General features: G+C 48.1%; 1 protein-coding gene across 6 annotated transcripts; it reads right to left on the reverse strand.

The window, feature by feature from the left end:
• Nucleotides 1-1,765: 1,765 nt before the first annotated feature.
• Nucleotides 1,766-55,823, reverse strand: CPEB4 (cytoplasmic polyadenylation element binding protein 4). 6 transcript variants are annotated; one of them, XM_036241540.1, is made up of 9 exons: nucleotides 54,518-55,657; nucleotides 39,167-39,248; nucleotides 21,283-21,333; nucleotides 12,153-12,176; nucleotides 10,283-10,456; nucleotides 9,060-9,149; nucleotides 8,574-8,692; nucleotides 7,593-7,707; nucleotides 1,766-6,209 (listed from the first exon to the last, which is right to left on the reverse strand). In XM_036241540.1, the coding sequence occupies exons 1-9, from the start codon at nucleotides 55,640-55,642 to the stop codon at nucleotides 5,983-5,985; spliced, it is 2,007 nt and encodes a 668-aa protein (XP_036097433.1). In that variant the 5' UTR covers nucleotides 55,643-55,657; the 3' UTR covers nucleotides 1,766-5,982. The 6 variants fall into 6 exon arrangements, with proteins under 6 accessions (XP_036097433.1, XP_036097434.1, XP_036097431.1 ...); XM_036241541.1 differs by lacking the exon at nucleotides 12,153-12,176; XM_036241538.1 differs by lacking the exon at nucleotides 54,518-55,657 and having other exon boundaries at nucleotides 1,766-6,236; nucleotides 39,167-39,243.
• Between the last annotated feature and the right edge of the window lie 88,356 nt (nucleotides 55,824-144,179).

Below are 144,179 nucleotides of genomic sequence, written 5' to 3' on the forward strand. Positions count from 1 at the left end.
CTGCAATTAAAAACAAAGAATTACACTGCAAAGATCTTTCAAAAGTTTGAAATAAGTATTGCACATAACTTGAAGTTAACTTGCCACAATTCATCACATTCAAGCTTCAAATCACCTTTGAACAGAAGATTCAACTCTTCAAAACAAAAGGGGTGAATTATCAAGTCTTTCCAACAGCACTCTCATAAAATGCTAAATTCATTCACTGCAAGTTTTATTTTGCATTCTGCAGAGGTCTGTGTATGGAGAAGTATATATGTTATACCAAAGCGTGGGGACCAGAAGGGGAAGGGAGAGGGTTCCTTTACATAGAAAATAATCAGAAACACTTTATTTTACATTGCAAAAATAACCATGTAATTACTCTGTAACTACATTGTAAGTACATGGCTGGTGCCATGCTAGTGCGCTAGAACTACATGCTTGGTAAATTGAAGTGATACCCTAAAATCTGTAAACTAATTACATGTTAATTATGTTTTGAGTTACATGGTAACTCCCAACTACAATTCCATGTAATCTGAAGGACATGTAATCGATAAAGTTCAGAGTAATAGATAATAATTGTTTATGCCCTGTAAATTGAAGTGTAACCAAATAATCTGTAAACACACTTGTCACACAATCACAAGTAAATATTAGTAGAATAGCGATTTCTTACATTAGTCATGCATACTAACATTACATACCTGTCCCACGGCAGGCTGTTTTTTTCTTTATATATAATTTAAAAGAGCAGACATCTCTGAATCAAACACTTAACATCAATTTATTAATATTAAAAATGGCTAAACATTCACCAAAAATGTCTGCGTTATGAATAATTTAAAAACTTAGTAAGAAGCTGTAGACAATTTTGTCATTTTAAATTTCTACCCTATGCTTATGCATTTAATTTTTTTTTTTTTAAGGAACTACAGTGTTATCTGTCATTTTCATGCAATTTTTTTTCATTAATTTGTGACTTTACATAGACTATCTCTTAAATTCTCGGTCCACCAATAGCTGGTGCTGGGGAAGGATGTTTAAGCAACATGCTTTCTCTTCTCTGCAGACTCTAAAATAGCATTGCCAGTGCACGACATTCATAATTCCAAATGTATGCAGAGCACTGAAATGTATAAAAAGCAGAATATAAGAAAATAAAATTTATTAAAATTATTTATATTAAAAAATGAAGTATATGAAGATCTCTCAGTAATAAAAGTACAAAAAGCTACTCTTTGCAATATGAAAAATTGAGGTATTGCATAAAGAGATATCCCGTCAGTGAAAAGTGTGCCTAAAAATGCTCACTGTTGGAAAAACAAGACATACAAAAGTAGTGCATAACAAATATACATTATGTGCATGACAAAATAAGTTAGCTACAAAAACACTGTACCGAAATTCAGCAGGTCATGTACAAAGGGAAAAATTATTATTTCAAAGCTAGTTCTCAAACAGTGTTATTTCTTGTTAACTCATCACACCTGTTTACTGAGTAGGAACAGCACAATAGCACACCCCAAGCCACCTACAAGCGTTTAAAAGAAGAAAAAGAGGCAAATGAACATTCCACTTAGAATTAAGTAGTTCAGGAGAAAAGAAAAAAGTCCCTGACCAGCTACATGAGAGCACCCTCCCTCCGCATGACTGCTTTCGCTATTTGCAGGGAATTCCTGAAAAGCAGCTCCCACTCTGTGTTGGACTACTAGACAGCAAGTGCCTCCATTTTGACCTTTGGAAGTTCACAGGTATATAGTTCATTAAAGCCTGTATTAAAAATAAAGGACTGTGTTTCCTAAATATAACCAGTAGGGGGCATCAGCCAGGTGGTTCCACCGCAGTGCTGGGGCAAGTCTTTGGTTTTGAAGGATCCAAGATGGTACTGTTAGGTAGCACAACTAGCAAGATTGCCATTAGGTTTTTTAAAAATGTTTTGCACACTGATAATAATCCTCTTAATGGTGGATAGGGCATTTAATAAGATAAAGTCAATTAAAATCAAAGTTACTTCCATGAGCAGGGCTTCAAGAGACTATTTTAAATTCACCCCTGAAGCATACTGTTCCACACATAAGAACGCCTTTCCAAGCTAGAATTTTATTTATAATAAAGCATGCATTACTCAATGAAGTTGGCACTTCAAACACTGACTATGTCCCATGCTCAGTTCTGAAACTGTAATGGTATTTTATTTTATAGGAAGAGGAAGATAAACATACGGATCTTTGCACAGATTTACACAGTTACTTAGTTCAACAGTGCAGAACACTTTGCAACTACTCAACTTTTTTTAAACTTTTTTTTTTCATTTTCTATGTTACAACTAAATTACAAGATACCCAGAGTAACTTTAAATCTAAAAGTGAGCCAATCCGCAGCCAATTTGTGAATTGATTTTGTCTCCCAGCTTGGGCTACACGTGTACGATGACACAGCATCAGAATGACATCCTTGAGGTATCTCTAGGTCTGGGCGGGCTGTCTGTGACGTCAAAATGGAAAGCAAAGGCTGACTCCTGCCGAGTGCTAGTAAATTAGGATAGAGTTTATATAGAACATTAACAATAAAATGTACCCATTTGTTCTTCGGGACAGGAAACACTAGCTTTCCCACCAGTTGTCACTAACTCTAGCTTTGGTAGGTTTCCTGGGGCTGTGACCAGATAAGTAAGTTTAAAAATAAATAAGTGCACTCCCCCTCAGTAGTCAATTTCCCCAATTTTATATTCTAAATTTTGACAATTGTTTTAAAAAAAAATAAACCTAGCTCTGCCTACCTGACTGTTTTGTTTCTGATGTGGAAGTAACTCCGAGGCAGAATGAAATGATATTCGGCCTCTAAACCCTTAAAATGAGTGACGATGCTGCTTCAATCTTGCTCATGCATTTGCGTTTGCTTCGACATGCTCTTTCCTGTCAACGATGCTAACTTCCTCCACTGCCGCTAGAAGAAGAAAAAGGGGATGGAAACGGAGAGAGGCAACAAAGACGAAAGGAAAGAAAGAAAAAGGCAGAAGCGTTTCCCTGGGGACGAACTGTCAGGATAGACTAATAGTGTTATTGTTGCATGGTTATTTTAATAAAAGTATTCTTATATGTTATATTATTAACAATAATTTAATTAAAAACCCAAAATACTCTATTGTTTCATTTCTCTCTTAACATCTCTCTCTCTCCTCTAAGAAAATGTTGCAGGAAGTTTGGATCCTCTTGCTCTGGAGCCAAACAAGAGAATAAAACTTCCAGGCAACATGATGGCGATACGAAAAAGGAGTTCATACATATTGTTTTCAGTGACACAAGAATCTACAAACACCTATATTATAGGCCATTCCTTTCATTAGACTATTGTTAGGTTACAGACTGCTACAGAGGGCATGCCAGCGTGGAGGGCGAGGAGGGGCAGAATGAACAGAAGAGTGCACTTATTCTGAGGCCTGAAAATGAGCACTGTAGTTCTCCTTTAGTTCCAGCGGAATGAAATATGTCGAGGACGGTCCCCGCCCTCCTTCACCAGGGGCTTGTGGAATTCCCTGCCAGCACGAGAGTGGATAGCAGCCCAGCAATATTCACAGTAATACTGCAGACAGGTAACATTAGCGCAGAAAAATGGAGCGAACTTTCCCCCGCAACGGGCCCCCTGACATTCATCACACAGCTGATCATCCAAGACGTATGGCTTCACTTCCACCTGCAACCAAAAATAACAGGGAGGAGTTTACACGTCCGGTGACTGAGCAGGCCACTCGCTCTTCCCCCCGTGTGTGGACCTTTCCACCTGCCGTCCGAACGACTCTGTGCCAGGGCCCCCACAATTCTCTTACTGAAATTAAGAGAGCCCATCTTTTAAGAACTCGGTCAGGTTTTTCTACCCATCATCTTACACTTTTGTCATATTAAATCAACACTTTTCAAAGGAAAAAAGAATCCAGTGAAGGCAACTGAGCATTATGAAATGAAACCCACAGGAGAGATTTCATGGCCACAAATCGGCATTTTGATTAGTGGATCTGGATGTTCATTATATGTGGCACTACAGTTTAAACAAACCCAGCTAAGAGCTTCCCGTGCCACCAAGGAGCACTTCACAGGCACACGCCGACTTCGGGGCACAGCCTCGGAGCTGCAACCCGGGCCGTGCTCTCCACCTGCAGCGCGCATCTCGGGTCGGAATCAGAGCCGAGACTCGAGGGAACAAGATGCAGCCGTGTAACTCACAGTCCAATACCTTGTGTTCTCTCGTCAGTACGGAGGGGTGACTTGAGTCTAAAAGTCAAAGGTGCACTTAGAAAACGGGGCCCGATCCAGTGTTCAACAGGCGCCCTGTCATTTGAGCCTCTGCAGTATTAAAATAACCCGGCCCTTAACGCGCCAGAGAGATGAGAGCTGGTGATTGGAGCCTCGCAGCCCCTGGCGCAGACTCTTACAGCAGACTGTCACTCCACCTGTGCCATCAGGTCTGCCGAGGAGTCCCGACAAAGGTGGGCCGTGACAACGGGCAGAGCGACATGGAAGACAGGGCAGACAGAAATACAGCGCTATTAGGCATCTGGCCCCGAGGCCATTCCAGAGATCCACAGAGAGGCAAGCGCCCTGGGCAAAGAACGGGCTGGCACAGGGGTGAAAACGAAGCCTGGCGGCCCGGTGAGCGCCTTACAACTCTGAAGCCCGCGTGGGGGTGAGCGTGGCGGTGGAGCGGTGAGGCCGGAGACGGCTTCCTCAGATGTACCCACTTTTCAGTGTGAATAAAACACAAGAAGGCACGGTAACACCCACTGTGGCTAACACGGCTGCCTTCCTCCATGCTCACAAGACAATCTACACCTTTCTCTCTACCCTGTCCACAGTATAGTGTGATGGCCCTATGACCTTGAACTCTGTACTGCCACAGACAGAATATACACGAAGAAGCCTAACAAGCTCGTGTAAGTCACTACCGACTTGGTGGCTTCTACACGATGACTCAAGAACAGCACAGACGGTCCATCCTTTCTGAGCACGAGGCCCAGAGCACTGGGTGTCCATGTCAGTCCTCAGGAAGGTGCCATCTACATGACACAAGGAGCCGACACTGAATGGAAATCGACACACTGCTTCCTCCCCGTCTAGAAGGTCGTCCTGAAGGAAGTCAGCTGAACTAACTCTGCGCTTCCTAATGTGGCTGATTCGTGCTCAGTGTCAGCTCCGCTCTCACCACAAGCTAGGAACAAACCGTTTGCCCACTGGCCGTCGGTTCCCAGATCACACTGTCTACCAGAGCATACACTCATGAGGACAGGGGCTTCTTGTTCTCAGTACGAAACACTGTTGAATGCATGGAATACAAAGATAAGAAATAAATCTGTGAATGCAAAGAAATAAGATACAGAATGGAACGTTCCAAATAGAATACATTAGAAAACAGGACAGAGCTATCTTTGAGGTTTCCCCAGCCTTTGATTCAGAAGATAAACCCCACAAAAAGGAATCTGAAGTGCTAGAAACAGGCTCACTAGCTCCTACCTAGGTTCAGAGAGCAGGGAAGGCAGCGAGGGCAAAGACTGACGTCTGCCACGTAATCTGTTCTAATGAAATATGTCTAAGACACGCAGGCCTAGAAGTACATGTATTCATTCATTTATTGCACAGTGCATTGGAAAACAGGGCTTGCTGAGGCACTCATGTGCTGGGATGGAAAACAAGGAAGTCAGGAGACCTCAAGGGCGTTCATGTTTGTATACTTGACAGACATAGTAGAAAGCATTCGGCAAACATCGAATGACTGACGAACTGAATAAATGAATGGATGTAGGTGAAAGCTTAGGAAAAGTCAGACTGGCTCAAGTAAACCGACAGTGTTCTGGTTAGGCTGCTCACAAAGCTAGGAGGTAGGAGCAATCTCAGGAATTTCTAGACGTATTACAGAACATACACTTAATTGGTCCTACAGGCCTAACTATCAGCTGTCAGTTTATTTCATATAAAATTCCCCACTCCAATCTTGGTAATGACACCTTTAAGGGCCATTGCTAGAACTTTCCAGAATGCAGTGCAGGCTTACCCGTTTATCTATCTCTCCATGCTGCAGCTGAACAAAGCGGGCACTGATAGCAGCTATATAACTCTGTTGATTAGAGAATGCGACTCGCCCAGCTCCTTTCGGGTACTTCAGCTCAGGGTCGGTGTCAATCCCAGCGTAGCACACGCCTCCGTACAGCCGGTCCATTATCATGGCGAGCTCCACTACGTGAGAAAGACGCAGAGAGGGATCTGAAACCAGGAACACTCGTCTGGCTCGCCAAAGGTTTCATCAAAAGCAGTTCATCTGGACTTGGAGCTCACGTCATTATAATAATTATTCAAGTCAAACGTTATGACAACCATTTATCCATTTATCTTTTAACTAAGGCCAGGACTCTGCTGGGTATTTTACTTATGTTCTCTTTTAATCTTCACAGCAACTCTATGAAGTAGGTAGTCATTTCCTGGGGAAACTGAGGCACGGAGAGGATGATCAATCTGTCCAAGGTCACAGGTGATTAAGTGGTTGACCCTGTCTGTCTGCTCTATACCATGTGCTGCCATATATTTACTGGCTAACAAGGTATGGCTTCATATAAATAACCATTTGAATACGAGAAAACTGATGGGTAGGCTTGTTTAGACGTTCTTCTGGCTTATTTCCATCAAAATCTTGTTACCTTTCCCCACAGCCTAGCTATTTGCCAGTTTTTCTTATAAACACTTGAAATAATGAATGCTATTTTCTCCATTATATGTTATAGTTCTGAAAGTGCATTCTTGTTCATTCTATGTTTTTTATCTTATACTATCAAACCTCAAATTAGTTGATTGGGAATGAAATTTCTGTTGTACCTACTATGCTAAAAATACGATACACTTATTTCGGAGTTCAGCAAATAGCTGATAAGCAAATGAAGACATGGGAAACAAACACTAAACATCCCAATCCGGCCACTACTCTTGAAGGCTGTTGTGATTTCTCAGATGATGATGATGACAGTGATGGTCACGGGCATTGTGAAAACTGCACTCAGCACTTTGTATCGGTTATCTCACTTAACCCTCAGACAGCTCTGTGTAAAGTAGATACACTGACTACTCCATTGACAGATGAGGAAATAGAGAATTAGAGAAGTTAAGTCATTTGTCCAAGGTCACTCAACTATTAACTGAAAGCAGAGCAGAGCATATGACTTCAAACCCAGACACTTTGATTCTAGAACTCACTCTTAGACATGAACTCAAATGCTTATAGAGAATTTATCCTGTAAAACCTTTATAAAATATTTCTTATGCTAAAGGATAAAGAGGGTTTTTTGTTTGTTTGTTTGTTTGTTTGTTTGTTTTTTATCCTCACCCGAGGACATTTTTCGATATTTTGTTCAGATAGAGTGAGAGGGAGAGAGAGAGAGAGAGAAGCATCGACGTGAAAGCAACACATCGAGTGGTTGCCACCCACACGACCCAACCAGGGCTGGGGACAAACTGCAACCAAGGTACTTGCCCTTAGCGGGAACCGAACCGGGGTCTCTCCGGACCGCAGGCCGACGCTCTAACCGCTGAGCCAAACCGGCCAGGGCTTGTTTGTTTGTTTAATCATACCTGCTCGTAATGGTCGAGGAACTCCACCAACAAATATAGTTTTCCGTGGGTCAAGAGGCTGTGAACCATCCATCACAAAGTCACTATCACTGAGATTCCAAGGCCGAATCTGTACCTAGGGAGTGTGCAAACCCAAATGTCTCATTCTCAGTAAAGGTAATTTATGGGGGAGGGGGAGTTTAAATTTGTTGCAGAGTATTTTATATTTTTAAAAGCAATAGTTCATATCATTATAAAGCAATGAAGCTATAAAACTAGAACAGATTTTAAAATAGTATATCCTAACCCTTCTTTTCATTTTTAAGAGTAAGTTGAACAAAGATGGAAATTCAATTGCCTATTATAAGCTAAATCTATTACTCAGAGGAAACTCAGCTACTTTATCAAATGCATTATCAAGTAAAATATTTTAATAATAAAGATTTACCAATATTTTAATTAACCAAAATTTCGATGTCAAAATATAGTGGAACTTCAGTTCTCAAACTTAATTCGTTCCAGAAGGCTGTTCGAGGAGCAGTTTAAAAACCAAATCATTTTTTTCCCATTAGAAAATATTCCCAGCACAATTTCCTGAGATGTTAACAGCGCAAAGTTTAGTGGTATACTGACTCATACTCGCACATTCTCTCCTTTGTCGCCTGAGAGACACATGACCGATAATAGAGGCATCAGCACGAAAGGGTTGTTGGTCAAGAACCAAAGGTTCATTTGCTAACCGAGACATTTTTTCCATGAACAACTTGGTCAAGCATCAAATTGTTTGAGATGCGAGATATTCAAGATCTGAGGTTTGACTGTAATATGCACAACTGTATAGAATGTCAATGGTAGGAGCTGGACCACAGTAACAAAACTTCATTTCCAGTCTACTTACAAATGTGTCAATGAACAAAAACATCAAGGTGTCTGTGGGTTTTTCAAACAGAGTAGAGATGGAGGCAAAAACCAGAAGCTATTCTCATGCTACAATGCACTTACTGGCTTATCTTTGATAGTGGGACTTGACACACACAGGTAGAGTTTTCCATCTTCTTCAATGCATGCGTCAATGAGCGCCTGCACAGAGCTTTCATCTTGAAACAGCAGGAATGCATAGCCTGGTGAGAAGGGAAACACGGCTTAGATGTTCTCCTAATTTTTTTTTTTGTAATTATTCAAGAGAAAAGAAACATAACTAAAACTGAAGAAGAGAAGAGTTAAAAATTTTTTAAATTAAAACTTAATATTCCTACCTAAAGTCTGATAATATCAACATTAATTTCAGTTAATTATCTGAATACATCTTTTAGAGTAAAATTAAATTAGAATTGAAAGTACATATTAGATAGAAATTTTAAAGAAGCATTTGGGAAAATTGAAGTTTAACCATGGAAAATTTTACATTGAAGGTAAACATTTAGGAAAATGCTGAACATTACATAGTAAAAGGATAATCGTACGTGCACATTGAATCTCGAGAATTACCTTTAGGAGGAAAATAGGATTTGCTCTCTGCCTTATGAGGCCAATCCACGATTAAAGGGCCAAAGCGACGGAAACTAGCTGTGATCTCATCTAACAAAACACAAAGCAAAACAGTAGATTTCAATATTTTTGTGATCATTTTTGAAAAGTCGTTTAGAAAGAAACAGTTTCAAACCTCCTATTTACAAGAGAGTACAAAGAACCCGCATCCCTTCATCTAGACTCCCCAACTGTTACTATTGTGCACATTTCCTCTTCCCCTTCCTCCTCCTTCCTGTACTTCTACCTGAGTCAAACTACCTACCGGTCTACCCACCCACCATCATCTTTTTCTGACATGATGCTCTATAACCCATAATGCAACTGTTGTTACCTGCTCGAAACCAGGTCACCTCCTTATGTACTACCATATAATCCTCCCAATCAGAGCGTCAGTACTGATACGATGCCCAAGTCACAGACTTTATCCTAATTTCAAACTAGCCCAACAGCATCTCTCTTTTCCTTTCTGATCTTTGCTATTTAGATGTCATGTCCTTAGGGCATCGGTCTTCTTCAGTTTGGGACAGCTCCTCATTCTTTCCTGTCTCTTACATGCTTGACAGTCTTAAAGTACGTGGGATGACCCTCATCCTGGCCTGCCCTGTTTCCGCGTCGCCATACTCATGCTGTGCATTCAAATAGGATTAGCACTGCAATAATGCTGTCATCCTGTCCTCACTGGCCATGTGAATCTTCATCACCTGGTCAAGCTAGTATCTGCCAACTTGGTGTGTTATCTACCAATATCACATTTCCTTAGCAACCTTGGCATGCGTTAAAGACTCCTGTCTGTACCAGCTACCACAATGACAGTCCACACCTGTTTGGAAAATACATAACTGAATTTGGCCAAGGCAGCACACTCAGACAAAAATGCAGTTCGCTCCTTCGTCTGCCCACAATGGAATCCTTGAGAAGTTATCTCAGTGATGTTTACTCTTTCTCCTTTAGTCCAATCACTTGCTTCTCCTGGTTTCCCAAGTCCTGTTCCCCCCACCCCCATCCCTTCCTACTTGAACTAATCTTATAGGCTGTGATAGGAAGACATGAAAATAGATGCAAGCAAAACACCTGGAGCCAGGTAAGAGTGCTATTACCATAACAATAACCTCTATCTCTGAGTTTCCTACTGTGTGCCAAAGTCTGGGCACTGGGATCTCGGTGCTTCTTTCTAAATATACCTTCATCGATGTCAGGAGGCAATCCGCCCACAAACACCTTGCGAGAATATCGTTCCACTCTTTCTCCATTCTGGTGAGCGAAGCAATGAGGTGAGCCCAGGCCACTGTGAAGAGGTTGATCCCCACGGCCATCATCCAAGAATCCATCTTCCATTGGAAACAGTGAAGACTGACCTGGAATAGAGAGCAGGAAAGAAAGCTAACAGAAAATGTTCCTGGCCACTGGTTATCTTGCACAACAAACAAGGCAAGCAGCTGATTCAATAAAACTTCGGCTTTTAGTTTTCTCACTGAATAACAAATAGGATCTCTGAGATATGCTTTGAATTCCCATCACCTTCAAGTCCCAACGGAGTCGGAGAGAAGGCGCGTGGTTAAACAGAGGGTTACTCAACTACCCCGCTGGGATCCGGAAACTTCAGCGTGGCAAGCGCGAGTACAGCGGGAGACAGCGCTCCTTTGAAAGCAGCTGGCAGCCTGGCAGTGCCTTGGCAGGGCCCCATGGTCGCTGGCAGCCCAGACACGCACACTAAGTATTAGATTTGACTGTCAGATGCTAGATCACTAAAACTTTTTAAAACATCCAATAATATGGCCCGCACAATCTCCTCTGCAAATGTCCTTAAAATGAATGTGTCGATTTTAAAGTGAGCACTCATCTTGGTTTACATGAACTAATGGGATACAACCAAAACCCATTAAATGCTGCTATCTAACCTCACTGTCTAGTCCAAAAGAATTTATGATTTTTAGGCATGCTACAGACATATCTTCTTTCAGTTGGGTAATAATCAGCTGCTACAGTACGATCTAATTCTAACAACTAGTCACTAAGTGATATATATTATCTAGAATATATAAGCAGAAAAGACCAGAGATGCCAGTGTTTGTATTCTTCCCATATTGACCTGACAGCAAAATTCAAACTTTGAAATCATAAGCAAACACAGAACTACAAATAAGTGCAGAATCTCTCCAGCACTGGTCAGGCTGCCGATTACTTCTAGGGCCTGCACAAGGACCTGGTTAGCGGACCCTGCAGAAATTATCTGAAGTGCTCCTCCTCTGCGGAGACATTTCCCATGTCCCTCGGTCGCCACACTTCTCTTCCTTCCAATTCTCACTACTAAGCACAAATAATAACGGTATATCTGTTACGAACTTATCCTGTCAAAAGAGCTATATAATGAAGATTAAAAAAATGACTATAAAATTGGAGGCTATTTCCTGAATCCTCTTCAAAAATCACTTACATTTGAGGCTGAGCTATTTAAAACTGTCTAACTCCCTTCCCTGTGAAAGGGCAAACAGACGACAAAAATAAGGTCCACGCAGGCACCTCTAGGAAATGATTCTTTAAAACTCTAAAATTTCAGGAGGTTTCCCCCAGTGTTTGAAATCTGTAGGATTAGCCATTTATTTAGCTAATCTCATTTTAAACCAAATGTATTATGCTGACTCGGTTTTAAAAATAAAAAAGTAGACAAGGTATTCAGGTATAATTGAACCTCTAATATAATTAGGTATTTTGAGATGATTTAGGCTGTATTTTCCTTTTTAAAGAGTCCTAATTTTTTTCTCCTTAGAATTTCCTTTCAGAAATAAAAAAGAAAACAAACCTTTAGTTTGTAAGTTGAGTTTATAATATAATATAGGGAAACTATTTTGGCTCAAATCCAAATTCTACCATTTTAACTCCTTGACATTAGAATGTCTATAATGTCAACTACAATGAGTCAAGTATGTATGAATCAAACCTACATTTCATTCCCCCACCCCACCCCTTCCCCACGAGGGTCAGAAACTGAGCACACGTGGGTCCTCTCCAAATACAAACTGTACATTCAAAAGTTAGAAACAATAATGTTACCTCTCCTTCGCCCATATGTCCTTGCTGCATGTCAAATGAGAAAAAAAACAAAAAACACAAAACACAACCTTTCAAACATTGTCAGAAGAATCAATTATGATTTCATCTACCAGCTTTTGAAATTAAAAAACAAAGGATTTGGATGGTGAGAGGTCAGTACTTTCTTTTTTAAAGTTTTTCAAGGAAACTTGTTTTAAAGGAAGCTTTTTGCTGTAACTGTCACTCAAGGTCCAAACTAGTATGAAACTAAAGGAGTATGTCACAGGATTTAAACCAATTACTACATAAATCTTATTTTCTCTCAGAATTCCCTGCTAACTAGCAATTCAGTAAATATTACAATACTTAATTCTTGGCTATATCACCACTACAGGAGAGTCATTTATACTATCTCTTAATCAATCTCTAATAAAGACTATCATAACAAATGAAATCTTTAGGCAATTGATAACCTTCCTTTTGGCCAAAGGCTTCTTGACCCTAAGCCCAGCTTCCACTATGCCCCAAACGCTGAAAAGGAAAAGGCCTGGCATTTTATTGCCAAGCAGGCTGCAGCCAAGAAGAGCAGTATACACATATACTTATAAAATTACATAGATTTCCCTGAATACTCAGAAAATGGCAGCTCAAACTTCAAATCAGAAAACTTTTGAGAAAATGTCTTCCCTGAAACAAATCGGCATTTATAAGCCCAGCCTGTCCAAATCCCTCAATTCTATTCAACAAATGTTTCTTGAATGCTTGCCTTGCTAGGCGCTATGGATAAACACACGTACCCAGACTCCACGGCGACGTAAGCAAATCACGAGAATGGAGCCTGGTTATTTGCTCTGAGTTATGTGACAGGAGCCTGTCTTATCTGCTACGAGAGCTATGTGACAGGAGCCACAGGAACAGAGGGGAGGGACAACTGGTTTTGGTTAAAGGGTCAGAGAGACGGGTGTGCGGCATTTGAGACAGACCTTAAGAGAAAAGCAGAGATGGGCACCGCAGGGTGGTGATGCTGAGACGGGTGCTGTAATGCCAGGGAAAGGTGCCCAAGACAGAAGCGGATGGAACTCGCGGGCCTGGGCTGGAGGGGATTCCGCAGGAAGGCGCGCAGCCGCACAGCTGTTATAACCGAGCTGGAAGTGTAACTCAGAGGTACCGCGTGCCTCTCCTCCCAAATGGAATCATGTCTTACAGCGAAATACATTTCTGCATTACCAGGCAACACTGGAGTACACACCAAAGTATTCGGGCAAATGGATTAAAACAACATAAAATCCCCATCAGCTGTTAGGTTTCCCTCTACTAGGTTTTAAGTTTGGGGAAGGGAAAGGTGTTCTGTTACTTAGTCAACCTGATGGAGGTTAGAAAGACAGACACCACAAAAGCAGATGCTTGTTTGAAAACAGTCTATTCAGACAACTAGCTGCTCCAAAGACGTGGGAGTTTGGGGAAATGAATGATTTGAAAAGCCAGGTTCTGTCAGTTTTAAAAAGTTGACTGATGTGGCCTGGATTTCTGAGAAAACATACTTGAAAAGAGTAAGCTTTTAAAAGCTACAAAATTAACCTAAAATCGCATGGCTTCCGTTATTTCACAATTAATACAGTTTCAGGAACAATAAGCCTGCAGATCAAAAGTGAATTCAAAAACTCCCGAAGTCTTCAAATGTGTACTTTCAAACTCTGATTTTGTACCACAAAACTAAGCTGGTTAAATTCTGATAGTAAATCCTGAAAACTATTTAGAAACATTTTCCTACGTTAAGGGAAAATCCGTTATAGGTGTACAATGTTTATAATTATAAAAACTGCCCATTTAAATAGGAAAATTAATATAAACAAGTACCAAAAATAGTGAAACAGTGACATTCTAGAGCACAGAAAATGAGAAAGTTTAACTGTCTGAGTTCCACTTATTATAATGCTGTTAACACTACACATTATTTTTAATGTAGATTTTGACATATGACATATATACGGGAAAGTACACAAATCGTAAATGTGTAGTTCAATAAAATTTCTATAACGTGAACACACATATGCGACCAGAACCCAGATATTAGCAGAACGGTCAATGGTGCCACTTCATCTTAGGATGAAAACATTCGAAACACCTTTTCCTAACCAATTTCAAATGATACTCGGCGCAAGCACATTATGAAGAAATACTTGTAACACAGATAAATCCTCATCACTTTCCTGAGGAATCTGTCATCAGATTTTCAATCTCGTGATTATCAAGTGTTGTATATCTCTGATGATTCTTAAACATCCAGGGCAGTAGCAAGTAAAAAAATTACTTTATGTTTAAAGAAATCTACATTTGGAAAACTTCTAGTGAAGTCAGCTGAAATAAACCGCTCAGAATGTTCCTTCAATAACCAAAGAGTTACACTGTTAAAAGATTTCAAAAATCTTCTAGTCCCCATCAGTGTTGAAATGAATAGTATTTTTATGTTTATCTACTTTTATTTCTATGTCTTAGTTTTAATTAATAAAGTCCTTAATAATTTAAAGTTTAGTACTCACATGATTCAAGAAAGTTCTAAGTGGTGTGGTGAAGGCCTGGGGAGGGGCAGGGGCTGGCTGAAGGGGGACAAAGGGGAGAAAATGGGGGATATCTGTAATACTATCAACAATAAAAAAATAAATAAATAGAAAAAATTTTCTAAATGGGCTGGAAGATTTATAGCTACAAGTTTTTATGCCTTCTGGATGCATGTTGTTATGAGACCTATTAATTAATACTTAACTTCTAAAATGTCTTTATAGGTCTGCTTACAAATGCCCTCTATTCATCATTAAATTCCCTCAAGAAAAATATTCCACTAGTTTGGGATACTATACTTACAAAGAAGGTACAGAAAGACTTAGGTCTTTTCTCAATGTACTACATATAGATTTCATTATATACAAATATACAATATATAAATATATACTATATGTATTTCATTATGAAAATATTTATCTCTTAAAAGTATCTTTGTTCTCATTTGTTATAGTAAAAAAAGAAACCAAATGCCTGTAATAGTGATTCATTCATAAGAAGAAATACATAGTATGTAGCCACTGAGAAAATTCACAGGTATCCACCTGCTGGTACTAAAGCTAATAAGACGTAGTTTGCATGAGGTGCCTGAGTGTGTAAGATTCTAACATGTAAATCTGAAAATAAAGAAAATATAAATACATGTGGGGATGTGCATAAATCTTTTTTTCTAGAAACAACCACAAGAATCTTTGGGGAGAGAAACTGGGATGGGTGGGGAAAGAAAGAAGGATTTTACTTCTTGTTTTATCCCTGTGTATACTATTTAAATTTATCATTATTGTATATACTATATTACTATATTTATTATAGACCCTTTTTGGTTTTCTACTTGGTACTTATTTCAAAAATAAATGCTGTATTTGAGAAAAGCACCCTTTCCTCCATGAGGGCATCCATTAATTCTGTAAAGAACAGGACTTTGGGCCATGAGGGGTAACGTCCTGGTTTGGTGGCAATGGAAGGCCGATCCCATTCAGGCTGCTCCGGCCTCCCTCGGGCTCTCCATCTACCTCTGCTGTCCCCGTATTGAGAAGGCAGATAGCAATGCTATTTGGAAAAGCAAGGGGAGAGGGCTCAGATGAAAAGATGCTATCAAATAACTGTTTTTTCCACTAGGACTGAAAAAACGTATGGGGGAATTAGTCAAATTAGCAAATCAGTTGAAATGAGGTAAATCAAAGGCTGGAAGCTAACAGAAGTTAGTATGTTAACAAAAGAATAAAGATGGCAGAACCAAAACGCAGACAGTCATTACAAAGACCAAGGCATACAATTCAACGAAGAGGCCAAGAATCATTTGAAATAATTTTATACATCAACTCCTAATTTCATGAACTCATTGTCACAAAATTATTTTAGAGTTATACTTAATAGTCTGAATTTCCTATGTCACATTGACTTGCGTTTATTCTAGATTGTTGGTACAATACTCACAGAATCTTGGTAAGATATAATAATGATATGAGACTACTATTTGTAAAGAGTTATCTTAGAGGAGGGTAGAGAATATAACTAGTTTCTGCATATTCCAACCTGTTTCTCATTTATAAAAATGGAGAGCTGATGAGAGAGTTAACAATACCATATTATCAGTGGTTCTCAACCGTCCTACTGCTGCGACCCTTTAATACAGTTCCTCATGTTGTGGTGACCCCAACTATAAAAAGATTTTTGTTGCTACTTCATAATTGTAATTTTGCTACTGTTACGAATCGTCATCAAAAATATGTGTTTTCCGATGGTCTTAGGCCACCCGCGAAAGGGTCATTCGACCCCCAAAGGGGTCGCGACCCATAGGTTGAGAACCGCTGCCATATATGTATATGATGGTTAGTCAATTGCTCAGTAAATAATTTTCTTCCTTCCTCAAAAGTAAACTTGTATATACCTATATCTATATTTATATATATATATTCATATTCTTAAGTTAGTCTTCAACAATTTCTCTCAGCTTTTCATTACTGTTCTAAGGCTAACAATTGTGAAGCACTGTTAGAGTTTACAGTATATTTTCATATCTTTTTCATGAAGAGATCTTTCAACATGCTCCTTATTGTAGCAACTAGAACCATATTATATACATTTCAGTGACTATGATCTACATTTCTTCTCGGTAAACTGTGCCCTCCCTCTTCCCAGACTTCTCCCCTCCACGCCCCCCTTTCCTTTCATTCCACAGAACTAGACTTCAGAGATGGTATTCTATGCTAACCCTGAGAAGATCTCTTCCCGGTCTCCTCTGAGACAAGCAAATACTTCAGTTGATGCTTCTAAGTGAAAGACATCCACAGAGGAAAGGACCTAATACATGACCCTGTTAAAACCGAATGTATTTTGTTATTGTTCTAGAACTTTCCCTGCTTCAAGGTTCACTCCCCTCCACCCCTGCCGGCTAGTCCTGAGGGCTAAAGCAGAGGAATGGGAGGCTGGAGAAGAAAGGACAACGAAGAAGCACTTCTATAGAGGTATTGGTGGCTGCGCATTAGTTTTCTTAGGCAAAATAAAGCTTCAAGCTGGGTTAAGGAAAAATTAATGTTTTAATCTATCTCCTTGCTGACTTAGCTAAGCAACCGTACATTTAAGGCTTGCTTTTATAAACTGGATATTCTAACTATATTCCTATTACATTTGATTTAGGAAATCTTTTCCTGTTATGTGGGAAAGGCATCTGTTAATGAGATAAATTATTTCTCCTCCTCAAATTTCCTATGCAAAAGTTCTAAGCACCCACTCCTCGGAACATGACTGTATTTGAAGAGGGTCTCCACAGAGATAATTAAGGTTAAATGAAGTCAATGGGGTGGGCCTGTTCCAAGAAGACTGGTGTCTTTATAAGAAGAGATTAGGGGACAGTCATGCACACAGGAAAATCATGCAAACACACAGAGAGAACTTAGCCATCTACACGCCAAGGAAAGAAGCCTCAGAACAAATCCACTCAGACTTCCAGGCTCTAGTGCTGAAAATAAATTTCTGTTTAAGCCACCCAGTCTGTGGTACTTGTGATGGCAGGCCTAGCAAACTAATATGTATCCAAAACGTAGCTAGAAAGCTTGTTGCTGTTGTTTTTATACATTTAGAATCCAAGGATTGCCACTCAATAAAATCTCTAGAACTAATAACCCACCAATACATTGACTACTTCCCTTAAATGAGCACTACAGCATTTTATGCACAGTTATCAGTTATTATTTGTAGAATTATACTGGCAATATCTTTAAAAGACATGAGTGGTATATAAAGGTCACTGCATAGTGTGAACACTGATTATTGAGAACGGCCAAACAAACACCAAACAGCAGTAATTGGCCCCACTGGATGAGTCAGCCCTTTTTATCTTTGTACATGCAAGCTCAACATCATTCCAATAGAAACTGCTGAAGCTGGTAGACTACTCTGAACCTTTTTTCTTTTTATTTATTTAGGATGTAAACCCCACGTTTTTCCAAAAAGCTTTGAGACTGCTTGAAAATTTCAAAACAAGTTTTACAATACTTATCCTAGTTGAAATTCAGAAGTTTATGCAAAAAAGAGAATAAACAACTCTCTGACCATTTTATCCAAACAAAACAAGAAATGGCTTTCAACTCAAAAGAGGCTTGGAAGAAAAAGCTCTGGAAGTTACAGTTGAGACAAAGCAGAGTAGCTACATCATCACCTTTCTAAAGGGTTTTAAAGCCCAAAGAAACTATTTATGGTGGACAGGGAGCTCCTCATAGTTCTTAGTCTTAAAACTGAATACTGAATATAAAGCAACACGATGTATTAGGCTTTTATATTCAGTTTTAAACTAAAAATAAATTAAGATGCAAAGGAATGGCTTTTAAAAAGTGAATATAGCCTGGCTGGTGTGGTTCAGTGGTTGAGCGTCGACCCATGCACCTAGAGGTCGCTGGTTTGATTTTTGGTTAGAGCACATGCCCAGGTTGTGGGCCCGATCCCCAGTGGTGGGGCATACAGGAGGCAGCCAATCAATGTTGTCTCTCATCGATGTTTCTCTCTCTTTCTCCTTTCCTCTCTCTATAAAATCAATAAAGAAAAAATTTATTTAAAAAAATAATAAAATAAAAGTGAATATAGTAAGTTTTAAGTTATCTACCTTAATAATAGACAAAGAAAGCCTGTCAGCCACAGACAATTTTTATATATTCTTCTTAATCCCTTGTATTGTGTTTTTTTTCCTTATAAATCTTTAACATTAATATTCCTACCCCCAAAATAAAAATAAAATAACACTCCAATTATTTTCATTTCACCATGTGCCAGGTGCTATGCTAAATGATTCACATGCATTTACTCTTTATCCCAATCTGATGAGATGGCAGTGTTTGTGATTTTTTAGTTTACCTTCATTAAGCACAATAAGAGTATTACACCAGATTTGCAATATAGGTGCTCCCAAATCCTGAGCTAAAATGAGAAGAAAGCTCCTAAGAATCAATACATGAATGAAATCAACTTCTCTAGAGAAACATCTAGAGATGTTTCCTAAATTTGACTGAAGAGAGTGGGCTGTCTATGCCTAAATTAAGGTGACTAAGAAATTGTCTCAACACCCCTCCACCTCCAACTTGTTATAATTTCATACTTTTTTCATCAATCTTCTATTAGAATATAATTTGCTACTGAAGAAAAAATAAGTCTATTAGACAACTCCGACATCTGGTCTACCTAGAAGTTTTATTCTCCATTATAAATGCATAAATTGATATCTGGTCCTAGTTGGTTGGTTATTAAGAACTAACATTTGATCAAATTGGACAAAATCAAGTTCTGAAGCCCTTGATCATGATGCTAGATCCGAGACTCTGACAGTGGTAGTGCACACTCTGGGTGGGGTCTTGCCTGAGGAGCCCACATGTTTCATTGACATCTCTTTGTTCTTCTTTATCTTCCTATCTTTCATAGAAGCAGTGTGAACCTTAGCCAGTGTACCTTTATAATGAATACAATTTCCATGTATGCAGTGGCAGAAAACATCTAGTCCCCTTCTAAAGTCTATGGACCAGTAAAATTTCAAAACATAGATATTTGGAGGGAAAGGTTACCATTATTTTTTTCTTTGCCAAGTAAGGGTCATTAAAAAAAATGACCCATTCCTAAAAGAAAAATTATTTACAGGGGGTGGGGGTAGGAAAAAGAATTTCATAATCATTTTTTTTTTAATTAAGTGAATTTAACTTTAAGGAAAACCCACTAGACAGTTTATTTTTCTCACCTCAACAAAGATGGACCCAGGGCAATTGATCTAATTTAGTGGCTTCATGAGGAAACTGGGACAAAGAAGGACTGGTCACTTAGTCCAAGGTCACACAGCAGTATCTCAAACTTTGGTTCATTGCAATTCCCATCACAGAGCCCTGACTCTGCAACTTGTTCCCCAGGAAAAGCTAAAAGGCCACCCTTATGTGATCCCCTTATTCTGAGGCCACTGTCACCACTGGGTTTCCTTTCAGTCTGTACACATTTATGCTGAAATATTATACTCTGGCCTTATTTCTGGCAGCGGAAGCAAGAAAAGAGCAGTCTGGTGAGCAAGTAAGGTTTTTATAAACCGCATCGTCTCCAGAGGATAGGATGCGCCCACAGCCACTCTCATAAATCAAATCTAACTTCTCCTGGCGCGACACCCTACGTCCTACAGAACACTGACTCCAAACACTAGCCAAACACAGCTCCAGTCGCAAAGATCATTTGTAATTCCCCCTAGACAAGGAGTAAAAGGCTTTTTTTTGGGGGGGGGGGTTGTTTTTGGTTTTGTTTTGTGTTTGGAATGATGAAAATAAAACTATTTAGTCAAGAACACTTCTTAGAAGTGGTGGGACTAAAAATGAGTTTTGGCAGATGGAAAGCAAAATGAACACACAAATTTGAAATCCACTCCACAGTAAATGAGTAGAAAAGAAATAAACCAGACCTCTGTATTCCACCCAATTACTTTAACCTATAGTGCTACCAAACAGAACACTTTTGATTCTTTAATTCCTTCTGTACGTAGATGTCTCTTCCTTCCCTTAAAATTTAGTTTGCTTCAGTGTAAGCTCATAAAAACAGAATGCCACGGCACAGTGGTAATATTTAGAATTATAATCTACTTGGCTATTGAAGACACTGTAAAGGCCATAAAACTTCATTTTTCTTGTTCTCATTAGACAGCAAACAGTGAATGACCTTGTCCTTTGCAATGTCAACCCCTGTGGTCTTATGCTGCTTTTCCTGGTTTCAGATCTCTGATTACCCTGGAACATTTTCCCTACTACATGGAAATGGTTTTTATGTTGACATTTGAAAGGTCACTCTGCAGAAGCTAAAGTTAGATTAAGCCATTTTTTTTTAATATCATTATGTAATTCTCATTGTGGCCGATTTCAAGACAGAATTGGCTGGCTCACAAAGTTTAAAAAGTTCTTACCACAATTTGGAGGAAAAGTAGTTATTCATAAAATACCTGATAGAGTAATAGCAACTTTCAATTGTCATTACAGAACAAACGAACGCCATTTCTCCACTTGCTGAAGCTGTATTTTCTCACCTACACTAATTTGTTTCAGTCTGTGAGCTTCACTAGGGTAAATCGATTATCACTTACCATTAATAAGCAGAGAGCTATCGGATCCTGGATATGAATAGTTTAGACGACCTGAAGGTAAAAGAAGGCCGTTACTACATTTATTTTTTTCATGGACGGTTTAAGCGTATTCAATAATAAAACTGAGTTACTCGTTTTAATAGGTAAGGTATTTAAGCAGCTATATTTTGGATAAAACTTTGTTGTGCTAATAACCACAGTGAGTCAGAGGACATATCAATCAGCACGTTCACCAACATTCAAAATGGGAAAGTCTAGAAGTAGGAAAGTAAAATAACCCTCCTATGTAACTATTTGGTCATTCTACCTTCTAAATCCCTATCCAGACTGATTTCCTTTACACCAGTATGTTCTAATGCCAATTCATAATAACAATCTTCACACTTTTTGCCCCATAAATATGAAAAAAAAAGTCAAATGTAGTTTTTTGTTGCTTTTTAGAAGTATGTGATTAGCAGTAACATTTTTCTATGATTCAGAACAAAAGTACCAGGCTTATGCCTACATGTACAGACACGCTAATGGGTTTAAACTCGCATTTTGGAGAATCAGTACAGAAGGTAAAGAAAAACATATCATTGTATTTCAGCGCATACAGCACAATGCCCAGAGCACAGCAGGCATTGAAAAAACGCTGGGTTAGTTTCCCTTGTGTTTTAAGTGGTTCAAAATCTAGTTCTGAACTTAAAACGGGCACCCATGATGCTTATCAAAAAAGAATTTGTGAAGGTACTAAAATTTTTGGAGGAGGCACCAACTTCTAAATTGGTAACCACAAATAAAGGTGGGTGGGGTGGCAGCACTAGAAATGGTTTCTCTGTATATAAGGAATTCTGTTTCTGTTTGGGAGGAATTTCTACACATACACTGAGGTACCTAGACCGCATAGCCTTACTGAATGCATACCATGCCTAATTCCATGCTATAAATGATACAAATCATTATGCCAATGCTCCTAAGTCTCCATATGCCACATGCCCATCTCCTCCCACCTTTGTAAGAATGGTGCAGACCACTCAGCACAGTCTTGCTCGCCTAAGGAACGGGCAGGGGATCTTGACTGTTAAGTAGCGACCACAGCCCAGCACTGTGTAAGTCAGGAGTAGGTGAGAATTTAACATGACTCAGCATTACAGACATTCCATAGGAAACAGCAGTCTAAACTCCAACCACACAGAACCATGGCTGATTCTCCCAGGCCATGGAAAGGTGGATCAGCAGAGGTTCTCATGTGCCTTGAGGCTGGTGGGGCAAGCTTTCCAAGATGCCAGGACTACTCTGCCTGGTTCCACTGAGCACTATGGGAACCAGCTGACACGCGGGCCTATTGATCCAACAGCCATGTTTACAACTCCAGAGAGGAACCAGGCCTCAACCAGCCTTCAATCACTCAAAATCCTGCTTCTCTGAAATAGTCTCCACAGAAATGAACTCATGCTGTGAAAAACATTGTTGCGCTGGTTGATTTTGCTCAATGGTTAGAGGTTGGCCTGTGGACCAGTGAGTCGCGGGTTCGATTCCAGTCAAGAGCACGTACCTTGGTTGAGATTCGTCCCTGTCCCTGGTTGGGGCTGTGTGGGAGGCAACCAGTCAATGTATCCCTTTCACATCAATGTCTCTCTCTCTCTTTCTCTCTCTCTCTCTGTTCCTCTCTCTCCCTCCCACTCCATCTGAACAAAAATGGAAAAAAAATGTCCTCGGGTGAGGATTACAAAAAATAAAAAAGAGAGTGAGCATTGTTCTCCATTGCTAATAGCTTTAATTAATCCATATCCAAACCTTGGGAGTCTACCATGAAACAAAATCTGAACTTAATAATTTTCCTGCAATTTACAATCAAATACAAGGATTGTTTTTAATGTTAACAAGTTGTTAATTATTCTACTTAAAATTTCAGCTTGTTCCTATTAGGGAGTGGAGGTAGGGATGGAATTGAAGAAGGAGGAGGTACAAATGAATTTATTTCAATTTCTTCCTAAAAACTGGCTTTGTTATTCAATGCTAATACACACAGCCCAGTACCAGCTCCACAGAAATTCCATCTGAACGACTTGAACTATAAGCCTGATCATCTGACCTGCCACAAGTGTGCTTTTTAAAAAGCACAGACTTGAGACGCTGGAACAAGAACATGACCCTTAACTGTTAAAAACTTGGGAGGGGCAAGGGCTGTGTCTGAATCACTTACCTCGGGGTAGCAGCTGCCTTTCTGCCATGGAGCACAGCACACATTTTATAACTGTCGACCCTCCAGTAATGAACTCACGGAGCCATCACACACACCGTTCTCATTTATCATAAAACATTTTCTTAAAAAGATGATGTAAGTCAATACAGAACTAAACTGATGTAACTGCATTAACTGAAGTGAAGAGGAAGGGTTGTGTTATTTCGAAGAGGACACTCAGGTATTTGAATATTCTGAATGTCACCATTCCAGCAGCAGTCCTAGCTGTTCCACAGAACTCTAATACCTCTTCCTGGATGCAAGCAAGGACCATTAACAATGAGACTCTGAAGACAAATCACCGAACAGGCTGGCCCAGTTTAAGACATCAAGTTCTACTTCATCAGAAACTCACCTTTTGGGTGACTTTTAAGGAGAGAGGGAGAGGACTGTTTCAGCTTGATGGGCACAGAAATGTCCCTTCACTCAGTTCTCTGAGTTCGCTTCACAGTCCACTCCCAAGGAGAGCCAACCCTCCACCCCCAAGGCAGGTGACCTTTGGTGTTTTCTCTGCTCTTTAGACTTCTGAATACAGTCATTCTAGCCTTCAGCTAACACAATAGGGCGCTGAAGAATCACTGGCAAGGTTCAGAATTTAACTCTGAAAGGTGATACTTGTTTTTAATTTTTGACCTGGTCATACGAGACTGGTCTGGTTGGAATCAATTTTGACCTCTGAGCAGCAAATACATCTGGGACATTTTGTCAAACAATCAGTAATGTGTAATGCTTTCTACTTCAACTTTAAAATATAAGCAGTGACATTTTTTAAAAATCACCTCTTTTTTTTTTTTTTTTTTTACTTTCTTAATGTTTCCCTGTCTGCCCTATCCTTTTGCAAATTATTTTCGTAATTAAAATATCTAGGGTCATCCATAACACCTAGCACTTTCTTTCTGGAATCTTCTGCAAGCTCCCATCTGAACCTTCCACAAGCCTTTGGCTCCCTTGCTCCTCTCCTTTCTGCTCTGACATCCTCTGCTCTGTGGGCACCGTGTGCACGGGCATTTTCCGTTCCATGGCTACACTACCCACAACCCCCTCCTTCATCTGGATGGAGGCTCTTTTCTCAAGGCTTTTTTGTTTTTTCTCTTTCAGATTCACCTTTTTCAGGGCACCACTCCGAAAAAGGAAACCCCCTTTTTAGATCAGCTCGCCAAGTTTTATTTCTGGCTATGTTGCACCAGCCAACCTTCTTAGGTAATTATTTTAGCTACTGGCTAACTTTCTTATCTCTCTTACATAATAATCCCCTTTAGGAACTAGAGCTTTTTTAAAAAAAAAAAAAAAAAAAACTAGTACCTTGAGTTTCCTGTCTGGGCACCAGGCAAGCATTTGGTAAGTTCATTCCCCTGAACTAAGGACACCAGCATTTCACAGCTGAATCAAGTGAAGGAAAACACAAAGAACTGCTAGATCTAAATATAAATAGAACCCAGTGTCTGTGGGGTTTGTTCCATTAGTTTTTTGATAATGCATCCTATCTATAAACATAACCCACATTTTGGCACATTTAGAATTTAATTCCTCAAGGGAGAAGGAGGGCATTAGTATTGCAAGCGAGTGAACCTATTTGGTAAAGAAGATTCAATCACTGGACCCTCTTGGTGTTGACAGTGTTACAAATATAAAGAAATACTGCCTGATCAGCAGTTCTGATCCTAAAGGATGAAATGACAGAAAAGGAGTGGTCTCTGGAGGCCAGCAGTGGCATTTGGAGCCAGAAGCCTGGCATACATCAGGCAGAAGGCACAGACTATATTTGGCAACATGACTCAACCTAGCCAAATATAGGCAACTGATACAGTGTGACTCTGGGGAACCACACTACCAAATTCTCCAGCCTTGAAAAGATCCACACTCCAACTAGGCAATTCTATGCTAGGCATTTGCAAGTTGGGAGAGAACCAATATTTACCAACCAGACTGACTAGGAATTGCTGTGTCGGGGCAGGGGAGGAGGTACTCAAAAGAACAGTGTGTACTATCATATTCTTTTAAGACACTAACTAAAGTAACTTACTCAGTAAGATGAAAGGAAAAAAGACTAGAAGGAAATGAATATATTAGCAGTATTTGTATATATTACTTTAAAAACTAGATTTAAAAATAACCCAGATATTACTTATTGCTACTGAGGATCGAGCAGGCTGCCGTTTCAAACACCCAAACACTGAAAATGTCAGACGCTCTCCAGTGCTATTAGATGTCATGCTATGACCTTCTCTTTTTCAGAGTCATGCCAGCATTGTTGGTGACGTGGTGTAAGTCAAGGATTGACAGTGGGGGACAGCTACCAGGTTGTCCAAAGTACAGATGGACAACCACACAGTTCTCAAAAGTTATGAGTAGCGTGAAATTCTAAGTTAATGTTTTAATTGACTCACACAGTAAAAACTTAGGTACTCAAAAAAAAGGGAGAGGTCTTCAGTGGACCTCATTACAAATTTCTAATAGGGAAAGGATAAGTGTGGGCTTAGGCCCATTTCCAAGGCAGATCCAAGATTTGTGCACACAGCGCACACACGTATATATACACATGCATTTGTTGTTGCTGTCTAACTAGAGATGCGCCTACTACTTTGCTCCTGCTAATTTTATTTAGTTCATGCAGTATGTCAAATCCATACTGCAATAAATAACAAATAATAATAATTTTTTAAAGGAGGTGCCCACTGGCCTTCCCATATCTATTTTACCAACACTGCCACAGACTTGCAGCAAGATGGCGCTGTGGAGACCTGGACGGTGCATAGCAATGCTCAAGAAATATGTAGGGAGTTCAGTTTCAGAATACCAACTTTATGTTTATGCAAATGCAGAACACATAGCAATATGAACTTATAAAAATGTATTCAATATGCTCTACTTTTGGATGATAAAGATAACTTTTTAATAATTTGTTCTATTGATCTAAAAATAATTCCCCAAATCAAAATTTGTACTCATTCTCCCTCCCGACCTATCTGTGATACAAACAACTTCCAGTAAAGATGGGTACATGCAATATCACCAAGGGGGGACTGGCTAGGAATGACATCAATCAGAGAGCCCCCACCCCCTGCAAAGAGCCATTTAAATTAATAAACACACAGAGAGAGTTAGGCCAAACGAAATCCCTCTTTGGGACAGAGCTGGCTTTCAGTTTAAAAGCCAGGGCTCACAAAAATACTGAATTCCCTTGTATTTCTCTGGGTTCATCTCTCCACATTGCCCTTTCCCTTCCCACGATAGGTAATTCAGACCTTCAGAACCATTGGCCCATTGATGTTTACTTCTGAGTTCCTCTATCTGTCTAGAATGCCCTCCTCCCTCTCTGCCCCAAATAACTCACCACCCAAGCCCCCACCCACCTGCCCAGGGAATGTCTCTCTTAGGCCTCACCTCCTATGCTAGTCTTCCTACTGCAAGCTGCCCACTTTCTGGTTCGGATAACGCCTGTGCTCCAAACAACACCCTTGACACTTATTACACTGTATTTAAATTACTGATTTCTAAACTATCTCTTTCTCTAGGGCAACGAGATCTTCAAGAGCAGATTTTGGGGTCTTACATCCTAGAGCTTAGAGCAGAGGAAGGTGCTCAATAATATTTGTTGCATGAATGAATGAAGCAAAGCAGCAATGTGTGATCCCTCTGCCATGGAGCATGCAGTGAACAGGGTGGAGAGTCAGACCAATGCCATCTTGTGACCTGGGTCAAATTACTTAGCTTCTTGGAACCTCAGTAAAATAAGGAAATTTCCATTTATCTTACAAAGCTGTTGGGAGAAAGTCATGAGACAATTTTTACAGAATGCCCAGAAAAATCCCCAGTATAGAGTAGGTGCTCAATTAATTCCTTTCCCCTCCCCAACTATAAGCCAGAGAAAACCAACAATTTTCTACTTGTGAGACAGAGTGAGGAAGGATTCCTTTTAGCCACTTGAGACCCAAACCGGAACCTTGGAGAAGGGACTGGCCATCTGGGGGATTTTTCAGCTTCAGAGAAATGAGAATTTGCTAGTGTCCTTGGTTACAAACAGGAATATAATTCTTCCCCAGGGGAGAGAAGAGGAAAAAAAAAAAAACCTAAGTTTTTACTTTTATATTAGCCAAACTGGTAAAGAAGAAGTATTTAAAAAAAATAAAAACTTCAAAAATTCAATTTAAAACGTTTCTTTTTAATAAAGTCTGGGATGATCTTCCTTCTGTATCAAAAGGTCACATTTAATTTTTCAGTTGTGATATGACAGTTGAAACACAGATTGTGATCGTGATCAAAGAAAATAACAATTTTCTGCAAGACAGGCAAAGTCAATAGGATGGGCTTCCACAGATTGTGGAAGGTTTCCTATAAAAGGATTGCTTTGAATCTAACTCAGGGCAGGTACAAGTTGTGAGATCTAAAAGCATCTCAGAATTTCAGGCAGAAGGGAATGTCTAGAGAGAGAGCAGCGAAAGAAAAGAGCTGACCTAATTAAGGAATTCAAAAGAGTTCCTACTGCCAGTAAGCCTAACAACAAACCAGCAAGCAGGAAGGCTATTTTTATCCCTGCCAGAGGACTTCTGACTCTAGATGCTACATTTAGAGGACAGAGCAACAAGATAACTTGCCTTAAGAGGATGTTATGATACCAGTGATTAATGGCAATTCTTTTAGCTTTAAAAAGCTAGGCATAGTTTTTGTCCAAACGAAACCAGCCAAAGCCAGTTTAGTTTTGTTTTTTAAGAATATAAGGGGAAAGGGAGAACAGGCCAATGGGTAGTAGAAGAGCTTTAAGTAATCTAGAAAAAAAGCTAAGGCAGTAAATTAAAATTCTTCTACCTTACAAAAAGGTTGATTAAAAGCAGCACGTGTTACAAGAGACATGTTTTAAAAGAACCAGTGGATGAACATCAAGAATTGTATAAATGGCTCCAAGGTAAAAATGGTTTTGAGAAATGTCAAGACAAACCCCCAAGGACCACAGGCAACGTTGTTTGCAAGTGACTGAGAACTTCAGAGAGAGATAAGCCGCTCCTAAAGCTGGCTACTGAAGTCCAAGCTCCGCAGGCGATCTGCAAAGTCACTAGTTGGCTTTCTACATACATACCTGTTATCGACTCTAATCACTTAATATAAATTCTGATGACTCAATGAAAGCTCAGTGAAGAATGCACTTGAATTTCATACCTGATCTAATTGCACCTTCAGCTATTTCTCAGAAGGCCCAGTTCCTATTTTCTCCTGTTAATACTCAAGGCACTGAGTCTTCCTCTTATTCACCTTCAAAACTAAATAGTCAACATTCATTCACAGCTATCTGCTCATTTTCTGGAGGGTAAGCTGCACCAGGCAGGGTCTTTGTTTTTTATCCCCTGATACATACCAACAGCCGAAAATAGCACCTGGCACAGAGTGGATGCTTGGTATGTGTTTGGTGTAGGAATGGCCTCCCACAGTTAGACTTTACACATATTCCAAAGTGAAGGGCATGGTGGTGGGGGTGGGGAGGGAGCACACATGCTGCAGTCTCATGACAGACCTGCTGAATCAGAACCAAGGAAAGAATGTGCCAGCCTGGAAAAGGTTCCTCAGTGACTCCATCCGACCTCCGCCCCGAACGCCCTGTCTGGAAGAAACCAGCAGGCGTGCGATCTGAATCTTTCACAGGAGATTGTGATCAAACACAGTTCTAAAATTCTGTACCCAGTCTCCCTAACAGAAATTAAGAAACCGCAATACCTCCTCTCTGTCTAAAGCACACTGAGACAAAAATGTTGAAAATGTTTTTTAATGTTTGTTTCCCTCTTAGGTGCTACACAACAAATACCTAAGCTACTGCCCAGGAGCCAGAGGCTGTGTTCCTATCTTGATCCTCTGGTGCCAGTTAGTCGGTTGACTTTACAGAGGTTGCTGTATCTCTCTGAACTTCAACTGTAAAATGGAGATCACAAAACTCATGGAGAAGATTCTTGTAAGGATTTAAATTAGAGATCGTTCTCAGAAGGGGCAGAGAATACAAATCAGAAGTGCCCTTTCGCTTGGAACTGCTTCCTATTCGAAATATCCAGATCTACCTCAAAAAAAAAAAAAAAAAAGAGAGAGAGAGAGAGAGAAATGTCCACCCAATGTGTCCTTTAATCTACAACCTGGTACATGGAATAACTCAAATGTCTGTGGAACTGGAACAGAAGCAGAAGCCAAGAGGTAAGATACTTCCACAAACTATGTGGCTTCAAGAAGGCTGACTGCCCCTCCTAAGGAGAGGGCCACACTACCCAACTCCACGTTCACCCCTCTTGTCATATGGCTCCCCTGCCCCCGGTGTCATGCCAGGTGCTGCCTAAAGAGCCCCCACTCTTAGCCTTGGCTCAAAGGGCAAAAAGACAGCTTCAGATGTCAGAGACAAAGTTCCAAAGTGCTATTTGGTGAGATGACAACCTAGTGTAGGAAGTGACCCCTCACTCCTTTCCATCCTCCTCCTCACCATTTCCTCTACTGAATTCCTTTTTATGTTCTGCTCCTTTGGTAGAGGGGACTATTCTAATGGTAGGAGGTTCAAGCAGAACCATGAGGGAAGTTCTCTGGAGCAGTGTTTCATAACCTTGTATAATGATGAACACCCACTTTGATCAAAGTATTTCAGAAAGGCTCCCCACCATGGTAACAACTGAAGCCCCGCCCCCACTCCAGTGAATGCCACAAGTCAAACAACAACAAAAACCCTGAATAACAAAAGGCTACTATGACTTCAGCAATACCCTTAAATGCATTGTAATTCATTACGTCAGCATCCGTGTGCTTTTGGAAGATGATCATGCATTCGCAAAAGACATGCCTGTCATCTGACTGGAATGCCTGGTCTTGATGGTTCACAGGCCCATCAGAAAATCCCCGCGACTGAAGAGGCCTCCAGGCCACAGACCCAGTACAGAAACATTTCATGAGGTCAAGTTTAACAACTGCTTCCTAAATATATATCCAGGCCTATCTCAAAAAGAAAAGATGCAGTCTAGAAGCAAAGCCTTCCCTCAGCAGACTAAATCTGATTCTTGGTTAGATCCCTTCTATCTGCTCCTCAATATTAAACACTGCCACTCCTGGATTCACGGGACGCTTACATGCTACTTTCAGGCATTAAACTCTCAAAACCTTCATTTTGTCACTTAGGAACAGCATGCCAGAGAGGCGGTATGGAATTGCTGATGATAATTTAAAGATCCACGAAGTGTAGTCCCTTCGTTTACAGGAGAGGAAACCAACACCTAGAGAGAAGTGACTGGCCTGAGGCCACAGGACTGCTAATGCAGAGCCAGCTTTGAACACAATCCTAAATGCTGCTCTTTTCATTACTTACAATTTGGGAAAGTCTGTTTGTTAATAAGCTAACAGCTTCTAATCATTCACAATAAAGAGATCAAGTGGCTGACTTAAATATCTCTCTGCATTTAACCACGCCAGACATTATCTGAAATATTATAGCCAGTAGAAATTAGATTTTTTTTTTTTTAGGTTCGTCATACTTCACTTAATCATGGCGGTCTTCCAAATTAAGATTAGCACTTGACTGTTGGATTCTCCTGAATTAAAAAAGGGTCTTCTAATTGGTTGATTCTTCCTTCTCTTTCCCAATGTATGGCCACTGGCATCAGCCCATTTGGATCCCAAAGAGATTATGGAACTGCTTTCCCTTCGGAGTTCCACTGATGTTCTGAATTGTCTGGTTACCAGGTGGTGCCCAGAAGAAAACCAAGTCTTGCTTTTAGACCCGAGTGCACTGGTGGGGGCAGAATTCAGAGCCAGTCAGGCAGACAAAGTAAAAAAGCCCAGAGGCAGCCTGGCCACCTCACTATCTGATTCAGAAAGTGGTAACTTTTAAAAAATCAGTTAAAAATTAATTCCTTCTGCAAAATTTCACTAAGTTTTCTTTTTCCTCTTAATGTGGGTAGCAAGGACAGTGGCCACACAAGGGGGGAAAACAGTGAGCAGAGAAATTCACAAATCAGGCATGTACAGCTGATAAATGAATCAACTGCATACAATATTCAGGTCAAAATTCCATGCATATCAGGAAGAAATAATTTTTTTCACAACTGTGTAACTGTTCTGTCCTTCCTGTTGCTAAATTGAAAGCAAAGAGAATCTTGGATATTTTTATGACAGCTATGAATCAGATGGCAGTGACTCCATCCCTCACAGTCCCCAAAGAGCACATTCCAGAAGCACATACAGGATCAAGGAAAGTCTTAAGACCTTCATACAACTCCCCGTTGTATTACTACATAACCAAAAGGACTTTTATTATGTAGATATTAGCTGTCACCTCACTACAGAATTTTAGAAACACAGAAGGAAAAAATAGAAAAGCAATAAGTGACACAATTGAAAGGTGCACAATACACTATTATTAATTTGGATGTGGAGCATGCATAGAATGGATCTCTACAAATGTCCTGGACCTCCTTCCCTTTTTTATACGGCAAAGAGTTCACTAATATTTAACACTGGAAAACTGTTGACCAAGTCTGAAAAACCTTACTACTTAAATGTCCCGATTTCATTTCTCAATGGAAAATAATATTACTGTTTGTCCATATGGTAATACCTATACTCATTAAGTTATACAAAAGACTTGATGTGAAATGTTATTTCTAAGTGTTAACTGTCACATGTAGTTCATTCCTTTACTGATCACTGCCCCAACTGTGTGTCTAAATTAAGTCACAACAGCCATAAAATATGTTTGCCTTAATTCAATGGTAAAAAAAAAAAAGTTAATGAGTTAAGAAAATCTTTTAAAGAAATGTTTAGGATCTCTAAAGCTTCTCATATAAAATGCTCATTGTCACTTTCTCCCCTGCCCGCCTTTACCCTCACCTCTCACCCAGGTAAAACCAGTTGCGACAATGTTTGAAGACGACTACTCAATTATCACGGCCTCAAAAGAAGACTGTGTTCAATGTTCAGGATTAAGATAAGGGAGCTGCTTAGGTAATTATGGCCCTACATCATGGATGACATAAGACAAATTCCCCCTTTGTGACAACTGCTGATAGAATTTTCAGAACAAAGCAAAACAAGGGTCAATATTCTATCACAAATGTGTGAAGGGCAGAGGATCACTGCTTCCTATTTACCAGTACATTATGTAAATAAACTGGGCAGATGCGGATCTGGACAAGGCACACAAGCACTTAGTGTGAACTGAGTTGGTTTCAGTTCAGGGGTCAGAGTAAGGGAGACTTCAGTCCAATGCTACTGTGTTCACAAACATCACCTTTTGTTCTCCCAGGCATTTCCCTTTCCCTCCTCCCCTTAAGAAACAAACAAAACAAAACCAACACCAACCCCCAATCTGAAAAAGTGTAGCCACACTGTTCAAAATCCACACATTCGTACACTCTGCTATGCAGGGCTGTGAGGAACCTAACACGTCCTGATCGACAGTAACTAGAAAGGAGACAGGGGTGCAAAATTCAGAATACACTCTGCCCAGTTATACAAAGACAAGCCCCGTGACTCGCCCTCTTCTTCCTCACAAAGGAAGTTACCTCAACACAGAAGCCCAGGTCCCATCCTATGGCACAACTACACCAAGCAAAAGAGAAAGACTGTGTAGGATTGTTCCATTTCAGCAGTCAGGAAAGGGAGAGTACAGAAGGAGAGGAATGCACGTCCCTTCTGAACAGCCACACACCAAGTTCGTTGCAGCTGAGTTGAAACTGCCTTCTTTGCAATGCATCCTACTCTATTCCTCAGGAGGCTTCTAGAAGTAGGGCAATTTTCTACTCCCCGGAGATCTCTGCGACTTCCCTGCTGCACTGCTTCGAATCACTTGGTAGCATCCAAACACAGCAATAAAGAACCAGTGAGTGCAGGGAGGCTCCAGCCTGGCTCCATGCAGCTGCCTGGCTGACCCTGAATCTTCAAGACTTGTAATATTTAAAAATCGCCCAATTTGCCAGAAGATATTTAACACCGAGTGATGATAATTTACTTGGAAGGAGATATTTGATTATGAATCCAAGTAAAATGAGCTGGTTTGCATTATCCATTTCTTCTTTCTAGCATGTTGTATCATGCTCTATTAAATCACCCTTAAAGGAACAGGCCCCTGTAATCCTTTGAAAAGGTGATGAGGACTGGGGTACATAGTGCCTACTAGTCTTTTCTCAAATCACCACAAACTGATTTACCTAGAAATAGGTTAAATACTGTAAGAAATGATACCACCACCACTATTTGAAATAAATCATTTTAATATTATAGCAACAGAACTTATTTTAGTAAGAGTTCCTTTCCCTGTAGAAAATTTTATTTGCTCTGCAATGCAAATTTATAACTCAATGATATACAAGTTAGTCCTATTTCAGCAACTCTCATAGAAGATTTTTAGAGCTATCTCAGTCTACGTAAAGTCGGTATGCACTATCCATTCTAAAACATCTGTATCACTACTCAACATCTGTTCTCTAAAACAGAGCTATGTGACTGCAGTTTGGAATATTGGAATATTATGGAAATTGTGTATCCAAGGAAAATTTAAGTTTTCCTGGTTATTTATTGTATCCTTTTTAAGTAGCACTAACTTCATTCCCCCTACTGTAAAGATAGAGAATTTAAATAATTATCCCAACAGTCACTCTCTTACAGTGACATTAAAAAAATCTTATATAAAATTAATAAAACAGGCTTTGTGTATGAAACTTTCAACGAAGTTTCTTGATTTTCTTCTAGAGAGATTATTATAAATTCTTTTGCTTAGCAACAAAGAAAAGAGGCACAGATGGAATCATCACTTGCCCACTCATTTATGCATTTGTGTCAAACCCACAGGAATAAAAATAGGGGGAAGGGCACCCATATTGAATGTACAAAGAACAAAAAAAAAAAGATATCACAAGTATTTTTAAATGCAAGGTCACAATACCTTCGGCAGTTGGGAATTAAATAAAGAGCATATTTGAAGTAGATCCAGCTCTTAAATTCTTATTAAATGAATGCATGGAGCAAATGAGGCCATACTGGCTAACTGGATAACATACTCCCACTGCTTACTCTACATAGGCAGAGGTTTCTCGGGTACCCTGGGGATGTGTAAAAGATTGGCACTTGAAACAACCTGCATTTCTGAACGCGGTCATTATCGCTTACATTCAAATTAAGTATTTACACTGTCAGATGGAGGGGTCGGGGTGGATGTGCAGAGTTCCTCCTTCCAAAAACTGAAAGCAACATATATTCTATAATAATGTGCAAAGGAAAGGACACCAATTTCATAACATGCTGGGGGAAAATAAGATGACATTCTGACTCATAACTTAGTTAATTAATATCTGAAGACAACTATCATGTTTTGACAATGTACAGATTGCCTTTGTTCTCCCAATAATTTTGCTGTCTCATTTGGCTTTCTAGTGAAATGAAGCAAATTGGATACGAAATTGTTTTCACATATAGGATATAACATAACCACTATTATGAAAGTGTGGACGGTTCTACTCCTCTGACATCTGATGATTTTCAAGGGCTATTTTCTGTCCCTTCATTCCAGTGCTCTCTCCTCTGCTTCAGTGCACAAACTACTACTTTTGGTCACTATCTATGGGCCTTTATTCCCTTCACCCTCAGGAAAGATAAAAAAGGCTCCTTGGTTTTCAGAGGTCTCTCCGACTACGTACTGAATGTAATACAGCTTCATGAATCTTTATTTCACTGTGTCCAGCCTATTTTTCAGAAGGCTGAAAACAGATGTGCTCACATGTGGTTTTAATCTAGTTCACGCCGCTCTGTTTCTAAACAATAAGTACCAATTTCACAGGCGAGAAAAAACACAAACAACAGCAAGATACAATATTCCCCGAATAATCATGTGAACATCAACCACGGTGAAGGCTTCTCTTTCCAGATGAAGGAATATTTGCTAAGCCTCATACTGCAGCACAAGTTGCCAGCTGCGAGATCAAAATTCAAACTGGGTCTGGAGCTTGGGCTCTTAGCTTATGAGACTGGGTGTGCAGGGAAGAGAATGAAATCGTCGCTGGGGAGGAGCTTCTACGAACTGCCACTGGCTTTGCTTATGGAGAAGGCAATCCACAATTTCGCTGATAAAAATAGCATGCAGACATGCCAGCTGATCAGAGCCAGGACATGGAGATAACATAGAGGCAGGACCCTTTTCCTCCCAAAGAGCTAAACTTCTGTACAGGGACAAAACGATAGGAGCCTTGAAATTCTTAGAAAAACTATTTCTAAATAAACGGTAAAAAACCTAATATAAAGTATGAAATGAAGGCTAGGGACTCCTTTTGCACATCTGGTAAAATGTTAAAAAAGATAAAAGGTTTCAACAAGCCAGTTGCAATCGACAACACATTCATACAGAAACTCATAAACCATATTTGAAGGCTCCTGGGCATGTTGAAGCATTCTGCATCTGATGGTGGCAAAAATAAAAAATGTAAACCCCACTACATTAAGGAGTTTGTTTTCCCCAGAACGAGAAGGCAAATGCAGTTTTCTGTTTGTTTTTAAGTTAAACAAGATAGCCACACCAATTAACTCAACTTGTAGTTCTTGTACCAAATTTAGGTTTTACTATTTAAATACATACATACAAATTGCACAAACGAAAAATAAAAATAAATGAGGCCAATCATAATATATTTTATGAAATTATTTTTAAGAGAAATAAACTCAAATATAAAATTTGCCTCCACATGATGGAGTCTTTTTAAAACAACTCTCAAATTAATTCTCTTAAGTGAATTTTTATACTTTTTCTGCGAGGCATGTCATTTTCTACTAGTCTCATAGAATTAATGCCCGGTTTCTGTTTTCTCTGTTTCTAAGGAAGCAGAGCACATGGAGAGGCTGTTTATTTTCAAAATGGATAGTCAGGTTGTATCTACTTCTTTTAAAAGAACAATGTGTTATTTTTTTTTAAAGATATTCAACTTTTATTATCACCTTTAAACAAAATCTCACAAAACAAGCAGAGCCGCAAGCATAGTTTTCTCAACAGGTATCTAAATCAATAGAGAGAGCTTGACGAGAAATAAAGTATTTCCTTGAGAAAGCTACATTTGGTAGTGATAGACTGCAGTGATAGAAAGTTCATCATCTTGGTTAATAAACACACGTGTTAAGTGTAACTATCATCTGGCATTTTAGGACCATAAACTCATCTGTGAATTCTTTATTGCTCTTTGAAGGAAACAATACACAAAGTTCACTGAAGATACTTAAGTCACCTTGGCTCTTCAACTTAAATGGAAACTGGCTTGCTCATTTGATAGGCATGAGAACAGACTTAATAGATGTTTAGTAAGGACCGATACATTTATTGAGTGCCTCCTATGAACCAGGCAGCATGCTGGACTTCATAGATACATCATATCATAATCCTCATGCACTGAGGTAGCAAATGGCCATTTCCATCCAGATCTATCTGTCTCTGTTCTGTCACACTTCCTCTTACAGATCACAGTTGAACAAAACCTCTACGTTCCCAGAAAAGGCCAATCAGATTTCATTGTTTCTGTCGTCAGACCTAACTTTTGATTATCCCTACAGAATCAGCTAAAGAAACTTAATTTAGGTAAAAATTGGTTAGAAGATATTTTTAAAAAGGAATACAGAATAAAGGCAGAACTTTACACAAGAATTCAACAATGAGAACAACTAAACCTGGGAGAGATGTCCTGGCAGTATCTGATAAACCAGGAAAATGCCACTGTTAATTCTATTAGAACAATGTATACAGACTCTGTTTTTACTTTTATTGTTGACAGTATTACAAATGTCCCCCAACTCTTTTATCTAACCTAAATGCTAGTTACAGGCTTGCTTCTTAGAGCATCAGAATACACTGTTTTTATCTGCTGCTGTTTGTAAACTGTGTGTTCTGTAATAAAAGAATAGGTACTTATTATGAAAAGGAGTTCTAATTATTTATTATCCCTAGTATCTAGTATCTAAGAGGCTCTCCAAAAAAAAAAAAAAAAAAATGTTGAAGGAATCAAATACATTAAGAATAAACAAATGTCCTTTAACTACTTTTTTTCTGTACTTGATTTTTAATTTTGAAGTAATTAGAGATTTGCAGGAAGTTGCAAAAAATAGAGCAGAGAGATCCCATGGACCCTTTATCTAGCGTGGCTCAACGTGACATATTTAACCGTAGTGCAACGCCAGGGAATGACATTGTTACAATTGCAGACCTTATTCCAGGTTTCTCCTTTAGCTACTTTTTTAAAGTGTGCAAGTTTTTCTGGTCCAGAAAAGACCTCAGACTGTCCACATTTTTCTGATGAGAAAATGAGAAGGGTCAAAGAGACTGAAGGACTATTCAAAGTAGGAGTGCTAAGAAGTGGCAAACTAACGCCGATTCTGAGTGAGGGACCATCTTTCCTCAGAAACAGCAGGATCAGGTTAGTCATTTATCAGAATTGCACAAGGACATCAGTAAAGACCTTCAAAATTATCTTCTTTCAAAGTTACCTCATCAGATGGATACATTTCTTTCGTATATTATTTCTCATCTCTCCAGACTTCAAAAAGCTTTACTCATTAAAACATTTAGCATTTTTCATTTGTTGAAAAATACTTTGTTTTACTGCATCAGTAATATGATAAATCAAACAAAAAAACCTGGGCCAGGTTGGTCACCACTTGAAGCAACAGGCTGCCTTGCCACCTCTGACCCCAGTCAGTGCAAGCTGCGCTTGGCACAAAGCAGGCTCAGAAACACTGAATGAATGAATGAGTTAATGAATGAACAAATGAACAAACAAACAACTGAAGTGGGATGACCAAATATCCCAAACAACCTAAATTTTTTTGAAGTGCTTTCAAGTAAAATATATTTTTGTGAAAAATAAAGTATTTTATTTTGTGGGATAGTTTTCACAAAATCAGAGCCGAAAGGGCGCTTAGAAAACATATATTCTGGTCATTCTCAACCCTGGCTACAGGTGAGCATCAACTGGACATTAAGAAATAACATGTCAAACCCCACTCTCACATGGGCTGGGGCCCAGGCATCTGTATATTATTTTTAAAGCTCCCCATTAAAAATTCCTTATTGTAAGGGTGATTCGAAATCCCTTGTTATAAAGATGAAATTGAGGCCTACTTAAACTCAACTGTCTTATTCAAGATAACACAGATTGTTACAAATAGAATTGAGACCAGAATCCAAGTAGGAATAGCACAATTTTTTTTTTTAACATAATACACAGGAAATATTTCAAGAACAAAACATCATTTTAACTTTGAAACTGTTGGCCACTTTTAACAGTGTGAAACTATGCTAAAAATGTCTATCAGCATTGAACTCTTCCTAGTGTAGAGTCACTGTCATGGGGCAGTGGGGTAGGCAGACGTGTGGGTTTAAGGCACTGAGCAGTTTTTGCCTGAGATATAAAGGAAATGAGGTGTACGGGTCAAGTCTTTCCAGTTTACTGCCCACTCTAAGCAATTAATACTCTGGTAGTTTCTTAATTAACACCAGATGGGCCTATAGTTGGTGGCTATCAAATATTTAACAAAAGTCCAACATGCATAAAAATGACAGGGACCTGACTAGATATAAAATATGAATCCAAAATATTTGCCATATTGTTCATCAGATTATATAGATCGTACAAACTTTTTACTATTAAAATCAAATAGTTATGTTTTAAAATTTACCTTTAATCGAATCATTTTCAGCTCTCATTATGTCAATGAGTGAACTCTCCAGGGAGTGCATGTCGAATGTCCTGGGACGATCCTGTAACACAAAGAGCCACAAACCACTTTTTAAAAAAGCGTTTAATTATAAAAGAGGACAATAAGCTGCACAGGACTGGGACACAGATCAAAAAGTGGCAATTTTACTCCCTCTCTGTGCAACATACATTATTGCTGCATTTGATTTTGAACACTTACAAAACATCAAAACCACAAAAGTACCTCAGGCTCAGCAAAGAGTGATTTGATGTCTAATAATAATTTCAATAGAAGTGTTACTTTTGCTAATAAAGCAGAAACAATTAAAACTAGTTAAGAACATTCAAGAAATGTAAAAATAAAATTTGTAGTCTTTTTCTGCCGCTTAAGATCTAATACTGTGGCAAAGCTTCCCAACCTGATTTCGACAATTACTGACTACAGTGGCATTTACACACGTTATCTGGAATAGCCCTATTTTCTTAGCTTAGCTTGATAGGTAAAAAGTAGGAGATGAAATCATTTTCAAATAAAACGCTGAAAGGAGGCAGTGACACACTCTTCTGACTCACCTTACGCAGAAGCACACACGCACGCACGCACACTCGCACACACAGACCACAGCTAGAGTAGTAAAGTAAAAGGAATTTGACAAGCAGGATTCTATAACCTTCTCTTCAGTGATATTTTCTCTTACATGACTTAAAAAAAAATTTTTTTCTTTATTGATTTTAGAGAGAGAAGAAGGGAGGAGAGGGGGAGAGAGACATCGATGAGAGACCACATCGATTGGCCGCCTCCTGGGCATGTGCCCTGACCGGGAATTAAACCAGTGACCTCTTGGTGCATGGGTTGACATTCAACCACTGAGCCACACCAGCCAGGCTAAATTTTTAACTAAAAAATCTTCAGATGCAATGTGTTGAGAAGGATTTTTCAGCTCTGTATGAATTCAGAAAGAAACAGTCACAGCAGATTGCCTTGCTGACTAAAAGCAAGGGACAAGACCCGAAGGCACTAGGACCACATCCATGCCGTCACTGGCCTAACATGTACTCCTCCTCACAACCCACCCTTCTGACCAATTATAACTGTGATACCTTACACTTGTCTAACATTTTACTTCTCATCATGCTTTGGCAATTCAAAGAGTTCAAAAGCCACATATTTTGTCAAGCGTTCAGTTCTCAGAGAGAGTCTAAAGTTCATTCTTCTTAATTTATACCCTCGAGCTGATCTTTTCTGTCCACTTTTAAAAATAATTTTTCTCTTTATTGACTTGAGAGAGAGAGGGAGGGAGAGAGATAGAAGCATTGATGAAAGAGAACATCAACTGGCCGCCACCTACATGCCCCCCACTGGGGATCGGGCCACAACCTGGGCATGTGCCCTGACCGGGAATTGAACCAGTGACTTCTTGGAGCATGGGTGTGACGCTCAACCACTGAACCACACCAGCAGGGCTTTTCTGTCCATTTTTAACCTCTAATTTAAAATAACTAAAATGTAAGTATCTGTGCCATTAGAAAGTAGGTGGAGTAGACACTAATAATAAAACCCAAAGAATAAGAACAGCACCAAGATGGTTTTCCACCCAACAACTAAAATGCCAAACCAAGAGAATTTTGATTTTGCCTTTTTTATTGTGAGTTGGGCCAAATATCATAATCACTGACCTATTTTCTAGGATCTACTTCCCAGAAAGTAAACAACTATCATATAGAAGCCTTACTAGGCGATAGCTCTTCTTGACTTATCTTGAGCTGATGGCCAAAACCTGAACATCAGCATGAATCAATGGAGTGAGCTCAGACCCTAGGAAGCCCCACCACCACCGTGTGTCATGTGGACGTGGGCACTTCCGTCCTCTAGATCTCGTCCCTGATGTGGAAAAGGAAAGCGTTTGATTAGATCTCTAATGTTCCCTTCCTAGCGCCAAAATCCATTCATGTTCCAGTTTTCCAGTGCCCTTAGTTTGTGTTCTTCCAAGACTCACAGTTTAAATTATGATGGTGATTATGGCAGGAACCACAAATGTGAATGAGAATTACTAATCAAAGTTTATCACTTTTGCCCACAAAAAGGTGGAGGTCAGTGACAGATTAATGTCAAATAAAAAGCTTCAAAAAAAATCTACTTAAAACAATTCATTGAGGCATATGTCCTGATTCCAAAAAAAGGGTCAAAGAATCTATTATGAAACAAAAAACACCAGCATCTGTATCTGCTTCACCATTGCCAGTTTCTCCAGGCAGCCTACAGAGAGAAAAGGCAGAAAAGCAGAACTACCCTTTATTGAGTATCTACTAAGTGCTTACCTTATTCTAGGTACTCTATAATATTGTCTTTTTTTTTTTTTTTTTTTTTTATCCTCACCCGAGGACATTTTTCCATTTTTTGTACAGATAGAGTGGGAGGGAGAGAGAGGAAGGGAGAGAGAGAGAAACATCGACGTGAAGGGACACATCGAGTGGCTGCCACCCGCACGACCAACCAGGGCCGGGGACAAACTGCAACTGAAGTACGTGCCCTTAGCAGGAACCAAACCCAGGTCTCTCCGGACCGCAGGCCGACGCTCTAACCGCTGAGCCAAACCGGCCAGGGCAATATTGTCTTAATTAATCCTCAAACCTTGTAACTTAGGTTATATTATTCTCAGTTTAATGATAAAGACTCAGACTAAGGAAAAGCCACAGTTTACTGCACAGACAGGTCACTGCATAGTTCAAGTTTGGTCAGGATTCAAGTCCAAGTCTCACTCCAAAGCAATGCTTCCTTGGACAAGGTAACGGTTATGGCAGGCAAAGGACCACACTAAAGCATGTATCTGAATGAGTGAGACACTCTGCTGTGAGGGTCCAGGGGGCAGGAATGTGCTGGCTAGTGCCCGACAAACAGTAGGCACTCAAATAGTACTCATTAAACAAAAGAACAAAATGTATAAATAAGAGTAATATAGGTTGATATCAGAGATACTAAAAACATAAGAAGAAGAGAAGCCTTCTCCTCCTTCTCCCTGTAGAGATGACAGACCGATGTGGTGCACAAATTAGTGACCAATCACAAATGTACCTCTAGGTTATCTACTGCCAACCACAGGAACAGAAGTAGTAGTAATAGTAATAATAATAATAATAATAATAATAACAATAATAATAATATCAGCAGCTCGCATTTATTTAACTCTAAGGCTTTACATGTATAGTCTTATTTATTACTCACAAAAAATCCTATACAATCAGGCATGTTCAGTTATTATACCATTTCACAGATAAAGAAACTGAAGCTTAGAGTGGTTAATAACTTTATCAATATTGGATAAAAGTGGAAGCAGAATCTGTAGGAGGAACCAGCCTTGAGACGCTAGGACATGTAGCTTAACATGCATGAATAAAAATAATAGATCACCAATTATTTTCAAGGTTCAGCAAAGCAAACTTGGTTCCCATGCTTAGATCTCATTTTATTTTGTAATCTTAATTGTTATATTTAATACACTGAGTTGCATGTCAGTAACTGGTTTCAGTTTCTGTCATCTCTACCTCATAGGGCAATTCCTAAAAGAAAAATCCCACAAGTCATTAAGAAAATCAAAGTTGATAAAAATAACTTTCTGAAAAAACAAATTAGTATTTTAAAGAGCAGGCAGGACTGGTCCTTTTATTATATACACCTGAACAGTCTTGTCACGCAAAACAGGAAGAGCAGCCACATCAACACGTAACTGATGACATGACACGGCTTTTCACAACATTCCAGAAGTAGCCACAAGAAGCACATGAACCACTTGGTCTATTACTAGAAGGAACAACTAGATTCAATTAGGCCACAAACCAAAATCATTATTCGTGGTTTGGGGTTTTGTTGTTGTTGTTAACGTTCAGATGGATAATCTAAGCCAGTGTTGTTCATACTTGAGAGAACATCAGAATCATCTGGAGGTCTTGTTGAAACATGGATTACTGGGTCCACCCCCAGAGTTTCTCTTTCAGTAGCTCTGGGTAAGGTCCACAAATCCACGTTTCTAACAAGTGTTCAAGTGAAGCTGAGGACCACCACACTTTGCAGACCACTGAGGTAAGCAATTCCATTCGACAGGTTAACTTCATTAGGTACATGGAGGTGTGCTATGTAGCTTACATCCTGGCTGACCAGTCATGACATAATCGAGCTTAAATATTCCACACAAACCATTTTCAGGTTTCCTCATGAAGAGTAGTGCATTCTTTGCTCCCAAAACCCAAAAATCCACGTTCTAAAGTCATAACTTGGAAAAATATTACAATCAAGTTCAAGTCAACAAATCAACCACCATGACCATTCTATTACTGGCTCTTTCCTTTCACACTTGAGTTAATGTGCTTCAGCATCTAGACTGGGTCTAAAACACAAAGTGTAATGAACTGCATATAGCCACATCATTAAAAACCAAAGCCAAAATTCTGCTACTTCCTTGACTCATTCTATTCTTATAAAGACAGACATCACTGTGATTGACACGCCTCAGACTGCTATGCATCTGTACCAGCCTATGGAAGTTTCTCTTTCTGGCTTACATTTTCCCTGGTGAAGAAGGGAAAGGAAAATATTTTGTTTTGAAAGTAAAGTCTATGCCAGCATGTCAAAGAGGTGCTAAATCAATAGGAAGTCTGAGAGGCCGGTAGAGCCTATAATTAATCAAAGGTAACTTGACGAATTTTAATCCAAGATTTTCCAAACTGTAAATATTCTTCTTGGATTAAATATTTAAGCCCACAGACATCAAAAGTTGATGATATGGTCCTGGCCAGGTGGCCCAGTTTGTTGGAGCGTCGCCCTGTACATCAAAAGGTGGCCGGCTGGATTCCCAGTCAGGGCACAAGCCCAGGTTGTGGGTCCAATCCCTGGTCAAGGCGCGTGCAGGAGGCAACCGATCCATGTTTCTTTCTCATGTTGATGTTTCTCTCTCTCTTTCTCTCCCCCTTCCTCTAAAATCAATAGTTAATTAATCACAAGTTGACTGTATGTTCAGCTTTCAAAAGTCCACTTCCAGATGACCCACACAATCTTGTGTAGGCACAGGTCCCTTTCCCCCATGTCCCCTAGCATGCTGCCATCCTACATAACATTGACAAGCTTCTTTAGGGCTACTCCACACTGGACTTCGAGCTCCACTCATGTTCGCAGCCACCAACTGTCGCATATGTGTAGCATACGGTAAATCCATCATCATCGTCTCTACCAACATAAAAGTGGCTAATGCCCCCCCCCCCGACTCAGTGTTGGGCATCTTACATGAGTTACGTATCATTTACATAAATCATTTCCTCACAACCATCACGTGAAGTGGGTCCTATTATCATTCCCATTTCAGGCAAGTGAAGCTATGAGAATTTAACTGATTGCCCTCAAAGTCACACAGTAAGCGGTGTAGTCTGACTTCAGGGCAGATGCTCAGAGAAGTGATCCATTTAAACAAGCCTTGTCTAACCTAGAAATTTCAGTCTATGAATCCCTGCAAGACATAAAATCCTTCACTGTACACAGGGCCTGAATTCCGAGAACAAGTGTCAGAGGTCCAGTCACAGAGGTAAGTGTCTGCACATGTGGTAGCATTGCATCTTTCCAGGGAGGTGCCATCTTCACACAGTGCTTTCTCAGGATGACCATTTCTTTTTTTTTTATCCTCACCCGAGGACATTTTTCCATTTTTTGTTCAGATAGAGCGGGAGGGATAGAGAGGAAGAGAGAGAGAGAGAAACATCGACGTGAAGGGACACATCGAGTGGCTGCCACCCACACAACCAATCAGGGCCGGGGACAAACTGCAACCGAGGGACGTGCCCTTAGTGGGAACCGAACCCGGGTCTCTCTGTACCGCAGGCCGACGCTCCAACCGCTGAGCCAAACCGGCCAGGGCAGGATGACCATTTCTAACAAAGGCGAAGAGTTCTGCAGGTGAAAGGAATAATGTCCTCGGTGCTGCACCCTGACTGGACCAATAGCTCCATTTGCCCCGTGTGAACTGACAAATCAGATCTCTCCAGAAAAACCTTTGAGAACAGTTTCTTTTACTCCACCTTCACTGAAGAAACCACACTTATTTTGAGCATTAGAAATCCTTAAAGTGTTAACCATTGCTTGTCACTACTTGACTGTATTAAAAAACCGACTGGCATTCTAGACTCGATGACTCAGTTCCCAGATCAATAGTCCCCCCTTCTTCCTGTTGACTATTTGTTCCTTCTTACCTTGCCTAGCAGAGAGAAATAATGAAAATCCTTTCCAAGACCTGTGTTTAAGTGAGCACTTACTAGATAAGTGATCTTGACACAGTGGCATCACTGAACCTTGATTCATCAGCAAAATGAGGATAACACCTTCCTTCTAAAAGTGTGGTGAGGAGAAATAAGGTCAGGTATGTGACAACCTGTGTACAATGCCCAGCAGCTGGTAACCCTTTCAATTACATCCCTCTGCCCCTTCTCTCTGGTGCAATGGCAAAGGAGCCTGAAACTAACATTTCAGTGTGGTATTGTGCATCTGATTAATTCAGCTGTTCTGTGGTATTTCCTGTAGTCCAGCGGTTCTCAACCTGGGGGTCGAACGACCCTTTCACAGGGGTCACCTAAGACATAACAGTAGCAAAATTACAATTATGAAGTAGCAACGAAAATAATTTTATGGTTAGGGGTCACCACAACATGAGGAGCTGTATTAAAGGGTCGCGGCATTAGGAAGGTTGAGAACAGCTGCTGTAGCCCATTGTCATAGAGATCAGCCAAGTGACCCAAAACCTACCAACCCCAAAATATCAGTGTATGATTTAGCCTACCTAATAAGCTATTCAGGGCAAGAGGTCATTAAAGAAAGTCATTACTACTAAAGGAGGTCATTATTATTAAAATTCATCCCTAAGAAATGAAGTCATGAGCACCGTTCTCCTCTCTCTTTGGCTGCCTGCTGGCTGTCAGAGCGCCTCTGCTCCAGGTCTGCCAGGCCTGATCACAGCCTAGAGTCAGCAGAGACAATGGTCATCCACATACACACTCTTCATTCATAAGCGGAGGCTTATGTCCTACAGGGCTTGAAACCCATGTCATCTCTTCTCTTTTGGAGCCTTGCTAGCAACTGTCACAAAGCAGCCTGTGCCTAGTGTCAGCCTTTCTGGGCCCTCACAGCTCCCGCCTTCCACATCCTTAGCTCTCCTGAGTCTCTGAAGCAGAAGGTACTTCTCAACGCTCAGGTACAAAGCAAGAGGTCACCAGACTTTACACTTCATAAGGAAGTCCATGCACTCCCTCCCATGGACCACTGGAAGCATCAGACATTTGCAGGTTGAAAGAGAGCAAGAGATGAAAAGGTTTGATGCAATCCAAAGGCCCCAAAAATACCCCAAACCTCTAAATTCCTCTTAAAACACAAAAACAGACAGTCAACCAAAAAGCTCTCAGTCCTGTCCTGTTCCATCTCCTTTCAGAGACCCTCCCACAATTCCACAGAAGCCTGAACCTCGGGAAGGCTGAAATGGAGAGAGGAAAACTGCCCAATCTCCTCCCAAATTTTTGGTCACCAGCTGATGTTTTGGTGCTTCTGCTGGATCTTTTTTTGTGATGCCCAGTAACCAGCAGCATCTTTCTCTACCCAGAAGGTGGTTTCCTTAGAAATTAGCACCAGGTTGAGTAGTGAAACAGGCTGAGAAGAGGCAACAGAAACACGGGCCTTGCTTCAGTTCCAATCCCTCTTTTGAAAACAACTAAACAAAAACATTTTTTGTTTTTAAGGGGAAAAAAATCCTTATCTTTTAGAAACATAAACTAAACCATTTAAAAATGAAATGATACACTACGTGGGAACATCTTCAAACTAACATGAAAAGGAGGGAAAGGGTTAGGAAGACAGATGGAAGACGACTGTCTAGTAGTTGATCGCTGGTGAAGCCAGGTGACATGTTCACAGTGGTTTGCTCTATTTTGTCTACTACTGAATACACTCAAATTTTCTGTAATACATTTAGCAGACATGGAGAAAAAAACTTTACCCAAAGAGAAAAAGAACAAATAGTTGGTCACTAAATTTTTCAGCATGAAAGCATCATCTAGGCTGATTCTCATTATTATTTAACTACAGTGACTTTATTTTTAAAAATCATAGTTTTTTATAAAATTCTTCTTTAAAATTAAGCTCACATGACCACACACCCATTACACAATAGCTTTTATATTTGAAGAAACTGTGCTATTTGCAAGATTTTGAGTTAATATTTCTATTCGATGATTTACTTTCTTATAGCAATAGAATCTTTTGGAAGCTAAATATTAGACATATTTCATTTTATCCTGAAGAAGATCAGACAAAAGAAATGAAAAAATAAAGGATCATGAAGGCTGAGCAAGTCAACAGAGGTCACACAGCTAGTAAGTGGCAGAGCCACATATGGAACTGGGACCTGACTTCCATACTATAATTAGGAGATTTTTCTGAGTAGCAATGTTCTTATATTGGGTTGTTTTTTTTAAGGTTTTTACAAACAACAAGATGACAGCAGCTATTTCACTGACTAGTATTTGATGCAATCCTCAAAGACAACTGGAAGAATTATTATTAAAAGCATGTTACATAATATTTAAATATGAATATGGCTTTAAAATATACAATACTGAGAGATCATGATTGGGATACGTCTAGTAAATCTTCAGCAAATGGAAATTGCCCAATCTACTTACTCTACAATATGAAAAGCGCTTGTACAGCTTAGGCTTTAAACTTTCAGCATTCCGTGTGTAAACATGAGACAGCACCTGTAAGTGGCTGATGAAGTGTTTCTCTGACAGGTGATGGGACCTGCATTCTGCTACCAGAGGTTAAAGTTTGCCTTTTGTGGGCCATGTTGTCACCAAACTTAAATAAGCACATGTGTGTGCAAGGAAGCTTGTACACGTGTATACTTATAAATGTGATCATTAATAAAATATTTAGAAATGCCATTTACACATTGTTTTTGTTATACCTAAAGTTGAATGTTAGTTTACCTTAAAGTTTAAACAGCTCATGGATTAAAATAAAAGAAAACTATCTGAGCTTGTTGCTAGTTTGTTTATAACGAGAAAAAAATGCATGTTTGATATCACTCAAGAATTAGCACAGACCAGAAATACATTAAATAAATAAAATCAAAACAATTTTTACGAGCTATCTAGTCCTATGCTTAAACCATAACATAGCAGGTGCTCAATAAATATGTGATAATTGTACAAATTAAAATATGAAAAGCAGCCCTGGTCGATTTGGCTCAGCTGTTAGAGCATCGGCCTGCAGTACAGAGAGACCCGGGTTTGGTTCCCGCTAAGGGCACGTACCTCGGTTGCAGTTTGTCCCCGGCCCTGGTTGGTTGTGCGGGTGGCAACCACTCAATGTGTCCCTTTCATGTCAATGTTTCTCTCTCTTTCTCTCTCTCTTCCTCTCTCTCCCTCCCACTCTATCTGAACTAAAAATGGAAAAATGTCCTCGGGTGAGGATTAAAAAAAGAAAAAAAAATATGAAAAGCAAAACTCAATTCCAGGATAAAAGCTAAAATATACCAAATTCAAATCTATGGTAACTTTTTCCTATCTCTTAGCAAAAAAAAAAAAAAAATCACAAATCAACTATAGGCAAAATCTTTCAAAATACTGAAAGATACTGGCTACCAATTCTAATGAAAGTTTAGGTACATATTCAACTAGAAAACTGCTCTTCAAGAAAATCCATAATTCTGCTAAAGGTTTTATCTGTCCTGGGTTGCATCTAGCTTATTCAAAGGGAGTTCCCTGAGAAGTAAAAGTATGTAATAAAATAAGCAATACTAAGGACTGTTCAAACCATTCATAGATACCCAAGCTACAGTGGTAATTAATTTAATTTCATAATTTAATTCAATATTAGAGATCCATACTTTTTAAATTAAAAAAAAATTTAAACTAATATGGCTACTACTCAAGGTACCTCCCCATAACCCATCACTGTCAGGTATTATCTTAATGGGGACTGTCTTTCTGAATGTAAGCAATTTGTCCAAGGTCACAGAGCTAATTAGAGTTCAGCGTCAAACTTCGGTCTGGACCCAGAGCCTGAGCTTCACTCTGCCACATTTCCGGACTCACAAAATAGTCTTTCTCAGTAATTATTCAGGTTTCACCTTCAGAAACTGATTAAAAATAGGACCTACACCTTTATCTTTCCAGTTACTAAGAATTTTCTGAAAAGCTGAAAGTGGAGCTCCGTCTGTTTCAATAATATAAAATGTGATGAGAATTAACACTCAATTTGAAATAAAAATTATATATTGCTATAAATTTACCATGGTAAAATATACCTTAATTTCTGCAAGAACAATTTTCTTTAAACAGTTAAATATAAAGTATTTTCAGAAAAAATGGAAATAAATGCTAACGTTAAGGGCTCCCTGCCTTAAAGAGAAACACTTTACACACATTATCTTATCTGCACTGAGACTAAAAGCCAAAGTACAATAATAGTGCGCTGAAAAACATGATGGAGGATCTTCAAGTTTATTTTCCTTATAGCAACATAGAGAAAAGTCCTAAGAAAAATAAATTTAGACTTAAAATTCAAAGTAGACATATGTTAATGTTAAGACTACTTTTTCATTTCTTTCTCATGAACACCAAACGAGGATTATTCTCAAAAGCATAAACTCACGAACTAAGTACATAGCATCTTTCTAGTTGCAAGCAGCAAAAAAACACAATTGGTAGGCTTGCAATAAACGAGATTTTCCTGAAAGATGCTGGAACAATGTGTTGATCATATTCCACGGCTTCTCTGAAGATAATAACAAAATAGAATTTAAAAAACTCTACCCCATGAAAGTTCTATTCCATCAGAAAAGCAATTAAGCCCAGTTAAAAGGCTTTCTACAAAAAGGCACACAATTGGATCTGGTAGGCTTTTCCCACGTTTTTCCAGCATCTCAATTCTTTTGGAGCCAGAACCATTCAACCCATACTTTACAGTGAAAAAAGTAGTTCCCCCTCTTCACATATAAATGAACGCAAGGTCAAAGACAATGTTTCTTATGCAAAGATCCCTTTTAAAACTATATTAAAAAATGTAATGAGGTTGCACTTTAGACAATTCAATAATTCACCATGACTTTCAGAACTGAAGCATCACAGTAAACTTTCTGTTTTAATATAAGATGGCAAGTATAATTTTAAGGATCAATAAACTGACAACACAAGGAGAGTTATTCAAGTGACATGAATTATTTGCCTGGTTAAGACAACAAATCTGTGGTGACTGTGTCTGAAGTTAAAGCAAATAATCTATAAATCCTAAATGTCTCCCCATCAATCAAGTTTGAGGGTTGTCTTTGTGACGGATTTTGTCCCCCCCTTTTTTCTGTCTATTTCCTGGTTTTTAGCTAAAGGAGGTGGGAACATAACTGGGCTGAAGGTAAGAGAGCATCAGAATAGATACTACACAATTCCCCTTTACTTTCTGTAAAGACAGACGATCTAGGCACCGCTCCAAAGAAATGCTATGTTCAAATATAATTAGTATTGGCTGGTACCCCAACATACTATTTGGTTTGGACATCAGAATTCCAGGATGTACTTGGTAGGACGGGGCAGATATTTCCCCTCAATGTAAAGGTCAAATCATGTCTAGTCACATGAATATGGACCATGTTTCTTCATTCTGAAATAAAACCAGACTTCACAGAGCTGAGAAAGCTCACATAGGAAGCGAGATAACATATGTGGAAGCCCCTAGTTTACTGTCCAGTATGTAATATGTACTAAACACAAAGAAAAATATATTGACTTGAATAATAAATTTAACATTTAAAAGCTGATAAATATATTCTATTATTTTCTACTTTCAAAATGTTATCTATAATCCGCTTTTGAGCATCAAGTATCAATTATTCTCTGTAAAATTCTTCCTATCATCTTGTATGATTCTAGGAGACGTTTCCTCCACCCCATTCCCGTCCCTCTCACCTGTATTATGTCTGTGAAGAGGCATAATGGTTAAGAACCAAATCTTATGTGTGAAAAGTAATAATAACAATAATTTCTACCTTACATGATTATTGAATGAATTAAATGAGTAAATACATGTAAAACACTTAGAATATCACAGGCATGTTAGCTATTATTGAATATATTAGTTTAGTTGTATCTGAAAACTGGATTTGAGGTATGTTGTCTGAATTTACATAATGAAAACTTTAAGTTAAGCAAAAATAACTCAGAAACAAATTTTAATACAAAAATCCCAAAATATAATGCCTTGGCATATCAGTTAACTGGAGAGTTATTCACATATTTGGAATTTTTGTTCCTGCTCCATAAACATGGATAAAAGAGAAGGTTAAGATTGATCAAAAAAGATGATTAAAAATGTTATCATTAATTTTAATTCACTGTATGTACTCAAACCTGCATTAAACAAACATAAAAACCATTCTAATTCATTTCAAATTTAAAAAAAACATTGCCGAGTATTAGTCACATTTCAGGTAAAGTATTTCCTTTTAATACAATGCCATGCTAGCCTTTGATTGAATACCAATATTAGAAAGTAGTTGTGTAAGCTCTATCTTATAATGTCTGTGGTAAATTTAAAGATCTTTCTTACATCTAAGGTATAGCAACTGAAATTGAATTATTAATATCTATAAATTTTCTTTCCTAAAATTAATAGTGCTCAAGGTAATAAATTTAAATAAAAGAGCAGTTTTAAAAAGAGTGGATTGTGGTAGCAGTAATTTAAATTTCACAGGAGCTCGTTTTAGGATCAAAAGGAACTTAGAAATCATCTAGGTCACCCCCCACATTTTATAAAGAAACTGAGTCCCCCGCATGCTATCATACTGATAAGGCCAAGACCACAACCTAGGTCTCCTGGCTCCCAGTCAAATAAATGTCCCTTCAAGGTTTTTCACATCAAATTTAACCAATTCATATTAAATGAAAACCATTTGTGTGCCAAATAATTAATTTAAAAGAATTATTGTTAACACACACACACAGAACTGCATTCATTCAAGTGAGCACCACAGCAGTTTACCAACTTCTTATGATATTTTCAAAACCCAATTATGAATTTCTTATTATAAAGATTTTTTTCAAATCTCTTATTTTTATTGTGACTTTCAAATTACCCCAATGCTAAAGTGTATGTGTACACTCTCCCTCCCTCCCTCCCCCCACCTGTCTATTCAATCTCTCTAAAAAAATTGTAAAGATGGTGAGCAGAAATCAGCAATTCACTTTCCAATCCTACCATATTTGAGACAGGTATATCGACTCCTTTTTTCCATCCACAGCATAACCAACAATAATTCTAAGGGATGAGTTGGTTTCTAATATATTTTAGTATCAGTCTTAGTCTATTTAATTATTTCAGAAATCTCTTAATAGAAACCATCTGATCGAAAAGATTTCACTTGTTAAACACATTCCATTAACCCCATAAAAATACTAATCATATGCATACATGGATAGTTTACTCATTTTCTGAAATTTTTATTTTTCCCAAAGCAAGCCTTTATCAAAGCCAATAAAATGAGACTGGAAAATAAACCATGAGGTCAGTCCATCAGTGTCTAGTAGCAAAATAAAAAAGAATAGTATATTCAGTATCCAATTATTAATCCAGTTAAAATGTATGAAATGCCATCTTAGATATTTTTAAACTAGCAATAATATATGAGTAATCCATAAAAGTTACCTTTGTATGAAATTTCCCTTAAATTTACGTTCAAAGAAATATCAAAAGCAACTTTTTAAATACAGACTTCATGGGATTGCCGGCCTTTTACCTGACCACGGAAACACGACCATCACTCTCTTCAGTTTGAGTGAAATCCCTTTCTAAAAACAGAAGTCAACAGCTTTTTGATACTGAGGCAAAAAATTATTTAAAAAAAAATCTAAAACTAAATTTAACCAAATATTTTAAGATACATCCTAACCATTATACTTGAATCCTTGGGGGGGGGGGGGTATTTAATTCCTTGGAATGTCAGTGTTTTCTTAGCAAACTTCCCCCACCACTAAATAAACTATTAATTAAAACAGATAATTCTGCTTGTACTCTGTTTTAGCCCTTGCAGAAAGATCTCTAAAATAACCCTCCAGCTATATAGCACATGTATATGTGTATACATGTACGTATACAGATACATGTTTAATTCTTGCTTTTTTTAACCTAGTTTGTATTCCTATGGGCTGTGTGCTCTTGGACAAGTTATTATATCTTTCTGATACTCAATTTTCTCATCTGTAAAATGGGATAATAACTGAGATTACCTTGTAGGGTTGCTGTGAGGACTGATTCAATGCTAGCTTATTATCTCCTATAAATTTCCTAAACACATATAAATGATCATATCCCCAAAGTACACAAATTTAGTGGGGCACCTAATGTTCCGTTAACTATGAAATTCCCTTTACCTCGTATCTATTAGCTAGACTGGTTGCTCATTAATTCAAAAACATCAAACAATGTGACTTGCAGAATAAAGATACACTGCTGGCAGGAAAGACAAGTGATCTTGGCCTGGATCTATTTTTAGGCATGGTTTAATTATCTACACCCCTAGTGTTAACACTGGAAAATAAACAAATGGGTGAAAGGCATCATAAAAGAGTCACTTTGAGATCTACAGTTTCCTCGTATTCAGAAATAAATGGGCATGAAGAAGAGACTTAGATCATTTCTCCAGCAGTCCTTGCTGGCACCAGGCAGGCCAGAAATTGCAGAAAGAGGTTTAAAGGGAAATTAATGAGTTCAGACTGCTCAGACTGCCTGGTTTAGAGAGCTTCCAGGTGTAAAATGTAAGCAGTGAGAAAAACTACAATTTAAGGGTTGGTTTTCAGTGACTCACTACCTTACAGTGGAAAAAAATTAATTTGGGGGGTTATATAGTTACTGCATAAGGGTAGAAAATGCTCATCAGTTTCCAGAGTAAGATATATTTATATCTCTATATTATTTACTCTTATGTAAATAAGTAGGGAAAAACCCAACCCTGATTCTCTTGTCAGGCTAGAAAGGTATTATAGTTAATAATTACGACATCACTAGCTAGCTACCTGGTATTAATTATGCCAAGTCATCCAATTATCTATGGGAAGATTACAATGAGAAATTTACCAAAGAAACACAGCTGAATATTTTGTTCCAAGTTACACTCACTCCTCTCCTGCCAAACAACGTCTGGTAACCTATTCTAAGAGCTCTGATATGAACATGGACAATTCAGACTCTCTCAGTGAGATACACACCATGCCATTTCCTTATTCATCTTAATCTACTAGTGGAACACAATCTTACCGGAAAAGGAAAAATGTTGTCAGCCCTGTTCAAGCTATCTTCCATCCAGGACTTGGGAGCAAAGGCAGAGCTGGGGCGAGCGTACTTCTGGAGCTGAATATGATTGCTTGCGAAATTTTTCTTCAAAGGCGAGATGGAGTTCAGGGGCGTTATTCCTCCATTCAGCCCTCGGCGGTGATCGCGGCCTTGAGAACCTCCCCAGCCACCATATCCGCCACCTCCTGGGCTCCAGGAAGAAGAGGGTGTAGGAGAAGGGCTCTGGTAGCTGCTCCATGGAGAGGGGGGTTTGTTAAGATTATTCGCCAAATGAGGCAGCTGGTTAAAAGCAGCATTTCTATGTGTGAAAGGTGGGGGGTGGGGACTGGCAGGAGACCTCCTTTGCTGCTGATGCTGGCTGTGATGATGCTGGAAGTGAGGATGATGAGGGTGGTGCTGTGAGAGAGGCCCGATCTGAGCGGAGAAGCTGCCTCCGAAGCCAGGGCTGACATGATGGGGAAAATTTTGAAACAACAGAGCACCGTTATTAGCCGAAGCAGTTGGGACCCCTCCCTGGTGAAAGAAACTGGCATCTTCGTTGATGATTGTAGAGGACGAAGGGGCGATGGCTGCTGACCAGTTACTGAAACCAGTAAGAGACGATGCACTGGACGTCAAGGGCTGGGTGGAAGTGCCTAGCCCTGCAGCTTCTTGGTAATCAAACCCTGTCAACACTGGCGATTCGATTCTGATTTTCTCCTTCCCGTTGCCATTTTCTGAAGAATTGTCCCCTTGATTCTCTTCAGATTTTGCCTTCTCAGTTTCAGGCAGTATTCCAGCTTCCTGACCTGGACTGGGGGAGAGCTGCTGCTTTTCCAAAGGGTCTTGCTGTTCCTGTTGCTGACTTTTTGCCTTTTCTGACCCCAAGATCTCATCCTGAATGTTGTGGGTAGCTGGAGCAGGGAAGAGCCAAGCTGACCCGGCACTGCTGCCGTTGGCAGCTGTGTTATTATTGATAAAAGCAGCAGGACTGGGGGTGGCATTTTGGTGATGGTGTGGAGGCTGCAGATGTGGGTGGAATCGGACTGGAAAAGCAGATTTATTCCCAGTATTGCTTTGCACTAGCACTCCAAACCCGTAATCCCCCATTTATTATTTTTAGGAGCAGAATCTTACGTCGAAAAAAATGACAACCTGATGTCTCACGCCTTTGTATCCTCTACCCAAAATGTGTTTGTTTAAAATGTCTTATTTATAGCTAGCCCGAAGATTTCAGCTTATCACCCTAAATACTTCTGATTAGGAATTCTGGTCTCTGAAAGAAAAACAAAACAAAACAAAAAACCACAAAAAAAACTAAAAAAAAAAACACACCCCCAAATCTCTTAAAACATTGACATGAATCCAACTGGGCTTATTTCTGGGAGGGAATAAAAACGAAGAGGGTAAAAATCAAGTCTTTGGTTAGTAAAATAGGCGCTTTCTTTTTCCAAAGGAAAATGCACATGAATGACAAAAACACAGCTTCTCAAGCATCTATGGATGTAGAAGAATAAGCATTGCGCGGAGTAAAAAATATATATATATATATGTATGTATATATATAATTTAACAATCACATATGGTCTTCCTCAGCAGTTTAGATTCACTCACATAAAAATTAGAGTAGGGCTAAAGGGGCGTGGGGGGGGGGGGGGGAGAATACGTTCTTTTCTTGGCAGCTCGGTTAAAAAAAAAATCAGGAATAATTTAAGAACATTATATATTATATATTTATATAGATAGATTATATTAGGTTCTCTGGGGCGGGCGTGGGTCCCGGCTGCGGGAGAGGAGATCAGCACTGACTAATGGAAAGATGATCGCAGGGAGGTCTCGGCTGCTCCCGGTCCTGTTTCTGCTCTTTCACGGGGTGCAGTTTGGGCCTCCGGGGCTGTTCCTGAGGCTCCGGGTGCGGGTCTTGCTGCGGTCGCGGTGCTGGGGCTCCCCTCGGCTTCCTCTCCCCCATGAAATGGGTTGGAAACACCCGTTTCTCCCGCTCAGGGGGTCGCGATCAGGAGGGATCAGCGAGACTGGACGAGGGCGAGCCGGCGGCCCGGGGGTGCGGGGACCCAGGGGGCGACCTGGAAGGTCCTGCGGTTTCGGCCTCTTCCCCTCTCTGCGGCTCCGGGGTGTTGCTCCCTCATGGGACCCAGGGGCGGTTGGTTCAGTTCTCTGTTCGATTCTCCGCAGGGGGAAAGAGGGGAAAAAGGAAAAACCCACTAGTGCAGTTCTCCTAAAGGAGAAGGGCCTCCCCCCTCGGCTCGCTCTCTTTTTTCCCCCAAGATTTTTTTTTTTTTTTTTAACTATAATTTAGAAGGCTTTTGTTTCTCCTCACGGTTGCTGGGCCGTCGCCGCCGCCGCCGCCGTACCCCGGTCCCGCAGTCCCCGCTGTCGTCGGTGCGGACTCCGCCGGGCTCTTCTTCTTCTCGCCTTCTTCCTCCTCTTCCTCCTCTGCTGTCGCCGCTGGCGCCGCCGCCGCCGCCGCCACCGCCTCCCGGTGCCCGGGTCCCGCAGCCGCGGCTGAGTCCTTCTCCTCAGGACCCAGCCGAGTGAAATGACAACCAGCTGGAAAGACCGAGAGACACTTCCGGTTCGAAGAGGGAGGGGTGGGGTGCCGCGGACACCGCGCCCACCTGCTCAGAGACCAATCGGGTGTTAGAAGTCAGCCGAGGCCACGCCCCTCCACGGAGATCCCCTCCCAGGAAGGTCGACAAGTTACCTCGGGAGACGCCCCTTCCGTCTGCGCCTCGCCCAGTGAGGCCGGCTGCCTGGAACCCGCTGCCCTGCGCAGGCTGAGCGCCGCGGGTCGCCATCTTTAGTGTGGGCAGCGGCCGCCTTCGCTGTTTACCTCTCCCAACCACTCTTTGCGGGAGGGGTAGGTAGGGACGCGCACAAGAGAGCACACTCCTGGAGCGCCACGGGAAAGAGTCGAGGTGTTGAGGATCGGCGGGGCGAGCCCTGAAAACGCAGTTGAACGGGAGGACTGCCCACAGTAAAGGTGGCTCCCCAGGCGTCACGTGCTTTGCCCGAGCTCCGCCCCAGAGGGAGCCTGTCCAGCAGCTGTGTGGTGCCTGGAACTGCGTAGGTCCCTGTCCTGCCTGGAGCCCTCGCGCGGGGCTCTCCCCTCCCCGTACAGCCCCCGCCCCCCTGCACCCCTCCCCCAGCTCGGCCTAGGTCTGGTGCAGCCTCTCCGTCACGAAGGTGCCGCTGCCGTGGGCGCCCAGGGCCGAGCAGTCCTCTCCGTCCCGTTCTGGCCCACCTTCCGCGCTGTAGCAGAGGGGCGTTTTCAGAACGAAACCCTTGTGGTCCTCACCTGCTCAGATCTCCTCCAGGGCGCCCAGTACCCCGCCCCCGTTCGGTATTTGAGGCCTTCCCCATTCTGTGGGCTGCAGATCTTAACACCTCACCCCCGTCCGCACGCCCCACCACCCAAGCTGCTTCAAAAGCATGCTCGGTGCTTTTTACCTCCCCTTCCTCTCTTCTCCGCCGGGCAAACCCTGATTTCGTTTTAGGAATCGGTTCCAGCGCCACCCCACTCGGTCTTCCCTCCCAGCATCCATGGCCCTGTGCGCATCTCATGCTCGCTGAGGACGACGCGGTGTGATGACTGCTTTTGTCTGCGGGATCTGTGCACGACTGAGCCCCTGGAGGACGGGACCTTTTAGTAGGAGGCATCAGTGAATGGAGGCTGAAGAGGTGAAGGAACAGACCTGCAAGGATGAAGTCTTTCCCGAATGACAGGCCCCTTTCCAGATCTGAATGACTTCATTTCTTCTGCTGTTTGGTTTGGAGCGCACCTCTCTCAAGCTTTCTCGTTTCGCTTATTCGCTTGCTGCTCAAGGGTAGGCCTTGTCCACCTTTATACGTTCCCACCACTACAACCACCACCGGGGCGTAGGTTGATGCCTTGCTCTTGGCGCGAGCTCTCAAGATGTTGAATAAGGGAGGGTTTTCCTTTAGTAGGAAATTTCAAAAGAAAAGAAAGCAGAGTCAAGCCACAGTGACTATGGCAAGAGTAGGGAAAAGAGAGAGATCAAAGACCTTGAAGAAGGCTCTTATAAACCAAGGTGGCTCCTACTTCATTTCTGTAGCCTTCCCTCAATGGCCCCAACTTCTGCTGCCTGTTTTTCAGCCCTTCAACACTTCTTATAGAACACCTGTTTAGAGCCTCAGTGATTATATCCTCTTTCATTGTCACAAGCATGAATCTTATCCCCGCAACCCTACTGCTAGTACCTGGAACGTAGGGATTGGGTCTTACTCTCTGCTGTTTATTCCCCACAAGTGGACATACCTTGAGACTTTACTGGCTTAGTTAGGTGTCATTTCCTCCAGACTGGTTCCCTGACTGCCCCTCTCCTAGTATGTTATAGCCCCGCACCCCTTTAATTACTGCTCGTTGTCAGTGGGTTAGTTTCTTGAGGGCAGAGGTTGTGTCTGATTTACCTTTGTGTCTTCGGTAGCCGGCAGAAGGTCTGGCATAGAGCAGATTCAGGACATGCTTATTAAATGAACGAAGGAATGTTCAGTATCCAGAAGATGGTTGAGAGTCTTTTTAGGAGCTACCAATTCTCAGTGGCTAAAATGGCAGCCATTGCTTGGAGCAAAGAGGACTCACTATCTTTAGAATCTACCAACCTGAATTTGAATCCCAGCTCTGCCACTTCCTGTTGTACAGCCCCAGGCATCACCTCTACAAGCCCCTGGTCCCTCACAGATAAAATGTGCATGATGTTTTCTCCTGCAGTAGCTTGGTAAGTTACATGAGATACATGTGAAGTGCTGGGCGCATAGGTTTTCAAAGTGTTAGTTCCTTATTCCTATATTAAACGCAGAGAACTGCTTCACAGATGTCTCTTGCCTAGAAGCAGCTGCATGCATGAGTGAATCCAGGAACCTGTGTTGGTTTTAGAGGGAGGAGGCAGCCCGGAGCCACAGTCAGGGTGCTGCTAGGTCAGCCTGATCTTCTAAGGTTGTAACAAGCGTGGGCTGTAGTGCTGGGCTGGGCTGAAGTTAGAATGATCAATGTAGATACCAGGCTTGGTTAGGGACTAGGAGAATGGGAGAGGGAGGGGGAAGCAATTCTCTTGGTGCAGTTGCCTACTCAGAAACCCAGGATACCCAGCTCAGGGCTGCCCTCCTTGAAAACATTCTGGCCTCAGAAACTATCCCAGGTAACCATGACAACAATTCAGCAGCTCCATTTAGGATCTCCAAAGGGATCTAGTGTTGCTGGCTTGAACACTCTCCTGGCCCCTCCCATGAAGCATGCTCACTGGGAAGCTTTTGGGTTGCACAGAAAGCAACCTCTGCCCCAACATTAAGTAAGGTGCTACTAGATTTTCAAAATGGAAAAAACAAAACCAGACCTCCCTCTTGTCCAGCAAGGGCTGACACACCTTCAGAGAACTTGTAGGTCGGTGAATGCATGTCCCCTGCTGGCCACTGCCCAGCCCCCTCTGGGGTTTGAGGTCAACCACACCCCAAACTCAGAGCCTCCCAGGAAGCAAGGCCCTAATATCTCCTTCACTAGCCTCTCTAGGCTTGGCAGGTGATATAAATCTCACCCCATGATCCCACAGAGTGAACTCTGCCCCACTCCAGCTCTGATGTCCTCCAGCGCTGCCCTTGCTGTCGTCAGCCTCTTCCCAAATGCACACACCCAAGCTCTCCAGGGCCCATCTGATGACTTGAGCAGTCAGGGCCACCACCCAAGGCCTCCCCGGTTGCACACTGTGCAGTCCCATAAGGCACCAAAGACTCTATGATGGGAATGCCACCCTCTGGAGTTGCAAGTGCACCAGTTCTGCTTTCGTTCATTTCCATGGGACAAAGGCACACTGTGGAACTAGGACACCCATAACAAAGAGCCACCAGATACTAACATAGATGACATGAGCACATGCTCATCGCATGCAAAGATATTGAAAGCACTGGATCCTTTTTGAGTTGGTGGCCCAGGAAGGAGCTTTCTGTAAGAGAACTAACTGAAGGACCCAGTGCCCTTGGTGTTGTTTTGGGTAGTGAGCGTAGTGAGAAGACAAGTCTGGGCAGGTATGTGGTCCAGCCCCCTAAGAGATTAATACTCAGCAGCATTTGCCTGGCAGTGTGAATAAGCCTTCTAATGTAGTGGTGGGATATAGGTTTTAATGAAACTAAAAAAAAATGCAATGATAATGTTCAAAGGCAGGTTCTATGGAGGTAGGGAAGAGAGAAGCGTGGAATTACTTTGGGGATAGGACCTGGGGACAGGATCTGTCCTCACTACCAGGACAGAAACAAAACCAAGTCCCACAAAGCAGGTTTCATTAAACCCCACCTCTGATCTTCACCTTGTTTCAATATTGGAAAGTGTGCATGTTTACTTAGAAAGCACCATTGTTTTTTTAACAGTTAACTGCTGGGTTACAGTTTCTCTTTTTGTTTGTGCTTTTAGAACACTTTGCATTTTAAACAGTGTTTTCCTCCTCTTTCCCATATAAGGTGTTGTCATTAACGTAGAGTCCACAGTGACAAGCCCTGTTGATGGAGTGGAAGCCGGTTCCTCCAAGGCGGTGCTCCTGAGAAATGCTCTGGGAAGGTCCAGGACACAGCTTCACTGGGGATCACCGGCTCCTGGCAGATTTATTTAGGTGAGCTGGACAGAGGGTGGCCTTCCAGTGCGCGCATCACAGGGCATGACTCGGATTCTTTTGTGGCTCCAGCCACCTATGTGGACAGGCTGCTGCCCCAGATCCCCCCCCCCCCCGCTTTGACTGGACACACTTCCCTTCCCTGCGTCAACACCATGGCCACGCTGCCGAACAGCTGCCCCCTCACCCCCTGTGGCTAGGCTGGAGGACTGGCACCTGCGATGCTGGAAAACGAATAGCTTTTCAGAGCTTGCGAGGAAGGCGCAGGGGCCAGGGGCCAGGGGCCACAGAGCTGCGAGTCCGAGACCACAACTGTGGCTCCAACAGAGCCGTCAACTCAGTCCCTGGTCCAGTTTGTCCAGTTTGATGATTTCCTTCCGGCCAGAATTTTTACTGCCAAGAGAGTTTCACTTCAGAACCCTTTAGAAATAAAGGTTCAAAGAAAGTCATCTATATTAAAAAACAAAACAAAACACTGAAGCTGGTCCTCTCTTTTTATGTCCAAATTGCTTGCTCCCTGTTCTTGGAGGACATAGAGTACTAAAGAACAATTGTAAGAGTGATGTGTAAGCATCCAACCCCAAACTTTGGTGTGCCTTAATCCCCATGGGAGCCCATCAGAAGCACATTCCCAGGCCCTGCCCCCAAGAATTCTGATTATGTTTTCTCATAATATTTTCTAATAAAGTTATAAGATACAAGAGATTTTTCTCATAATCATGTGAAAGCACAGAGAGAGAAAAAAAAACCACAAAATAAAAATGGCTAAAATGGAAAAGTTCCTTTCTCACATAAATGAAGACTGGGAGAGTCAGCACAAGGCTGGTGGGTGGGTTCGGGGAGTCATCAGAAATCAGGTTCCTTCTCGCTCATTGTTCTTCACACCTCAAAACTTCTGCCCTTTGATCTCAGATAGCTGATCAAGCCCCAGCCATTGCGTCTGCATCCCAGATGGAAGGCAGGAGGAAAAGATAAAGGACGTAACCCTTCTCTTTGAGAAAACTTGTCAGAAGATATACACATCACTTTCATTCTCCTTCCATTGGCCGGAACTTGGCCATATGGTCACAGCTCATGGCAAAGAGGCTGGGAAGTATGGTCTTTATTTCACCCTCATGTACTTAGTTAAAAATTGCTATCCTATTGCCGAAGAAGAAGAAAAGGGATGTGGACGTCAGAGGTTGGGGTACTTAGACCCAGAGATACTTCATGACTCACCTGAGGTCTCACAGCCAAGTCAATGACCTTATTTTACAGTTGAGGATACTGAGGTGCAGGGAAGGGCCTTGTCTAAAATAACTCAGCTCTTTTTTCCAGGTATCTTGACTCAGAACTCTTTCCTCTACCCAGTGGTTGTCAAATTTTAGCGCATCAGAATCATCTGGAGGATTAGTTAAAACAAACCAAAATTTCTGATTGCATAGGTATGGGATCCAAGAACTTGCATCTCTAATAAGCTTTACGGTGATGCTGCTGCGGCTGGTTTGATGAACACACGTTGAGAGCCAGTGGTCCACAGGCCATCCCCCTGAGGGCTTATCAAGGGACATTCATTTCAGTGTGGCCAGCTGACCTAGCACCTCTCTCCCAGCCTTAATCTCCCTCCTGCTTTCTCTACCTCACCAATGGTGCCATGATTCTTCCTCCGAGTTGCCTATGGGAGTCATCCTAAACTCCTCCCTCTCCTTCTCTGTCCTCTGATTGGACCTCAGGTTTTCTTCATATTCTTTCCTCAGCATCTTCTCTTTCTCTCCATTTCTGCTTTGGTTCAAGCCTGATCATTTCTCACCTAGATTTAAAACAAAAATTTTTTTTTTTTCTGTATTGATTTTAGAGAGAGAGGGAGAGAGAGGTAGAAACATGGATGAGAGAGAACATCGATTGTCCGCTTCCTGCATGTCCCCCACTGGGGATCAGGCCCACAACTTGGGCATGTGCCCTGACTGGGAATCAAACCGGCGACCTCTTGATACATGGTTTAGTGTTCACCATGAGTCGGGCTAGATTTTTTTTTTTAACAAAAGCTATCTTCAGGCTTAATACTTGGCCTTGCTCATTGAATCCTTCTAAATGGAGAGTCTAATTACATGAATCCCTTGCTTAAACACTTTCCTGATGTATTACTGATGTATTTTCCAAACATCGGTGATTTTCACTCCAGCATCACAATTTTTGCCGTATCGGTGTAGCTCCTACACTATCATTTATTTCACATTTTTCTACAAGCTGGCTTACCTGTAAAGAAAAAAACTTAACTATATGTTCAAGGTAACTTGATTCACCACACAAAGTGAACAACTAGTGTCCCGAGCTGTAACTGAAAGGTGATGATCACATTTAAAACGATGAAGACAAAATAATGTATTGACTTTCTCCTAGACCTGTATGCAGCTCAGCGGCCCCGTGTCTGAGGCCTTCTCTCCCTTCAAAGGAAGAGGAATAAGGTTAGAGAGTTTATCTAAAGACTTAGTGCCAAACTGGAAAGGTCTTCTTTATGTCATCAGAAGGACTGAAAGAGAATGGAGAAGGAACTACATTTTTCGTTGTGGGATGCGAGGTCACGTATGGTCTTGTCCGTGTCCCACCCCAATCATCCATCGCTCCCCCAGGAAAGGACCCGTTGCTGAAAAGCACTGCCAGGGACCTTCCCCTGGCAGCCCTTGCACTGGACCACCTGGACCTGCACGGCCGCTCAGCACCACCTCTTGCAGCTCTCCGAGAGCACTGTTCCAAGCGTCCTGAAACAGCTGAGTTCCCGGGAACTTGCAATCAATCATGAATACCATTTGCTGCAAGTAACCAGACGCGTCAGTAAGAGGGACTTGAACAAGAAGAAGTTACTTTTCTCGCACGTCAAGAAGTCTGGAGGTTGCTGACGCTGCCTGGTCAGTGATGCCAGGGCTCCAGAGCGTGGAGTCTGCACGTTGTCAGCCTCCCTTCTGGGTCCTAAGATATCTCCTACAGCTCCACTCATCACAGGGCGTTTAGAAGCAAGAAGCTGAGGGCTTCAAAGAGCTGTGAGTTTCTGGTCCTGAGCTTTCCTGCGACCGGGGAGGAAAGGGTTTTCTCACGGGCCCTCCAACACACTTCCTGTTACGTCGTTTTGGTCAGAACTGGGTCACATGCCTTGACCTAGACCAGACCTGGGTGCACCTTCTCTGAGAACAAAGGACCCCAACATGAAACATAAAACAAACTCAGGATTCTGCTAGAAAGGAGAAGGGAAAGGCTTTGGAGGAGTCAACGAGCGTCCCCGTGCTCGCCAGTCTCCAGAGGCCTGGCCATGTGCGTCTGACCGCCGAGAACACCGACCGCGTTTGCCGGAGGGGCTCCTCCTGACGCACCCTCGCTGGCCTGCCTGAGCCCCAAGCAGACTGCTGTCTTCTACGCTGGCACAGACACTTGGCCACATAATCGACTATCATCTTATTGACTCTTTGGATCCCATTAGAGTTGCTCCTCCAAGTCAGGCACCCTTTTCTTTGTCTCTCGTATCCCCGGACCCAGCATTATACCTCTCCCTTGGCAGGTCTTGAACGAGTGTTTGTTGAATTAATCAATTTTTTTCTTCCTTATATACAAGTTGCAAGTAAGTCCAAAATTAATAAATGTTAGGTTGAACTTAATTAACAAGCATGCTTTGGAAAATCTTAGGGCTCTCTAGATTTTAATGTTGGTGTTTGGGGGAAATGCAGCAATTTCGTACGAGTGCGAATCGAATTACTGTTGCCATAGAACCTGGACCGCGCTGTTGCTCTTCCGGTAAATCAGTCCCGGCGAATCCTGGAGAGTGGTTTCCTAAGCACAAGCCACGGCAGCCGGTGGCAGGCAGTAGGCAGGGTAATGGCTTCATCTGGCTGAGTCATCCAGGTCCAGCTCCACACGCGCATTAGGCTGTCTTTATTGATATGCCCTCCGTGTGAAACAGCTCCTGAAGGGAGTGCATTGCCTTGATGCGATTCAGTATTGCCTGCACACACACACATACAACACACACACACACAACACACAAACATACACATACCCCCACACAAATGCACAAACACACGAACATACACATACTCACACATGCAAACAAACCTACACACAGAGAAACATACACACATACCCCACACAAACATACACACACAGACACACACACAGTTACCACCACCCCAAAACAACTGCCGAGGTAGTAATTGTCTAATATGAGGCACCATCATATACAACTGGATGTACCAGTCTGTGATGTAGCCGAGTTCATCCTCAGTAATGGGCTTCTTGAGATGACCTGGCCCCGCAGAAGCACCTTCAGGTTCAACGGCCCATGTAAAATATAACAGCGCGTGAATAATTCAGCGCGGGAGCGGGGACACGAGGGCACGCTCCCCGCCGCGGTCCTTACAAGGCTGGCGCTTGGTTGTCAGAAGCCACTCTGCCGGGGGTGCTGTAATTCACCATGTGCTCCGGGTGGAAATGAGATGGAGGAGCGCTCCAGGCCCCGAGCTCATTTTTTATTTAGAGCATTCTTTTTTTTTTAAATCCACACAGCCATTTAAGTTCCAAAAATAGAAGGAGGAAAAAGAAATAAACACGCCACAAATTTAGAAGTTTAGAGGCTGGATGGAGTCCTGGTTAAGCCAGGTCTGGGATGCTTTTTTCAAAAGAATCCTCAACCAAGGATATTTGTCCATTGATTTTCAGATAGAGTGGGAGGGAGGGAGGGAGAGAGAGAAACATTGATGTGAGAGAGACTCATCGACTGGTTGCCTCTCGTACGACCTAGACCAGGGCCCGGGAAGTGAACAGCAACTAAGGTACATGCCCTTGACTGTAATTGAATCCGAGACTCTGTGGTCAGAGAGCAGACGCTCTAACCACTGAGAAAACCAGCCAAGGCTGAGATGCATTTTTAAAGCAATTTTTTATGAACTTGTAAATGGTGAGAGTTTAAAAATTAGTTTCTTTGTGTGTGTGTGTGTGTGTGTGTGTGTGTGTGTCTTTTCTATCCACACATGGTGGTTATTGAGGCAGTATTTCTTCAAAGTCTAGCCTCTGTATATACTCAGACACATTGTGTTTGCTGCGCTGTGTTATCACCTGTCCTATTTATGATCCACCCAGCAAGATTTGTAAATGGACTCAACTTTTTAGAACTTAACTAAATAATTTTAAAGGGAAAATTTTGTATCACTAATGTAGATAGGAAAATCAATATGTCATACCGTAAAACAGATGGTCATTTATTTTTTTTCAAAATATACACTGAAATAAGTACCTATTGAGTCAAACAAATGCCTAGCACTGTAAATAAAGTAAGAGTTCCTCCGTGTCCCACCCCAAAGCACCCCAAGGCCTGCCAGTGGCACTCTTAAGGAACACTGGCTTCGAGGTTAAGAACACAGGCCTTCTGAATCAGGCAAGATTGGTTCGGGTCCCACCCCTGCCATCTGTCAGCTGCATGACTCATGAGCAGGTCTTTTTGTCTGTCTGAGCCTCCGTTTCTGCACCTGGAGAATGGGGATACAATTGTAGAGCAGTTAGTTGAGAGGATGACATGAGGCGACACAGGTAAATCTCTTAGCAAGTGTCCCAGAAGGATCAGCTATGATGACTATTAGCTTGCTATTGGGAAGGTGCAGGTCATCACAGAGAACCAACTACCAATGAATTCAATTCAAAACAAACAGAATGTACTAGGCAATTTCCATCAGCCAGGCTCTGTGGTAGGCAGGCCCTGGCAACAGGGAGCTAGGTCTCAAAGTGACAGACAGGTAAAGAGCTAGGGACCGCAGTCATGGGAAGCGCAGTGACAGGTGTGTGCCTAGGTTTTTATGGTAGGCCAGAGGACATGATGAAAGGCAGCGTCAGGGAGGGAAAATCTGCAAATCCATGCATCAGGCCTTTCCCGATGGCTCGTGGGACACACATCAGTGCTGGAAGGGAGCAAGTACATTGGATTTCTGCTAGGAACAGAAGATGCAATGCAAACGCACGTATATACAGCACTGGAGACAGATCATCACTCGTGGGCTTAAGTGACATAATGAATTGGTGACTATCATTTTCAAAACCAAATAGTGGTCAAGCAACATGTACATGGAATTTTAGTTTTCTTTCCTCCTGTGAAAGTCACAGGCAGGTATATTTGAGGTTTGGCCTACAGAGTAATTTACTTTCTTTTAAAAAAAAATCATTCTTTGTGAGTGGGTGAGGGTATGCCGGGAAAGTGCGTGTAATCCAAAGCCTCCCGCTCACGGGCACCGTGGCTCTTGACCTCAAGCTGTCAAAATGAAGTTCAATCCCTTTGTGATTTCTGACCAGAGCAAGAACTATAAAGGGCATTTCATGAACCTTCCCACATTCGCAGGAAGAATATGTCTTCTCCTCTTTCCAAAGAGCTGAGACAGAAGGACGATGTTCAGTCCATGCCCGTTCAAGAGGATGATGACGTTTAGGTTGTTCAAGGGCGTTACAAAGGTCAGCAAATTGGCAAAGTAATCTAGGTTTACAGGAAGAAATATGTCATCGCCACTGAGAGGGTGCAACGGGAGAACAGGAGAAAGTTAACGGTACAACTGTTCACTGGGCCCCCCCCCCATGATGGTCATCCCCGGACTAAGGCCGGGCAAAGACCGCAGGAAGATCCTGAATGTAAAGCCCAATCTCCCAGTAAGAAAGGAAACGGGCAAATACGAGGAAGAAACCATTGAGAAGATATAGGAGTAATCTTATAACTTCCATTAAACACTTAAAATGAAAAAAAATTATTCTTCGCTAACATGTACAAATCATCCAATTTCATATGAAGACCCAGATCTGTGTCTTTTCCTTAAAGAGCGGAAGGTGTGTCCACCCATATTCTCGTGGGCGGTAATTCAGGGTCGGAGTTGAGTAGCCGCTGCTCTTGGAGATGGGGAGTTGGCTCCCTTGGTCACTATAGTCCCTACCTGCCCAGGTGATAATAATGCTCTAAGACCCAGGTAAGGAAAGGGGTCCTGCTTTTGGCCACATGCTTTAGAGGCGCCTCTGGCCCCTCTCCAAACGTTCCCTTGTCCAAACATGTCTCCAGGAGGCCGCGGAGCCGCAGGTGTTGGGGAAGGAGGAGGGCATGCAGCTCAGATGTGCAGGCCAAGCTGTTCACCCCCCAGCACACAGCCCCGTGCTGGGTGAGCCGAGGTCGGCATGGGAAGAGAAGAGGAGCAGATGGTGTTTGTTAGGGGTTAGGGACACTGGGCTGGGGACCAGTTCTCCCCATGTCGTCATTTTCGGGTAAGGAAGTCTGAGGAGTCTGAGAATTCTGACTTTGAACTGACATTATAAAGGTGTATTTACCAAGTTAAGAGACTAGCAGCCACTTCAGTTGTTAACTTGGCCAATGGACCGCCATTCACGGGCCTTCCCTGGGCCTGCATATGTTAGCAAAGGACAGAGGTGGGCCTGCTGGTGGCTTCCACGCCTTCTTCCTTGCTGCCTGGCCCCCAGCAGCCCTCGGGTGTGTGGTTCCCACTAGACTGAGCTTCTTGAGGGGGGAAACGTACCCAACGTCACCAATGTATCCCCCGCCCCAGCACAGTCCTTGGCACCGCCAAGGGTCTCCAACTAATACTGAATGAGAGACGACAGCATCTGAGAGCTGCTGTTTCTGGTTAGTCCTCTGGGGATTATTTTCTCCTGTCCTATATGTACACACATCACAGACCGTTTTAAATGTTTCCCTTAGAAACTTCATCAAGGGCTAGACTCTTTGGGGTTCTTTTTTGTTTGTCTGTTTCAAATGAATTTAGACACCTGGCAAAATCATCTGAAAGCTTCAAAAAGTATAAAGAAGAGAGGAAGATCACCCCTCACTCTAACTCCGCCGGTGCCGCCATCGCTAACACTTTGCTATATTTACTTCTAGTCTTTCATTCTTGCATTTCTTCTCGCAGCTGAGGTCTTACTCAGAGATTTATGGTGATACGCTGACGTATTCCAACTATTTGGGCAGCTTCCTTCCTGCTGTTTGTCATTCCTCATGATACCGTTCAAAAGACAGATTGCCTGAGAAACTTCTAGATTTCACAGAGAGATGTTGAAGCGAGGAGAGGTGAACAATGTAGTTCTAAATGTTTTGTGTGTGAGTTTCTGATTCACCTACTTCCAGTTGTTCATCATGTTCATCACCATCAAGGGTCGACGATCAGCCACCCACTCGGTGACGACCTTTCTCTTTAGGCTGCGTGCATCCGGCCCCGCACGCACGCCTGTGGCTCGCTCAGCAGTTCTCAGCCACTGATCAGGGGGTGCCCCAAAGCCATACACCACCCAGGCCCGCAGGTGATCTAGTGTAGCAGGGAGAGGTGACTCAATTCCAGATGGCAGGAAGCGTGACAAGCCAGTCCGAGGGGTGCTGCGGGGACGTGGAAGGGAGGCTTCCTTGCTCAGCCTGGGCTCCAGGGAGGGCTTCCAGGAAGAGGTGATATTTGAGCGCTGTCTAGAAAGCTGAGCTGGGGTTGGCAGGTGGGGGAAGGAATCGGGTGTCGGGCCGAGGCCCCTTGAGGGTGAGGCTGGTCAAGAGAAGAGCACCTAACCCACATTCACTGACTGTCCCGGTATCAGGCCACGCTGGGCCCTCAGAAAACAGGTTCAGTGAATGAATGCCGACCTCCTACCTGAGAGGACACTCAGAACCACACCCGGACGAGCCTAACTCCAAGGCAGTCTAGAACATCCCTAGTAAAACTCATTTAAAATGTCTTCTAAAATGTGGTAATATCTATTAAAATAAAAAAATGTACATTCCCATAACCCAGAAATTAAATTTCTTGATTTCTATTATAGAAAAAAAAAACCCCACAAACTTGTTCAAATCACTTGCTCATGTAAAAGGATGCGTATTGCAGCACTATTTGCAAAAAGGGGGGGAAATGGGATGAACTCGAATATTTATGCACATATGAATGACTGTGAGAACGAGGCAGTTCTACTCCATGGACATGTACGGGAATCTAGAAAGGGTGAGGTAGATTTCTATACCCAGTCAAGGTTCCAAGACAGCTGAAAGCAAAAACACACGTAATTCATGTACTAAATGATACCATTCATGTAACACATCAACACACAAACATACTATGTTTTCTATAGATACAGAGATATCCAAGGTTTTATTTAGTTCATAGATATAAATTTCATCTAAGTACACAGAGAACGAATTAAATGCCTTCCTGAACTGAAAACCACGGCTACCTCTGCAGGGTTCAGAGATGGGAGGAGATGGTTAAAAGAGATTTTGGCCTGAACTTTGAAAATCGTTTACAAGGAGTGCACATTCTGTGAATTGTTTCTGCAGTTAAAGGTTAATCAAAGCAATGAAAATGTCCTCACTTTCAGGGTAAACCAGAGCCCCCTGTTCAGAAACAAACCGAGCAATGAGAAACAAGACACTACCCTGTTCCTACCCTGTGACCCAGTAATTTTCCTCTTAGGAAGTCATCCAACAGAAATAACCCTGCAGAGCTGCAAAGATTTTCATATAGAGATGTTTAACGTGGTATTGTTTATCGTCATGGAAAGGAAAGGAACCATCTGAAATGTTCAATAATGGGTGAAAGCGGATAAGAATGGTCAGGTTACATAATGGAATGCTGGGCAGCCATCAAAACTATGCTGCAGAAGCATTTCTACGGACTTGTAAACATGTTAACAAAGTAATGTTGTTAGAATATCAAAATGTGAAGGTAGTATGGTCTCGAATGTGGTATAACCACAAATACACTTACACAAGGCCCATGCAGGGGAAGGACCCGGGAGAGCCTTACATTCACCCACGGTCTCAAATTTAGACTTTTGACAAGATCTCTAAATGCAGTTATAGAAATAATCACAGGGAGACCCTGAGTGGCTACACATGCATATACCCTTGCTGTTCACGGGACTCTGAGAGCGGCATGTAAACATCTGAAACACAGCACCGTTTTTTCCAGCCGGCCTAGTATCCGTCACAAATAGAGGAAGCTCAGCCAGCTCCCACGGGCCAGGCACCTGCTGGGCCACAGGCACAAAGGGTCAGCAGGAAGCACCTCTAGCGGGAGGGCTCTCGCTGGTGGGGTTATGGCTTTTTTTCATGGACAGTTGTCTGCTTTTTCTACAATGAGCATGCATCTTGCTTTGGGAATTTAAAAATAGCACCTAGATAAAATGTAGAAAGAAAAAGAAACAGGAGAGGAAATGTCTCCCTTTGAAACACAAAAGCAGAGCCCGGGCTCTCGAATATGCCACCTCAGGGAGACCTCGGCAGGCTGGCACCAGGGCTGGACAGAAAGAATGCGGCTGGACCCTGCTCCAGTGTGTCATGCAGAGGCCAGGGGACTCCTGCCCCGCCCCGCCCCGCCCCGCCCGCTCCTCGTGCTCCGTGAGGCCAGAGTGGCAAGGTGATTCTGGTTCAAAGCCGGACCTGATGGCTGGAGGAGGGTGGAGGGTAATCCAGGCTTGGCTCAGCCGGGTGACCTGGGGCCCTGCGGCCTTGGCTCCAAACCGGAGTGCCAGAGAGCAAGGAGGAGCCGCTCATGAGCAGGAACAAAGGGGGCACACAGGTCAACTTGATAAACAAATCCCTTTATCAGGGGACTTCAGAAGAGAGGATGCATTCTGGGGCATATGTATTCATCTGCACATGAGATGGCAGATCCAGTAGAACGAGAGAAGGGCCCCAATTGCCAGGCTACGGGGATCTCTGGACCATGGACCTGGGCCCTGCCCTCCTCAGGTTCCGTGCGCGCGCCCTATAGTGAACACTCCTTCCCACCCCTCCGCCCCCACGCCTCGGGCTTTTTCTTCCCACTAACAAAGCGGGTGGAACAGGTTCTATCAGCAGAACAAACACAAGGCGTCCAGCTTTTTCCCCAGTGAGGAAATCGCTCCTGCCTCCTCGCCCTCCGACCACGGGACCACGTGCACCGAGAGGTCAGGGGGCAGACGGTGTCCCGGGCGAGCAGCCGGCCCGGCAGCCAGCACCCCAGCCGGGGAGCCGCTGCTCTGTCCAGCCCGCCTCTGTTCAGTGAAAGCCGGTCATCTTAAACACGGCGTGTTTCTGCGTACTCACCAAATTAAAATAATAATAATATGTTCTCTCCTTTCCTGTGCTCTGCTGATAAATCCCAATTTATGATTGAAGCATGCTGATTAGTTAGTTAAAAAATAATTAGTCCCAGAACGTGTTTCTGAGTTGGAGATTTAATGGATGCACACGCATTTTCATCCAGTCTTCGGCACGGGAGTCCTTTTAAGAAGAAAATATTCATAAGGTGCGTTCCTGAGAGACAAACGATGAAGTTGCCTCATTTTATTTTTCTTTCTTTCTCATCGGGTGGGGTGAAATGTGGATGGTATTTGGTGCCTGTCAGGCTGGGTCACTTCCGAAATATGGATCCAAGCAACAGCTGTCCCACACCATTGAGTTTGGATGCTGAGATTGGCAAGAGACAGAGTCTCAGCTTCGAAGCTCCTCTTGCCCTGGAGAGGAACTTCCCACTCGGCACGGGCCTTCATTTCTGGGGCCCAGAGGTTAGTCACAGGAAGATCAGAGCAGTGGAGAACCATCCACAAGACCAGAGTGGGGCTATTCGATTTTCATCGTGTCTCCACAGCTGGGAAAATCAATATTAGGTTTGGGACCAAATCTGGGTGCTTTGGCCACTGAGACTCAGAAGGCTCTTCATAGTCCAAGGTCAGAGGGCCATACGACAACCCCAAGGGCCTGTAACCCGAAGACCAGCTGACCGCCGCTAAGCTGGGAAGCTGCATGCGGCAGCCCCCCTCCCCCCCCAGGCTGGGCATTCGATCCGCAGCTGGCGGGGCACTGTCTGCTGTAAAACCTCCCCTGAAAGTGCCGCCGCTTGCCGAGCACAGGTGTGCGCTACTGGAGGATGGCTTCACTGCCATGGCTGGGCCAGATCGCCGTTTCTCGGGCTTGACTGAGGTTGTTGGACATCGCACGGAGCACACTGATGCTTTGGCCACGAGAGGCCTGCAGGAGCAGAGATGAGTGAGGGGAACGGGGGATCCGGGCTCCTGCCCTACAGCTGGGCGCAGACCACAGGTGGTGAGATTTGTGGCTCGGTGCTCACGACTCCACCGCTCTCCCGGTGCGTGTAGGGGAACCCTCGTGGGGATTCCCCGTGAGGGTTTGGGCTGAGAATGGGGTTCAGTGTCAGACAGACCTGGCCGTCCAAACCGTTCCCTCAGTTCTGAGTGTCTCCTTATTTCACTGCGTGTACCTGTAACTTTGGGATAATAATAACCTATATAACACTTGCCATGTGCCAGGGCGGTCTTATACATATCTTCACCCCTCTAGTCCTGGCAGTTTATCCTCCTGCAGGGGGGCCGGAACAACGCGGTTTGGGTGAAGGAGAGTAAACGGCAGGGGCTCTCTCATTACCACCTTGCCGCTCTTCGTGTCATCCTCTGTGGCTCCCCATCACACCGCCTCCTGGTCATTCACTCAACAAACGTCTCCTGACCACTCTCAGCCTCTAGGGTGTCAGAGACAAAGAGGTCCCTGTAGTTCCCCAAATGGTCTCTCTCTCTGGCCTCTTGGCCTTGACTGCCCCCTCAGCCTGAAGTTGTCCCCCCAGAAATTGTCTGCCTAATGAACACGCCCTCAGGACCCAGCCCGGGCGTCACCTCCTCCGTGAAGCTCCCTCTCGGTCCATCATGAGCTGATATTCACCCAGGTGGGTGTACAGTCTGGAATCTGCTCTGAGGGGTTAGGCAGCCATTCTGCCTGGTCCGTCAGCACCAGGAGTGACTTGTCTTGAAGATCCCCTCTGATCTCTCCCGCCCCCTCCCCACTGTGGGGCCCAGTCGGTGTGTGTCTCCACCTGACTTTGTTACCCTGTCTGCTCATTGCTGGTTTCCTCCCCTCTCTCCCCAGCCTGACTGTGAGCCCGGCAGGCAGGTAGGTGTGAGTATCTCTCATCTCTCGCTGGCCCAGGGCTGGTCCCTGGAAGGTGGCAGTAATGGAGAGGGGGAAGGAGAGGGGAAGCCAGGTACAAGAGGAGGAATGTGGGGGACTGAGACCTGGCGTATTTTGGGCCCATGTGCTGATCACCATGAGGAAGTGGCCACAGACTATACAGCCGTCTTCATCGACACCTCCCCCAGCCACCTGGCAAAGAAATCTCTACCTTTCCTCTAAAGATTCCAGCTTCAGTGCAAAATGCATAGAAGTGTGGAGAATGATCTGGGCTTTGCATGTGGAAAGAAAAACAAATCTTTTGCCCTAGCCCGTGTCTGTTTCATTGTCCAGCCCTTGAGGCTCTGGTCTGTGAGTGTCTGTGCCAGTGCGTGTGGCTGAGAATGGGCGCTTTATGGGCAAAGGAAGCGAGGCTTTTCTTTGGCTGGTTCTCCGAACCCAGCTGCCGGTTCCAGGGCTGGCTGCCTCGGTCCGCTCCAGAAAGCCTCCCGCCTGTCCTGAGGAGGCCGTTACTCCTCCAGGCAGGCCTCCAGGACAGCCCCCGAGTCAGGGCAGCCCTGGTGCGGCCGGACGTTCCGCACGGGGGTCGAGGCCCGCCAAGTGCAGAGCTCACAACGGACAAGTCCAAGGCCACGGCACACTTCTCAAGCCTCTTCGCCACTTCGGAGCACAGAAAAGGGCTGGGCTGCTGGAACTTCGGCAAGATTCAGGGAAGCCTTCTTCGGGAAGGGCATCTGTGCCTCCCCCTCTGCCCAGAGCTCGCTCGGCGCCCCTGCCACGGGGGACACGGTCGCTCTGCCTCTGGCTCACACTCCAAGAAGCTCCAGTGGCCGGTGGCAGCAGGGGAGGGATGTAGGACATGGTCCTATGATGGCAGGTCAGGGGTAGGCAAAGCAGGAGCTGTAACCACAGGGCGCCCAGCAAGGACGTCGCCTGAAAACTTGCCAACTTGAAGCATCAGAGAGGGCAAAGCCAGCCTTGGCTGGAGCCAGCAGTGGAGACCTTGCCCATCCTCCTGACCTTCCTTCTCTACACCCCCGTCATGTGACCCTTGGAGAGACCAGAAAACAGGTCAGCAAGCTAGCGGGAGGACAGGGGCAGCAGGCCCAGGTGGGATGAGGGAAGAAGCTGTAAGTGAGGAATCAAGGCAGTGTCTCTGACTTAGAGGGTGGTCCTTTGATTACCTCACGGTGACCAGAAAACTCACGGGTCTGCCCATATTCTCATTCTGGGGGGAGGAACAGATTGCATGCAATGAGTAGGTTTCAAGGGGAATAGGGGACAGAAATAAAGTTGCTTTTTGAAAAGAATCCTGCTTGTCCACGTATCAGATACGTTACTGTTACTGATCCAGCTCTAACCACGTGCTAGCACGGGGCAAAGCACTTCCTATTTTTCAAAATAACCCATGGAGGTAGGTGCTGTTATAAGGCCCGTTTTGCAAAGGGAGAAACTGAGGTTCAGAATAGTTGATGACCAGCCACAGGCTGCAGGACAGGTGGGAGGGAGCCCGGACAGGGAGCCAGGCGGTCAGGCGCTGGAGCGCCATCCCCCCTCCATCCCCGGGACACGCAGACAAGGACTGGCATGTCCCTCACATCCTCTGCACGCACTCAGTTAAGCACACTCCAAGAGTACACAGGGCTCGCCCCCAGTCCCTGTGGGGAGGACTGCAGGGCGGCACGCTGTTTGGTTAGAATGACTCGGATGTAAGTGTCAAGGTGCACCGGAGCCGGCTTGGGGAGAAGGGAGGGGCATTCTCACAGGGTCCAGGGATGTGTTCTGGACGCCTGTCCTGCCTCTCTGCCTGCACCCCCCTCCTTCCTGCTTCTTACTCACACATTCCTCAGTCCATCCTGCAGAGCGGGGCTGCCTTGGCTCCCGGGCGGGGGCACCACCCTGCCAGCCCTGAGACCAGCTGGCTGAACCCCGGTTCCAGGTGCAGAGAGAGGTTGGTTCACTAGTACTGGGCACCTGTTAGTACCAGGCATTCTTTCAGACACCTGGGGTACAGCCGTGTGTAAAACGGGAAACAGCTGAACAAAACAAACTGTCCTTGAGGGGTGTCCCTTCTGATTGCTCTGTTGGGTCGGCTAACCTCTGCCCCTGGCCCAATCCAACTGCCCAGGGGTTGGGGTCACACAGGACTGGCCCCCCTGTCTCTGACGCCATCGGGCCAGATCGCCACCCACAGCTCAGCCTTCCATGGCGGCCGCTGCCCACCGCCGCGTCCAGGCGGTCTCCCCCCGGAGGGCCCCGACCTCATCAGACATGTCCCTGGTCTCTGCCATGCTGGGTTCGGCACACAACGTTCTTTATCCAACTCCCCTGCATGACAGATGAAGCCAGATCTTATTTTTCCTGTTGCTTTCGCCCTTCTCTCACCCTGGAAGGGAGCGGACGCCTCTAAGGGAGGAAGCGTCCCCCTGCCCTGGCGAGGCAGCGAGTGGAGGCCGGGCCAGCGACGCCAGCACACACAGAGGACGGACTATACTGGGACTCTCGTCCGCCCAGATGGTCTCCTCCGAGACAGTGACACCGCTTTGTGCAGCCGGGCCTGGCTGAGGGAGCCTGGTTGGACGGGGCCTTGTCAAAGGGCCTTTGCCCTCCATTGTCCTGCAGGCAGGGATGGCGATGACCCGGACAGTGAGGGTCCCCCCTGCTTCCTGTTTGACAGCCACCGGGATCAGGTTTAGCAACGCCGGCTGCTGCGTTTCCATTGGCCGGGCCTAGGCCTCCCACCTTCTTATCATTTCAACAGCCTTTTTTTCCTTTCTTTCTTTCCTTTTTTTTTTGCACACAAGCAACTGCGCATTCAGTAATGGGATGGGTTACGTCAGACGCTGCCCTTGCCAGGCTGACACTAAGCGAGGCTCCTCACTGCTGCCGCAGAGGGTGCCACGCTGGCTCTGGACCCCGGGATGGGGTTCCCAGTGCGGAATCCCCCCGCAGGTTCTGCGGGGTCCCCAGGTTTTGTGCGTGGAGAAGCATGGTGGTTAAGAACGTGGATGTCTGAGTCAGAGGAGACCAGCACTTACTGTGCTGAGCCGGTGTGTGTGGCTTAACCCCCGGTGCCCCCGTTTCTTCATGTGACATGAGGTTGACATGGTTTCCTCACTGCAGGATGAAGTCAGGGTAATATATGTCCAGGCTCCGCATGGTTCCCAGACATGGAAAGGACCAGCACTTGGTCATTGTTAATGTATTTGTTACACCTCCTTCTTGAACTCGGCCCCCAGTCTAATCCCCGTGCCTACAGAAGTGTGCCGGAACCAGACACTGGAGGCAGACAGACCTGCGAAGTCGTGACAGTCGCACGTGCCTCTGGGACTGTGATGCGTGTCCAATGAGATAATGTGTGTGATCGTAATAAACCCGTCTACATGCTTCGCACATCTTACTCATTTCATCGTCACGGCAGCTCTAAGAGGGAGGTGCCGGTATTATATGCATTGTACGCGTGAGGAGACCGAGGCATTAACAGGGGCCTTAAGGAACTGGTTCGAGGTCACGAGCTAGCAAGCGGGTAAGGCAGAAAGCGGGTTGGGTGAAAATGTCAGTCCGTCTACCACATGGTCTGAGGTGTCTGGCACCTAGTGAGAGTTCCAGAAATGTGAATTCCATTTCCACACATCACATGTACAAATGACAAGGATACAGGGCACTATGGATGTTTGGGACAATAGCTGTGTGACTCGTTAGGGAATAAAGGCACCAAATATGACCAAATAAGGTTAAGAGCACCTACTGTATGCCAGGTCTTCCCCTGAGGTCTTGGCGGGTGTAACTGCTAATTCTGAGAATCACCCCGTGTGGTAGATGAATAACAGGCCCCTGTGGTTCGTGTGAATTCGGTCCACACACATCTGCATTTCTGATCTCCGATCAGGCCCGAGCACCACTGTTCCTTAGAACTTGGAGGAAAAGCGACTCTTGGCCGGCCCACACTGAGCACAAACAGGATGTGCAAGGATTTGGAAGGACACACTCATCACGGCCAAATTTCCAGCCTTGTTTTCCACTGGTCCAGAAAAATATATGCACAGAGCGAAGCAGTGTCCAGGCTGAGAACCCAGAGGTGTCAGTCGGAGGCTGGCAGGAAACAGATGGCACACACAAATGAGGTGATTTCAGGGGAGTTCAGTAAAGGAGCTATTTACAAAGGTGTGGGGGACCGCAGGCATAGTTCAGTTCCCCGGGGCTGCAATAGCTGAATGCTGTCACCTCCCCTAGGCCCGAAGGGAGAGGGGACGGGCTGGTGACCTGAATCTGAGACAGAGTACTGGGTGGAGAGGTCCATCTGGCAGGAGCTGGGGCCTTGGGTAGAGGGACTCAGCCAACCCGCAGTGGCTCAGCGAAGGGGAGGCAGAGGAATAAACACTCCAGCACCCTCCTCCTCCAGCCTTCCAGTCTCCGGCCAGGTTTCATATTGTTTGAGCCCAACCAGGAACCAGAGGCAAAGGGGCACCATTAATTCAGTCCACAGAGATCAGACTCCCTAGGGCACAGAGCAGGGTCAAAGAGGGTGGCAGGTCTGTAGAGGCAAAAGGAAGTTTTCTGGAACACTAGTTCTTAACTGGAACCTCAGAGAGACCATCGTCCCCTGGGACTGGAGATCTGAAGGCACAGAGAAGTCTGGGGTCTCAGCGATGGTGTCTGTTTCTGGGCTATGGAGCAGGTCATCTGTGGCAGCCAAGCTGGGGTCCTGATGCCACTTTCTGCTCCTCTGCACTCTGCATGGGGTCTCCTAACCAGTTCTAATTGAATCAAGTATCAAGTCTCATTTTTCCTCTGTGGCTGCCCTCTTCAAAGCCAGAAACGGCTCAGGAGGCCTTTGCAAGCTCAGGGGTGCTCCGACTGAAAACTCATTTGTGCCCTTCAAATCTGGCATCAATTTCTCTGCTTCTCTGATGTCTTTCCTAATATTGGTGTATGTCCGTCCCACGGTCTAAGATATAGACTCCACAATGGCAGTTTTATTAATTTCCGAATGCCCAGAACCTGACGCAGACATGCTGTAGGGTCCCAATAAATATTCGTTACATCTTTATGTCCCTGTAGTTCTCAACAGATTTCAATTTAACCAGCATTTATTAAGCACCTACTACTTCCTGAGCACTGTGTTAGGTCATTTTCATATTAATTTTCTAATTTAAATAATCCCAACAGCCCTGGGTTATTATCCCCATTTTTATAAACGAAGAAACAGGCACAGAAAAAAGCAAGTTTTGAGTTCCACTTCTCTGGTCTAATGCTCTTTCCTTTCCTGCTCAGAAGGTGTCTCTTGATTGGTCATTGAACAGTGATTTCATGCATATGCATGAGCTGACTGTATAGTCGAGTTCAAAAGCGCCTGTGTGCGCCTCCATTTGTCTGTGTGCACACGTCCATGTGTCAGTGTGCACGTCCATTTGTCTGCATGCACGTCCATGCGTCTGGTGCGTGTCCATGTGTCTGTGTACGCACTTCCAGGCATCTGTGTGTGCGTCCATGTGTCTGTGCGCGCACTTCCAGGCGCCTGTGTGCGCGTCCATGCATCTGTGTGTGCGTCCATGTGTCTGTGCGCGCACTTCCAGGCGCCTGTGTGTGCGTCCATGCATCTGTGTGTGTGTCCATGTGTCTGTGTGCGCACTTCCAGGCATCTGTGTGTGCGTCCATGTGTCTGTGCGCGCACTTCCAGGCGCCTGTGTGCGCGTCCATGCATCTGTGTGTGCGTCCATGTGTCTGTGCGCGCACTTCCAGGCGCCTGTGTGCGCGTCCATGCATCTGTGTGTGCGTCCATGTGTCTGTGCGCGCACTTCCAGGCATCTGTGTGTGCGTCCATGTGTCTGTGCGCGCACTTCCAGGCGCCTGTGTGCGCGTCCATGCATCTGTGTGTGCGTCCATGTGTCTGTGCGCGCACTTCCAGGCATCTGTGTGTGCGTCCATGCATCTGTGTGTGCGTCCATGTGTCCGTGCGCGCACTTCCAGGCGCCTGTGCGCGCGTCCATGCATCTGTGTGCGCGTCCATGTGTCTGTGCGCGCACTTCCAGGTGTCTGTGTGCGCGTCCATGGGCTGTGTGCGCACGCGCATGCGTACTTTGTGAAGCTCGGAGACCACTGATGGTGCTGACCTGCTCAGAGTGCTCGCCTGAGTTTGACAGGTGCTGCCAGCTAAAGCACCCATGGATTTCCTCCCTGTGACGTCGACCTTGAACCCACCCTACAGTGTGAGCGCGAGATGAGCTCCTACGGACGCCGTTTCCAAACGGCTCTAAGTTGGAAGCAGGAGCCCTGGCTCTCCCGCACTTGGCTTGCTCCTGTTGATTCAAAGCACACGTATTTCTGACAGTTTCCTCTGCTGAACAGTGAAAATGTAAACTTGCCAAGTGCCTGCCCTTTAGTGGTTCTACCATGGCGCTGCCAGAATTCTAATCGACCAGTAAAATCCACCTGCCTCAAAAGAGCCCCAAGCAAATCTGCACTTATCTAAAAAGAGAACAAAAATGAAAAGATGTTTAAAAATACATATTTTATATGCCCTGAACTTGCACGTAGTTCTCTCGGTCCCCATAGCGGCCCTGAGGAGAGGAACGGAACTGTGCCTAGCTGGGTTTTATAGGTGATGGGTCTGAGGCTTCAGGGTGCTGGGGCACGCTGTCCAAAGTCACACAGCTGGGAAGTGGCAGAGCGGGGCCTCAGGGCAGACCTGGACTTCTAGCTGCTGCCCAGGGATGAGACCAGCCAGAAGCTTTCTACTGCTGAGCCCGCTGGCCTCAATCACGGGTAGTGTCACCTCAATCCCTTCTCATTACCTCCTGCCCTATTTACTAAGGATCCAGGGCAGAATCGGATCTGGCCTAGAAAAACATCTTTCTGACCCATTAGAGAGAAAGCGACAGAGACAGGAATGTGTTTCTAGGCTGTTCTGTAGAACTGAAGGAACTTTTATGACAAAGCTTTCTCCTTCCTGGGAATTGTCAGGACACCTGACCTGCCCCTTCCTAGGGCCCTGTCACAGGCTGCCTCACTTCAGCCCTGTCTCCTCTTCCAGGCGGGGTCTGCGCCTCATCCTTCACTCTCCTCTCACACCCAAGCCCACTGTCCATCGACGCTCCCCCAGCACCGAATGCACGCCAAGTCCCCACCAGACACTCGCACAGCCGTGGCCCGGTTTCTTCTCTGTGGCCATCTGTGTGGAGTACGTGGTACGCCTAGCCCATTTTGCAGATGAGGACACTGAGGCTGGGAGGGTGAGACAACTTGCTCAAGGTCGCAGAGCTAGAGAGGCCGCACGGGGATTTGAGCCCCACCAGCAGTGTCCTTTCTGCAAGGAGACCCTTTGAACAAGTACCCAGTACCCGCCGGGTGAATGACGAAGGAAGGAAGCAAGGGAGCAGGAGAGGGAGGAATATTGAAAATAGTTCAAAGACAGCAAAATACAGAGAAATCACAGAACATTTCAAAGCAGTGACTTGGTGGCAGGTTAGAAAAAATGGGTCTAAGGTCTAACTTCCCTTCTTCTGAGGTCGTGAGAGGGGAGGCACATGCCCCAGGTCAGAGGAAGGAACATGGATGCGGCTGAACGTCAGCCTCAGTGTGGGTCTTCCACTGGGCTTACTGGGGGGATGGAAAACCCCCGATGGCAGTCACGTGCTCTATGGCTCTTTTCGAGAAACATGAACAATTTAGACATGCAGCCTACATATAGGTGCATAGCGGTGAAGTTAGAGAAGTCACAGCCCTTGGAGGTAAATGACCAAGGTTCGGATTCCAGGTCTGTCCCTCCCTAGCCACCCAGCCGTAGCTACAACCTCTCGTGCCTCTTCACCCCAGTTTAGCCATCTGTGAGATGGAAAAGATTCCTCCATTCACGGGGGCTTAGTTCAACGTTTGCCGTGTCATTCTGGAGGATTAACTTATTTGGTTTTCGCCCTGGCTGGTTTGGCTCGGCGGTTAGAGCGTTGGCCCGTGGACCAAAGAGTCACGGGTTCGATTCCAGTCAAGGGCACGTACCTAGGTTGCGGTTCTGTCCCCAGCCCTGGTTGGGGTCATGCGGGAAGCAACCAATCTATGTGTCTCTCTCACATGAATGCCCTCCCCCCAACTCCATCTGAAGATAAAAATGGAAAAAAGTATCCTCGGGTGAGGATTTAAAAAAAAAAATTATTTGACTGTCAAACGTGACCCCTTCTGCTCCCAGCTCCAACTCTCCACCTGGAGACAGTTCGGAGCAGTGGGCGTGTCCAGGGACCCTGGAGCCAGAATGTGGAGCCAGAATGTGGGCTTTAAACCTAGCTTTGCCTGTTCCCAGCTGGGGACCTGGGGCAACTTCCTTAACCGCCCTTTGCCTCAGTATTCTCACCTGTAAAGTGGGAATAGTTCTAAGACGTCCCTCTTCATAAGAGCATGCTCCTTGGGAGCCCAGCCTGGCACAGAGCAAGTGTTCGGAAAACATGAGTTATGACAGCACTGGCATTATTATTATTACATCCCGAGTGTTCTTCTTGTGTCTTCATTTCAACAACTGTACCGACCCTCCCCCACGTCCCCCAGATTCCAACCGCGGAGCCGGAGGAGCCGGATCTGCAGGGCATCGAGGCACCACTGGAGCGAGGAGAGAGCCTCGTCATCTCTCAGTGATGTCAGGAGGCTCCTTATCAATGACTGACAGTCCTCCAGGAGCCCAATCTAGAGAGTGCAGGGCCCTGGCTGCAGCAGGGCCAGCCGCGGGCTGGGGCTCCGGGAAGGCTCTGGCCCAGCGGGGCTGGTTATCTGCCTGCTCAGGGGGCTCGGGGCTCGGCTGCAGGGTGGGACTCAAGGCTCCGGCACCCCCACAGGGCCCTGACCTTCCCGGGCCCTGCCCTCACAGCCCTGCTCCACAGCCCCGTGTGGAAGGCGCTGCTCTGCCTGGCATGCTGTCGCCCGGAGCCTGGAAGCCGCTCTGAACACCGCCCCCCCCCCACCTCAATACACACTTTTAAACCATCCAGAGGTCCCGAGGACTTTGTTTCTGAACGTGACCCAGATCTGCCCCTTTCTTCCATTCTTATTAGCGACACTCTAGAGCAGGTGTGGTGGGACCCCCCCGAAGCAGCTCACTGGCTTCCCTGATCAGCACCTGTAACTGCCACCCCTCCCCCCAAAATACACACACACACACACACACACGCACACAGCAGCTAAGAGCAATCTTTCTGAACTGCAAATCTGGTCCTGGCACCCCCATGCCCAAGCCCTTCGGTGCTTCTGCGCTTCTCCTAGGGATACAGTCCGCCCCTCCACATGTCTTCCAGGCCTGTGGCTGACCTGTGTCCAACTTCACCCCAAGCCCTCTGTCTTCATTTATGACGTTCTGGCCACACCTTTGTCTCAGTCCCTGTCAAAGAGACTTCCTACCTCCGGGTCCTCGCCCATCTTGTTCCCTCCCCCATGTCTGCCCCCCACTCACCAAGCAGTTCGCAGATAACGTCACCTCCTCAGAGAAGCCTTCCCTGACCTCCTGTCTAAAGTGGTGACCCCACACCCTTGGGCCTCTTCCCCCACCGCCCCCGCGTGTTTCCACCATGAGACTTATCCTGCCCAGGGTTCTGGCAACCCATCAGCTTCCTCGTCTATAGTCTGTCTCCCCCACTAGGTGAACTCACAGGGACACAGGGACACAGTCCTGTCTGTCTTGCTCCAGCTGTATCCTCAGCTCCTGGTGCCCGAAAGGGGGACAGTAAATGTGTATTGTGTGGATGGCTGGAAGCTGGGAGGTTGTGAGGTGGACTAGTGTCCTAGGTTTGGGTGCCAGCGCTGTGACCCGTCATTGCACCTCTGGAAGGTGCAGTCACTCAGGAGACCCGGGGTCTCTCCCAGGAGCTCACCTGATTCCTCAGAGCCTCCTTTTCCTCATCTGTCAAGGGGGCAGTTCTGGGGGCGACAGGGGAGCCCAGGGCCTCCCCATCCCATGGGCATTCTGCACGGAGCGGGCAGACAGACCCCGTGCTCACCCACAGAAGCCACAGCAGGGGGTGGGGGGTGAAAAGCAGCCGTCCAGCCCGAAGTCTGTCAGACAGCGCCCACTTCAGAGGAGCCGAGCCCCGCTTCCCTTTGGGGAAGGGCTGGCAGGGAGCTCAGAGACATCTCGGACCCCCGCCACAGAGTTCCTCCTGCAGGGTGAGTGTCCGTTGTGCAAACTGGGCACAACCCAATAGCTAATTTGGGGTATACAGCTGACCTTACGGGGACTCACAAGGGCGAGAGGTGAGAGTTGTGATCTCTGAAGAGGTGCACTTTGAAGTTGTGATCTTCTCTTGGAGAAACTTGATCGTCACACTGGCGGGAAAGATGATAAAGAGGCCTGAAAAACAGACCCGAGATGCTCTGCACTGATGTCAGAGCTGGTGGCCGTACGGGGGGCAGCGGTGACCGGCTGCTGCAGGGGCGGCTCGCACGCAGGTTCCGAGGCTGTGAACTCTCACCCACAGAAACACCTGGAGGCTGGGGCTCCTGGGGGGGAATTATTTTTGTTATGGTGATGCCAAAGCTCTCTAGTCCAACTTCGACCCTCTTTTACTTCTCCCACTAACATAATCCCTGTCATAACCGTGACCCTGAACTCGGAAGAGGCCCTTGATGCTCAGTGGTGCCTCCCCGCCTGCCAGCGGCTGCCCCTCTCTGCCAACCCTTGAAAACCGTGGGTCGGCCCAGCGTGTGGTGAGCACCCTGCACACCAGGACGCTTTTTCTCCTGCTCCTCCTGTATCACCAGCCCTGGAGGGAAACGCACGTGACAGTTAATAGCCGCAGGTCTTTTTTTTTTTTTTTGGATGAGGTGAGCGGTAAAGAAATTCCAGGAGTCTGGAGTACATTGGAGCAAATTTGGTTCCAGTGCTAGGTGACCCTTCGCGCGGCCACCCTGTCCCCAGCAGGTGATGCCTGTCTGCCTCACTCCGAAAGCTGCCTGGAGAAGCCCCCCCATTGGGTGGGAGGAGGGAACTCGTGCAAGGTAAGTGCCCACCAGGTACCTCCAAATATCTACCATGAGTAAGCCTCGTAGCAGCCTTGGGAGGTAGTGCCCGCCCCCCAACTTACAGGTAGAGAAACTGAGGCTCAATGCAATTCAGTAGCTCAGGGGAGGAACAGGCTAGAAAGTGGCCAGGCTGCATTTGAACCGAAATCTTTACGACTCCAACGTCTCGCTCCTCCAGTGTCTGCGACCCGTTCTCCGGCCTCCCTGAGGAGCTGGTGGCAGGTATGACCTTGCAAGGTTGGCATCTGTTTCAAACACTGCTCCCTCAGTGGGGATGTGTCTTCAGTGTCTGCTCCGTTTTGCAGGCGGCCCTGAGCCAGACCTCTGACTTTTCCGCCTTGGCTGCTCAGGCCTCTCGTCTGTAACCCAAACCCCGATCCTCGCAGAATCCAGACAAAGCAAGTTATCTGCTGTCAGGGCTGCTTAAATATTTCATGGTGGCCTGGATCAAGGCAGAGGACAGATCCGTCTGCTCTGGGGGCCGCCAAGGCAGCTAATGGATCAACTCTGGGCAACAGATGTCTGGGGCCAGGATAGATGGCCGTCAGACGAGGCAAGCAGACAGCGGGGGCTTCGGGCTAAGCGACTAGCTGAGGATAGGGCGATGGCGGCTGTCTCCTGTTTAGGAGTTCCAATGCAAACAGAGATGCCCTCCTTGGGCATCTTCCCTCTCCTGGCTCTCCTGGGTGCTAGGAGGGTTCGCAGAAGCGCTGTGCGGGCCCTTCCGGCCCATCACCCAACACAGTCCTGGGTGCCCAGTCAGACCGGTTACCCTCTCTTACTACTGGGGGAAGGTTCAAGTGTGGTTCCCAGCGATGGAAACAGCCTTTAATCTCAACTCCCCGTCCAAACCCACCGGTGCTAATGAAGCCCCTGCTTGCATCGTGCCTTCGCGTCCACCGTCCCTGGGACTGGACATCACCTTGACTCCTCTGGGCAGTGGCTGAATCAGCCCTGTCCCACCTACCACGTGCCGCCAACACACCCGCGACTTCAGGCACAGTCACTACGCGCTTCCATCGAAACCTCTTGAGGCTACAACGCACCAAATGTTTCGAATTAATTAGCTTCTATTTTCCGTCCCTGTCCATGCGCCTCGGTTGCCTTTTTGGGGCGAGACTGACTGGAGGAACCCTGCCTGGATTCCGGCAGCTCCGGCTCCACTCGGAGTTAATTATCCCTTAATAGGCCGCACGGTTCCCTCCGCACCTTTTACAACATGGGGCGGAGGCATCATTTATCCAAGTCGATCATCTGAGACTCTTTTTCTTGCAGAAAGAAAAGATTGTGCGTGAGCTTTATAAAAATGTTTGTTTAGCCTGTTATTGTTTATTCACGAGGTGTTTACCGAGGACATACCCCTGGGCCGAGCACGGCCCCGGGCTGTTTATAATTCATGACTAGGTTCACTTCTCACAAGCCTATCAGCTCCGCAGTCTTATCCCACTTAGCAGAGGGAAACGAGGAAGTTCAGACGAAGAGAAAGGTTGAAGTCCTTGGCCCCCACCCCTGCCTGCTGGGACGCCTTATGTTGGCCAGGGCTGCGTCCCTGTGACTGTAATTCCTAGTAGCCTCCAATAACACGCTTTCCTCGCTGTCCCCTGGCCCTGGGGCTGGTCCCAGCTTCCCTCTTGCTCGTCTCTGCATGCCTGCTTGTCCCTTGTCCCCTAACCACGTGCAGGGAATGGCCTTTTCTGCCGTCATCTCAGAGGCACAAGGGAGAATCAGTCCACGGTGGTTTGAAGCACCAAGCTTTGGGATGGTTTGTCACACAGCATCCGATGACGGAAACAAAAGGCACGTCCTTTGCCACGGGGCAGCGTACAAACCAGCTCACTTCACCTGCTGCTCCGTGCCTCGTCCGTGCACGGCCTCCCTGCCAACGGCTCGAGCTCTGGTTGCAGCAGAAGCGCTGGCGGACAGAGCCATGGAAGGGGGTTTGCTGAGGGTCAGGGCGAGTGTGCATTTAAGAAGGGCCACTTCGGGGTGACGTGGGGACGAGCTGGGGGAGGGAGCCCCTGGGGAGGGGGAGGATGTAGATGCTCCGTGTTTGGGGATGCAGAGGACAAGAAAGGGAGGAGGCCAGGAGGATGTCCAAGTTTCTGGCCTAATCACCTGGATGGATAGAGGTGCCCACTGCAGAGAGCGAGGACCCTGGGGATGGGGGGCAAACATTAACTTCCTTCTTCCTTCGTGGGCAGGAGTACTGAGCAGCTGCTGGTGCGAACCCACCCTCGACTTGAGGCTGGGCGCTCATTCCAATAAAGCACGTGCGGCCATGTCACTTCCCTCCCCAGGCCCCTTCCTCCAGGGTGAATCCACGGTCCTCGGCGACTTGCTCCTCGCACGCAGGACGTCATCCCTCAGCTGTGCTGGCGTCATCAGCATTTGCACTGTTACTGTCCCCCCTCCTTCGTAGCAGGTCCTCCCCCAGGAACTGTCCACACGAACTCACAAATGTATTGAAGGGAAAACAGACTTGTTTCAGAACTGAAAAACAAAATACCGAAATAGACCCAACGTTGATACCCGCCTTCCATAGGTGGAGGTTGAAGCGAGAGAACATTAGTCCCCAGGTAGGGTTTGACACGTCAAACAAGTCCCGGGGGACAGCTGGAGGCGCGGAGGAGTGTGGGATCGCACAGGAAGATTGGGGAGCTTCAGCCAGAGCCAGCTTCTGGGAGGCAGAGCCGCCCCAGACCCCCACCCAGACCGCTCGGAGGCTCGGGCTCCACGCCCTCGCCGGACCCTCAGAGGCGTGCCGCACACAGCGGGCATTTGTGGCTCGCCTTACCTTTCTGCTGGGAAGCACCAGCCTAGGCCGCGCACACACACTGAGGACCAGGAGGCTTTGCTCCAGCGGCCACGAGCCCCTCCAGGTCTGTTCTCCCAAAGGCCGGCCAAGTGCCCGGAGCAAACCGTAGGGTCTCATGGAGCCCGAAGGGCCGCTGTGGTGGGGAGAGAGGGCGCACGATGGGGCTTGGACACGAGGCTGAGGGGCCCTCAGCTGTTTGCCTACACAAGGCCCGTCTCAGCACAGCAGAGACAGAGGTGGGGGAGGGGCCAGGCGGGCCCCCAGGGACCAGCTCTCCTATGTCGTCAGACTTAGACACAGAATCCTGGGCATCTGCAATTTCTAATCACCTTGGCCTTCCAGGTCCTCAGAGAGGTGCAGTTGTCCAGGCACGCGAATAGAACGTACTGCATTTAACAGTCTGTCAGCCCGTCTTACACCTTAACATGCAGACATATGCGGTGTGGTGCGCGATGCCACCCCCTTGCCCTGGGCAGGTTAGGTGATTACCGCCCAGCTGGGTAAGGCCTGGGCTGTGACGTTCAGGTGCAGAGGGAGCCCAGAGGAGGGACACACACTGCCGGGCACACAGTGGCCTTGGCATAAGAGTGAAATCAGAGGAAAGGTTCAGACGGAGGGAACACAGTGCAGCGGGAAGAAGTTGAACCCGTTTATTTTACTGCGGCAGAGGGCAGAGGGCAGAGGGCAGAGGGCAGAGGGCTATCTCAGCCTCCAGCTGCTGGGCTGGGGGTCCTGGTGAGCCGTTCACGGCCGCCCGGCCTCCCCACGCCTCCTCCCACTTGCCGGCATGGAGCGTCCGATTGCAACACGTCATCTGCTTCCTTAGGGTGGACAGAAACACTGCCGGGGCCCAGGCTGGGCCACAGCACTTTAAGCTTCCTGACAGCAGCCGCTCACGCAAGATTGGGGACGGCGGGGAAACGAATCGCAGGTCCCTCTCTCTGGGTCTCGGTTCCCCATCAGTAAAATGGGCTTGATAATCATAGTCCTAGCAGAGGAGGGCGCTTAGGAAGACGCACTGAGAGCCTATACACAGTGCCCGACTCGGCCGAGCGCTCTCCAAACACCTGTCCTGACTAATTCCAGCATCCGGAGGGCACGCGGGGGGGCGCCAGGCGAAGGCTCCCTGCTTCGTTGCCACAGCCAGTTCAGGGCCGGGGCTGAGGTTCGGGCCCAGCTCCCCTTTCCTCCGAAGCCCGAGCTCGGCCCTGTCACGCTGCCGCCCACATGTGAGCGTTTCTCAACCACAGAGATAACTCGGGCTCCCCTTTCATGTGGGCGCATTCTCGGAGCTGGAGAGACGAGGCTAAAAATACCTCTGGGCATAAATCTGATCCCGTGGAAGGGGGAGCCTGGGTTGGGCTGGGCGCAGAAGGAAAGGCTCAGCTCCCCGGCCCCTCCCCAACTTTTCCATCCAAGTCCTTGGGGCTGAAAATGCACCTGAGCCTGGGATGAGCTCCTCAAAGCAGCCTGGTGGTGACAGAGCAGGTGGCCTTGCTGTGGCCTCCTGGTCTTCCTCCTCGCCTGCCTCTTCCCGCCGGTGCCCCTGTGCCCAGCCCCGTGGAGTGCGTGTCTTCTTCCGGGCATCGCGCACATGCCCAGGCCCAGAGCTTCCCAGGCTGGCTGCTGGCTCCGGTGTCCGAATCAAAGTGGCTGTCTCCACCCGACCGCCGGCCTGAAGTGTCCTCTGTCACCTCCCCACTCATCTCCAGCGTGATGCTCCTCGTAGGCTGCGTAGCACTTAGCCCCACCTGGAACCCTCCTGCCCCTCTCTGTCCCTCCGCCCCTCCAGAATGCGAGCGGTTGCCCCGAGCCTCCAATGGCCGTGATGTCTGTTCTCCTTCAAAGGCATCCTTTGAATCAGGACATGTGTGAGTGGGGGGATGAATGAACGAAGGAATGAAGCCTCGGTCTGGGGATCAATCGTGCCACTTACTTGCTGTGTGACCTCGGGAAGGTCCCTTTACCTCTCGGGGTCTCATTCTTCTCAATTATTCAATGAGGGGATTGCACTGGATTAGGAAGCATCATGGCTGACTTTGTGGGTAACACCAAAGGGTTAAAGTGTGAGAGTCCTGTGCTCGTATTTGCATCACAGAGAAAAGGGTAAGCACTCTGGGGCCCAGTGGGAGGTGCGGGAAGGCTCCCATTCTGGGGTCCAGGGCGTGGCAGGAGGCTGTGACAGATGCACAGGCCAGAGAGACATGAGTCACCCAGGCTTATCAGAAGACAGCAGATAAAGCTGTCAAGCACCCAGGTGACAAACTGTCACCAGGGACCCAAGCCGACTGCAGAGAGATATATACTGTGGTTGAAGCTTCCCTCTGACACACACGCACACTGATCATCACCTCCCCCCTCATCACTTGGGTTTCTTAGATTATGTGACTGTGAAAGATTAAAAAAATTAACATTTTGATAAATCATCTTCCCAAAGACTACTAGTATATAGCTAACCCCTTGTACATGCAGCTTACACTAATACTTACTATACATGTATGTGCAAAGACAGAATACAAGACAATAAACTAAAAAAAATCTATGAATAAACTAGAGAACAAATCAAGATTAGGGAAAGATAGATTTCTTTTAATTCTCACCTGAGGATATGTGTAGAGAGAAGAAGGGAGAGAGGAGGAGAGAGAGAGAAACATCAATGTGAGAGAGAAACATAGATCACTGGACTCCCATACATGCCCCAACTGGGGATCAAACCCACAACTTACGTATGTGCCCTGACCGGGAATCAAACCTACAACCTTTTGGAGTACAGGACCACGCTCCAACGAGCACCCAGCCAGGGCGGGGGAAGATAGATGTAATAGATCAAGACCAGGAAGGACGTTAGAACATAAAAAACAAAGGATTCTAGGTTTGTATTCAAGTTCAGTGACCAACTTGGCTTTGAGCTTCCTAGTGGCCATAAAGAAAAGGAAAACATGACCAGCTGCCTGATTTGCCTCATAGAAGGAAAAGGTGTCCTGACATATCTCGGGCGAAAACGTTGCCTTCTGGGAGGGCACCGCCTGCCGCACGAACCGGGGGCGGCAGGAGGCGAGGCTGCCAGTGTGGGAGGCAGTGATTAGGAGACTGCATGTATCTAGGCAGGAGGTGACGGTGCCTGGAGAGAGGGTGGCGGCGGCGGCTCTGGGGTTGAATCCAGGACTGTGCTGCCGATAAGCTGCGGGCAGTGAGGAGCGGAGTTGTTCAGCTGCACTAACAGCTCACCTTTTTATCCGCATGGGTAAGGAAGGAGCACAGCAGAGACCGGAGGTGGGCCCGTGTGCAAGACCAAAGAACTGACTCTCTTCCCTACACTAGATCAAGCCACCCAGTATTGCCCTTCTTGGCACCTCAGATTTCTAAGAAAATGCACCCCATCGAGCAAGAGTGTACCATGCAGCCCGAAGCAGGCTCAAGAGCACACGGGCCACCATGCGAACCTCGGGTGTTTGACAGCCCTGTGCACGTGGGGTACGGGGAGCTGTCAGCCCAGCCCTCTCCTACTCATCCTTCATGGTGAGCGAGTCCCTGGGTTTCAGAAGAGGAAGTAGCCCAACTGGGGTGGCTGCTCTTCCCAGTAACTTCCCTTCCCGGCAGCCCCTCTTCCAGACAGAGGCGGGGCAGCTGTCCCTCAAAGAGCCAGACAACACCCTCCATGGAGTTCTGGGTCAGGAGTCGGGGAGTCCGGAAGGGGTCGCACCGCAGGGCTTCAGCCTGGCCCATCGCCTCTGCCCGGGGCACACCGGGCTGGAGGAAGCGAGACCTGAACAAGAGGGAAGGGTCAGGCACTGGAAGCCGGCGGGAGGCCAGGTGTGGGTGTTCCACCTGGAGACGACCCTCAGTGCCCCGAGGGGTGGGCACTTGTCTCTCATTTGACAAGCTCAGAGTTAGTACGTGGCACACCCAGGCTTCACGCCCTGTCGGACTCCAGAACTCCATCCCTTCTTCCTCAGTCACCTGGTTGTTTTCACCTCCAGTGACCCCGTGACCCCAGCCGATTTCCCCTTCCGATTTGGGTGAAGCAGGAGAACAGGCGGGGACCAGCAGCGTCTGGCCGGGGTAGGAGCAGCCCGCCCGCCGTGCACACACGCACACGGGCAGGCACTCCGCGCTGCAGGGAGGAGTGGAAACGTAGGGCTCACCTCCATGAGCAGCTCCCTCTTGTATCATGCCGGTCCCCCCTTAAATCGGGCCAGCTCGACTTCCTCGAAGTGAGCACCTCCCAGTTCCGTCTCGTCCACTCGAAGGATGGAATCCCGTCGGCGTCACGCCCGCGGCAGGTCCTCCCTGCATCCTGTTTAATGGAAATGAACTGAATTACATGTTTTATCTGTGCTTCTTAGTTCTCGGGGATTTACAGGGAGCTGGGCCTCCACCAATGGTGGTGCTTTGTCAGTGTTAAAGAGCTGCCAGAAGGGAACACTTTCTTTGAACGCCCAAGGGGTGGTGACATCCGTCCACAGCAGTGTGAGGGCGCGATATTCGGGCTCACGTCTCGGGGGGGGTTTCACGTCTGACACGTCCACACTGTGCTGTGTCCCAGGCTCTGATTCTGCCTTTCGGTCTGGCTTCGGCGAGAGCCTGTCCAAACACCCGAAGGCCTCCCCAGCTGACACCGAGGCTTGTCTTTCCAGAAACTGAAGTCCCCAACCATTACTCAAGGTGTAGTCCCGACCACTTGCTCGTAAAGATGTTTGAGGGACTGGCCGGTGGCTTCCGGAAACAGCTGGTGTGAGTGGGAAAGAGAGATGATCGGGGTGGGGTTGTCGAGGGGATGGAAAACGAGTGATCGGTGTCAGTGGTTTCACCCAGAGCAGGGTGTGATTTACAAAAAAAACCCACAATAATCATGAAAATAAAGTAAAACAAAACAACATGGAACCAAATGAACATAGTCAAGTCGGTGTCACTTCCTGGTTCGTCCTGAGGGGGACTTCAAACGGCTAGTCTTTGTCTCCAGTCTTTTCTGGGAGGCAAGATGTGGCTGCAACGGAAGCACATGGATGAACCCAAAACAACTTGCCTTCGGCGTGCTGGCTGCGCACGGACAGCCTGGACACCCTGCTTCTGCTGTGAGTCGGCCCGCCGGGAGCTTGGTCTGCCTCTTGTACAACCATTAAGGCTGAGTGAACCAGAAAAATGTCAGGAACGACACAAGGACGTATCAGGACAGTGTAATTCGTTTGGAGAGAGGGTGAGTCCCCTCCTTCTCCCTAAACATCACTCAAGCAAATTGTTTTTTTTATGGTCTTGTTAAAATCGTTCCGCAGCTACAGTTTTGTTCTCATGCTAACCGAGCAGGACCGCGTGGGTTATTAAAAAGGGCAGTCAGCCTGGCGAAGGTGGGTGCATTCTCTTTGCTTTTTTAAAAAAACACAGAAGGGTTTAATCACCTGGCTTGTGCAATGGCATATTAAAGCACCCAATCTGAATGTCAGCACAGGGATGAAGCTCCTATTAATAACAGTCGCTAGCTCGCGAGGAACTCCTTCTGCTGACTTTAATCAGGAATTTTCCATAGTAACCGAGGCTGCCCACGGGTAGCCGGGCAGGGGGCATTTTCATTCCATCACGCACATGTTTCTGTTCGTCGCGGTGAGGGGAACATGACTTACTGGAACATGTGAGCCGAGCTGTGCTCCCCGGGAGTGGAAACCTTGCTGTTTCTCCTCCTTGGGAAAATTCCTCTCGGAGATCAGAGAGCTGTTCTCTTTAAAAGAAGACAAGCCCCCGTGGTTTCAAAATAGTGGTCTGTTGCATTTCAGTCCAAGCCCCCTAGACTGTCTTGTCATATAAGTCTGGTGGTCAGGACAGCAGGGCAGCCCTCTACCTCATGTGGAACCAGGCCCTGATGGCACCCCCCTGCCAAAGAAACGACCGTGGCTCCCCATGGCCCATGAGATAACATTGAGACTTTTTAGCCTGAGGTTCAGGGTCATTCATAAGCTAGACAGCAGACGGTTTCTGGCTGTGTCTCCCTGTCCCCACGCTGCCCAGCCACACAAGAGGCTGTGTTGGGCTTCCTTAACGAGACTCTTGCCTTGGCCTGAGAATGTCCCTCCCCAACCTCACAGCCAGGAGGGTGGCTACGACAAAAACAAGCAAGCAAAATCCAGAAAATCACAGGTGTGGACGAGGATGCGGAGAAGTTGAACCCCTGTGCACGCCTGGTGGGAATGTAAAATGGTGCAGTACTGTGGAAAACAGACTGGCAGCTCCTCAGAACATTAGAAAGAATGATCGTAGGATCCAGCCATTCCACTTCTGGGTGTATACACAAACACACCGAGAGCAGTGTGCGTCTCAAAGAGACATCTGGGCGCGGTGTTGCAGCAGCATCATTCACAACAGCTAAGGCACGGTAGCAACCTGAGCGTCCAATGAATAAGCAAAATGCGGTCTACACATGCCATGGCATAGTATTCGGCCTTGAAAACAGGGAGGTTCTGACACAGGCGACCACATGGATGCACGCGAGGACACTGTGCTAAGTGAAATAAGCCAGACACGCAAAGGCCAATACTGAGCTTCCATAAGGTACTTAGGAGAGTCAAAAGCACAGAGACAGAAAGTGGAAGGGTGGGTGACAGAGGCCGGGGGAGGGCGGAGCTGCTGTTTAATGGGGACAGAGTTTCAGCTTTAAAAAGAAATGGCAAAAAATATGGAAATGATGGTGAGTATTTAAGGTCACTGAACTGTACACTCAAAATGGTTACGATGGTTTCCTGCCCGGGTGGCTCAGTTGGTTGGAGCACGGGCCTAGAGGGCCCAGCTTCACACGGAGGGTCACCTTCCAGTCCTCCCTGGCACGTGGCTGCAGAACCCGTATGGAGCCCCTGAAACATCACCCACCTGGACCTGACCTGATTCCGGAGGTCCGGGATGAGCCCTGACAAGTGTGTGTTTTTAAGCCCACAGGGGATTAAGATGCACACTTAGGCAGGAGCCCACTGGCCTGGCCCAGTGGTTCTTGAACTTGAGCGTTGTACCCCAATATCCCAGGAGGCTTGTGGAAACAGGTGGCTGGGTCCCACTCAGAATTTCGGGTGCACAGGTGCCCCCATGATGCCCCTGCTGCTGGGGGGGACGGCACTAAAAGCCACTGGCTGAACACATAGGACATATCTGCCGGGTGTATAAATGGGAGGGAAGACTAAAACATAAATAAATGAACAAGAAGTGTCTAGTGCTGTACATGTCAATTGTCTGACTAGCCATTCCAAAATGAAGGGCTGAACACAATGCTGTGCTACGCTCACAGACCTGGGTGGCCCGGGCCCAGCCGAGGGGCCTTCTGCTCCACGTGGTGCATGTAGGTGAGCACGCGGGAGGCCGCCTTCCTCTGGGAGCAGGGCCGGCGGCGGTGCCCCGGGTGACCCCGTCCTCCGGGCTCGCTCACCCCAGCAGGCTAGCCTGAGCTTCTTGGAAGCAGCTGGCTTCCAGGAGGGGAAAACAGAAGCTGTCAGCCTTCCTGTTAAGGCCTGTTCTTGGAAGCCCCAGAATGTCACTGTTGCCACATTCTGCAGACACAAGCCAAGTCTCAAGGCCCAGCTGTGATCCAAGGGAAGGGACTAGACTTTGCTTCTTCACGGGAGGACCAGGAAAGAATCTGTAGCCAGCATGACCCACCATATCTAGTTTGTGTTTTGTTTTTGTTTTTAGAGAGAGAGAGGAAGGGAGAGAGAGAGAGAGAACATTGATTGGCCACCTCCTGCATGCCCCCCACTAGGGATCGGGCCCACAACCTGGGCCTGTGCCCTGACTGGGAATCAAACCAGCGACCTTTTGGTGCATGGGTCAACGCTCAACCCCTGAGCCACACTGGCTGGGCTAGTTTTTTTGTTGTTGTTTTTTTTGTTTTAAAGACAAATGAAGGAACTTAATATGAAATACCTAAAGCCCCATGAGTCTGTCCTCTGGTCCCATTAGCAATGCCTGCTGAAGCCCCTCTCTCCACGCAGGGCCTCCGTGGCTGGCATCCAGCAGTGGGCATCAGCTTTGCTCGGCATGCCTGCTCAGCCAGACCCTCCTGGGGACCTCCCTTGCTTTTTGGACCTAGGCTTTCTTCCTGTTTCACCTTTTGTGCCAAAGATGGAAGGGCTTGGGTGTTTATCGGTTTGTAGGTGAACAAAGCACTTCACAGGGAGTTCTAGAGGATTCAGATGCTGAGGTAGCGAAAACCCCAATTAGTGAAATAAAACAGGAATGAATCACCTAACCCTTGATCTCAGGTGGCAAAAAAATAAAAAAAAGTCTGGGGAATGAATGGAAAATTGAGGGATTGCTACCCAGGGCTCTACGCATGGTCCATTCAGTTGGGTGGTGTTATTAGTAATAATATTGTTTTGGTTTTTATTCCTTTAATAACAAATTGCTTGAATTACCATACTCTATTGAGTCTACAGAGCCCCCTTTCAGGGACATTATCACGCCTGATCCTTTGTAAGCATCCATCAGATGGTACCATTAACCTCACACTGCAGATGAGGGAACTGGATGTTGCCCAATGTCATGATAACTAAATAGAGGCTGGAAATAAACCCCAGGACTCCTAGCCACGAACCTTTTCCCTGACACTATTTCAGAAAATTCCTTCTAGAAAAGAACTTAGCTGAACACCCTATAGTCACCCTACATAGCCAGGGGAGATACGGAGTTAAGTTAGATCGCTGGTACTTAAGGTGTGTGGTCAGACCAGCATGTCAGCATTGTGGGAGAGCTTCTTAGCAATGGTAAGTCTTAGGCACCAATCCAGAACCTACATTTTAACGAGGTCTCCAAGAGATGTGCACGTCTCCAAAAATTTGAGAAGCATAGATTTGGGGCTCAGTTTTGGAGTCGAACAAGATAGGGTCAAATCCCGCTTTTGTCACTTACTAGCTGCATGATTTGGGCAAGAAATTCTCTAAGCTGCCTTTGATCTGTGAGATAGTGATGAAAAGAAGCACCTGCTCTCCCAAGGTCACTGTGGACATTCTACGATTCAATTCACATAAAGGGCTTCGCGGACCATCTGGCTTATAGTAAGTGCTCAGTAAATGTGAGCTACTGTTATTAAAAATAATAGTCTTCCCCATCAGCCAGCCGAGCAGTGCATGACTCGCCACGGGGAAAAGCAAAGTTCTCCACACGTACCCCTAACCTGCAGTAGGAAGAGGAGACAGAGCCTTCGCCTTTGCTCTCGGAACAATGAGAAAGGAAGGACGGACACACAGAAGAACAGACACACAAACTTCTCCCGCAGGAGCAGCTCCCGGCTCCATGGGCTATTTGGTGAGTTGCCACAGGGAAGAGGGATGGTTCTGCAGCTTGTTAACTAACTGATGAGTCAGGGCCACCGCAGCCGAAGCGTGAAGGTGGAAATATACAAACAGGGCTCGGCGTGGCCAGGCCTGCCAGGGCACACTTCCCCTCCCGGAGCCCCCACTGATGACAGCGCAGAGCGGCCTGGCAGGCTGTGGGCAAGACTGGAGGCACAGGGGGTCATGTGGGGTCAGCGCTGGTCCTTCCTGGCACAGGGGGCGCTGGGGCCTGAGGGGCTGACTCCACTAGGATCTATAGAGGGATGCTGGGATCCACATCCCTGGGGCAAGAAACCCGATCCCAGATGCAGGGGGGTACTGGCAGGCTAGACGCCTGCCGTCGGGAGAACACCGGCAAAGACTCGAGGTACCTGCTCAGTGAGTACTATGAGCTGGGGCGGGTCAAAGTGAGGGTCAGGGCCCTGAGGGCTGCCTGGAATCATCATATGATTAATACTAACAACTGGTGCAATAATAACAATAACACTAACATCTATCAAGTGCTTATCCATGTCAGCATTTTCTATGCGGTAACTCACTCCATCTTCACAAGTATATGAAATCATGACGTTTTTAAACAGATGAGAAAACTGAGAGGTAGAGATGGCATAGCATTTGCCCACTGTTGCACAGTTGGTATGTGGGAGAACAGGCTCTTTGGTTCTCAGAACTGGCCCTTTAACCTACTAAAGGGGACTGAATACCAGCTGGTCTTTGATGCTATTCTTGGGGGGAGGGGCTGATGTGTGAGTTGGGTCTACCCGGCTTAAGGAGCCTGGAGGAGAAAAAATTGGGATGAACTGTGACACTGTCTTTTGAGGAGGTGGCCACCCTGGAGATGACATCACATTTTTGGATGAGACGATGTCACACGGCTGTCTCTAGCTGCAAGGGAGACTGGTAAACCACACATCTTGCTTGTCTCTGTAGTGCAAAGCCAGCGACGGAGAAGGGGATTGTAAATGTCTGTTGAATGACCAAGTAACACTGTCTGCTATATCCCCAAGCAAAAATGTGTCCCTCTAACAAACCATTCCACTCATTGTTCTTCCAGAAATGCACATAATTTCAGTTTCTAAGTCATTGCAAATGCTGGTTCCCTTTGCCTGGATCACCTTCCCTCCCTTGTCCATCTGGTAAACCCCCACTTACCATCCAAGATTCAGCTCTGAGACGCCTCCTTTAATCTGGGTTAGACAGACCTCCTTCTGTTAACTGAAAGCTTCTCTGATTTATTTCTACAGCCTAGAGCCTAGCAATTTACCTAACATAACACAGGTGCCCACTAAATGCTGCTTAAATACATAAATGAAGGGTAATAGAATCACCTCATAGTCATCATGAAGTTGAAAATAAGGTAATTTATGCAAAACAGTATACATTTTTATCAATAATTACTGATAGAAGATATTAATTTCTGCTAGCATTCTTTAAGTACTTATTATTTTATAGATTGCACATGCCTAACTCATCCTAACAAAAACCCTATCAGAGGGTCCATTAGTTAGCATAAGCTAGGTTTTGCTGAAGTAACAAACAAACTCAACTCTCAGTGGTTTGAACACCAGAGATTTATTTCTCAATCATGCTAAACATCCTTTGTGAGTTGAGGGAAATCTCTATTCATTCTAATCCCTCAGGAACCTAGCTGACCACTCTATAGTGGTGACATCCAGGGATGCGGTCTCCTTGGTCAACGTGTCCTTGGTCAACGTGGCAGAGGGAGAGAGCGTGGAAAACCCATAGCTCAAAGCCTTCTGCTAGAAGTGACACACGTCACTTCCACTTCGCTGCTCAAGGCAAGTCCCCTGGACTTGCCCAAGTTTAAGAGAGTTTGCACAGCTGAAGGAGTTGGTGAGCGCTGGTAGCATCCACCACGCAGACCCTACTATTACCTCTAATTAACAGATGAAGAAACTAGAGCAGAGGATGGAGGTAAAGCAATTTGCCTGAGATCACAGAGCAGGTAAGTGGTTGATCTGAGACTCAAATCTGGCTTTTGTGAATTAAAGCAGAGGTCAGCAAAGTCTCCGTCAAGGTCATCTAGTGACGGCGTCAGTCTTTGCTGGCCATACAGTCTCTGCTGCAACCACTCCGCAAAAGCAGCCATTGACAATGTGTCATGAATGGGCACAGAGCTTCCCCAATAAAACTTTATTTGTAAAAACACTGGGATTTGGCCGATGGGCCATGGTTTGCTGAGCCCTAAGTGAGAATCCTTGCTCATGATCTCAAGGTTACCCTGAGCTCTGAAGATGGTGAAACAATGACATGAGTCATTATAACCCTTTTCTACCAAATACCTGCTATGTTACCTCCCTAACCGGCCAGAGTCAAGTGACTCCCCAGACGTAATGGGTCAGTGAGCTTTCATCCAGCCAAGGTTAAGGGTAACCAGCTTCTCTTCAGGGCTGGCTAATTATTACTGCACACTTTTAAAGGGGATGACAGGCAGGTAATTTTATTACTGAAAATGAGAACAGGAACCATACCAAGGACCAAGCAAACCCCCATTCGCCGTGTGGGGTCATTTCCAATGGCGCATTCACCGATGACAATTGTTCTGCTGGTCTGTGCTAACCAGCGATCGAAATCACTGGGAGGTTCTGGGCACCGAGGCAGGTTTTTTTCTGGGCCGCCTACCCCAGACCTTGTTTTTCCAGCTGATACCCTGCCTGCGTCAGCTAATTCCTGCTTTGGAAAATGCATTCCAGGGCTAATAAACACTTGAAAGTCACACTGTTTTCTCACCCTGTTATTAAAACCCAAAAGGCTTTGCTTGGCCCTGATATGACCAGGAGATTTCCCAGCTCGCTTAGAAATGGCCCGAATGTCGCAGAATCTGGGGTGTCCAACTGGAAATGCAAGGCCTGAGGTTACTGTGTGGATTCGTTGTTTCTAAGGGACTCGGGTACTGCAGCGGCCAGTGAGTTACCCGCAATAGCAGAAGAACACGGAACCGCGATTTTCCCGAAAGCACGTGTATTTGAAAATCGGGCAGCGCTCGTCTCTACCACGGGGGGCCTGGGCCGGTCATGTCACCTCACGGAGCCTCGGTTCCCACATGTGTGAAATGACGACCGTGAGACCAACGTCACACTGCTGTCGTGAGAAGGGCAGCGGGGTGTAAGTGCCCAGGACACCCTCCCCAGAGGCAGCTAGCACGGGGAGCAGGAAGACCCTGGGTCTGGCCAAGCCAGAGGTCGCTGAGTACTGGCTCCGGAAAACTAGCAGAACCAAACCCAAGCTGGGCTTCCCCGTGCTAAGTGGAAATTAATCAGGAGAGACAAGGACCAGCCAGAAGAATTAGGAGCATGAGCGCATGGAACCTTCCCACCTGAGCTTTGCTCCTTCTGGGACGGCGGCTGGTCCTCCCCAGGCCGGTCCGCAGCTGCCTCTGGGGAGGAGGGTTGTATGGGGGACAGAGGGACAGAGGGCAAGGTGCCTCATTTCACAGTATCGATCTTTTTAAAAAATCCTTACCCGAGGGTATTTTCCCATTTATCTTCGATTAGAGTGGGATGGGAGAAAGAGAGAGAGAGAGAGAGAAACATCGATGTGAGAGAGACATAGCAATTGGTTGCATCCCACATGCCCTTGACCGAATTGAACCCGAGACATTTTGGTCCGCAGGCCAACGCTCTAACCGCCAAGCCAAACTGGCCAGGGCCAGGGTATCTATCTTTATCTCCACTATCATTTCTCACGAATGCTGCCCTTGGATTACCAGAGAGGGCAGCCCGGGCCATCCAGCAGAGGCCTGGGGAGATTTGCAGGTGTCCCCAACAGGACAGGACACTGAGGTATAGGGAATGGCCAGCCATCACCCTGGGCCCCAGCTCTTCCATGACAAAGCTGCAGGGGCCAGGCTGGAAGACTTAGAAGCATGGGATGAGCTCATCTAGGTTTTGCTGAGGTCCAGGGGAAGTCAGTGGTTTGCCAAAGCCAGGCAGCAGGGCCATAGCCAGGCTGGGAACGGAATTCAGATCTCTTCCTACCGACCCGTCTCCCTTGAAATCCCTTTGGAAACAGGGCGGATGACAGAGGTGGGTAGGAGAGGCTGGGGCCGGGGGGACAGTGTGAGGTCAAGGAGGCAGATTTCTAAAATTCTGAGTTAGGTCAAAGGAAACATCTTCCCCCACCATGACGACACCCACACTGAAACAAGGAAGCCCACCCCCAGCTTCACCCCCAGCTCGTATTCAAATCAAGTGTCCCCACCCAGCGGGAAGCAGTAGGGGCAGATGAAAAGACTGAGCACAAAACCTACTATTCTTGCCTCTTTTGCTTTGTGGGAGACTTTCGAATCCTGGTCCTGCCTCTTCCTCTCTGTGTGCCCTCGGGAAAGTCACTTCCTGCCCCTGAGCTCCACCTGCCAAACTGGAGAGGTGGTAGAATCGAGGCTCTTGAAAACCACTAAGCATCAGGCAAGTCAGCTTTGACCGCGAGGCTTTTATGTCCTTGTAAAGCAGATGGAGGCAGGGAATTCCTTATTGGTAGCAAGTGTCTCTGTCCCTTGCAGAGGGGCAGAGAAAAATACGGGGCAGCCACGCCGCACAGCCCGGACCCCCTTTCTGCGTTAACCGCCTCCTGGTCAACTGTCCGGGGGTGATGAACTCTCGTCCGCTGAAAACTGCCATAAACTGCATCCCAGGCCGACCCACCACTCATTAGCTCGTGATCTTGTTCATCCTGCCCTGGCCTGGAATTTGGACTCTTACAAAACCCCGGCTACAAAAGAACAGGTTGGACCAAAACTGCTGAGTGAGTGAAGGAAGCCGTCCTGGAGGCCGGAGTGTTTATTCAACAGATACAGGCCAGGCCCACCCATCAGGTCTCAGCCCCGAAGCCCCAGATGACCTTCCTGCGGGCACTGCTTCGAGTCTGAGGTTTGGTGTGACCCCCGAGGATCAGCCAGCCCCACCCCAGAGTCAGGTCTTTCCCCTAATTATTCGCTGATCCCCTTAGGCGAGGCAGGGATGGTGTCAACTCGCAGCAGCTCCAGGAAGGTTTCACAGGACAGAGTGGAGGCGGGGCTTCCGAGCCACTGAGTCACTTGGCCAAGGTCGCAGAGTGGAGGGTGGAGCAGCCAGGGCAGCTGCTGTTTGCACCCCCTGGCACGCTTCCCCGCCTCTCCCTTTCTGGGGTGACAAACCCAGCGGCCGGTCCACCTGGGCTGGGCACACAGGACCCAGGCCGATCCAGTAATAACACCACATCCTCCTGGCTAGACGAGAGAGGAGCATGTGGCCAAGGAGGGCCCATCGGACACTTCAAACACTTTACAGCTACAGACACACATGCTGATATAGTTATAAACCGTCTAGACCCCAACGGACAGACATAGAGAAGTCAGGCAACTTGTTCCAGGTCACGCGGCGGAAGGGCTGGGATGTCAACTAAGCAGTCTGGCCCCCAAACCCTGACTCCCAACCACGAGGCTAGCCTGAACCTGAAGACACCGGGGTGTGAACTTGGGCCGCACGGCAGTCGGCTGGCTTCTTCTCTTTGGTGCATCGTGAGACCTCCCAGGCCCTCCTCCGCTGGGCTCCTGGGGGCCATGCTGAACAACCTAACCAGGCCGATCTGCCTCTCAGAGCCTCGGACTCACGCTGTCTCCTTCAGGATCAAGTCCAAGTCCTTGGCTTACCACTGGGTCTGCTCTGCCTTCCCTCCTTGGCATGCGCGTGCACACACACACACACACACACACACACACCCCGCCCCTGCAGACAGACCAACCGTTTCTGGGAAGTGCTGACTTTCCAGGGCAGCCCCAGGGATGCGTATCATAGTAGCCACACAAGTAATTTAAAATGTTCTCGTAGCCACATTAAAAAATTCAAAAGGAAGTCGTGGGAATACTTTCAGTAGCATCTTTAACATATTCCAAATATTAGCATTTAAGCATGCCATCGATATAAAACAAGAGATGTATGCGTTTCTGATGTTCGCTCTCCGCGCGGTCTGGCACGTGGTTCCCACTGCCCGCACGTGTCCGTCTGTACCAGACCGTTTCCCGTGCTCCGCGCTGGGCGGTGCGGCTTCGGGGGGGGGGGGGGGGAGAGGCTTCCCCAGGCTTCAGAGACGCGGAGTGCGGTATCCTGGGGCAAATCGTTCGGTGATGGAGGCTGAAGGCTGCGGGCCCCACAGGCATTGCCCTCACCCCACCACACCCCATTAGGGCTGGACCGTGTGCGTTTTAGGAAAGAGCATCTTGTCCGGGGATTTCTGCCCCATTTGCCCTTGAAGTTGAAGTTGGATGCCCCTGTTCTGTGCACAGCCTGCACGACCGTCCTCAGGGGCCTGCAGGGGGACGAGGGACAGGTCTCCGGGCACATCACATCCAGCCATGTCCCCACCTTGCCCTCCTTTCCGGATCCTTCTGGCCCGAAGGAACCAGACACAGGTGTAACCACCAGCTTCCTTGAGGAGCGGTCACAGGGAGAAAGCAGGCTACCCCTTCCGTGCCGTCTTCAGCCCTGGGCCCCCCGGAAGCCTAGTCCACGCTCTCTGGGGTGGCCTTCGCTCTCCCCCTTCCCCGAGGCCGGCCAGACGAGCACCACCCCGACAACGTGCCATCAGTAATGGAAGGGCCCCAGATCCTATCTTGGTGTCAAGTGCTTTTGCCAACCCTTCGAAGTGCACAGAGAACAAAGGGTCCCCATGCAACAGTCACCACCCTCCTGAAAAGGCAGTCAGGGTGAGAACTGACATTTTCCCTGTTGTGTACATTCAGTGGTGATTATTACGGTGTTAATTATTCACTCGGTCAGCCACGGAAGAGAGGCGAACTGCAAACAATGTGGCAAAAAACTGCAATTTGCGTCCTCGGCACTGAGCCACCCTCTCCCCCCACCGGCCACCCTCTCCCCGCACCGGCCACCTTCCCCGCACCGGCCACCTTCAATGCACCGGCCACCCTCTCCCCCCACCGGCCACCCTCTCCCCGCACTGGCCACCTTCCCTGCACTGGCCACCTTCTCCCCACACCGGCCACCTTCCCCGCAGCCCCCCCACCCCCCCGGGCAGCCATCTTCTCGGCTGTCACCTCCCCCTCCTAGGCCCAGCGGAAATCCGCCTCCTGAATCCGCACCTGCGTCCACAATTCCCTGCTCTCCCTCCCTTAGGCCCATCCTAGATATTCATTTTAACTCAATTTCCTCCACCAAACAACTCATCAAATAAATGGAAACTAAAGCAACATTGAGCCCTGGCCAGTTTTGCTCAGTGGTTAGAGCGTCGGCCTGCGGTCCAGAGAGACCTGGGTTCGGTTCCCGCTAAGGGCACGTACCTCGGTTGCAGTTTGTCCCCGGTCCTGGTTGGGTCGTGTGGGTGGCAGCCACTCCATGTGTCCCTTTCACATTGATGTTTCTCTCTCTCTCTTCCTCTCCCTCCCTCCCACTCTGTCTGAACAAGAAATGGAAAAATGTCCTCGGGTGAGGATTAAAAAAGGAAAAAACAAACAAACAAAACAACATTGAAATACCAATTTTAACTATTGCAATCAAGCACATCCACTTAGCTTACTATCCATCGTGTGAACTCTTTGACAACACTTGGCAGTTAGAAGAGCTATTTTTAAAAATGGCTCCTACCCTTTCACCTAGAATTTATCAGGCAGAAGTAATTCCTGAAAGGAAAACTGTCACGCACATGTCCAGTGTGGGGATGTGTCTGATAGCTCCGTGTCAGTGACCTCAAAACCAACTGACGGGAGGTGAGGCGAATACACAGCACCCCCAAGCAGTGTAACAGGTGCAGTCATTAAAATGACGGGGAGGTTAGGTAGCAACAGCCAAAGTGCCTGTAATGCGATGTCTGGTATACGAAGGCAGAATGCCGACCTGTCCCTGACCCTGCTCCCAGGCCCTGCAGAGCCTGTGTTGACCACATCCTGCCCATCCTGGGCTTTCCTTCCGTCTTCCTGGCCCAGCGTGGTCCAGGCCTCATCACTGCTGCGATACACGCAAGGTACGTGCACAGCCGCTCGCGCCCACGTGTCCACGCCTGGCCCTGGGTGCCGTCTTCTGGTGGACAGGCACCCGAGTTGATCTCTCCTCACTGCCCGGCTCCCAACGACTGCTTACTCGGTGTTTATCGAATGGAAGAATCCGTGACACTAATGTTGGCTACTGTTTATTGAGCAGGTACCTACTAGGTGGCAGGCACTGTGATGGGCATTTCCCATGTAGTATTTCCCATTATTTTTTCTGAAATAATCTTATAAAGTTAACACTATTATTATGCCCTTTGTACAGATGAGAAACTGGAGCTCGGAGAAGTGGCCACATACCCAACGCCAGGCATTTGGTAAGGTGGGAGATGGGATTTGAACTCAGCTCTGGCATCTGAGCCAGCGTTCTGTTAATTTCAAGATGAATGTGTGTGTGTGTGTGTGTGCACGTGTGCAAACACGTGTATCTAGCTATGACGATATAGATAAATAGGAAGAAATCAAGGAAGACTAAGAATAGATGATTGACTTGGATGATGACTAGTGGGATGGTGGGTGATTTTTTTGTTTTGTGTACAAAACATTCTCTAAATGTCAGGGTAAGTGGGCTGAAAAGAGAGGGATCCGCCTAAGATTCCAAGCCTTCCTGGGACTGAGCCCAGGTAGCCTGAATATCTTAAAGGGAAACCAACCATGTTGGTCAGTTAACTTCTCTTCTGTTTACCTGTCGGGGCCCAGGGCACACTCAGTTCCAGAGAGAGGTCACGTGGCAGACCTGGGCCTGTGATTCGTGCCAGGAACAGAGAGAGCCTGTTGCAATTAGGCACCAGCCTGGCCCACCACTCGGCACTGCCTTTGCTGGAAGCTGTGCAGCTGATGTTTCAGGGTGCATTTCCTCCGGGCGGGTGGCGGGGTTGGGGTGTTGCTAGGACACATGGATGACGGAAGCATACCCCATGGCCGCCATATCCACAAAAGCCCTAACATTGCAAAGCTGATGTTATCGCTGACCGATATGAGTTGCTAGAATCCAAAGAAGATATTCATCACCCTGTTTTAAGCTGGTGTCTCATTACTGTACCACCCCGCCTGGGTGTTATGAGTTAATGTTTTAATAAATCCTGTAATTATCTTGTGAATAGCATAATTGTGTTGCTTTGTAAATTTTTTTCAGTGTTGAAAGCATAAATTTGGTAAATGCACATGTTTAAATATATCTCAATGTTCCTAAGTGTTGTTTCAGTGTGTCTTTGTTTTAAAAAAACATAGACTCCAAAAACTGGGTGGGGTGGGGGCATGAAGTGGCCCAGGGTTCGTTTTTCCCTGAGAAATCCAGGCCCCTGGTGTGTGAGCTTATGTAGGATGGAGACAAACTCACAGCTCTTGGCACATGTTGGAGTGTTCATTATGCATGCAAATGGAAACTATTCTTCATCTATCAAAATAAAACAGAGAAAAAAGATGCAAAGAAGCAAAATCTAGGTTTTTAATAGGGCAGCACGGAACTTCCATTTTAAAATGGAGATTAATCTCAGTCGTGTTTATGTTTCTTCCTTAAGCACCAATAAATGATAAAGGAATTAAAAATGGTGGAAGAGAATAGGAGCTTAGATATATAATTTTATGAAAAAGAAAAGCAGATGGGTAAATAGTAACCACCAACCGGAGAAAGCTTTAACCTAAGCCTACAAGAGAGAAGCCAGAGGACACCAGATCATCTTGGGAAATGGAGATTCCAGGTAACTGGGAGATGGGATGAGGAAGAAAGCTGAAGATAGAAGGAATAGTTCAAGAGGGAGGAGATGGCAGGTACCATCACCACCTTTATCATCACCACCATCACTTCCTTCACCATCATCATCATCACCACCTTCACCACCACCATCACCATCACCACCTTCACCAACACCATCATCATCACCACCTTCACCATCACCATCATCATCACCACCTTCACCATCACCATCATTATCACCACCTTCACCATCACCATCATCATCACCACCTTCACCATCACCATCATTATCACCACCTTCACCATCACCATCATCATCACCACCTCCACCATCACCATCATCATCATCACCACCTTCACCACCACCATCACCACCTTCACCAACACCATCATCATCACCACCTTCACCATCACCACCATCACCTCCTTCACCATCATCATCACCACCTTCACCATCACCACCATCACCTCCTTCACCATCATCACCACCTCCACCATCACCACCATCACCATCACCCCCACCATCACCATCATCACTACCATCACCACCATCACCTCCTTCACCATCATCACCACCTCCACCATCACCACCATCACCATCACCCCCACCATCACCATCATCACTACCATCACCACCATCACCTCCTTCACCATCATCACCACCTCCACCATCACCATCATCACTACCATCACCACCATCACCTCCTTCACCATCATCACCACCTCCACCATCACCACCATCACCATCACTCCCACCATCACCATCATCACTACCATCACCACCATCACCAGGGGATCTAACAGTGACAGAGGTGAAGCTGGGGGCAGAAGAAAACTGCCAAGGAGCAAGAAGAACCACAAGAATATCCTCAGAAACAGAGGAGTGACTGTTTCATCCCTAAAATACAAAAATGAAAGGTCAGAGAATAAGAAAGAGCCCCTGTGAAAAGAGAATAAAATAGACCCTCGGGCCTTTGCCCGCCCAGAGTCTAGGGAGGGTAACACAACAGAAAACAGGGAGCTTTGGCCTCAGGCACCTCGTTCCCATCAATCTGTAGCAAAGACACCCGTGAAAACCCATGAGCTTGGCTACAGGTTGTAGCCAAATGGTATTTTCTATGCACTGAATCTCCAGAGCAATCCTAGGTATGAATTATTACTCTCACTTACACACAGAATCACACCAAGATGCAGTATGAGGTCAAAACATATAAAACAATCAGTTCTATAGGTCATTGCAATTCCCGTGTCAACCTAACATACGGTGACTTTTATGACCAAAGTTATAAAACGTTGAAAGATAAGACATCTTCACCTGGGATCTCAAATGCATTGGTTTTTGTTTTATTTCCCCCCCTACATGTTATCCTTGAATCTAAAAGGGGGAAAAGTGTGCATTTCTGCAGTGGTTACCAAAGCCCTCTTCCTAGGTTGACTGTGGACAATACGTAGCAAAACTATAGTGTTAATGGTGAGTGTGGGGGCGGGGGTGTTAGGTGAAGAAATGAAATGATTGTATCTCCCCAAGTCACAAGGGGACAGAGCGCACATGCTGGTGGGAGCGTGGGCTGGAAACACGCCATTGCGGGATCGCTCCACCACGCTCACTGACAGAGGGGGAGCCGTCGGGAGGAGGGCTCCAGGAAAGACTCCTCAAACTGCAGGCGCGACGCCCCCCTCCCTCGTCTGGGAAGAACTCTGAGTGGTGAAAACTCAGCTATAATTTCTCTGGTCACTCATCTCACATAACAACAAATCCTCCCCGGACAATTACAGTCCCAGGGATAGTCTCATTTCCATAATTAAAATTTCCAGTCTGGGTAATTGAAGAAACTCCATATTTTATTTAAAGTGAAGGTGCGTCTCCTCCCGGCAGCTGGGGCCTGGTTAGTGCTGGGGAGGCCACGTGGCCTGGCCTCCTCCGGCTCCTCCAGGAGACATGGGGGGTGAGGGGCTGGGAGGGCCGTCTCCCTGGCACCCAGGCTCCCTGGCTTTGGTTTCCTCTGGCTTTGAGGTTGAAGCCTGGCTCTTTCTCTCTGGGTTACTCAATGGGCTCTTGGAAACCTATCACTGGGGAGGTGGGGGCTCCCATCTGTAGTTCCTGCAAGGCAGGGGTGTCCTCTGCGGGCTGGCTGATGTGCCAGTGCCACCTCCTACAGACTCATCATGGGGTCACTGCTGTCGGTGGCCTTTCTGCGTCGCCTCCAGCCAGCTGTCTCTTCTGCATGCTCACGCACCCACAGACAATGGTCCTGCCTTCTCCACCCCAGCAAACACCGGAGCGCTGGCCGCTCCCCACTCAGCACCCCTCCCCCCATCCTCAGCCTCTTCTCACCTGTGGGCCCGGAGCTGGTGGACAAACACCAGTCCCGTGTGTTCCCCGCACACCAGGGACACGGGCCAAGTCTCCCAGGGGTCCTCTGGCCTCCAGCCACAGGCTTACAATGAGAAGGAAGTTTCCCATCTCCTGCCTTAAGGAAAGGGGGGCAAGAGAAAATACCAGAGCGTTGGAGCTTTTCCAAGACCATCTCACCTCCACCCTCTGCAACCTCAGCACTTCGTACCTCGCGTGGGTGCGGGGCTCAGGGCTGCAAGCTGGATTTTGTCTCGGCGGGAAGCTCTGTGTAGGTAGAGTAGCTCGCTTCGCAAAGGGTGGGGAGGGTGGCACCCAGCCTGTTCGGCTTGTGGAGACCTCCGCAGCGTCACCGTGCACAGGGCCCCATCGGGGTGCGGGATTCAGTGTGCCGCGCACGTTTGCTGGGGGTGTTGGAGGGGAGGAAGGTGCTCGCACGTGGGCCTGTCGTGCCTGTGGGAGAATGTGAGCTGGATGCATGTGAACAGAGGTACGCTTGGGTAAATTGCGTGTGGAAACGATCTCTGTCCCCAGAGTGTGTGCCTGCATGCACGCCCGTGCGCGTATGTGTGTGTGCATGCGTGTAGGTGAATCGTGTACTCGTGATCTCATCTGTAAACGCCAAGCCATCCGTTTTCCCCCTGGCTCCCCACTTGCTCCAGTACGAAGCCCCCTCCACGGCCTCACGGGTCTCTGGGAAGTTGTGGAAAGAAGAGGCGCCTGCGACCAGAGCCAGGGCCCTCCCAGCCTGGGAGGGGGACACCCCGTGTTACAGGCACTGCGTGATCGCCGGGCCTGAACTAGGGCAAGGTGCTGCCCCTTCCCGACGAGGAGACCCAGAACACGGTTCCGTCTGCCTTCAAGCAAAAGGCTTCTGCTTTTGCCTCTTAGCTTAATGGGGGGGTGGGGGGTGGAAGCAAGAGAGATTCCTGAGAAGATTATCGCATTTGTGAATTGAGGTTATTTCTCTTCATTTTTTTGCACATGAGCCCCATGAGCAGGCCATGTGAGTCTTAACCCTGCCATGTGACTAGCTTGTTCTCAGGTCTGTGGTGTCACAGGGTGGTCAGAGCGATCGCCCTGTGTGTGTCTGTGTGTGCGTGTGTGCACACACATGCACGTGTGCATGTTTGCATGCTCAGGCCCTCACTGAGCAAACGGCTGTGCGAATGAAGGTCACTGGAATATGTCTTTCTGGAGCGCCGGGGGCCCATTTCCGTGGCAACGTGCAGAGAAAGCCAGGGAATCGGGGAAACGTGGCCAGATACCATGGCCACGGCAGCTCGCCACTCTGCACAGGAAGGAAGAAAACCCCAGCTTGAGTGTGTGTGTCGGGGAGGAGTTTGTGCTCTGCCTGCAAAGTTTCTGTCCATTCTGCAGTGTGTTCAGGGCACACCCAGCCTCCTGCAGATGGGCATTTGCATTTCTACTGCCCTTTTCCCGGAGGACGGGAGTCCGCCCCATGCCCTGGGCAAACAGCATCCCTATGAGTAAAGCAGAAGGGGCCGGCAGGCAACAAGGATTCGAGGAGGTCATTGCAGAAACAGTCTCACTCCCCAGTTTGGGTGGGGCCGTGGGCTTCCCCAGTCAACTTGCTTAGAGCTTGGTCTTCAGTAAAGACACCGCACAGCAAATGTCAACCACTCGGAGACTCTTACAGCTCCAAAGCCCCTGCAGGTCACCGCCACACTGAGTCCTTTCATTCATTTATTAGGGACATATTTACCCACGACCTTCCATGTGCTAGAGACTGGGTTCTGCAAAGACAACAGTGTATGAGTCAGGCTCCCTGCCCTCATAGAGCTGACATTTCAGGGAGGTGTTGACAATGAACAAGATTACTAAGTGAGGTATACAGCATGTCAGATGACTGACGCTATGAAGGAAAATACAGCAAGGGCAGAGAGGGAGTGGGAATGAATTGAGAGTGTCACTCCTTATATACAAGCCTCACGGATAAGATGACCTATGAGCAGAATCTGGAAAAATGGAGGGAGCACACCATGGAGGTATCAGCAGAAAGAGGGTTCGCATCTGAGGAAATGGAAGTGCAAAGGCCCTGGGGCAGGGACCTGCTAAGCACGTTAAAGAACTGCAGGAAGGCCAGAGAGGATGGGGCAGAGTAGGCCAGTGGAGTGTCCCTTTACTAAGATGGGACATTTATTTTGGGCATATTAAATTGGATCTCTTCTATTGGTTCACCGAAATGTTGTTAGACATTTGTGCAGAGGCAATGAGTAGGGAGGGGATATATGAGTCTGGATTTCAGGGGAGAGGTCCAGGGTGGAGTCGTTCGATGTGTTCATGATACGTGAAGCCACCGGCTGGTGGAGATCCCCCAGGGAATGGGTTAGATAGAAAGCAGAAGAGAAGCAATCACTGGGTTAGGGGTATATTTGCACTGAGATGTCAGGAAGATGAGGGAAACCCAGCAAAAGAGACTAAGACATTGGGTGGTGTCCCTGAAGCCAGGTGACGAAAGCATTTCAGGAAGAAAAGAGTGATCAACTGTGACAAGTGCCACTGACCATCGAAATGGGACCCGTGGATTTAGCAATGGGGAGGCCGTGCTGGGGATGTCACCGAGAATGGAGCAGACCAACAATAGCTCCAAACACAGTCTCCCTCCCTGTGGACAGCAAGAGCTGCTTACTCTCCAGCCTCTCCTTCATTCATTCATTCCAACAGATGTTTATCGAGAGCCTGTGACAATAAAAGCAAAGATGCCTTGGCTGCTTTGGCTCAGCGGTAGGAGCATCGGCCTGTGGACCAGAGAGTCCCGGGTTCGGTTCCCGCTATAGGCACGTACCAAAAAAAAAAAAAAAAAGATGCCATTTATTAAGCCCATGCCACGTGCCAGGCACTGGGTCTTCCACAAATATCTCATGCAATTCCCACTTCCTCCCCACAAAATGTTTTTATGTTGGCGTCCTCAGAAACCTGGAGCCTTTTTTTAAAAAAAAATTGCAATGGAAAAAAAAAAAAACACAGCACATAAAATTTACCACTGTAACCATGTCTAAATATACAGTTCAGTAGTCTTACGCATATTAAGATTGTTGTGCAACGGATCTCCAGAAGTTTTTCATCTTACAAAACTGAAACTCTGTCCCCATGGAACAACCACTCCACAGTTCCTCCTCCGCCAGGCCTGTGGCAGCCGCCACTCCACTTTCGGGGGATCTGCCGGCTCTAGGAAGGTCACGTCAGTGGAATCACACAGCAGTTGTCTTTTTGTGACTGGCTTACTCCACTTAGCACCACGTCCTCAAGGTTCATCCACGGTACAGAATGGATCAGAATCACCTTCCTTTTCACCGCTGAATCATACTCCATGGTTTGCACGGACCACATTCGTTTATCCATTCCTTCATCAATAGACACCTGGGTTGCTTCCGCCTCGAGGCTGATGCCAATAGTGCTGCTATGAACAGGACTGTGGAAATATCCCTTCAAGATCCTGCTTTCAGTGATTTGGGATATAAATAGGAAGTCTGGATTCTTAACCAGCCCCCACTAACACAGCGATGCCTGGGGGAGGGCAGTCCTATCTTAATGGAGAAGGCCCAGCAGGGAACGCAGACCCTGAACACGTAGCTCCAGGTATTCTGAAGGCAGCAAGGCCACGGTGTGAGGGGACATGGGAGACTACTGTGTGACCTGGAAGAGGGACAGAAAGATGAAGAGGTCCAGACCCTGCCCTGGAGATGCCCACAAAGTATAAACAAGTAGCCACACTTACTAATCAAGGGGACTTGGACTGAAATTACCACCTTCGGCTGGGGAGTCTTACGCTCTCTGCTCCCCGAGCAGACTGAGCACACCTTTTACATCTTCAGTAGCGAAACGATGCCGCGATCCTGATGCCGACTCTGCTGAGCACCCGCCCCGTGGAGACGCGTGCCGAGACCTTGACGCGCTCCGCCTTATCGAACCCCTGCCACAGCCTTGCAAGGTAGGGGCTGTGACGATCCTGCTCCCGCAGACGAGGAAACTGAGGCCGAGGGAGGTGAGCTCACTTGTCCAAGGAGTCAGCTGGTGGCAGACTTGGAGTCAGGCCCGGGCTCCTGTAAGCCATCACCACCTGCCCTCGGCCCATCCTCAGAGAGCTGTGCCCTTGCTGCTCTGTGAGCTGGGTGACTCAGGCTTGTGGGGAGGCCACGTGGGCAGGGCCCCCATCCCCAGCAGTGTGGAGCCTCGGTCACTGACAGGCGCCAGCAGGTTTCGACACTCAGATTTCCTCATCTTCCTTTCCCAGCATGTGACCTGCTAGCCCCATAGTGCGGTGAGGGGAGGCGGGGCCAGGCGCTGAGATACTGAAGGGGACAGACAGACCCCTGGCCAGGACTGCCATGTCGCCTCCCCACTGTTCCCTCGGCGCCCCCCAGCAATCTTGGTGCTGCACAGCAGCCTGGGTGGTCTCTGACAGCCTGGGTGGTCTTTCACAGCCTGGGTGGTCTTTCACAGCCTGGGTGGTCTCTGATAGCCTGGGTGGTCTCTGACAGCCTGGGTGGTCTTTCACAGCCTGGGTGGTCTCTGACAGCCTGGGTGGTCTCTGACAGCCTGGGTGGTCTTTCACAGTGTAAGTGTGATCGTGTCACTCCCACAGCTACAAGCTGTCTGTCATTTCCCACTGCTCTCAGAATAAAAATGACGCGTCCTCCCCTGGCCTACGAGGTCCCACGAGCTGCTGCCTCTGCCCACGGCTCCCACGTGATCTCAGCCCACTCGATCCCCGTGGTCTGGATCCTTCTCCCTCCTCCGTGCTCCGCTCTCTGATCAGATGTCCCTCCTCCAGGTCCCTTCGCGGCCTTCCTCGGGGAAGCAGCCTTCTCCGCTCCAGCTCTCGCCGCCTGGCGCCAAGGCGGCCTGTGCCTCAGGCTGGGCTTCCAGGAGCTCACGCAGACGCCAGTGGAGGGCTGAGTGGGTGCGGCGCCCACGCCGACAGATGGGTGCCACGGCCATCAGGAACACACGGCTGAGCGTCAGGACGGCCGATGGGCTGTCACTCTGTTCTGTGCTCCTGTGCCCGCTCTTCCTCCGCCGGCGCAGACAGGCAGCCCCGCCACAGACAGAAGATGCCCAGGCGGGCTGCCTCCTGGCTTCTGTATCTCAAAAGCCTGCACTTGAGGTGATGGTGCTGCAGGGAAGAGGGGAACAGCCACGTGCCGCTCAGTGCCGTGGAGAGGAGGAGGTCCCCTCCTGCCTGGGTCGGGGTGGAGGCTGGCAGGGTGACACATTAACTTGGGGAGCCCAGAGCCTATCATAGCAGCACAGGGTCCTCCTTCAGGGGCAGGAGGGACCGGAAGAGACCAATAGTAGCCATGACTGGGAGGGTGAACTGAGGACCCATTGCAGGTTGTAGTTGGGGACCCATCCCAGACTGTGGGCTGGGTAAAGAAGAGGGGTCCCCTCGCCTCACTAACAACCGAGATCGAATTCCCAACCACCTCAGCAAGAATGTGGACTTGGGATCAGATTTCATGAGATTTCAAGGAAATAAAGTCACGTAACCTTTCTTGCACAGTGGAGTTCGCAGAGTGGGATTCATATTATCATTCACGGGCAACATCATTCGCCGAGGTCATCATCAGGAGCTGTCTGGTTGCAAGAACAGATTTTTTACTCAGAAAAGTTCACATGGACGGACGCACGCGGGTCGTCGAGATGCAGGGCATGTCACACATGTAGGAGGCAGGCCGGGAATCAGGACGCCGAGGCTGCTCCAGGTCCCTCTGGGCTCCGTGCTCGGCCGGCTTCTCAGACGACATGCTCCTCTCTCCCTCCGCAGAACCCCGGCTGCAGGCTTTGCCTTCCGCTCGAGCTCTGGTCGGGCTCTCAACCTCCCCCTAGGGAGGCAGGGGCACGAGCAGAGACTCAGATCACACCCCGTCTATAGAGTTTGTTGCTCCCTTTGCCAGTGGAGAAACATGATGGACACTGCAGCAATGTGGTCAAAGTCTACCTCACATCCCTCCGCCCAATGAATCTACCCAACGAATCCTTCTTATTGATAAGAGGCCCAAAATGAAGGCTTAAACAACGACAGACCTAAGGACAGACATATGCTCGTGAGATCTCAGTGGAGGTCCTTCTCAAGATTCAAAATCCACGTGAGATCCATTTCTCAAATTCCTGATCTGCACTGGTTCCAAGCAACACTGTTTTGAGATGAGCTGAAGTCGTTTGGAATGTCCCACTGGGATTTCAGTATATAGTACACTGAATGTACATGAACAAAATCATCTGGTCTTTTCTACAAATATTTTACAATTGCTCTCACTGTATGTGACATGAAAAATATATTTTTTTTTTCCAGTTTCTTTTTCTTGGAAAGCTGGCCTGCATCTCCACCAGCAAGCGGCGCGCCATAACATGACGAACACCGCACTGCGCTGAGACCCCGTCTGCCCACCTGTACGAGTTTGAGGGGATGCTCGCCAGGCCTGCCCACCTGTACAAGTGTTAGGGGATGCTTGTCGAGCCTGCCCACCTGTGTGAGTTTGAGGGGATGCTCACTGAGCCTGCCCACCTGTATAAGTGTTAGGGGATGCTCGCCGAGCCTGCCCACCTGTACGAGTTTGAGGGGATGCTCACTGAGCCTGCCCACCTGTAAGAGTGTTAGGGGATGCTTGCCGAGCCTGCCCACCTGTACGAGTTTGAGGGGATGCTCGCCGAGCCTGCCCACCTGTGAGTTTGAGGGGATGCTCGCCGAGCCTGCCCACCTGTACGAGTTTGAGGGGATGCTTGCCGAGCCTGCCCACCTGTACGAGTTTGAGGGGATGCTCGCCGAGCCTGCCCACCTGTACGAGTGTTAGGGGATGTTCGCCGAGCCTGCCCCCCTGTACGAGTGTTAGGGGATGTTCGCCGAGCCTGCCCACCTGTACGAGTTTGAGGGGATGCTCACCAAGCCTGCCCACCTGTGAGTTTGAGGGGATGCTCGCCGAGCCTGCCCACCTGTACGAGTTTGAGGGGATGTTTGCCGAGCCTGCCCACCTGTACGAGTTTGAGGGGATGCTCGCCGAGCCTGCCCACCTGTACGAGTGTTAGGGGATGTTCGCCGAGCCTGCCCACCTGTACGAGTGTTAGGGGATGTTCGCCGAGCCTGCCCACCTGTACGAGTTTGAGGGGATGCTCACTGAGCCTGCCCACCTGTACGAGTTTGAGGGGATGCTCGCCGAGCCTGCCCACCTGTACGAGTTTGAGGGGATGCTCACCAAGCCTGCCCACCTGTGAGTTTGAGGGGATGCTCGCCGAGCCTGCCCACCTGTACGAGTTTGAGGGGATGTTTGCCGAGCCTGCCCACCTGTACGAGTTTGAGGGGATGCTTGCCGAGCCTGCCCACCTGTACGAGTTTGAGGGGATGCTCGCCGAGCCTGCCCACCTGTACGAGTTTGAGGGGATGCTCACCAAGCCTGCCCACCTGTGAGTTTGAGGGGATGCTCGCCGAGCCTGCCCACCTGTACGAGTTTGAGGGGATGTTTGCCGAGCCTGCCCACCTGTACGAGTGTTAGGGGATGTTCGCCGAGCCTGCCCACCTGTACGAGTGTTAGGGGATGTTCGCCGAGCCTGCCCACCTGTACGAGTTTGAGGGGATGCTCGCCGAGCCTGCCCACCTGTACGAGTGTTAGGGGATGCTCGCCAAGCCTAGCTCGAGGGTGACACAGGAATGAAACAAAGTGCAGGGGGGATACGTGTGCAACAAATGTGAGCTCCTCTTACCACAGTGCAGCTAGGGCCGAGCCCCAGCCAATTGATTCAGGGTCTGCATGTCCTGGTTTAAATTCTCCAAAGCGTTAATTGGGTTGCTATGGAGAATTTCCCCGTAGGATCAGAAAATCTCCTGCAATCTGGGCCAGTTCGCTTGGCCAGGGAGAGAAGTCACCGGGCCCGAACAGGGCCACCTGGGCCAACCATGTGGCGGCTAGTGGGGAGGGTGATTGCCAAGGAGCCAGACGGGCAGGTTTGCAACGACATGTGTGTCTGCAGTCAACGTAAGAGGACTGTTGAGTCCCAGAGCTGGGAAGGTAATTGAGATGTTCCAGCCCAGCCACCCCCAGCTTCCATGTTTAGAAATGGAAGCTCTAAGAATCAGGGACCTGCTAGAGGCCACACCATGAACTGGAGGCAGAGGCTGCTTTAGAAGGCAGTGTGTTCCCTCTGTCCTGTCCTATCCAACGGGCAGGGGGCCTGCGGGGCGCGGAGGGGCGCCATCCCCACCCTCCCACCACACCGCCTTCCAGAGCCCGCAAGGTCACAGGCGCCCCAGCCTGGACCTGCCACAGCTTGGAATCCAGGCTGCAGGAAGCAGTCGGCCGCCCAGCCCTCTGCTGCCCAGCCCTGGCCACTCGAACAACCGGATTCCACCCATTCCACCCGGCCACGCAGGTCTGTCTGATTGCCACATGCTTTCCTTCCTCCGCACCTTTGCTCGGTGAGCAGGTCCCTTCACCTGGAATGCCCTCCTTCTCCCGGCGCGGCCGAGTTCCACACCCCGGCGCAGACCGCCGCCTCCCCGGGAGGGCTTCCCTCATGCACATGCCTACCTAACCCTACCTCCCAATTTCTGTCTTCTCCTCTCCCTGAACCCCACAGACCACTGCCTGCCCCATCCATGGGGCACATAATTATGGACAGCCTGCTAACTTTATATGTTCTGTCGTGAGGTTCGAAACTTTGTCTTAAACGTTTTGCATCAACAGAGCACCCGGCACAGTAAACACTGTTGAAGGAGTGGGTGACTGAATTCCTGGTTGTCTGCTGTGACTGGCAGGTGGGACGCCTCCTGCCCCTCAGAATCCTGTGACTGGGATCTGTCTGGCCCCTGGACTCCCGGGAGGGCGGGAGGGCCCTGGTTTACACCAGTGACGGCACCCCGTCAAGGACGCAATGGGATGAGTCAGGCTGGAAGGTCCACGGGGACCGTGGCCGTTGAGTCTCACAGAGACCCTGTTACCACTCGCACTTTGCCAGTGAGGAAGCGGAGGCTCAGAGGCAGAACCGATTTGCTGGAGGGGGGGGGGGTCACATGGGCAACCTGTCCCCAACTGGGGAAGCAGACTGGGGTGAGGCTGACCTCACGGCTCATGCTCTGCCCCGTACCTTGTCCCCAGGCCACGTGTGGCCTCGGCCTAAACTCCAGGAGACCTCTGAGCCTGCTGGGCTGAGGTCAGAGGCCAGCTCTGAGAGACCTTTGAAACCCAGAGGCCCACGTGCCCACCAGGACAGAGGCTAAACGGGGTCACGGGAGCATAAAGGAGAGGTCCAACGTGAAGGAGGCCAGTGCCCCGCTCCCTGCACGGCAATCTCTGGCCCTGCAGACCTTCCAACTTCCCTATAAGACAACAAGAATGAGGATCATCAAACCTGACTTACTGGATGACGAACTGAGAGTCAGAGAGGCAGGTGACAGGCCCAGGGCCACTCAGAGACCAGCTGGGGAACTTTATCTCCCAGCGCCCCTCTGACTAACCAGCTCTTTCCACTGTCTGGCCGGGACATCCTGTCCCGGAGGACCTGCTCTTGTTTCCAAACACACCCCTCATTACTTGGCTGCCCAGCCTCCGCTCAGGCCGTACCCCTGCCTGCATGCCTTTCCGCACCCTGAACCGGCCAAGGCCCCGGCTTTCGGGGCCCAGCCCAGATCTCACTTCCTCTCCAAACGTCTCCAGGTCCCCGCCAATCTGGACAAACCCCTCCATCCACCCTGAAGAACCTCTCCCTAGAGCACACTCGGACTTAACACTTCTTTCAATAGGAACGCAAGTGTCTGGCCCAAGGCCCAGCGCACTGGAGACTCTAACCCTGTTCTCTGGGATGAATGGTGTGCGGCGAAATATGGCAGAAAGAAGGTGTGAATGAGTGAATGGAGAAACGAATGATGTCCTGCCCCCCTTTCGCTGTGGTTGAGAAGATTCATTTCGGGGAGGTGACCCACAAAGGCCCCCACACAGAGCTGGGCACAGAGCTCACTGGCATGGGGTGGTCTGAAGCAATGCTGTCTCCTAGGCCACACTGGCCAGCAGACCTCAGCTTCCTGAACAGGACAAATGCCAACGCAAAGGCCCCAGTCGGCCCGGCGCCAAGGAGCTGCCCACTGATCTCCAGAAAGGAGCCAAGTCTGCGGCCCTGCCCACCTCCCTGGCCCGCCAGCTCCCCGCCGTCTACACCGACCGCCCACCGGCCTCCTGGGCCTACTGCTGGGGGAAGAAAAAGGACTGACCTGACGGAAAATCAGGTTCAGCCAGATGGCCAAGCTGTTTTAATCAGCACTTGTGGGGCCCTGGGGCTGAGGTCAGGGGGCGTGGCTGCCAAGCAGGCCAGGGTGGCTCCTGGTTAAGAACGCAGGGCCTGGATCTGGGTTCAAATACTGACCTGTGGGTACCAGGTATTGTGACCCCGGGCAAGGCCGCTCCGTCCCTGAGGCTCAGACTCCTCACCTGTGAAATGCAATGACGATCGATATTGTCACAGGTTAATCTGCAGGCAGATACCGGCTTGGGACAGGCCTCAGCCTTGGACTCCACAACAAAAACAAGGACAATGAAAATGTTTCTCTGTGTGTGTCTTTATACAATCATAGACAGATACATTAGTATAGATGTCGCCATAATAAGTTTCCAATTGCCCTCCCTTGGGAAGCACCGGCCTTTATTCTAAGATGACATCCTTCCTCTATTTCTTCTTGTGGCTGAAAGGGCTTAAGGGCCTTGTACTTCTCTTCCCTCTGCCTATAACCTTAACCCACGCACCCTGCAGACTCACCCCGCACCAGCTTAATTTACTCAGTGTCTCCTTCCCGCACAAACCTCTGACCGCTCCTCGCGTGCCCTGGCCCGGGCTGCTTTCCCTGTGGCTCCTAGCACCTTCAGACCCATTATTTATTTCTGGTTTGGGGCCACTGCCCGACTCGCCCCACATGGGCACGTGTTTCGTGTTAGTTTTTGTTTCTTTGTCTGTCTTGTTCACAGCTCCATCCCAGAACCTAAAATAATGCCTGGTACATCGCTGGCCCTCAACAAATACGTGTCCAACGAATAAACAACCGAGTGGGGATTTCTTAGTGGCAAAGTACAATGTGAGCAACTACTTTTCACTCCGCACACTGGGCCCTGGAAAGGAGGCGAGTTTACTGATCTGGGAAAGCCTTAACTCACCGTATGTAAATTGTGGTAAAACTCATTAAACACTGATATGATTCCTTCTGTCTCCTGTTCCCCTCCCCCAACTTCTCCCCTTCCTCCCCGGCCCTCCCCTCCTCCTCTGGCCTTATCTGTCCTCGCCAGCACCGTCCCAGAGTCCTGCACACACAGGGACCCTCTCTCCCCTCCGTCTGCCTAATTCACTTGTTTTCTCCCAAGATCCCGACTACAGAGCCGGCTGGCAGGCTACGGGCTGCAGACAGGTGTATGAGGGTCGGCCTGCCCGAAGACGGGGAGCCTGCACTGGCAGGGGTTTCAGGAAATGGAACACCCCCCCTTCCTGGGCCAGGCACGGTTCTAAGTGCTGGGGAGCACAGATCGAAGGCCCTTCCCTGTGAGCTCAGGACAGACACGCTGGCTGTCCCTGCTTCTCTGCGCCAAGCAGCGTCCGGACAGCACGCCGCGCGTACTTTCTTTAACTTCTTCAACCACAGTCACGTCAGACACGAGCCGGTCGGTCAGCAGCAGGAAGGCTCTGGGGACCTGTCGCCCGATGCTTCTCATTCCAGCATTGGGGGAGATTAAAGACGGAAGCATGGAGGCCTCAGAGGTGAAGTGTCCAAAGATCAGTCAACTGACAAACGATGCCACTGCCCCCATTCGCAGGCGAGGCGGCTCACTGCCCCCGCCCCCGAGCACAGGACTCCCTGTTCTGCGCTCCCTGATCGAGCAGGTGGCCCAGGGGCAGGCAGGCGTCTCACGGTGAAGCTGTCACTCCGTGTTCAGGGCTTCACAGGTGACAAAGCACCTCACACCTGTTCTCTCATCCCACACTCCACCTAGCCTTGCTGGATTTCGCAGACAGAGTTAAAGGGCGCCCCATCAAATCTGAATGCAATATTTGGAAGGCACATACCAAAAGAAAAACAAAACCTGTTTATCTAAAATTTAAATATGACGGGGCGTCCCAGTCCATTTGGGTTGCCACAACAAAACACCTAGACAAGGTGGCCTGGAAACATTGATTTCTCACAGTGCTGAGGGTCCAAAATCAAGGCACCGGCCAATTCTTTTCGCTGTGTCACGTGGTGGAGGGGGTGCGGGAGCTCCCTGGGGCCGCTCCATAAGGGCACGGATCCCGCTCATGAGGGCTCCACCCTCGTGACTCCAGCACCTCCAGCACCATCACACTGGGCTGGGATTTAGCACAGGAGCTTGTGGGGACATTCCGCCTACAGCACCGGGCTCTGTGTGTTACCTGACAAGCCTGAGTCTGCGGTCCCCCAGAGGGAGGCAGTACCAGTGACCTCATCTGATCACTGAGGCTCAGAAAGTGAACTTCCTGAGGTCAACAGACCAAGATGGTGACCGCCCCTCGTGGGTGACAGAACTGGGCTCTGCTCGTTTACTGGCCCCCAAGTCTCCCCTGGGTCGCATCTTCCAGGCACCGAGGATGTGCTGGCGTGGAGTGTGAGGATCTGGGGATGGGGGATGGGCCAGTGGAAGGGGAGGCCGTGGAGGGACCAGGCTGTCTTCACACTGGACGGTGGAGGACAGAGAATCCCCACTCTTAGTTGCCACACATTTTGGGTTTTAGTTCACTGCACCAGGGCCTCAGCACCCCAGCCAACTAGGCTGGAAATGCAGGAAGCCATCTGGAGCTGTGTGCTGAGTCACAGGGCCCAAGAAAAACAAGGACAGGGTGAGGACAGAGCGGTGGGGGTGGGGCAGGGGGAACAGCCTCCCTGGAGATCTCGGTGGCACCGGAAATAGAAACTGCTTCCTCTGACACATCTGTCAAAAGGTTGGGGATCACCACCGGACTGCAGTCCAGTTCCTACTCGGTGCTGCCCGAGTGCCCAACCCTGTCCCGGGACTGTCAGCAGGTCCGGTGGGGAGGCGGGAGTCTCTGTGTGCGTGGGCTTTTTTAATCTAATTTTTTTAAAAAATTCCAGCTTCTCCTCTTACTACCTGTCACCCTTTGCGCAGTTTACTTAAACCTTCTGACCCTGTTTCCTCTTTCGTCTTTGCAATAATAGAAATCCTTATTTCATCGAGCTAGCGTGAGGGTTTACATGAAATCACTTTTTTTTAAAATCCAGCAGTTGCCTCCTGTACGCACCCGGGTACACACCTTGACTGTGAATTGAACCCACAACCTTTTGGTGTATGGGATGACGCTCCAACCAACCGAGCCACCCGGCCAGGGCTGAAATCACGCCCTGAAAAAGTATCCTGCGTCGTGTTAGCGCACAGTAGGCGGTCAGCACATGGTAGGTCTTCTCATTGAAAGGACAGAAGCGTATCTTTGCATCAGGTTGGGGTGGGGAGTCAGTGAGGGTCCGCATTATTAGCATCAGCTGTACGGGGCTGTGGGAAGGGTCGAGTGGGAGGCTTTCAGAAGCACCGGCAGGACGTAGCACAGGGTCTCACTACGTGGTGGCTGCTCCCACTACCCTTTCTCGGCCGTGGCTCCTCCCAGGACACCCGGAATGCCCGGCGCGTGGCTTGTTTGGACCCCCTCACCCACCAGGTGCCGAGTTCGGTTAAACAACAGACCCGCTCTCTCTCCTCTCGGGAGGCTTGTCTGTTCAAGGTCACGGGAAGAATTTCCTGGCATTTTCCAATGTCTGCCTCTAATCCATTTAAGGAGCCACCTTTGAAATTTCAGCCTTGACGTCTGCTTAATGACAGGAGTGGAGCCTGCTCCGGAGGCCGCCCTGCGGGCCCTGGACCTCTGCGCGCCACCGGTTTTAGAGCTTCAGGTCTTTGAGGACCGTCAGTAAGTCTGCAGCCGCTGCCGGCCGCGTGGGCAAGGCTCCCCTCATTGTTTTGCTTTAACTTTTGCACATTTAAAACTTAAATACATTTATTCAAAGGGAAATGCACCCATGGCCGGCAATGGAGAGCCTGCCGGAAACAGAAGCTACCCCTAAGAAGAAATACTGTGGAAATAAAGCAATATTATTGAAGTCTACAGGAATAGGGTTGCCCGTTGACGACTCCGGGCTGGTGACCTCTTTGATTTCCACTTAAAAGGGAGATTTGGACAGGTGTTCACATTTTGGAGAGGCGCCAAGGATCTCTGAGTACCAAGATGAGAGGTTTTTCGGTGTAATAAGAAGTATTGAGAGAATTTAAAGAGGAAAACCTCTCTAACTCCATGACTCAATGTTTTTATTTCCTTGTGTGTTCACCTTCTAGAACATTCTCCTGTCTGCCAGGGGCATAGGGGCCTTTTTATGTGATTCAGTTCTTCATGGAGGAAAGCTCAGGAGAGAACAGCCCACCCTCCGCCTCTCACCTATTAGGGCATCTTTGGAAGATTCGGAAGAAGTGTGTTTCTCTGACGACATCCAGGCCCTAAAACACCCGCACCTGTTTCCTCGCCTCCCGATGGAGCAGCAGGGAACCTCCCGGAGGGCGGCCTCAGAGCGGTTCGGTGGCGCTGGATCTCCGAGGAGCCAGTGTGGGACTCGTCGCGTGTCCACAAAGACGCTCGCACTTCCTGGGGGTGGAGTGAACTAAGCAGACGGCTGTGCTTGAGATACAAAAGCAAGAAGCCAACCCTCTCTGGCCAGCCCAGGTCCTAGCAAGAAACGACCCAACCACGCACACACTTCCAGTTCCCACCCCTTATTGGGGAGCCTGGGGGGAGCCACAGGAGCATCGCCCCTAAAGGATTCCTGTTATGTCCTCCTTCCGCAGCACCTGTCTGGTTCCCATCCACACCTCCAGCCCTGGCTGCTGGGATGTCCCTCCTTGAACCCTCTGCTTCCGACAAGCTGGCCGCACGGCACACAGTAGGCAGGAAAGGATGCTTTGAATGAAAGCATACGCCTTATGCTGGGCCACCTCTACAGTTCAATTCAACCTATTTCTTAAAAAAAATACTTTTACGAAATGCATTGGGGTCACACTGGTCATTAAAATGCCTATAGTACACAAAGCAATGTATAGATTAAACGCAATTCCTATCAAAATACCAGTGGCATATTTCACAGAACTGGAACAAATATTCCCCCACATGTCTATGGAACCATAAAAGACCCTGAATAGCCTCAGCAATCTTGAGAAAGGAGAACAGAGCCGGAGGTAATGGCATAGAAACAGACCTAGCTCAGTGGAAAAGAGAGGCTGGAAATAAACCCACCCCTCTACGGGCAATTACTATTTGACAAAGGAGGCAAAAACATACAATGAGATAAAGATGGTTTATTCGGTACCGTAAATCATGTTGGGAAAATTCAACATATTCCTTGAGTGTCAGGGACAAATGGAGCTGGAAGGCTTCCTGCCAGGCACTGGTGGGGTGACCACTGTCCCGATTTGCTGGGGACTCTCCTGGTGTTAGCACTGGAAGTCTGTGCGTATCCCAGGAGCCTACCCCCCCCCCAAGGCAAACTGGGACAGCTGGTCACCCTACTGGGTTAGACTCCATATGTTTCATCACTGTGGGACTTTCCAGCAGAGTGGGGGAGGATGACATTAAACAAATCATCCCACGAAGAAATTAGTGATTACAAACCGGCACGAGGGCGAGGAAGGAGGAGTCAGTCCCGTGAGTGTCGTGGGTTTGAGGCGGAAGAGGCACGGCCCCGGCCCTGGAGAAGCTCTCCGTTGCTAGGAGAGGGAGGAACACGGAGCGATTTGATGAGAAGTGGCGAGGGCAGAGAATCGGAAACCTGTCTCTCTGTTCCCATCTCACTGTTTATAGTTCAGTGGGGGTTTCAAGCATCAGAAAGCCACTCTGGGGAACTCAACAGACACGCAGTGAAAGGGCATGAAAAGGCCTTCTTGGGGAGCGGCAAGAGAGCAAATGCCAGAGCCCAAGGGCCGGCCCTGCTGCGCTCCCATTGGGAAAGCCGGCTCCAGCCCCGCTGCCCAGCGTTCTACTTCCAGGAGGAAAGTATCTGACGGCCAAGCTTGGGTCTCATGCCAGCCCCCTGGCTAGGCTAGCGGGGCGCCACCATTAGAAATCCCACCAACACTGCGTACTGCAGGGAGCAGGGGCGGGATGGCTGCGGATGGAAAAGGGAGGGGCTGGGATGCTGGGGAGGCGGAGGCCCCAGGTGCCTGTTATGGCCTCTGCAAGAAGTAGCCCAGACATCATCGCCTTCCCAGAGCCTCCTGCTCCGTGGGTGCGGCCTTCGCAGTAGCCCTCTGCTGGCCTTCTGTCCAGAATATTCTGTCACCGCCGGCAGCCCATGCTGCCAGCTGCCTTCTCAGGCACACGCCTTACCCAGGCGCCGGACTCGTATCGCCTTGGAGCACGTGCTGGGCCTTGGGCACGGCCGGGACACGGCCTGGCACAGAGGAGAACGTCCTTAAGTGTTGCCGAGTACTTTCTAGAGAGTTTTAGGAGCACGCAGCCATGAGAATCCCCTGGCCCACTGGCCTCCGGCCAAACTCGCCTTCTTCCTGCTTCTCAAATTCTCCGTCCGCCTTGCTGGTCCTCTGCATGCTGCCTGCTTTACTAATCGCATGACTCAGGGGTTCTCAGCCGGGGGCGATTTTGCATCATCATCGGGTGATGTCTGGAGACAGTTTTTTGGTTGTCACACTGGAAAGGGGGCTGCTACCAGCATGTCGCAGTGGAGGCCAGAGATGTTGCTCAGCATCCTGTCATCCCAGGACAGCCCCCAGAACAGAGAACCAGCCGGCCGAATGTCCCTCGCGCCAACGCTGAGAAGCCCAGTGGCCTAGCTAAACGTCCCTGTCTCTGCTCAGAAGTCCTCCTCGCCAGGAAGCCTTCCCTGACCAGCCAGTGCCCTTTCACTCCCCCTGGTGAATTTCTTTGGTGCATTTCACTGCCACCTAACGTGACCCTGTCTGTTTATTCAGTGGCTCCTCTGGTGCCCTCCGCGAGGGCTCGTGGGCCTCGCTCTCTGCTGGCCAAGCAGCGCCTGGCAGATGTAAGCTGCTCCATAAAAGTACGTCACGCGAATGTTCAATAAAGGAGCGTGGCCCCAACTGCTCGAATACGAGGGGCCGGATGCTGCGCTATGGGGTCCGGCCCCTCTCTGGTTGGCCCTCTTTGTGTGTACGTCTTTATTCCACATTCAGTTCAAAGTCAGCCTCCGTTGGCTGCTGGCTGTGTGGCCTTTGGCAAATTTCTTAAGCCTCCCGGGCCTCAGTTTCTGCATCTGTAAAGTGGGACTAATATTATTGGCCCCTTCCTGCTAATGAAATAGATTAACCCCCCCACACAAAGCACATAAGGGAATGCCTGACTCAGAAGAGCCACAGTATATGTCACCTCCACCACCACCCCCATCAGGATTCGGCCGGAGTAGGCCGTGACGATGATACACTGGGCCCTGGGCCCTGCCCGGCGCTCAGGATTGGACGGCGTGCAAGGCCATAGCTGTCCCCATTCAGTTTTCTCAGCTCCTGCCCCGTCTATGAAATAAACCGGCGAAGCCTTCCTTCAGCTCTTCTTGATAAGGAGGCTAACGGAGAGCATGGATTTCACGTGGCAGATGGTTCTGTCCTTGAATTATGAAACCAAAGGAGGAAATTAAAGCGCTCCGTTGCAACAGATACGGGCTGGGAGGGGTAGAGGCCAGGGCGGGGCATAAGGGACGGCAGAGCAGGTGTTTTATCAAGTGGGCAGTGGCTGTTCCGGAGAGTAGCTGGAGCCCTAGAATAATGTAATTTTCTAGCCCCTTCTTTTTATAAAGGCAAATGCAGCGTGGAGAGGGAAAGTGACCCCCAAGGGCACAATTCCCCCAGCTCTGGGTTCCTCAAACAGGGTTGTTTTGCTGCCCCGGGCCACGGCCACTGGGAGACTGTCCCAGGGCACCCTGACTTTAGGCTCCTCTGCTCAGCAGAGAGCTCCCAAGGACACGCACCCAGTGTCTCTTCTCAGCATGCCAGGGACAGCATAAGCCAGGACCCTGGAGCAATCCTGTCTGTGTCCCAATCCCAGCAACCAGGGCAAGTTTCTCAACCTCTTAGAACCTCAGTTTGCTTACCTGTAAAATGGGAATAACAAGCCCTATGTGACAGGGGCCCGGTGAGAACTTGGTGAGTTACCATCACAGAAAGCATTTAGCCCTGGGCTGGGCACATAGTAAATGCTCAATAAAAATGTTAGTTCTTAATGAGGTCCCAGAATTGACTTCGGGGACTGACGGTCCCCTAGGATGTGAGCCCCTCGGAGGTCAGTCTGTGGTGTGGCCCTTGTTCTCTATGCATGACAACGGACACCTGCTGGGGGCTCCGCAAATAGTGGTGGCTGATGACTGGCCCCCTTAGGGCCACCCATGTCTCAGTGGGCACCAAGAAGCCCCGGGGGATCCGGCCAGCAATGCATGTGATTCTTTGTCGCTAGTTTAGACCTCATTTCTCGGTGGGTAAAGAAAGCCTCCTGCCCCCTGGGGACCCAGCCCGCCTGGTGCTGCGCCTGCGCTTTGTCTCCAGCTCTCTGCATCCCAGCCTCCCCGGACTGTGCTGTGGGCTACTGGCTTGTAAACTGGTTTTCTCTCATTACAGAAATCTCTTAGGTCAGCCAGAGTGTCCCTTCTCTGAGATCAGTGTAGAAGCTCCATTTCTCAGTCGAGGGTCTCTCGTGCCCTCCTCCCTCTCGCCAACAGTGAGAGGTGGTCAGCCATCCTCCCGCGCGGTAACCAGGTAGCTTGAGAAAGTCGCCCCATTCCAAACCAGCTCGGAGTGTTTGTCAGAGGGGCAGGGAGGGGTGGGGGAAGGGCTGGAGAGCTGAGAAGAAGCTTTCAGTTAGTGCTCATCGCAAACCCGTCACACATGTGCACACACACGCCCACATGCGTGTGCACACTGGCTAACCTGTCACACTAGCTGTGCCCAGGGATTCTCACATATGCTAATGATAGCACTTTCCTCATGGCGTCTTGTGACGATGAAATGAATTCATAATTAATGAGTAACGTTTTCCAGATGAGGAAACCGAGGCACAGAGAGATGAGCTCACTTGCCCAAGGTCATTGCTCATGAGCCAGACCTGACTGAGGCGGTGTGGCTCCATGCCCGCGTCATCCATCCTGTGCCTCGGCCACACCTGACCACACTCTTGTGCTTCCTGGTCTAGCTCCCTTTTCAGAGTGTGGTCAGGACCCACAGCCTGGCTTCCTGACCCGTGTACGGGCTGCGCGCCGTGGTGTGTGAAGACAGAACTGAACCCTAGATGGAGTGCCCAAGCTTGCCTGGGAGAATTGGGGGTGGTGAAACAGGGCCGAGATGCTAGTGGCGGACTTAAAGCGTGCCTAGGAGTTTTCCAGATGGGTAACTGGAAGAATGGAGCATTTCACGGAGGTGGTCTAAGTTAGGGTACCCCGACGTGTATGGCAGTGCTCAGGTGTGATGTAGGCTGAGCAGGTAATGAGGGGCGGGGCTGGGAGACCGGCAAAGACCACACTTGACAAGCTTCGAATGTCATGTACATGGGCTCATCCTGAGGGTGGAGGGGAGCCGAGGAGGGCTTGAGCAGGACAGGGACAGAGACTATCAGAAAGATTCCTCTAGTCCTAGTGTAGAGGGCACTTGGATAGGGAGCAAGGACAAACTATAATTAACAGATATAATCAGCCCTGGCCGGTTTGGCTCAGCGGTGAGAGCATCAGCCCGCGGACCGGAGAATCCTGGGTTCGGTTCCCGCTAAGGGCTCGTACCTCGGTTGCAGTTTGTCCCTGGCCCCGGTTGGGGTCGTGTGGGTGGCAGCCACTCGATGTGTCTCTCTCACATCGAGATGTTTCTCTCTCCCTCTTCCTTCCTCTCTCCCTTCCACTCTGTCTGAAGATAAATGCAAAAATGTCCTTGGTGAGGATAAAAAAAAAATAGATATAATCAATAGGTAGAAGAGCTATAACTGGTTGGGTAGCATCAATAGGGTTGGCGTTTCTGTCTCTGCACAGAGCCCTCCTGCTGCTCGCTGGGTGCCAGGGGCTGCCTCTGCCCAGGAGGACATCTTTATCTAACGGACCCAGACACCTGGCGGGCTGGCGCTGGCCCTGCTGCGTGATAAGCAAGGGGGGCAGGAACGGGAATGAGCTACGACGGCGGCGTTCGAGGAGGAGACGGGAGACCGAATGTGTGAGGTACGGTGGGGTGCAGTAATCTGGTCTTGGCACTCAACCCAGTACCGGGGCTGAGGGAGACTGAAGAGGTGGACGGTGCTCAGGTTCTGGTTTCGCTCAACCAGACGAGCCTGAATCCTTTTTCAATCCAACACCAGGTGTGAGCAAAGGTATTCTGTAAAGGCCCAGAGAGAAAATATTTTACACTCTGTAAGCCCCATGGTCTGTGTTGCAATTACTCAACTCAGCCATGATCGTGTGAGAGCAGCCGCGGATAATAGGTACAGGAATGGGCGTGGCTGTGTTCCAATAAAACTTTATTGACAAAAACAAGCCATGGGCCAGATTTGGCTCAAGGGCGGTCGTGCGCTGACCCCTGCTCTGCACAGTGGGGTGGTCCACATGACAGGTGGACTGCCAGCTAGGTGTGCCAGGGCGTTAAGTGAGAGAAAGGCTCATATGTGAGGCTCACACCTCATCGGGTTCAGAAAGACCGTCTCTCTCTTCTTGAGCGATGCCCACCTGATTATAAAGAGTCTCATCTGAAACTGCAGAGTAAGTTCAAGGACTAGTTCCCAAAGCCTGGCTCTGGCAGGATGGAGACAGATGTCTCCCTGCTGATGCTCGGTCTCCACTCACAGTGGAGGCCCTGGTCTAAGAGCCAACCATTGGTAACAAATGCCTCACAACAGGAACGCTAGCTCACCTTTACTGAACACTAGCTTCACACCGAGCACTGGGTCAAGAGCTTTACTCGAGTGATCTCATTTAATCCTGACAAAACCCCAGTGAGGCAGGTTATGTACTATTAAGTATCCCCTTTTGACAGATGAGACAGAGGTACAAAGAGGTTCAATACGTCTGGGGATTGGAATCAGGCAGTACAATCCCAGGCCCCCAACCACTCTCCAAAGCTGATGCCGCAGGCCCCATTGATGCCCGCGGCTGTTAACGCCAACCCACGTGTCAGCACGAAAACACTTAGCAATCTGTGGTCCCCTGGCCCGAGTGTCACTGTTATTGGAGATAAGCAGTCTGGAGGAGATAAACCATGTGCTTAGAAACCAAACCAAAATCAACAGGCACATCTTCCTGGGACCTCTGTTACTGGGCAAAGTGATGTCAGAAGGGGGCTCTGGTGAAATGAACATGTGGATAGATGAAGGTATTGTGTTTGACGCAGGTGGGGACAGCAAATGAGAGGAGACAGCTGGTCTCCATGTGGTCATTCTGCAAATGTCCACCATGGGCTCTTCAGGCCCTGTGCCCTCTAGGGGAGAGCTGGCTGGGAGGAAGCCAGGCACAGAGCAGACAATCGAATACCCAGGACATCATGCACGGTGGGATAAATTTAGGGTGCACTTTGGAGACAGAATAGGGACATCTGCCTTAGCCTGGGCAGAGGCACCTGGAGCCCAGCCCGGATGATCTGGGGGGTAGAGTGGTGATAAGGGATATTTCAAGGGGGTGGGCACAGAATTTTCCAAGGCAAGGGGGGTTGAGGTCATGCTGAAGTGAGGAGCCCATGCAGAAGGGAGACAACTGGAGGGGCTGGGTCCTGAGGGTTGGGCCCCCACAGTTGGCCTGGATCACTCTGGGCAGGAGCCTACCTCGTTTTCAGATCCTCTCTGCAATGAGAACAGCCTCTGAGTTCTGGATGAAATGCAAGGCACTTGCCAAGAATGCAGTGATGCCAAGAGCAGTCTGCTGATGCTGAACATCTTAAAATAGTAAAAACAAATAATAGTACATCACTCAGTCACCATGCCTATTTCACTTGCACTTGCAGAGGTTCACCTGGCTTACAGTCACTGCAAGTGCAGAAGTCAGAAGAGATGAAGATTGCCATCACCCCTGTTGTACTATTGAAAATACGAACAACTCCCATTTCCAGGGCCCCCACAGTAGCCCCCACAGGCTAATTGCTTTCTGTGACCATCCTATTTAACGGAGGAGCCATTGGAGGCTCAGAGAGATATCATAACTTGTTCCAGGCCACACACTGGGACAAGAATGGAGCCAGGACCCAGACCCACACCTGCCTGACATCTGAGCCCAGTGTCCTCCCACTGGGCACCTCTGCCTTGACATCACCCAATTTAAAGAATAATCGTTGAGAACATTTTCATTTATCGCTATATTTGCCCCTCCAAAGGACTGCCTAGATTTAGCAGATAAAGAACCTTGGCTCAGAGAAGTAAAGTGTTTTCCCCCAGGACACACAGCCTTTAAAAGGATCAGCTAGAACTTGCACCAAGGTCATACTATTCCTAAAGCCAGAGCTCCGGCTCCGTGTCCACAGCACCAAGGCCACAGTAAGGAAGATGGACAGCGAACGTTCCACCCTGGTATGATTCTTTAAAAAAAAAAAAAAAAAAACCACCCAAAACTCATGTCTCTTAATCTCCACGTTTGGCAGGTATTCATCAAGCAATCCAAAGACAAATACCTAGGAGAGCAGAACGTGCAGTTTTCAGCCAAAATGACATCATAAGGAGCAGTCGTGCCAAGAAAATCTCATTTCCTCTGACAGAGTGGCAGGCTGGGAGATAAGGCTGAAGGCACCGGCGTTGTTGGTGTCCCCATTCTGAAGGACAAGTTAGATCAGCTCCACAGAAACTACTGGGGGGCGAGAGGGGGACAGGTCACACCACAATGCCCACAGAGGCACACAGACACACACAGGCGCCGATGCACACAGAGACACAAAGACAGACACATACGCAGGAAGACATATACCAAAAACTGTGCACATGTGTGCGCACACACACACCCCGAAGACACCTTTGTGAGCAGGGGTCTTGTCTGTTTCCATCTAAGTCAGTCCTCAAGGCTTAACAATGTCTGCCAGGCCCATAGGAGGCGCTCGGCAAATACTTGTGCCATCACTCAAACAAGTCAATATCCTTAGTGTCTAGCAGGGACCTGGCACCAAGTACATGCTCCATGATAGTCACAGTGTGCTGACAAAGTCACTCAGGGAAGTGTCTTCCAACCACGGACCAAGCTCTGACGACATGGCAGGCAGGCCTCTGACCTCCTTTCATCCTCTCCATGAAATAAGCTTCCGTTTGCAGATGAGGAAACTGACATCCAAAAAAGTTAATTAGTTCACCCAGGGTAACCCAGCTTCCTGGGTGGCCATCAAAATCAGGACTCTGATTGCTAAGCACACTCAAAACCTGACAACCATGGACTTCCTGAATAAGTATCTTCCTCTAGTGATGCAACACCATGGCCGACTTCCACAGCCAGCTCCGCAGGGCATCTCTTGCAACGTGTCCTATTGTCTTCGACCCCAGTTGACTCCTCAGTGCCCAGCATCTGTCTGGAGTACTTTCCATATAGCCATAGTGTTGCCTTTTAAACACGCAACAGTCCGAAAGCTCCTGCTGCCTGAATATCTCCAGCCAACATACAGATCTATCTACCCATCCATCCATCCATCCGTTCACCCATGCATGCATGCATCCATCCATCATCCATCCATCCATCCATCCATACATACACACATACGGACATCACCTGATGTTTCTTCTCCTGTGTTTGTGTAAACCACACAGCTCCATCTTGAATCAACACCGTTTGTTTGTTTGTTTTTCCTTGCATTGGTACAATTCCTGGGTTTAAAACTCAACCAACCTGCAGGCCAATTAAGCTCTTCTGCATAATAACTGCACTTGGCAGTGATTGATGGTGCCTGGCTCAGCACCTTGCAAATCCTGAAAGGTTCCTACGCGTGCACCATCCCTGCTTCTGCCCACTTCAGATCTGCTTGGACCGCCCCCTCCACAGCCCCCAGCTTCCTGAAAAGAGAGGGTGTTATGAAGGATCTTTGCCTCTGTCTGAGGGAGGCAGAATGGATACAGGCGCAGGGCACGGAAGCCATAATTATCCTTCCCCACAAAGGAAAATAAAAATGTCCAAAGATAGTGGCCACCTGGCAGGCAGGGGCCAGGGCAGGTGGCAGTGACTCAGCCCGCATGCCAGGGAGCCACTGTACCCTGCGAGCGCCCCGTGCTTACTCACAGCTCTGCCAGGCGAGTGAGCACCGCGCAGGCATCTGGGGGTGAGGGAGGCTCTATTTCTGATCGCTTAAACCCTCAGGGGACACAGGTGGCTTTAAGACTTTTTTTAATCACTCACTTGTTTCCAATTTGTGGCTCTATTCACTGGGTTAGCCCCCGTGTGAATAGAGTAGATTAAAAAAAAAAAAAAATAGAAGCCAAGCAACCCAGATTTTCCCTGCTGTTGCCCCCTCAAGTCCCTCTGCCCGCAGCGTCTGTGTGCAATTCCACCATTACTTGTTCATTTCATGGGCTTGAACTGTGGTTCTTTCAAACACCAACATCCCCTTGTATGGCACCAAGAGGGATGGGAAGGAGGGCTGCTGACACGGTAAAGGACCCAGGCACCTCACAACCATGTCCCTGCACACGCGCAGTCCCCACTGCCTTCCTTCGGAGTCTCTGGACGGGACCCTCAGAGAGGGAAGAGACCTGCTCAAGGTCTGCAGAAAGGCCAGGTGCAAATGCAGGTCTCTCTGGCTCCTGTCCCTGCTCCCTCCCCAATGTTTCATCGTCCTGCCAAAAGGCCACTAGACACACCACACTTTGTCCACGTCAGGATTATGAATAAATGTCACCCCCAGTGCCGGTGCCAATACCCTGGTTGAACCAGGAAATACGCAGTATTTTCTGATCTGTTCACCGAGACATAGAATTCAGGAGGCACCGTGCATCTGGCTAGCGGGAGGTCAGCGTGAAGGCCAAAGCCGTACTCAGGCCGGTGGAGCGGAAACAGGCCCCGGGCCCGACGGGCCAGCTCAACACTCTTCGTCAGGGGTCCCCAACATCCGCGTTTGTACCTGGGCCACAGTCAACAGTACCTTACGCCCATCTGCTGTTGCCACGTCCAACCGACCACGGTCCACAGCGACCATGAGAAGGACGGGGTGCCCAAGCTGCCGTCTCTCGTACTTGCGTGGGCTTTCCCGCTCCAGAGCCTTCTGTGGGGTTCAGAGCCCAGAGCTCCCTCCCCGCAGAATCCTAACCCCCAACTGCACTCGGACTAAAGGAGCTCTCGCCAACTCTCCAACCTTCTTCTCCTCGGGTCGCCGCCCTGACATCGCGGTCAGTGGTACCATCAGAGGCTGTGGAGTCAAGGGCTCCCGGCTCTCCATGTCCCTACCTCCCCTCAGATACTGACGGCCCTGCCCTCATGTCTCCTGGGAATCTGTCCCCTGCGGCCGCCTCCAGCTCCCCACTGCAGCCCTGTGGTCCCTTGCCTGGTGGCTGCCCCGGGCACCTCTCTGAAACGCGGACACCAGCCCATCCTCCACCCTGGCTCGGGGAGAACAACGAAAGCCAAGGCGGTGAGGGCACCGCGTGCTCACAGCCTCCCACGGTCTCCGTCTCCGAAGATGACATCCCAGGGCCCCGGCCTGCCATCAGGCCTGCAGTCACCAGAGCCGGGCTCGCTTCTCCTGCCTCACCTGCAGAAACTCTCCAAGACCCCACCTGCCTTCCCTTCCAACACACCCGCAGCCGCCGCTCAGGCCTGTCTCCACCTCCCACCTCTGAACAGTCTTCTCTGGGCCGCCCGTTCCTGCCTGTCTCCCCCCGCCCCAGCCTCGGGTCCCGCCCCTCCCGCGTGGTCGGCCCCATGGGCGCCTCCTCTCGCCTCCACACCCTGCAGTCTCCCTTATCACGTGGGGTCAGGGGCCCGTGGCTTTGGAGCTTCTAAGAGGTGATTCTCAGGAGATTGGCAAGAACTCATGGCTTAGCCAAAAACATGTGGAGGAAGACATAAGCAAAGCAAGGTGCTCCCCACTTCCCCGCAGAACAAGAAAATGTTCCCGGGGTGACGGAAAAAGAGGCGAGGAAGGGGTGTGACAGGAACGTTGATGTCACTAGGAAAGGGGCCTGCATGTTCAGGACCAGGTGTGGGACAAAGGCAACGTTCCCGGAGACATGCTTGGTGGACAGTCCGAGCAGAAGGGAAGAGGGAGCCCCCAGGGAGGAAGGGAGGCCCCCAAGAGCCAAGTGGCCACACTGCGTGTCTAGGCAATCGGGGGCCTGGACATCCCACAGACTCCCCACAATCCTGTGAGGCACCAGAAGTAACAGAGTGACTCCTGTGAGCCCCAGAAGGTCACAAGTAATAGTCACCTGACCTGGACGGGCTGCAGATAGGAACAAGGGACAGTTCCATGGTGACCCGTGTTGAACAATGACGCAGAATGATGAACGCCATCGAAGGTGGCATCGGAAACCAGTTGGCCTTCCTCCCAGCACCTTCGCACACCACGCACACAGATGCAGCCTTTGGGGAAAGGGAGGAGATGGGTCAACTGTGACTGAGATGCTACCTACACCGGCTGAGTGGAGGATCTGATTCATCAAATCCACGCCCCGCCTGAAGCTGCGTGCAAGCTGATGCTGATTTACTCCCATCGACGCGGTAGGTGGGCAATGAGAGGTTGGAAAGTTCAGGAACGAACCTTTGCCGACAACCTGTTGCGCACCAGGCCCTCGCCCCGCGTTTTGCCTTAAGTATCCCGTTGGTCCTTAAGGGAATCAGCGCACCCTGAGGGGTGCAGTGATCCCCCAGCTCAGAGACCCCCAGCCGTGAGCGGTGTGGCCAGGATCTGACCACAGCTCTGCTTCTGAGGTTGGCCGCTCACCACAGCTCTCTGACATCACTCTCGCTGATGGTCTTTCCGGAAACAGCTGGTCCTCCGGGCGAGAACCAATAGCAGAGAAGCAGAAAGACCTGGATGCTTTCTTGTTCTGGAGAAATATTCCCAGTGTTGGCCCAGGAAGACCTTGCCAGTGAAACCAAAAAGCTGCGGCATTGGCTAGAGCAGGGACAACATGCTCCCCTTACTCCTTACCAGTGTCTCCCTATAGTACCGGGTGTCTACCCGCCCGGTCATTCCCCAACTTCCCTTGCTGTCCGGGATGGCCAATAAGCTGTAAGTGGAAGTCACTGGGTGGAGCTTCTGGCAGTTTTTTTTGTTTTTTTTTAAGTGCTGACTCATCTGAAAGGTGCAACCTCTTCTTCTCCTTCCATGCCTGGAATGTGGGCATGATGGCTGGAGCCGCGGCAGCATTTGATGACCATGCAATGCCATCGGTGATGGAAACCACCCTCTGAAGATAGCAGAACTCAAAGATAGAAGGAGTCTTGGCTCCTTGGAGGGGATGGCCAGGGAGCTACCATTTCAGCCTTTGACTATTTACAGTAAGACTTCTTCCACGTGAGAGGAAATTAAATTCTTATCTTGTTTAAGCCACTATTATCTAGGTTTTCTGTTACAGGTAGCTGATGCTAGTCCTAAGCGACACACTTGCATTCTTAGTAAGGTATTTAAGCAGGATTTAGAGGTTTCATTTTTAAATTGCCAGGGCCCTAGACCGTCACAGAAAGATTGTCCCTTAGGCCCTCTTAGTTGAAGAGTTATTGGAGGGGAGGGAGTCTACGGTTTCCTGAGCACCTCCTTCACCCCACGCCCTGTACTCGACTCCTTAACCGCACTTGCCTCACAGTGTATTTGTGAGATGGGACTGTCATCCCATTCTACAGATGAGGGCATGGACGCTCAGTCCAACCGGATCACGGGCCAGGGACACACCTGTCTGACCCCACAGCCCAGACTTTTCCTTTTGCTTTCCCACTGCCTCTCGGGTGGAGAACTCGGAGTCCCAGTTCCAGCAGAAGGTGGGGCCAGTCGACCACTGTGAGGGCCCTGGAGCAGGGTGCCCAGCCCTCACCCGAATCTTCCAAGTGCAGCCACCGGCCGAAGGCTTCTCCACTGCAAGGCAACGAGAGCAGCCTGCCCAGCTGGCCCTCTCCCACCTCACTGCCATCCTGTTTACTGGCCATCTGGCCCTCATCTCTGCGATTCTCCCACTGTCCCTCCTCAAGGACCCTCTTAAAGGAACAGAGTCCCTCCTTGATGTCAGTCAAGGAGCTCCGTTCTGAAACCAACACGTTCCCAACCTTTACCAGGGCAAGGCCGACAAAGAAAAGGCCACCACCGCAGGGATTTCTGGTAGCAACACACGTCTATTTCTAACCTCGGATTACAGCATCCAAAAGGGTTACCTGTTTCAAACCAACACGTCCCCCCCCGCCCCCCCCCCCAAGCCGAAACTCGATCGGAGCAGCCCGACTCCTCGGCAGGCCCCAGATACTCTCCACCGAAACTGGCTTTATCCTGTTTGAAACCCCTGTCTCTCCCAGGAGAGACTGGAAATACGCTCTTTCTAGGAGCTGGTGGAAAATTAACCCACATTAGGAGACACCGAGGTGATGCTGAATTGGGGACAGGAAGGTCCATTTGAAAGAACAAAAAAATGTTCTTTGTAACCAGGACAAGGCTAAACATGCCTTCTCTCTATTGGTCCAAATCTATGCCAGCCTCCCACTGGCATGGTGGGTGTGCTGAGAACAGCTATGGGTTTCCACAGAGACTGTCACCATGGCACTAGGGGTCTTATTCTGCTATTTCAAGAGGATAGATAATCGAAAGGTGAAAGGAAGAAAATCTACCACAGGGCTTTTCAAACTATAAATATTTATTCATGCTTCAGCCTGTGCCCAGCAGCCGTTGGAGGCGCACAGAGCAAGGTGGGCTGAGGATCGACCTGCATAGCAGCCCCGGGAGCTCAGCGCCGGGCTAGGTGCTGCCCATCACAATCTGATAGTGAGTGTCTCACCACGGCCTTGAAAGGGCGGCGGTGTGTTCCCCGTGTCGTCAACTGGGACAGGGAACAGACCTTAGGTCATTGCCCAAGTGCATGCAGGAGGTAGAATGGGGACCATGGTGTGGAGCAGGCTGGGTCCATCGGGAATACAGGGTGCACGCAGCGGGGAGTCTCCTTCAAGGTCTGTTCACAGAGACACAGCATGAGTTAGGGAGCCGACAGGGGTGTTAAGGCAGCTAGGACGAGCATGGGGGCAAGGATGAAATAGTGTCACCAGTCCCATGGGGACTGTGGGTGAGGAGGGATCCCAGGGCTCAGAGCAGGTGGGAGTTGGGCAGAGTGGGTGGGGGAGGGGTAATGGAGAGTCACAGGCACAGGTCCGCCTATTGACCATGCCTGATCATTCACCCCCTCCCCCATGTGGTGCCCGGCCCCCCACCCAAGCAACTGAGAGTGGGAGGGAGATGCTTCCCTGCAGGGATTGGCCCTTACTGCTGGTTCTGGGTAACGACCACCTACCCAGGGGCTTACACTAACCAGCTTTCTTCTTGCTCATGAACCTGAGAACAAACTGTGCCCCTGCTGGGGTCGCTTGGGCCCGGCTCCAAGCTGCAGGTCAAATCAGGTCTGCGCGTGTGCGCCTCGTCCCTCGTGGAGCTGGAGATGCAGCTTTCTCACCACCGGTAATGGGCAAGAAGCCCGAACCACAGGGCACAGTTCGTCTCTGCCCACCGCATGCCCACCCACATCCACCGGTCAGCCGCGCCTCCTGAAGGAACTCAACAACAGCGCTGTGGGAGGCACCGAACACCCGCGCGGCAGAGCCCAGTGTACAGTCTCGTTACACGGGAAGGGAGAAGCAGCGGCTATATTATCATCTATTATAGCTCCCAAAGGAACATGAAAAGGTTCATATCAAAAGAGGACTAGATGTAGGTTAAAAACAGCCAAGGTCCACCACAGCAGGGTCACCCGCAGACGAGCTGGAGATGTCTGGGGTGATGGCAGCCCATTGGCTGGATTCCTAACTGTCTGGGGTCAAGCCTCCGGAGGCGACTTCAGGACTGCGAACTCAACAGGGTCCTATTCATGACATGTATGAATGTCACAATGATCAAAGGCAGGGGAATTACAACATTAGGGGTCATTGCCCAACTCTGGGTCCTGCAACGCCTGAAACCCCAAAATATTATGCATGGCGCATACGAGAGACTGGATCCAATCACACAGTGTTTACAGAGCTAGTTGTGGGTCCCGCCCACCGGAGTTCAAAACTTGACCTCACACGGGATTTCACTGAGCTCTGTGTTTCTAAGGACAGCCCCTCCCTGAGCCTTAGCGGCCTCACCTGCAAAATGGGGCTGGTAAGACCTGCTGTGGAGAGATGGGGTGAAGGTTCCAGGCAACACCGTGTGGACACTGAGCCTGGAGTCTACGAGGTGCTCTATGCATGCTGATGCCTGCGCAGCCTTGTCGTCATGGCAACAGCTGTGCCCATCCCCTAGCGGTGCTGGGTATACCCGGCAGGAAAGCCACCAAAGCCAGCGCTCACTACGGAAGACGTCTTGCTTAAGAGGGGGCTTTGCTCAAGGGCAGCAGGGCCAGTAACAGCCGCAGGAAAGGGAAGGGGACTCAACACCCTAACAGGGGACCTCGAGGGAGGACGAAACACAATGCAGGTGTTTGCCAGCGGGGCACTGAAAGAAATGGCCTCTATTTTGAGAACGTGGAAGGCAGGTGGGCGCAAACGGCAAGCACTGTGGGGCGTGGGCTCGACGTGGGAAGGGCTCTGAACCCCTCACAGCTGCCCGAGCTTGGAATGTGCCGCCTCATTCTGGTGCCTGGGCCAGACACATCCCGCTCAAGTCCTGGCTTCGCTGCCGCGTCTGCCCTGTGCGACCTTGGGCAAACACGTCCGCGGCTCTGGGCCTCAGCCTGGGTCGGTGTCGACCACATAAAATGCTAAGGAAGGGGTGGCCGATGACAGGGGTGGATCCTGACTGCCAACAATCACCCCCCTTCTCCAGAACCACGGAGGAGGCAGAAGCTCCTGAGACGGAAAATGGACCCCCTTGGACCAGGGGAGATTAGACGACGTGAAGGTCACTGCTTCCCCCCTGTCTGGGGGAGAGGGAGGGCCAGGACACTGTTTGCCCTTCGGACTGTCCCTCCAGGACCCAGCGTTAAGACCCGACGCAATGACAGCCTTTGATCGCACTGGAAAGAAGGAAGGAAGGAAGGGAGAGGATGAACCAAGGAGAACGTTCCAAGGAGGTGGGCTACGCAGACCTTCACGGAATCCGACCTTCCAAGGGCCCTTGTTTTCTGGACACGCAGAAACCAGCAAATTGCCTTTTGCAGTGGCTGCAACCTTGGGCAAGCTCCTTAATTTCTCTGTGCCTCAGTTCCTTCATCTGAAAAATGCAGGCGATAATGATGTCCAGTCCATCGCTTTGTTGTGCGAGTCCCTTAGCTCGTGATAAACTGACTAAAAGTGAGCGGCTGAGATCTCCTGGTAAAGGGGCAGCTCTGGGGCTAAAGCCCCATCTGCTCGATCGGACGACGCTGTCTAACACTGTGCACCTCTACAAGGAAAGATGCGAGGTATCAGAGCCCGAGAGAGACACTAATCCAGACACAGCTCTGATAAGCCACAGGCACACGAGTTGCTCTAAGGTGGACTTGTTCAGAGCCAAAAATGCATCACAGAGCAGAGAGAGGAAAGAACTCTCATGAAACCGCGCCAAAGCAATGAATGCAGGTCGTGGGATGTGTAATGATGACAGTCCACTGGTGTCCATACATATTTGATCAAGTCAGCCCCCAGGAGGGCGGCCTGGAACTTTCTGGAAGGCTGTGGTTTGGGCTTTGCAAGGAACGCACATGCAGGAATGAGGCTGACTCCCAAACCTGGGCATCCTGCCCACCGGAAATACCTGCCGCCCCACGTGGAGCACGGGCTGGGCCAACCGAAAGGACCCAGGGGTGAGGGGGGGAGGGACACTGCTCGGAACCTGCCGCCTCCCCTCCAGTGCTCCGATGGCCAGTGGTTCCCCTGGTACTGAGCTGAGATGACATCGTTACCAAGGACGAGCGGGGACAGTGTGAACCAATCCCTGAGCCCCAAGCTGTTGTCCAGCCCGGGTCAGGGAATGTCTGGGAGCAGCGTGGGTTTCCGGCGGAGTGACCAGCGCACCCTGGGGCCTCCCCGAGCAGAGCCAGTCACCCTGCAGCCATGCCTGCCCAAGCCAGGGGCACTCGGCTGGAGGAGGCCGGGCTGCGGCCTTCCGGAGACCCCAGCGGAGGGCCTGCCCGGCTTCAGTCCTAGGTCTGCCCCTTCGTAGCCCTGGGGTGTGAGCTAATCCCGTCGCCTCTCTGAGCCTCCGTTGCCTCGTCTTGAGGGTGAAGCGGATACAAGTAGCCAGCTCTTGCGTCTGTTAGGGGACACAGTGAGATCAGCCGGGCAAACGCTTTGCCAGTGTCTGGCCCACGCTAAGTGCTTAATAAACATGCGCTCCTTTGCTGAACAAAACCAGGAGGCAGTCTAGTGTCCAACCATTTCGTAGGGACTGAGACTTTGCAGCTCAGATAAGCAACTTCCTCCAGGCCATACAGTTAGTTGGTGGCAGAACAGAGCCTCCATCCAGGCCTCTGAGTGACCTCCCCCTCCTCTTCCCCTCCTGCTCCTTCTCCTCTTCCTTCTCCCCCGATCCTTCTCCTCACTGCATGCCAGTGTGGTGTACCTGTATCTGTCCCCATCGGGCCAGCTGCACAACCGCAGACTTGAAGCCACACACAGAACAGAGGGGACGGGTCCATGCAGCCCTCTCCTTGGCCTTGGCCCGCCCCTCTTGCAGTGCATTCTGGGAAGCTCCGCTGAGCTCTGAGAAGCCTTGACAACGAGCATCCTCCGACAGGCCGTTCACGTCCGGAGGAAGTGAGCACAGCAGCCTCTCCAGGACCGCAGTCGGCCCTCACATGCCCACCCGAGGCTCCGCGCTACCTGCTCCGCGCTGGAGAACGGCCCTGCCTCCGGGCTTCTCTGTGGAAGTTAACGCGAATGCTCAGGGCGCAGGGGCTCCCCCCACGGAAGAGGAGAGGACAAGTGGGGTTTGTACAAATCGTGCCCCAGGCGCTGAGCTTGGTGCTCACGTGCGGAGATCACCTGTGTTGTTATAAGCGTTATGTTTTTCCATGAGTCTGAAATGAATTGCTGTCCAGACAAAACAGTGTTTGGTCTAAAAACAAAACGAAACACCAGGGGAGGGATGCAGGAGGCCCAGGCTTTGAACCCAGACAGACTCGAGTTCACATCCCAGCTCTGCCATGTCCCGGCCCTGAGACTTGAACAGCCCCGGGCCTCAGTCTCATCACCTATAAACCAGGGACAATCCTGCCCACCTCCCAGGCTCTTTCAGACGTGAAATGTGACAATGGATGAAAAGTGCCCGACACAGGAGATGTACGATCAGTACGAGTTTCCCGTAAGTGTGACTGTCGCCGTGGGGGTAACTTCCCCCAGGGGCATGTCAGGCAGAACCCCAGCACAGTTCGGCTGCTAAGGGCAGTCTGGAATCACTGACCCTCCAACCTCATTTGCCAGCGGAGGAGCCCGAGGCCCAGAGAGGTAGATTAGAATTCAAGTGGAGAAGAAGCTGGGCATGTGACCAATGTCACTTGAGTTCTTCCGGGGCCAGTTCTGCTCAAGGGGCTGGACAGCGGCGGACAGTTTGACGGGGGTTTTGAACCTACTGCGGGGACAAAGAACAAAGTCACGTGCAACACGGAACAGAAGCTTCCATACAAAGGGTGCCCAGCTGGTGACCACGCGTGTGCTGCCGAGGTCCCCCACCTGCCGGTTTCGGAAGAGCAGGTCCAGCAGTTTGGGGAAATGTTATTTTATTTTTCCCTAAGTGGCTGACAACAGAAACCTGTTGTAGAGATAGTTCCCATTTTACACGTGTTTCCCTACTGAGGCTCACCCCACCGAGGACACAGAACCCTCACTTTCCAGGTGAGGACTGAGGTCCGAGAGCAGTGAGGCTCTGGCGGTTCCAGGCCAGGCCTCTCGTCCAGGCCCTGTGGCCGACTGTGAGTCCTTCTGCCATTGGCTACTTGTCTGAAGATGAGGGTCCCGGCCACTTCTCAGCCAGGGACACTTCTGAAACGCACACCCTGGGTTTGGAAGAGCCAGATCCTCGCCTGGAAAAGCAAAGGAGCCCCGCTGCTGAAACGGATGCATTTCCGTGGCCCTGAACCTGGCTGGCTCCCGGTCAGACAGGGCTGTAAAACACAGGACACCCCATCGATGCCCATGCGGAAGGTCCCCTATTTATCCTAGGAGATTACTTGCTGTTTATCTGAAATTCAAATGCAATTGGCTGTCCAATCCTTTTGTTTGGTAAAACTACAGCCAGAGCAAGGAGAGGAACGGTTCCCTCTGCCCCGAGGCGCCGACGTCATCTGAGATTCTGCAGGGTTCCATCGGTCTCGCTCACTGGCCGAGGGGCTCAGAGGTGCTGGGTGGCCGAGCTGGTCACTGCCCCTGACAGTTACCCAGAATGGTCGGGAGGGACTCTTCTGGAAGCTTTTGGCACAGATCCCACGGGAGAGAAGGGGCTGTGGGCAGAGAACAGACGCTAACGGAGGGGAAGCTTCAGGGCTGCTCTCTGGCGCAGGCCCACCCAAGGCCCCAGTTCACACCTGCAAACACCTGGATGCTCTTTCTTCTATTTCTTCGCCTTTGAAGACTTGGTCTTTCTAGAGCAGTTTGAGGTTCACAACATAATGAACAGTTCATTTCATTTTAGCACCAAATGATATCCCATCGACTGGAGGCACCAGTCTGTTCGTCCGTTCACCGACTGAGGAACATCTTGGCGGCTCCCAAGCTCTGGCGGTTATGAAGATGGCTGCTCTGGACATGTCCCTGCAGGCCTTTGTGTGGACATGGTTCTCAGCTACTCTGGGCAAATGCCGAGGAGCACCACTGCTGGACTGCATAGTGAGA

Source organism: Molossus molossus, unplaced genomic scaffold, assembly GCF_014108415.1.
Source record: "Molossus molossus isolate mMolMol1 unplaced genomic scaffold, mMolMol1.p scaffold_m16_p_4, whole genome shotgun sequence".
Taxonomy (NCBI): Eukaryota; Metazoa; Chordata; class Mammalia; order Chiroptera; family Molossidae; genus Molossus; species Molossus molossus.

Excerpts from the sequence above, each read along its gene's own strand:
- CPEB4 (XM_036241540.1), bottom strand. The coding sequence starts at position 55,642 with ATGGGGGATTACGGGTTTGGAGTGCTAGTGCAAAGCAATACTGGGAAT. Across the intron at positions 12,177-21,282 it reads TAGCTCTCTGCTTATTAATG|CAAGGACATATGGGCGAAGG; the intron begins GTAAGTGATAAT and ends TTTGACATGCAG. Across the intron at positions 8,693-9,059 it reads ATCCTATTTTCCTCCTAAAG|GCTATGCATTCCTGCTGTTT; the intron begins GTAATTCTCGAG and ends CCTTCTCACCAG.